General features: G+C 35.5%; 25 protein-coding genes across 26 annotated transcripts; 15 read left to right on the top strand and 10 right to left on the bottom strand.

The window, feature by feature from the left end:
• Positions 1 to 1,090: 1,090 nt before the first annotated feature.
• LOC120625131 (ITG-like peptide) lies at positions 1,091 to 23,735 on the bottom strand. Its single transcript, XM_039892072.1, has 8 exons — positions 23,621 to 23,735; positions 22,522 to 22,748; positions 21,316 to 21,471; positions 12,326 to 12,473; positions 11,542 to 11,674; positions 3,992 to 4,099; positions 3,284 to 3,420; positions 1,091 to 2,017 (listed from the first exon to the last, which is right to left on the bottom strand). Exons 1-8 carry the CDS (start codon positions 23,672 to 23,674, stop codon positions 1,898 to 1,900), a joined length of 1,083 nt encoding a protein of 360 aa, XP_039748006.1. The 5' UTR covers positions 23,675 to 23,735; the 3' UTR covers positions 1,091 to 1,897.
• A 7,172-nt stretch (positions 23,736 to 30,907) lies between these two features.
• Positions 30,908 to 35,043, top strand: LOC120625011. Its single transcript, XM_039891920.1, has 2 exons — positions 30,908 to 31,041; positions 32,986 to 35,043. The coding sequence occupies exons 1-2, from the start codon at positions 30,997 to 30,999 to the stop codon at positions 35,023 to 35,025; spliced, it is 2,085 nt and encodes a 694-aa protein (XP_039747854.1). The 5' UTR covers positions 30,908 to 30,996; the 3' UTR covers positions 35,026 to 35,043.
• Positions 35,044 to 35,204: 161 nt separating this feature from the next.
• LOC120625433 lies at positions 35,205 to 38,314 on the bottom strand. The gene is made up of 2 exons (XM_039892499.1): positions 38,199 to 38,314; positions 35,205 to 37,795 (listed from the first exon to the last, which is right to left on the bottom strand). The coding sequence occupies exons 1-2, from the start codon at positions 38,241 to 38,243 to the stop codon at positions 36,392 to 36,394; spliced, it is 1,449 nt and encodes a 482-aa protein (XP_039748433.1). The 5' UTR covers positions 38,244 to 38,314; the 3' UTR covers positions 35,205 to 36,391.
• A 1,286-nt stretch (positions 38,315 to 39,600) lies between these two features.
• On the top strand, positions 39,601 to 46,262 carry LOC120625017. Its single transcript, XM_039891927.1, has 4 exons — positions 39,601 to 39,705; positions 40,318 to 40,662; positions 43,949 to 44,023; positions 44,881 to 46,262. The coding sequence occupies exons 1-4, from the start codon at positions 39,655 to 39,657 to the stop codon at positions 46,180 to 46,182; spliced, it is 1,773 nt and encodes a 590-aa protein (XP_039747861.1). The 5' UTR covers positions 39,601 to 39,654; the 3' UTR covers positions 46,183 to 46,262.
• Positions 46,263 to 48,174: 1,912 nt separating this feature from the next.
• On the top strand, positions 48,175 to 50,204 carry LOC120625421. Its single transcript, XM_039892483.1, has 2 exons — positions 48,175 to 48,228; positions 48,919 to 50,204. The coding sequence occupies exons 1-2, from the start codon at positions 48,181 to 48,183 to the stop codon at positions 50,161 to 50,163; spliced, it is 1,293 nt and encodes a 430-aa protein (XP_039748417.1). The 5' UTR covers positions 48,175 to 48,180; the 3' UTR covers positions 50,164 to 50,204.
• Positions 50,205 to 50,361: 157 nt separating this feature from the next.
• Positions 50,362 to 51,906, bottom strand: LOC120625422. Its single transcript, XM_039892484.1, has 2 exons — positions 51,798 to 51,906; positions 50,362 to 51,133 (listed from the first exon to the last, which is right to left on the bottom strand). The coding sequence occupies exons 1-2, from the start codon at positions 51,843 to 51,845 to the stop codon at positions 50,465 to 50,467; spliced, it is 717 nt and encodes a 238-aa protein (XP_039748418.1). The 5' UTR covers positions 51,846 to 51,906; the 3' UTR covers positions 50,362 to 50,464.
• Positions 51,907 to 52,650: 744 nt separating this feature from the next.
• On the top strand, positions 52,651 to 56,037 carry LOC120625420 (protein FAM136A-like). The gene is made up of 4 exons (XM_039892481.1): positions 52,651 to 52,883; positions 53,531 to 53,650; positions 54,226 to 54,324; positions 54,962 to 56,037. The coding sequence occupies exons 1-4, from the start codon at positions 52,797 to 52,799 to the stop codon at positions 55,094 to 55,096; spliced, it is 441 nt and encodes a 146-aa protein (XP_039748415.1). The 5' UTR covers positions 52,651 to 52,796; the 3' UTR covers positions 55,097 to 56,037.
• A 5,890-nt stretch (positions 56,038 to 61,927) lies between these two features.
• LOC120625418 lies at positions 61,928 to 63,488 on the top strand. Its single transcript, XM_039892479.1, has 2 exons — positions 61,928 to 62,029; positions 62,753 to 63,488. The coding sequence occupies exon 2, from the start codon at positions 62,758 to 62,760 to the stop codon at positions 63,421 to 63,423; it is 666 nt and encodes a 221-aa protein (XP_039748413.1). The 5' UTR covers positions 61,928 to 62,029; positions 62,753 to 62,757; the 3' UTR covers positions 63,424 to 63,488.
• Positions 63,489 to 63,570: 82 nt separating this feature from the next.
• On the top strand, positions 63,571 to 64,925 carry LOC120625419. The gene is made up of 2 exons (XM_039892480.1): positions 63,571 to 64,193; positions 64,371 to 64,925. Exons 1-2 carry the CDS (start codon positions 64,152 to 64,154, stop codon positions 64,884 to 64,886), a joined length of 558 nt encoding a protein of 185 aa, XP_039748414.1. The 5' UTR covers positions 63,571 to 64,151; the 3' UTR covers positions 64,887 to 64,925.
• Positions 64,926 to 67,969: 3,044 nt separating this feature from the next.
• Positions 67,970 to 68,736, top strand: LOC120625160. 2 transcript variants are annotated; one of them, XM_039892130.1, is made up of 3 exons: positions 67,970 to 68,040; positions 68,305 to 68,448; positions 68,479 to 68,736. In XM_039892130.1, exons 1-3 carry the CDS (start codon positions 67,996 to 67,998, stop codon positions 68,665 to 68,667), a joined length of 378 nt encoding a protein of 125 aa, XP_039748064.1. In that variant the 5' UTR covers positions 67,970 to 67,995; the 3' UTR covers positions 68,668 to 68,736. The 2 variants fall into 2 exon arrangements, with proteins under 2 accessions (XP_039748064.1, XP_039748063.1); XM_039892129.1 differs by having other exon boundaries at positions 68,305 to 68,733.
• A 3,751-nt stretch (positions 68,737 to 72,487) lies between these two features.
• On the top strand, positions 72,488 to 74,291 carry LOC120625377. Its single transcript, XM_039892418.1, has 2 exons — positions 72,488 to 72,545; positions 73,137 to 74,291. Exons 1-2 carry the CDS (start codon positions 72,504 to 72,506, stop codon positions 74,100 to 74,102), a joined length of 1,008 nt encoding a protein of 335 aa, XP_039748352.1. The 5' UTR covers positions 72,488 to 72,503; the 3' UTR covers positions 74,103 to 74,291.
• Positions 74,292 to 74,893: 602 nt separating this feature from the next.
• LOC120625465 lies at positions 74,894 to 76,896 on the top strand. Its single transcript, XM_039892547.1, has 3 exons — positions 74,894 to 75,073; positions 75,560 to 75,721; positions 76,035 to 76,896. Exons 1-3 carry the CDS (start codon positions 74,984 to 74,986, stop codon positions 76,701 to 76,703), a joined length of 921 nt encoding a protein of 306 aa, XP_039748481.1. The 5' UTR covers positions 74,894 to 74,983; the 3' UTR covers positions 76,704 to 76,896.
• A 2,297-nt stretch (positions 76,897 to 79,193) lies between these two features.
• On the top strand, positions 79,194 to 80,455 carry LOC120625341. Its single transcript, XM_039892378.1, has 2 exons — positions 79,194 to 79,289; positions 79,776 to 80,455. The coding sequence occupies exons 1-2, from the start codon at positions 79,248 to 79,250 to the stop codon at positions 80,406 to 80,408; spliced, it is 675 nt and encodes a 224-aa protein (XP_039748312.1). The 5' UTR covers positions 79,194 to 79,247; the 3' UTR covers positions 80,409 to 80,455.
• Positions 80,456 to 83,256: 2,801 nt separating this feature from the next.
• On the bottom strand, positions 83,257 to 84,709 carry LOC120625404. The gene is made up of 2 exons (XM_039892456.1): positions 84,576 to 84,709; positions 83,257 to 83,985 (listed from the first exon to the last, which is right to left on the bottom strand). The coding sequence occupies exons 1-2, from the start codon at positions 84,618 to 84,620 to the stop codon at positions 83,329 to 83,331; spliced, it is 702 nt and encodes a 233-aa protein (XP_039748390.1). The 5' UTR covers positions 84,621 to 84,709; the 3' UTR covers positions 83,257 to 83,328.
• Positions 84,710 to 88,002: 3,293 nt separating this feature from the next.
• On the bottom strand, positions 88,003 to 89,136 carry LOC120624853 (chorion class B protein PC10-like). Its single transcript, XM_039891587.1, has 2 exons — positions 89,046 to 89,136; positions 88,003 to 88,595 (listed from the first exon to the last, which is right to left on the bottom strand). The coding sequence occupies exons 1-2, from the start codon at positions 89,094 to 89,096 to the stop codon at positions 88,089 to 88,091; spliced, it is 558 nt and encodes a 185-aa protein (XP_039747521.1). The 5' UTR covers positions 89,097 to 89,136; the 3' UTR covers positions 88,003 to 88,088.
• Positions 89,137 to 90,324: 1,188 nt separating this feature from the next.
• Positions 90,325 to 91,115, top strand: LOC120624852 (chorion class A protein Ld2/Ld41-like). Its single transcript, XM_039891586.1, has 2 exons — positions 90,325 to 90,424; positions 90,614 to 91,115. Exons 1-2 carry the CDS (start codon positions 90,326 to 90,328, stop codon positions 91,001 to 91,003), a joined length of 489 nt encoding a protein of 162 aa, XP_039747520.1. The 5' UTR covers position 90,325; the 3' UTR covers positions 91,004 to 91,115.
• A 2,604-nt stretch (positions 91,116 to 93,719) lies between these two features.
• LOC120624851 (chorion class A protein Ld2/Ld41-like) lies at positions 93,720 to 94,516 on the bottom strand. Its single transcript, XM_039891585.1, has 2 exons — positions 94,410 to 94,516; positions 93,720 to 94,214 (listed from the first exon to the last, which is right to left on the bottom strand). The coding sequence occupies exons 1-2, from the start codon at positions 94,458 to 94,460 to the stop codon at positions 93,825 to 93,827; spliced, it is 441 nt and encodes a 146-aa protein (XP_039747519.1). The 5' UTR covers positions 94,461 to 94,516; the 3' UTR covers positions 93,720 to 93,824.
• A 241-nt stretch (positions 94,517 to 94,757) lies between these two features.
• LOC120624850 (chorion class B protein PC10-like) lies at positions 94,758 to 96,341 on the top strand. Its single transcript, XM_039891584.1, has 2 exons — positions 94,758 to 94,852; positions 95,765 to 96,341. Exons 1-2 carry the CDS (start codon positions 94,802 to 94,804, stop codon positions 96,269 to 96,271), a joined length of 558 nt encoding a protein of 185 aa, XP_039747518.1. The 5' UTR covers positions 94,758 to 94,801; the 3' UTR covers positions 96,272 to 96,341.
• A 2,225-nt stretch (positions 96,342 to 98,566) lies between these two features.
• LOC120624849 (chorion class B protein PC10-like) lies at positions 98,567 to 99,823 on the bottom strand. The gene is made up of 2 exons (XM_039891583.1): positions 99,732 to 99,823; positions 98,567 to 99,229 (listed from the first exon to the last, which is right to left on the bottom strand). Exons 1-2 carry the CDS (start codon positions 99,780 to 99,782, stop codon positions 98,693 to 98,695), a joined length of 588 nt encoding a protein of 195 aa, XP_039747517.1. The 5' UTR covers positions 99,783 to 99,823; the 3' UTR covers positions 98,567 to 98,692.
• Positions 99,824 to 100,053: 230 nt separating this feature from the next.
• On the top strand, positions 100,054 to 100,696 carry LOC120624848 (chorion class CA protein ERA.1-like). The gene is made up of 2 exons (XM_039891582.1): positions 100,054 to 100,128; positions 100,242 to 100,696. Exons 1-2 carry the CDS (start codon positions 100,078 to 100,080, stop codon positions 100,629 to 100,631), a joined length of 441 nt encoding a protein of 146 aa, XP_039747516.1. The 5' UTR covers positions 100,054 to 100,077; the 3' UTR covers positions 100,632 to 100,696.
• A 3,494-nt stretch (positions 100,697 to 104,190) lies between these two features.
• LOC120624847 (chorion class CA protein ERA.1-like) lies at positions 104,191 to 105,055 on the bottom strand. The gene is made up of 2 exons (XM_039891581.1): positions 104,953 to 105,055; positions 104,191 to 104,646 (listed from the first exon to the last, which is right to left on the bottom strand). The coding sequence occupies exons 1-2, from the start codon at positions 105,001 to 105,003 to the stop codon at positions 104,257 to 104,259; spliced, it is 441 nt and encodes a 146-aa protein (XP_039747515.1). The 5' UTR covers positions 105,004 to 105,055; the 3' UTR covers positions 104,191 to 104,256.
• A 201-nt stretch (positions 105,056 to 105,256) lies between these two features.
• Positions 105,257 to 106,932, top strand: LOC120625401 (chorion class B protein PC10-like). Its single transcript, XM_039892452.1, has 2 exons — positions 105,257 to 105,373; positions 106,265 to 106,932. The coding sequence occupies exons 1-2, from the start codon at positions 105,323 to 105,325 to the stop codon at positions 106,823 to 106,825; spliced, it is 612 nt and encodes a 203-aa protein (XP_039748386.1). The 5' UTR covers positions 105,257 to 105,322; the 3' UTR covers positions 106,826 to 106,932.
• Positions 106,933 to 111,152: 4,220 nt separating this feature from the next.
• Positions 111,153 to 111,899, bottom strand: LOC120625108 (chorion class CA protein ERA.1-like). Its single transcript, XM_039892039.1, has 2 exons — positions 111,804 to 111,899; positions 111,153 to 111,663 (listed from the first exon to the last, which is right to left on the bottom strand). Exons 1-2 carry the CDS (start codon positions 111,894 to 111,896, stop codon positions 111,274 to 111,276), a joined length of 483 nt encoding a protein of 160 aa, XP_039747973.1. The 5' UTR covers positions 111,897 to 111,899; the 3' UTR covers positions 111,153 to 111,273.
• Positions 111,900 to 113,022: 1,123 nt separating this feature from the next.
• On the top strand, positions 113,023 to 114,200 carry LOC120625101 (chorion class B protein PC10-like). The gene is made up of 2 exons (XM_039892030.1): positions 113,023 to 113,150; positions 113,616 to 114,200. The coding sequence occupies exons 1-2, from the start codon at positions 113,100 to 113,102 to the stop codon at positions 114,120 to 114,122; spliced, it is 558 nt and encodes a 185-aa protein (XP_039747964.1). The 5' UTR covers positions 113,023 to 113,099; the 3' UTR covers positions 114,123 to 114,200.
• Positions 114,201 to 117,598: 3,398 nt separating this feature from the next.
• On the bottom strand, positions 117,599 to 118,778 carry LOC120625460 (chorion class B protein PC10-like). Its single transcript, XM_039892538.1, has 2 exons — positions 118,704 to 118,778; positions 117,599 to 118,156 (listed from the first exon to the last, which is right to left on the bottom strand). The coding sequence occupies exons 1-2, from the start codon at positions 118,746 to 118,748 to the stop codon at positions 117,647 to 117,649; spliced, it is 555 nt and encodes a 184-aa protein (XP_039748472.1). The 5' UTR covers positions 118,749 to 118,778; the 3' UTR covers positions 117,599 to 117,646.
• Between the last annotated feature and the right edge of the window lie 590 nt (positions 118,779 to 119,368).

Here is a 119,368-nt window from a genome sequence, read left to right as displayed (position 1 = left end):
TAATATGTTAAACTATGTAAAACATTGTGAGTTTTATCAACTTGAAACAATCTATTTTTTTTTTCTAAAACATAAGCATTTTAGGCCATTTTTAGTCAACCAGAGTATTTTTTCAATCGGAAACGAATAAGATATTTCATATCTTTAACAGTGATTACATTTTTTTGGCAGAAAAATATTTTTTTTCGCTATACAACTTTAAGAAAATACTTAGACACCATAGACTTAATACTATGTTATAAGAAAAAATGTGATATGCTTATATTTTTTTCTATATAACTAGGAATATATTTAAAAAAAAGTTACATTCATAATGATATGTTTTACCTAGGCACCTATACTTAGTATTTAGTTTTTTTAGAGTAGAACTAAGCGAAAAGTCACACTTACATGTATTCTATTATAATTCAGTAAAACACTTTTACACAACAATTATTATTTTAAAAACTATTCATTATAAATGCCTCAGCCAGTGATATGTTTAGGTTTCGATAATGGAAATTTAATTAAGTTAACCTAACACTAATTTTAAAGATTACGATAAAATTTACGAATTATAATAATGGATAACACTGTGATATAACATTCACAAGAATGGGTATAACATTTATAAGGTTATTTTTTATTAATTCTAAGAACTACACACTGTAATTTCAATAATAATTATTTTGAATTAAAGATTTAAATAATTTTGCTTCACCCTACACTTTTTTGGATATTTTCTCAAAGCTTATTTATTATATTTGAAATTAAACGACATATCGGTGGCCATTTTTCAAAGCGTATAATTTGTTATTTTTTCGAAATCGTAAGTTGAAAATACGATCGTTAATGTAAAATTGACAGTTTTTTGGATAAAAATAGTGTTTTTATTGAAAATACATCTTTAGTTGTAGTAATGAATTATAAAAATATAATTATTTTGTGCTTTGTATAGAGGTTTTTTTGTCGATATAAGTAGGTAACTTTTTTTTAAATTATACAACAATTCCTTCGTAGAATCCTTTTCAGTAATTTTAAGTCAAAGGTCGTATTTTCAATTTTTTTTTCTAAATTAAGAAAATACAATAAAACTACTTTCAATTGTTTCTTATTTTATTGTATTCTCTCAATTTTGTTTTAAATAATTTATAAATAATATAATTACGACTCATAAAACTGTTTTCTTTACAAAATTTAGAATGGGCATGTTTCGAACTACAGCCATGATATTCATATTTTTCCGTCGTTATGTTTTTACTAGCATGCTCCGTAAAATACAGAATGCATAAAAGGTCGAAATTATATTGTCTATAAACAATTCAAAGCCATACTTTTTACTTCGAGTAAAGTAAGACTTCAACAAATCTATAAGGCAAGAAACAGGAATAAGGCAAGAATCAAGACAAAAAATTATTAGTCTCACTTTACTCTTTGTAAGTAAAAGTAAAACTACATCTAGAGCAGATATGCGACATAGGTTGGCCTATAGTCGCTTGAGCGATTGTTGAAGCAAGTTGAATGGGCGCCAATTGCTTGAGCTGCCGAGCGATTGCACAGGCTCCTGTCCTGTCGCTCAGGCGACAATTCACTGTTAAAAATAGTTGCAAAAGCGACAAGATCAATCGCATGAAGGCTTAAGCAACCTCAAATCCACATCTATTTGGTCGCTGAGTCGCTATAAATGCGGCCATATGTATTTTTGCTGTTATTTGGCGACTTAGTCTTAGTAGACTTAGTTTTAGTATGTCGAGCAACTGTTTAGACATAAAAGCGACTAGGCGCATTAGTGAAGAATAAAGCTAAGGTACGAGTAGTATAGTAAAGTGAGTTCAGGAAAATTAACGGAAATTGTAATATCGCTCGACTAATAATCGCATATCTGCTCTGGATATAAGTAAAATCAAAGGTTTTCAGTTTAATGCATCCTGTAAACACCAATCCTCTTCTCACCGGCCGTGTGCTGTACGATTTCTCGTATCTGATCCGTAGCCACTGGTCCGATGCAGACAAGAGGCTCCTTGAAGTAGCCGCAGCTCTGTAGGTACACAAAAACCGTAGTGAAGCGAGCAACCTACGCAAACCGTTGCCTCAAAAGGGCCTTAACTTAGCAGGAACTATTTATTGTTTTTATTTGGTATAATAACAATAGTTTATTAATGTATAGTGTTACAATTAAAATATTCTTTTAAAAATTAATTTACCCAAATGGAATGAAACCCTCTGAAAACAATGTATTTCTACTAATATAATCAACGAATTCTATATTCATATCGATGAATATTACAAATGCGTGTCTGTTTGTTTACTTGTTTGATTGTCATGCTAATTCTGGAACATATTGACGAAATAATTTGGTCGTCAGTAATCAGGTATACAAATATTATAAAAACATGTTAAGTTACGAAATAAAAAAATGCCATAATGCAAGCAAAACCTTACTAAACACCATTTTTGAGGGAATTGGGCAACAACATCATATCGATTTCCCTATATCTGGTATCAATTTCCATTTGGATATTGAGATTGCCATGTAATTGGATACGGAAGGAGCGGGAAAATGGTAATTGGGTATTCACCGTTTTCAAAACAGATTTTTTGTGTAGTCTCTGTTATTTGACAACCTCTCTGGCGGAATGGTGAGTGCTTAGAATTTAAGTAGGAGGTCCCGGGTTCGATTCCCGGCAGGGGCAATTTTGGAATTTATAATTTCTAAATTTTAAATTTTTTATGTGAAATATTTATTGGTGCGGTTTTTATGTGAAATCTTCCTGTATGCCGTCACAACAAACGGTATGACACTTTCTTCTCCTACTCTTACTGCTCTTGACTTTCTACTTCTTTATATTTATAATACTTAATGTACATTTTATATTCTGTAATTATAAGAAAAATAAAAGTAAGCACCTAGATTGATTTTATTTACTCTGCGGACCCGCGTATTATTATGTTTTTTTTCATATCCCGTGGGAACCGTTTGTTTTCCTGGGTTAAAATGTCCCTTGTGAACTTATGTTACTCTGCTTTCCTACCACATTTCCTATGCCAAAAATTAAATTACTTAGGACGTAAACAAACACACGATTTCTACGACGACGATTTCTAGTGATCATAAATTGTAATATTATTAGTAAATATTAATTTACATAAGCAACTGTTTCAAAACTGCCGGGCATCCCGTGACAGCCATCTTTTTTGTAAAGAAAACCCAATATTTGTGCTATGTAGTTACACGCCAACCACTAGACCAAACAAACATAAGGCAGGTTAAAATAAAACAATGTAGACAGCCGGCCGGGCTTACCTTCCTAGGCTTCTGGCGGTGTCTGCGTTGCATGATGCAGCAGAGGCCACGGGTAATATCACACTCGCTGGACGCCGCGCAATCTTCGTTGTACTGCTTGTGGCCGGCTGACGGAGGACGGCACACGTGCATCTCTCCTGGAGGACGAGGAGTGACTGAGTGTTTTTTTCTAAATACTTAAATAATATTAATACGGAACCTATACGGAACATACCCACACACTTTCTCTTTTTGGACCGATTTCAATGAAACTTTCAGGGAATCTCCGGATTGACCTGGCGAGTAATCCTGTAAAGTTTGGTGACGATCGGAGCACTCCTATTTTTGTACTTTAAAAATGTCAAATACAGCTTTAATTACTATGATGATATTCTATTGTTGGGTGTACATGGGTGTAGATAATGATGTTCACCCGCTCGAGAAGAGAATAGAAGAGAATGAATACGGAGATAAATAAATGATTTAATATATTATGAGCCTTAAATTAAAAATTTAATGATGTAAGTTTATTGTTTAAATAAAATAAAGCAAAATCTAGCCCGGCGAAGCGAGCTGGGTACAACTAGTTTAAAATAAAACTTAAAAACGTAGAACATAATATAACGTATCATTCTGATGTTATATTAAAAAGACATCACGTAAACAATGGATTTTCATGACTGACAGTTATGACGTACTTTCGTACTAGCATGAATTCTCCTTCGTTACCTGGAACCACTTCCTCGCACACCAGTCCAGCGTCGCATTGATTCTCCCTGTTGCACATCTCACCCAGCTTCCGACCGGCGAACGCGGGGAGACAACGCCCTCCATCCTCTGAGTAAGGAAAAGACGTGAGAATATGTAATAGCCTATAATGTATGCTAATACTAGCTGTTGCCCGCGACTTCGTCTGCGTTTGATTTTGTTTTTTGATGTGGCATTCAATTTAGTAGTAGTTTTAAAAAAAATTGAGTATTCAGTATCGCTAAGCCTTAGAGGTTTACTGCTGCCCGCTGTGGAGTTCTGTCCTCTATTTCCAACCACATTCATCAGATCTACACAAAGTTTGGGAAAAATAAATATATTTTATAACCTCTATAGTACAAAAATAATTATTTAAATCAATTATAATTTGTCGGAGTTATAGTGTAAAATCGTCAAACACTTTCATCCCCTCTCCCAAAGGAACCGAGCTTAATGTCGGGGAGGATCGGTTAAGTAGTTTTTGCGTAAAAGTGTTACAAACAAACTTACATTAAAATTTATAATATTAGTAGGGATACACAAATATAATATTTTCAAATACTTTGAATATAAACGACTTTTAATATAGTGTTTGTACATTATTCCGTTGGAAAAGGCTACACCGACAAGAGCTCTTAAGTTTAAGAAGACATTATTCTGCTAGACCAGCCCATTCATTTGTTATTCATACCCATAGTGACGGACTTGTGAAAAATAAAAAATATAATTCGCTATTTTGTGGTGGCGGCCTTCTTGCACTGATTTTCATTAAATATAGCTAAGAACAACACATCTATACACACACACCGCGTCGTTTTTGCGTCGGGGTTTGAATGCGCTAGTCTCAGGATATGGTTTGAATTGGAAAATCACTTTTTGTGTTGGATAGTCCAATATTTTATAAAGAAAGGCTACAGGCTATCACACTACGGCCAGTAGGATAATCAATGAAAATGTTCCAAAAACGGGAATATTTATTCCTCTTGAGAGGCGCGCGTAAACGGCTAAAGTTACGCTAACATGATGAATAACCGAATTATTCCCCTTATTTTCTAGTGTTGATTTTTACGCCGATAAAATCGAGGGAAATTAGCTTTTCTATTTCGCTACAAATCAGCCAGTGACTGCAATCTCAGCTTGTAAGTGATGATGCAGATGTAAATGGTAGCCGGCTAACCTTCTGGCCCTATGGTAGTTATATTAAATCCACTAATTAGCTTGGCAGCATCTCTTTGTCGCTAGGGTACGAATCGTCCACTGCCGAAGCTTCTCGCCATAGCATAGACTATGGAAAACTCAGTTATTATAAATTTCCAAACTGACCCTGCCTGAACCTCGCTCCCCGAAAGGGAGGCCCAAGCCCTAACCACCTTATTTTAGGTGATATTAATCGGGACTAATTAAATGGCTTAACGTGTTTGCGAACTCAAGATTTTATTTATTTAAACAAGGAACAAATAAAACCCTAAAAAAGATCCCGGATGTACTCGTATTCTTTAACCAGTCGTAATTGCACAAACGAAGTAAAATGACTCACTAATGTGTAATTTGCGCGCATTTCCTTCATTTTCTTTTGTTACTTTCCCAAGAGAGTTTTTAGTTTAGGTGCTTTTATTTTACTCCACAGTTTGAAGTGTCGCCATTTTCTTTTATTACCTTTCCACGTTAGTGCCTCTTAAAGTTTATTCACTTTAACGCCACTTTTACAGCTTTTTTCTCTTGACACCATTCTGGACTTTTATGGAAATAAACTCAAAGTCTAAATTCATTTATTTCAATTTTATACGCGCTTTTATTTCGCGATTTTACTTGTCACAGTGATAGTTCCCTACCTGACGTCAGGCAAAATCCTTGCCTCTGTTTAAAAGTCGTTTGAAAAACAATTTTTTATGTAGCGTTATTATTATTATAACGCTACATAAGTAAAAACGTACTTTATTATTATTATATGTATGAACAATATGTATTATATATGATTATATGTGTAGTATTAGAATTTATAGCATGCATATGTGGTTTAGTTTGCAATATTTTTATGTACTTAGGTAGAATTTTTTATTACCTTATATGAAGTACTTTCGCCAAAGGTTGTCTGGGAGAGATCGCTTTAGCGATGAGATCGCCTTTGTTCACCTAAACTACTTTATTATTATTTATTTTTTAATGTGTTTCTCTTTGTAGCTTGTTCTTTAGCGACACGTCTTTATCGGTATAGCGGTAACTAGCATGGACGAAGCATTCCACCAAGAAAAAATTAAGACGGTGATGAATTTGATAAAAAGATGTCCCTTTCACAAGGAATGACTTGGCAGGAGCCATCATTATCAAAAGCCTTTATAATATTCCTCAACAGGACTAAAGACCTCTCGCAAAGGTCAACCACGCAAGGCAGACGGGTTTATGATCGTAGTGGATGGTAGTAGTAGCACAAAGGACGCTATGACACGCACGATTTATCGTCGCCACATGGCACCGTGGCCAGTATGTTTCATCAAAGATAATTTAGTTTTTATTTAATGTCTAGTACCCTATAACTTTTTCATTGGATTACCAATTTTGTGTTTTTCGTACGTTCACTATTGTTTATCACAACTTTATTATGATTGACGGCCGATTGGCGCAGTTCGCAGCGGCCCTGCTTTCTGAGTCTAAGGTCGTGAGTTCGATTCCCACTACTGGAAAATGTTTGTGCGATGAGCATGAATGTTTTTCAGTATCGGGGTGTTTGTATATACATTCTAAGTATTTGTTTGTATATGTATATTATCCATAAAAATATTCATCATTCATTTTAGTACCCATAAAACAAGCTACGCTTACTTTGGGGCTAGATGGCAATGTGTGTATTGTAGTAGTATATTTATTTATTTATTTTATTATTTATTTATGCCTCCTATGGTTGTTGGTTATCTTTTAATTCTAAAAAATACCTTCTGTGGGATCCACGAAAACTACACGAAGTAGGCTACACTTTAAAAAAATATTGTCATTGACAAATATTATCGATAACAATTTCATTTATTAGACTCCCGTGGTTGAACGCACACTATCTTGTCATTCGACTAATGCAAATAAAGGTGCGGCCATTTTGATTCTACCGCCATTAACTTAATTAAACAACGCGGCAAACATCGAACAAATTTGGGTATTTTAATGTCGCCTAGCAAAAAACACCGATGTTATTATCCACCAATATATGTTTTTGGGGGGCCCTTAAAGAAATGGTTGAACAATATATATGACTGCTTATTGGCGCAGTGGGCAGTCACCGTGCTTTCTGAGCCCAAGGCCGTGGGTTTGATTTCCACACCTGGAAAATGTTTGTATGAAGAACATGAATATTTTTGAATGCCTGGGTGTTTATATGTATATATGTATATTGTTCATAAAAACATTAATCAGCCATCTAAGTACCTGCCCATAAAACAAGCTACGCTTACATTGGGGCTAGATGACGTATAGATGATTTCAGTTTCTTTTCATTTTTGCAGAAAGATCGTAGGTTCTATTCCCTGTTCGAGCTGTAAATTGTTAGGCATTGGATTTTTCTTTTAATATTTGTCAGAACGATGATTAAATTCAACGTCAGTGAAGCTGGAGAGATCAGCAAGTACCGTAAAAACTTAAACTTATACCTAACTAGAATTTCAGAGTAGCTTTCATGAAAATGGGTTAACCATTTTCATGAAAGCGAAAGCCGCTTGTGAGGTGAAGTGAGTGAAAGTAACGTTTCCAATACCGCTTTGCCTAACTACCGGCAAAACGCTCAGTAAAGCACTTTTGAATTTTAAAAACAGCGTGCACTACATTCTACAGACTTATTGATACGAATATTTTCCATTTATCCAAACTAACATTATAAATGCGAAGTTGTGTTTGTTTGTTTGTCCTTACTTTACGCCCTAACTAAGCAATCCATCGAGTTAGCTGAAATGGGGGAAAGTTACATAGGCTACTTATATCCCAGGAAAACTAACAGTTCCCACGGGATTTGTAAGAAAACATAATAAATGCCTACGACAAACGTGAAACAATTGAATTGCGTAAAATCTGACGACTGCTTATGTTAAAGCAAAATCGTAATTCCTTACGTATGTCTCCTTAAACACCCAAACCCAAAACAAAACAGAAACCGTGCATTGGTATTAGTACTTTCGTAATTGCCATATTTAAATTGTCATATTTGGATGATGCATTCACCATATTAATTTTGTTTTCAGTATAGTTATTACCTGATTAATACACAGTTTCCTTGACTGGTTTCGGTCACGGATGCACGCCCTATATATTTGGCGGCTCCAACACTACCGACAAGAGATCAGGCGCAGGACAGACAGCTTAACGTGATTTCTGGGCCACAAGAGTGAATCGTCGGCAATTTCCTTACCAAGTTAATAATTTGCGACAGAAAAACCCAATACCCATATTTTTTCACGCATCCCTCTATATGGGTATCTAATGAAAAGGCTTGAGTGTGTCGAAAGTGGCAGACTGTTGGTGTGGCAGTTGGTGTTTAAGTGGGTGAGTGTCAGTGAGTGGCGTTGGGTATGACAGTAAGTGTTTAAGTGGGTGAGTGTCAGTGGGTGTGGTTATGGAAGTGGCGGTGGGTGTGGTAGGGGCAGTGGCAGTGGATTTGGCTTTAGGTGTGGCGGTAGGTATGGCACTAGGAGTGGCTGTGACTGTGTGAGTGGATGAGGGTGAAGCTTTGGGTGTGGCGGTGGTTGCGGTAGTGGGTGTGGCAATAGGAGTGGCTGTAGGAGAGCAATTGAGAGTGGCTGAGGGTGTGGCTATGGGTTTGGTTATGGGCGTGGCAGTGGATGTGGCTGCGGGTGTAGCAGTGAGTGTGGCGCTAAGCGTTGCCGTATATGGGAGTTGGTGTGGCATTGGGTGAACAAGTGGAGAAGCAGAGCCGAGTGGTAACAAATGATACTTTTTCAATAATCTAGTCTCTATATAAATGCTAATGAGCCCGTTATTGGTATCCTAAGAAAGAGGTTTCTGTAAAATCTATTCCTAAAAGAAAATATGCAGGGGTCGGAAGGTTGTATAAAAGTCCTAAAATTCGAAAAATCCACAAAGGGCAAATATAATACTTCTACAATTACACGTACAGTAATTTAAATTATTTTACGGATATAAAGACGCGGTCCATAACTACTTGAATTATAAAAGTGATTATTATGGAGAAATTACGGTAATCTGAGTCCTTGACATTTGTTATTAATAACATAACCTTGAGAAATGCACGCATACTCCGGCTAGCTGTTTAAAGTCATTCTAGGTTATTTATTTGCTTCGGTCAATTATTTGCCTACCTAAACAGAAAATTCAGAGAATTCTAAGAATAATGTCGTATTAAAAATGACCTTGTGAGAGTTTAGACTGGTACACTTAAGGTTCCTTTCTACGTAAAACTAATTTGCCGCACTTAGAGACATAGTTATAATAATAATAATATACTTTATTGGGCACAAAGAAAAAGATACATTTGTTATCAGTTAAATGATCTAAGTAATTGGTACAAAAATCTATAGTTACATACAATTTTTACTAATATATTGTAGGTGAAAAACTTCTTCCCCTGTACTAGAATTTAACCTGTATTATAGGAGGCAAACATTGTTAAACCACTGCCCAAAAAGGAGTGTAATATTTTTAAGCGTTCATGTTTACATTCGAATTTAGGTTTAGCCCCCCTAGAGGCATCTATTCTACAAACGTGACCAGCCCATTTCCGTTTTAGTAGCCTATCTCTTTTTGTTATGTCTTATATTTTTGTCTTTTTTCTAATATTTTTAGTGCTCACTTGATACTTTATTCTAATAATCCTTTTTTCTCCTTATGCTAATACTGATTTGTTTGTTCTTGAAATTTTCTTTAGACTACAGTATTCATTCCACGCTATTGCAATCCTTCTTTGTATTTCCTTTCTTGATTGATTTTCAAAGGATACTTACCGGCCCAGATACGTATATTCTTGAAAAACTCTAATTTTCCGACTTTTAAGATGATATTTTTGGTTTACCATTTGATAGTTTCTTAGTTTTTGTGGGGTTTAGTGTCAACCCTACGGTTTGGCTCTTAAGTTCAAATGCTCGTATCATTCCTTCCAGCTCATTTAAATTTTTAGCGAAAGTAACTATATCATCTGCAAATCGTAAGACTCATTCCAGCACGGAACCGAAGATTAGCAATGATGAAGGATCGCCTTGTCGGACGCCTTTTCTATTGGGAAATTCTTTGCCTTCCCTTTCTAGTTTTATCTTTGCAATTCCATCAAAATATACGTTGTGTATAATGTGAACATAGGTTGCGTTCACACCTTGTTAAAGAAGTGCCATCCATATTGCGTTATGCTTTAAGGAGTCAAAGGCCTTTGTAAAATCTATAAAATACAAGTATTGCGTATTCGTTAGCTTTCTCTATAATTTGCGTTACCGTTTGAAGTTGGTCAATGGTTGAAAACTTTTTACGGAAACCTGCCTGTTCAGTTGGTGGATTTTCCTCTATAGTCTTTAATAATCTGCCCAATTATCTTTAAAAATATTTAATAAATGTCTGACAGTAGACTGGACGATAGCTATTTTAGTCACTGCTGTCTCCTTTTTTGTGTAACAGTATAATTTGAGATTGTTGATTTGTCCGTGGCATTCGTGAAGTCAGGAGAAGCCGTCCACACAAATCGTAAATCTAACCTCACTTATAATATAAAATGCGAAGGTGCATCTGTTTGTTTATTTTTACCAATATTTGCGTCAACCTCTGCACCGATTTCAATTAAATTAAGTACATATATAGCTTGCATCCTGGAGATAGACATAGGGTATAACGGGTAACGTTCCTGCAGTATAATTAAAAAATAGAAAATTGCTTTTGTATGCTTAAAAACTAAACAAATTTTGCATACATCCAAGAGATGGGCAGGGTACTTTTAAGCCAAGGAACATATAAGGTAATGTTGTTGCAGCCTATGTGCTATTTCAGACAATAATCTATCCCTGTGCTAAATTACATCCATATGCTCATCAGTTCATCTGGCAAAATATAAAACTTACATCTAAGTTATGCATTTATAATACAAACCCTATTCCTTTTCATAGGATTAAAGTAAGGTTTTTTGATATCTGACAGTTGACACCACGGAATATTTTTACTCTATGGCAGATGTTAGGAAGAGACACTACATAGCAAAGCAACCAAATAGATTAGGCGTCAATGCCAGTCTGCCCAAACAATTATTACTGTACATACTAGTTATTTAAGTATCACTTGTACTATGTATTAATAATGTTATACCTACAAACTTTCATAAAAAAATATGCAAGTAATACGAGGAAAATAATTTTCGTTCGTAGTTTTATTACAATTTTTTCTTCGTAGTGTATCATATATTTTAATAGAAGTTTCATTCAAAAGCAATGTTATTAAACAAAATAGTTTTTACCCTAAATTAAGTTTGGAGCCTTCTTTTATATGTAGTAGGACTACACCCGCCATAAGACTCCGCTCTTCCATCACTCCTATGCACCTACCTGTCTCCAAACACATGAGTCCACGGCAGCAGTCACCGTTAGTGATACAGGGTGCGCTGTAGCAATGGGTGTCATCGGCATCTTCTATACGGTTGCCTTCCAGAGCCTCAGCATAGATCTCTTCGGGTTCCACCTGGCAACATCCCTCGAGTTAAAATCATTCGGGTAGGTACACAACTGGTACTACCGCCATGCTTATTTCTGCCGCAAAGCAGTATTGCTGTCGCAAACCAGCATTGCTGTGTTCCCGGTGGTTGAAGAGCGTGGTTGCCGGTGCTACAGGAACAGGTGCTTAACACCTACATCTCAGATTAATGTACACAGGGCGGTACTTTGCAGGTAGTGGCACACCCTTTGAAGTGTTGCTCTGTTCATGGCGATGGGTTTCTTACCATCAGGTGGATCAATTATATTACTATAAAAAATACAAGGTCATTTGGAGGCTACTAACCCCTGACCTAAGGGATCAAATGACGTCATCCGACTGGGTAACGTCAAAAGGTCACTGGTCACAATATTGAGTGAGCTGTTAATCGTGACCTTTTGTGGGAGGCGATCCAAACGCTTCGCTGGCTCATTGAAAATCACTTTAGATCTATTTTTAGTTAGGCGGCATTTTAACAACCGCATAACCCGTACTAAAATTATAAAACCAATCGAAAAGTCTCAATTACTTTTATAATATTAGTACGGCACATAATATAAATGCTTGCATGCTGGAAATTGGTATGTTATACTTTTTATCCCACGATTCAATAAATGTCATTGAGTAAAATAATGTTACCTGTCCATAGGCGTAATGGCGGTACGGCGAACGGCCGTAGCCCATGTTGGCCAGCATGTCGGAGCTGAACCGGTTGAACAGACCACCCCACGCGTGGGCAGAGCCCACGCACACGATTAACAGTAGGGTGCTGAAGGCCATTGCGCTGCTGAGGAACATAACATTTATTATAACTTTTATTTAGTATAGTTTTTTGTGATATTAGCATATATGTTTACATAATTGTGTAATGGTGATCGTTCGACAACTTAAACCTAAAGCTACTAGGTTAAAAGGTTACGTCAACTGTGTACCTATTGATGTTATAAATGACTAACTGACGGTAAATTTTGTTTAGCGGTTTGATTAAGTAAGTATATGTTTAGACCGCCTAAACGTACCATACAAAATCGGTCCACAATCATCAAAGTAATTTACTCTTTGAACACTTTTCTAATAAGAAAACTACGAGAAATTGAGTTGCGCCACAAGTTTGCAAAAGTTTCATCATTAAAAGAAGCCACAAGGTGTTGGACTTCGAAAAGGCGAAATTAATCAAAGAAACAAAAGTTCGTCAAGAGAAATTCTCTTCGAACAATTTCAGCGTTATTATTTTGGTTTCGAACGTTATTTTGAAGCTATTAAAACTTGGGAACGATATTTTGGTTGATGAGAAAGTTGAATGCCCAAAATAATATATATCTTTATTCCCCTAATTTAAAAAAATCATTTTCAACATCATTATCAACCCATTTCAGGGCAAGGTTTCATCTTAGTGCAGGGTAAGAAGGGTAAAAGCCGTAGTTCACCACGCTGGCCAAGTGTGGATTGATGGCCTTTACCCGCCTTTGAGATCATTATGCAGTACTCCCAGGCGTACAGGTATCCTCCCGATGTTTTCCTTCACCGTTAAAGCAAGTGATACTGAAATAAATAAAATAAAAACGCACCTAAGTCTAAAAGGTCTTTGCGGTGCTCGCTAATAATCGAACTCTGTCTCCCCGAATAGCAGGCCGAAACTTTAACCACTATGCTATAACCGCACAAACCCTTAAAAGTGTTAGAGTAGAAGTTATTAGTTGGTGTCCTAAAATATTACCTAACATAAATTGTGCGTAGATAAAGTCGTTATTCTATATCGAAATTTCTGTAAATCGATTTTAATGTTTATTTATTCAGCATAAATATGGCTTATTGGCTAATAGCTTTGTTATAAGCAAAGGGCAGAGTAAAGACCAAATAAATTTATATTTCTAATAATATCCTATCGCAAAGAATTTTTTTTTTTCAACCAAATTTAAATAAATTCCTAAATGGCCCCTGTAAGTAACTAGTAGTTGAGTAATTTCGCGAAATAAAACCTTATCTAGATTTGTTATTTTTCCTGTTGAAAAAATATGCTTCGGCGAAAAAATTAACATCACAAACGAAATAATTGGGTACGTACGCCCACTAACAGAACGGAAGCTTCACGGAATAAATTGTTTGGAGCAATTTTAAATTACCTACATTATAATATTAAAAAGCCGCGATTTCTGGAGTGGGCTTGTATACTAAATGTCGTTTAATTTTTTATTTTCAAAATTGATTACTTACATTTTTATTAGTCATGTTGAACTTTTAATTAGCTTTATTATAATTCAAAATAGAAGTGTCTGTTCTATTATGATTAAAGTTATTAAAGTTTTCGTCATTGCTATTATAAAATGGCAGGCGGACGAAATCGTAAAATGTTGAGTGTAATCTACAGCTTTTATAAGATGCTACTAAAAAGTATTTTTTTTAGAGACGAAATAATTTTATCATAATACCCTACTCATTTTTTTAAATCATGAATGAATTGTATTTGCATTTAAAAGAAAGTTAACCATAGAACCAGAGTCCTCGACAAGAAGAAACAATCAAAAGCGCTTAAATCGATGAGGTTGAGTCATCATATAAATGAGTTCCCATGATTACCATCAGGTTCCACCATAAGATCAGCTCCATGCCATAATAACATTTCATTGGATCCTGATTTACACATGCAAAATTTAAGATCAATCGGCCACCCAATTGTGGGTCATAAATATTATTATTAAAGGCCCACATCACAGACAGGACTAGTGAAACTAAATAAAAGCCGCAAAATAATAAGTGGACGGACTATGAACAATTTCACCAAAGTAAACTCCTCGCTTCATTCGGGCGAGTAATTTTATTTTAGTTGAAAATGTAATTATGACACTCAACTTTTCCATGCAGAAAATTAAAAAAGGTTTAAATCGCAAACAAACTAATTGGAACGTAAATGGAGGCGTAATATAAACAATGTTTTAATTAAAAGTGTAAGCTTTTTTTGGGACTCGACAAAAGAGAATTTTCCGTAAAAATTTTATCCCTTTATTACCATTTCACCTAAATCAAAAAAAAATACATTTAATAAAGTAACATTATAAAACAGGCGCGTATTTTAGCGCGTAGGCATGGAGAGAAATTCCTACTAATTGGACATACTAACATTTAATAATAACAAGTCACACAAGTTATAGTGCACAAAGTCTGTTATAATAAATTAGTAGAGAAAATAATTAAGATCGTGACATGATCCGATTCGATTTTAATAGGCGACGTTGCAATTTTTTTGTTTATTCATATGAGCAGTCGGATTCAGTAATACCGAAATTAAATTAAATATATTTATTTAAGTTTTTCCTTAGAAAAAATCTCAATAGATAGTAATTAAAACACCCAAAATACTCAGTACAGTATTTTTTATTTTATCCCAAAATTCAACTTTCATTAGAGGTTACTTTTACTAAATCGCGTAAAACCGATAACTATTGAGTTATAAATATGGTCTAGAATAACAAACAACCTGTGTTTTGCTATGAAATACCACATAGATCATTAGTAGTTAAGTTTTTCAAACTCCATTTAGCAGAACTCAGCACCGAACTCAACGATTCGGCGCATTACGAGACACCTCACAGCAATTGAGTTTAAAATGTGACCCGGTGCGCTGGCAGGATCAATAAATTAATAAATACACCTTTTTATTGTTTTTTTTATTGTTTTGTTGGCACACTGAGTCTGAGTCACAATCTATTTTTAACAGAGTGAAAAATAATTCCATAGGTACTACTTCTTTAATAATAAATCGGTTACAGTTGCGGTATTTGTTTAAAGTCAACGATGATCAATTAAAGATCGTTCGTCTTTAAAGTAGATGTTCATTTTGGCTTCGGTAGTAAATTCGTTCAAAAGATTTTTAATTTTACGCTTTTTGCAAGTGTTATTTTTTTCATATTATTTTACGCATATTTTACGAAAATGATAACTATTTCTTCATTGTAATGTAATAAAATGTACATTAAATCTAAGGTACCTACATACGGTAATTTTCGATTCTATTTTCTAAAAGAAAAACGAATAAAACGCGGTGGTATATCGGAGTGAAAATATTTAAAATAAAAAAGCACCGAATTGAGGGTTTACCTCTTTAAAGTTAATAACCGTCAGTCATTTCATTCATTTTTTCTTTATATTTGCGACATTTTGATTTACATGTTTTATAATTCTATAAATAGGTATGTATAATTTTGTAAACTAAAATTATAATAGTATTTAAAAAGATCTATTGAAATTTCCTGCTAATTTTCCTGTTCAACATTTGATAATTATTCTGAAAACTTTACCAAACGAAAAGGAGTCTTTCAATTATTACACAATCGGACATTATCAAAACTAAAAGTAGACTGTTGATAGATAACTAGCGACTGAAAATTATCCGCACCTTCTTGGTAACCCAGAAATTTACAGATATTCTGAAATTTTCCAATAAAAAAAAATAGCTTTTCGACCATTACAATTTAAACTCTGAAGATTGTGATATTCAAAAAAATCTGTTGTTATTGAAAACCTTTAAAGAAATATTATACTAATTTCAATAGAATAATTTATCCAACATCCGTGCCAGTCCAACAAAACACGAAAATAGCCTTTTTAACAATACAATGAAAGTCTGAAACCTAATTTAAACTACGCGTTTGTGAGTTACACAATCCTGTATTATTCATAACTAAAAATAGAATGGAAAATTATCCTCAATTTTAACCTTACCTGTTACACGTCTGCTTCGTTCAGCGCCCAGGGATCAACTGGCTCCCGGCAGATCTATACCAGGATATCCAATGCGCATGGGTGGGTAGGGCGTGTTTATATTGGTGAGCTAGGGGTGGTTCGCTGTGACGTCATTCACAAAACGCGTGGGTGTTTGCGATTTTCTACTGATATTATTTTGTCGCACAGGGTGTCTATGCTAATATTAGGTACATATATAAAAAAGTGTTTTATCCCCCTATATTTTCAAATTCAAATTCAAATTCAAATCCATTTATATCAAGTAGGCCTACTTTATAAGCACTTTTTATACGTCAAGCATGTATATTTATAGTGACTCTACCACCGGTTCAGAAAGCTGATTCTACCGAGAAGAGCCGGCAAGAAACTCAGTAGTTGCTCTTTTCCAACATCAACATTTACAATCATTTTTCTATCTTGCGGGAGATGAGAGCGAGGCTGGCTGCTTCCAATCTACCTTGTCATTGAGGAATTCATCAAATGTATAGTAACCTTGCTGTACTAGATGCGTTTTTACACATTTTTTAAATGTATGCATTGGTAGGTGAAGAATTTCCATAGGAATCATGTTGTAAAAGCGTATACTCAACCCCACAAAGGAGTTCTGCACCTTTCGCAGACGGTATGCAGATATCACTAATTTATGTCCGTTTTTGGTACTTAAGTCGATTGTTAATTTCAGCTTCTTGTTTATAAATTGAATCAAGTTACGGAGAAACAAAAAAATGCTCACAATATTAGAATAATAAATATAACATACAATAAACACACAGATACATCCGAATACACACATACAAACACAATGATACACATACACACACACACACTAAAGAACACATTTTGTCATTGCTTCTACAGTATTTGTATGCTAAGCTTATTGTTTTTTTTTCCTAATTTTTTGTTTTTATTGTATTCAACCTGGGAGGAAGTGATTTGATCCACGACACAGGGAATCCAAGTGTGCAAATCACAGACTTTATCGATGATAATGATAAGTGTTTACGCCGTATTCGAATTTGTCGGCTTGAAACGGCCTTCAGAACATTATGGAGAAATCTTCGGCAACAGCGCTCTAGTCTGCGCCACAAATTATGATTTAATATTCTTACCTTCTATTATTTATGTAAAACATATGTAAGCAGTACCAATACCTACTTACTAAATGTTAAAGAAAAGTGTCCGGTTATTTTTAACTGAGGGTTATCTTTTGAGTGCTTAAAAATATTGAAAATATCTTATTATATACATGTTCTTACTTAAAACAAAATTATTTGCGAGTATGTTTGCCTTTTCAGATGTTAAGTACGACATTCATAGACTTCTACACCAGCAAACTCACGAGTAAGTGCACATTTTTGTTACGGGCAAACGTCGGATGGCATATTTAGAATTTAACTATTAAAATGTCTTAACTTTAAAAAATAAATTTATAAATCGAAAGATTTTTTAAACATCCTGTAGTTGTCGCATTGCTATTATTTTATAGTAAGTAGGTGTCAAGCTTGATTTACCTTTACTTCTAACATTGAATTTCAAGTAACACTGTCATAAACTACTGATTTCGGTTTTGTATTTTACTACTAAACTTCCAATAGGCACATTTGTACCTATATAGCTGCTGAGCAACAAGCTCCCTTTTAGGCCTTTAGGCTGTAATAGAACAATGTTGCTTGATGACAGAAACAAACACGACAATAGGACCGGACAAGATCTATAATAACAAGCTCTACTACTTCCTGAATACCTAAATATAAATTATTCTAATTTGGAGATCCCCTTCAAGTAAAGCCGTGGACATTAAATTGTTGTTTATATTTATATAGATTAGCATTTAGCAGCGATCCCACATGATGGTAGGTGATGACGAAGCCTAACTTAAGTTTTAATTTTTACTACTTTATCTTAAACGAAAGCGCCTCCTACACCCTCTGTGGTTTTAAAACTTATTCTCTTGGTAATTATTGCTATTATTTTGTAGTAGGTGTTAGATTATTTTGAGGGAAACATCATAGGTGTTACGACAAACTAACAAAAGCGTGCACGTCATATATGCGCAAAAGCACTGCCTACTGAATTTTTTAACTAAAACTTATTTAGATGGAGGATATTTATATTTAAAGCGAAATTCTTGATTTTTGCCTACTGAGAAAACACCTGTGTTTGCCACTGCTTGTTTTTGACCGGCTACAACTCCACGGTGCTACAACTCGCCTCCTGAAGACTGTGACAAGAAAGCCTTCGAACATAACTGCAATCCATGCTATACGTTCGCCAAGGCATGCCTACGTCTTTGACCACAAAATGCTTAGAACAAGATTGCTCGCAATCATAGAGTTGTTTTCGAGGATCTAAATCTGTAACGTCAAAGTAAATTGGACCTAAAATTCCTCGAACTAAAGTCGCGAATCCTGTAATGAAGACACGTTGATTACTAAGTTGCTTGTTTAGAGCGCTAAGCAAGGACAAACAAACTCTCGCATTTATAATATAATCATCATCATCATATCAACCCATTACCGGCCCACTACAGGGCACGGGTCTCCTCCTACAATAAGAAGGGGTTAAGGCCGTAGTCTAACGAGCTAGCTCAGTGCGGATTGGTCGACTATAATGTAACATTAATATATTATTATGGCATTGTACATTAAACTTTGCTGATTTAAATGCCCTTACTTTAAAAACATACAACTTACATACAATCCTCTAACCATTTCACCTTTTTGGACTTAGGCTATATCTATAGAAAATATTTGATAGCTCTAAACAAAAAGAATCGACTTTGATAGTCGAATCTTTTTCAAAAATTTTCCCTAACTTTAAAAACAAAGAACTTTTGTGCGTTCTTTCAACCACCATTTTACCTCTATAGGGCTAGATTTTTGAAATAATCAGTAGACGTAGACTATTTAACAGTCTGTGTTATCTTCGGTTTACCTGTGAAGTTTTCATAAAAATCGATAGATAAGTCAGACATTAGCCGAAAAAAGCATCTTATGAAGCTACGAAAAGTGTAAGAACAACTGAAGTTTGGTACTGAGATTTTCATTACACAAAAGTAATTACAAACCATTCGTATTTTACAATGATATTTCGGTCATAATTATCCAGTTATGACCTAAATAACATTTTGCAGCAGAATTGAAGAATTTTGAAGCGTCGGAGTAAATGCTTTTTCACTCTGAACTTAGCCTTATGCACCACCCCACCTCAATCCACATACAAGCACGTTGAAAACAATTTCCTGAAAGTATAATATTTAATACCTTTTAAATCGTCAGTTTATTCTAGGAAATAGATTTAGCTCGTTCATGTTTTGGAGTTTAAATAGTACTTGCTGTATAAGACCAGTTATCCATTATTTAGCTCCACTTTCAGGTTCAGTCAAGAAGAAACCCATTATAGGTAAGATTTTTAGATACTGCCTTTATCTAAAGGTAACATTCGCGTCCCTCTCCGAATAATCCCGCGTTCGATCCTCGAATTGGACAAATTTTTAACCGACTTACAAAAAAGGACGAGGTTCTCAATTAAGCTATATTATTTTTTTAATGTTACTTAGCTCAGAACTCTGTCATTTATACTGTTTACTTTATACATCCCATGTGGTCCCATTTTTCATCAGGCCAAGATCTGTCTAAGGAGTCCTGGAGAAATTGAGGGAACTCTTCAAATATTATAGGCACACCTATTGCGATTTGAGTGTTGAAGTAACTTGAGCATTTGCTATCGAAAGCACCATTTGTTCAAGTGAAACGGAACGGTAGTATTACACTGGTTGCGCTTGGATTATGAGATCCTAAGCCCAGTAGTGTCCATCCTGAGTAGAGTAATGATGATAATGGTGATGCTGATAATGAAGATGATGATGGCGAGGGCGAGGATGAGGGTGATATCGGTATTTATGATGACTCCGATCCTACAAATCGTTCATACTACACGGTTTTTATTCTTTTTATTGAGTGGAGTTCCGGTTTAATAATACAACAATCCCTTATCTTCCCTTGGATGTCGTAAAAGGCGACTGTCTGATTTAAATCGCAGTAGAAATAACACCTCGAATAAACAGGTGTGATACTGTTACCTACTTTCGTGAATAAAAGATGATTACATTTTTACCCTTGGTGCTTATTTCATCAAGAAAAACAATGAAAATAATAGAAAATATAGAAAAGAGGTAATGTGGGATAAGGGCAGGAAGAAAAAGGAGACTTGAGTGAAGTCACAGTCAGTTTACATAACTTCTATAGACCTAAATAACTGAGTTCACAGTCATTTAAGTCTATATAATTCTAATCAGACGTTTAAAAATATTATAAAATTCCCCTTAGTTGCCCTAGATCATTCCTATTTTGCAGCCTGAGGTATTAATCGGCGTAATTATATCAGCTTTGCGCATTTTTTTTCACTTTGTTTCTATTTTTCGTGCATGAGACACTTACTCGCAGAGGTAAAACAAAACTTAAAACTAGGAGAAGCTGGAAAAAAATCAATCAATTAGTACAATTTTGCAAACATAGTATCGTTGAATTTGAATTCGCTGAGTTGACGGCCAAACGCTGAGTTTTCGTGCATCTCCACAACTCCAGTTGTGGAGATGCACGAAAACGAAAAAAATTGGTACTTTAAAGCAGATTTGGCTAAATTAGTGTAAATTTACTCTAGCAAAGGGCAATAAGTACCGTGAATTCCTGCACTTTCCTATACTTAAGCACTATTAAATAAAATAGCAAAATAACAATACAACAGTAACTTTATTAAATAAACCGACTCCCTACCAATAACAAGTAACATTCGTGACTATCTCAAATGACAAGTATCAGTAGAAGTAGCATTGATGTCAAGCTCAAATGAGCAAGTTGAGCAATGCCTGTACGACCATGAGGACCAGCTGTAGTAGAGCAGGCAGCAGCCCACCGCCAATACCCTGGAGAACGTCTTCGGCCAAGTCTGTGATAGCAACCACCAGGGAGCTGAGTAGACCTTGGACATTAGCGACGCTGGTGTTTGACTTCGGATTTGCGCCTGTCGCATATTCTGGCAGTGACCTTGAGAAATTAAAATTAGCTATAATATAAGATATAATTATAAGGTTTCAGTGGTCCACGATCGGGCACTTGCGTTTAGACACCGGATGTGAGGCATTTCATTAACTTCGACCAGAATTTCGCTTATTTAACCCAACATCTACGTTTAGCGATACAATGGGGCAGTTGCACAACCAATATATCTCAATAAAAATTGCAAAAAAAAAAAATTGCAATAAAAATAGTGCGCAATGTATAAAAAATCTATTTTATTTAATAAAATATATTTAAAAAATCTGGGGTACTGGGATTGTTCTTTAGATACTTATTTGGTATTAACTGACTGAGTGCAATTATGATAACTGAACATCAGCCCAATAACTTGTGGACACTAGTGTTGGGTACACTAAATGCACACTAGTCTAAAAAAATAATTTTAGACAATTGCGCATTTGGAACCCAAGAAGAAAAAAATAAATTAAAAATAATAAAAAAAATATAGAAAATTATCACAATAACTAAAGGGCAAATTAGGGCAATAGAGTTCGCGCACCACTTTGCAATCAAGATCGCCTTCAAGCAATAACTACTGAACTACGTATTATAATTCCACGTTTCTTGCTATAATTCAATATTTGCTTTTGTTTTGTCCTCTTCAATACTGGTTTACGAAGAAAGGTAAATCAGACGAAAACCAAAGAAGCGGCCAAAAATCGATAAATTGGAAATTGTTCTGGTATGGCATTTGCAAGTTCAGATTATTTTACTTTTCATGAATAGTTACTATCAAAAGAATTTTAGGTGTTACGACGCTCGCCAGGTGATCTATTTTATACAGAATAACTAGTGGTTCCCTTACAAAATTACATCCTCTATTCTACGCTAACAATTCTGTGCTATTATGTTTCGCTAGGCGTTTCGGACTGTTTTTATTCTTGTTCTAGTCTTACAGGTAGCGTGATGCTACTTAGTCCATAGCCTTTTTGAAATTCAACTGGAACTTCCAGAGATTAGCGCGTTCGAAAAACCAAAAAAAAGTCAGCTTTATTATTAGTAATGAGTATATCTTACCTTAAAAAGTTGACTATTGCCAAAGCCTGCGAATATAGCTTCAGTAAAGAAGTTTCCAGAGCACCTAAATCGACTGGTATGACAGCACTAATAGCCGGCGGTAGAGTATCAAATATAGATAGCAAGGACAGAAGAAGGTTGTACACGTTGTTAAGAAGTGGAAGGAGAATGTTCACCAGTGGGTATACCGCTGGGAGCTGGATACTGCTGGTCGCTGATACTGGACTCTGGAAGATTGATACATTTGATTCTATATTCCATTTTTTATAACTAATGTAAGGTAGTTTTAAATATATAAAAAAAACAAGTGCGATACAGTAAATAAAAACAAACAAATTTAAAACATATTTTTTTATAAAAAAAATAACTTTAGTATGGTTATTCGCACCTTAAAAATTTTAAAGTTTAAATAATCTCGCGGAAATCGTTATTTTCCCGGGATGACATGTATCCGAAGACCGTCCTAAGGATGCAAGCTGTACGGGAGCTTAGTTCGTACGCTTGACTATTCCTCCAAGATGTTGCTCCGAGCTTTTGTTTTTCTCGGGGACTAAGGTCTAACCATTCATCTTTGGAAGTCGTATATAAAACGCTTATGTGTGTGTCAATACACACACAACTAAGGTGAAAAAATATCGATATATTACGACTGTGAATTCCCACTGTTTAAGTCACTGGCGACAACGGCGTTGCTATTATAAATCATCGTCACCATCATTTCAAACCATTACCGGCCCACTACAGGGCACGGGTCTCTTCCCACAATGAGAAGGGTTCAGGCCGTAGTGCACCTCGCTGGCGGATGCGTATTGCTGGGCTCAACACGCCATTGGGAACATCATGAAGAACTCTCAGGCATGCAGCTTTCCTTACGATGTTTTGTTTCACCGTTGAAGCCAGTGATATTTAAATTGCTTAAAACGTACATAATTCAAAAATGTTAGAGGTGCGTGCTGGGATTCAAACTCGGCTCCCCGAAAGTGAAATCGAAGTCCTACCCTTAGGGCTATCAAGTATCACCGTTATATACACATGGCAATATTACAAATATATTGTACCAAATGCATTGCCAAGATATTGATTTGAAAACTAAACTTACCGTGAAAGCAAAAACTGCTACAATAACTAACGCAAGCGATACTATTTTAGACATTTTAACAAATTATATATATTTTATATATATTTACTCTAAAATACGTATTTTTGTGTAAAACCTAAAAGTATTTCTAAAATATAAATATAGTACCACGTTATATATTAAATACATTGCGATACATATACAAAATTGACCTTTGTTTAGATAAGTGTTTGAGTCATTGTTACCTAATTTATTGCTATGCTTTTAGTTAGTTTATAGTTGGTAACTACTATCGATTATAGTTGTTATCAATTACATAGTTACATAATAAATTCGAGAGAGAGGTAACCCAACGAATTTAGATCGGATGAAATGCGTTTGGAAAACTAAGTGACTATTTTGTGCTTAATATTATGTATAACAAAGGTTAAATGAGAGATCATTTAATCTTTGTTAGACATAATATTAGTCTTTATAAACAAAAAGCTGAAAAAACCAATCGGATGTACATACACAAGAAATATTTGCATAATATTGTTTGCGAAATTGTGCATAAGTCTGATGATATAACGAATGTATTTTTATTCTTATTTGCAAAAAAAACGTTAACTCCACTAACAGTTTACTTTTAGTCGAGGTAACGTTTTAACGTTTTAAAACAATTTTAATACATTGTTACAACTGTTTTAATTAACAGATTTATGAACTCAAACAAAATCAAGTTTCGGTGTCATAATATGAAATGGTTTTAGGGAAAAGTTCGGGTTATCTGTATAGTAGGTAATAATAGACGTACCAAGCAGATGGCCCTCCTGATAGTTTTTGGACAACCATCGCATATTATTAGAGTAACACTTCGCAAGGCAAGGAACAGGTCCTACTGCATCCGTCAACCTGAGGCGTAGGTGTTAAGCCTCCTGTAATAACACCGGCAAGTGGCAACCATGCCGTTCAGACCGGAACCTAGCATTGTAACAATGCTGCTTGATGCGTGCGATATATAAAATGGGCCCAAGAGAGTCATTAAGGGATAAATTTAAAAAAGTTAAAATAATGACGGTGCATAGTCAGTACATATATGAAAATTTAATTTATGTCCATAAAAATATATCAAAATTTAAAAAGAAAATGCATTGTAACAATATAAATATTAGAAGCAAAAATAAACTCGTTGTGCAGTTTACTAGGCTACACAAAATTGCAAATTCATTCAAGGGCAATTGTATATTATTTTATAACAAATTACCAAATGAAATCTTTGAGTTGTCTCTCAATAAGTTCAAAGTTTATATAAAACGTAAGCTTACAGAAAAATCCTATTATAACATTAAGGATTATTTAAACGATAAAAAAGCTTGGGTGTGAATTGCTCTAGCTTCATAGCTTAATTTAAATTTACTGGAAGATGGTGATAACAAAAAAATAAATTTACCCGGCTAAGTTTGTTGTGGGCTCTTCTTAGACCAGGGCGCGTTTGGAACCCTCGTAGCTTTAGATTTAAGTTGGCGAACGAAGTTATCACCATCCCGTTACAATTATGTAAACAATTATGTATGAACGCTTCATAAGTGCCTGTGATACGCCTACATGAATAAAGAAATTTTGAATTTGAATTTGAATTTGATGGCCGAAATAAACATGGCGATAGTACTTCCCCGGACGTGCTCTGCAACAAAAAGCTCTCAAATTGGACTAAAATAAATTATGGATCATTTTATTACCAAATAATAAATAATCGGTAAAAAAATTATTTCGAACACGTCAGTTTACTGAGCATGCAGAAGGTAAACTCTTACGACTCTCATTTGATTTAGGCCGCTAATTTAGACCATCTTGGACCTTGGTTTAGAAGCGGTGACCTGCCCTTTCGTGGAGACCGAGTTCGAGCCCCGGCGCGCTGACCTGACCACTGACTGACAACCACTGACTTTTGGAGTTATGTACGTTTGTTAATTTAAGCAATTTAAAACCACTTGCTTTTAATGACTTTTCATAATGTTCTTAACGGTGTATGAAGTCTACCAATCTGCACTTGGCCAGCGTGGTAGACTACGGTCTAAACCCTCCTGATTCTGAGTGGAGACCCGTGCCCCGTAGTGGGCCATTAATAGACGATGATGAAGCTATTTTTGGCTTAGAATAAAACTGTAGTTCTTACTATTTTGTTTTTTTTATTCCATTACTAGATGACCTTGTGACTTCGTATGTAAAGATTGTCATCTATTGATCCGGATAGGTAGTGTAAGAAAAGGTATTTTTGTAACAATTGCCTTGCACCAATTTCTTATCATAATTAATACTTAGGAAAACCTTATACAATATTATATAATACTCAATAGATAAAAAAATCTAAATATTAACTAATAAACAATTCACTTATGTAACGAATTTTTCATAATTCGTATGATAATAATATATATCGGTTATATATAACTTAAAAGTAATTTTTTCGTGCACACCGTACCCTAATTTACAGTAGTAGTTAGTTTTCTGTGTTATTAGATTAAATAAATTTATTAATATAATAAAAGTTTTGATAAAAATGCATACGAAAATTATTCTATCGTGCTTCACAGTGCTTTGTTTGGTTAGTATATTAATGTAGTTAATTCTTTATTTAGTTTAAATAGTGTACAGGTAGGATAAGTATAAGCAGTATAAAAGAACAGAAAGGTTAAATATGATAAAAAGGGCAAAACATGACAGCCTGGGTAAACGAGATAAAAATAACAAAAGCTCATTTTCTATGAACCGTATTGCTTTGCTTTAAATAAATTAAATAAATATTCATTTATTACAAGCAGTTACCTATAAGTGTTAAAGTATAGTAAGTGCTAGAACTATTTTTGAAGTGGGAAATGCTTTAGGCTCATGAGCTTTTCTTGGGTGACCATATTAAAGGACATACATTCTGATAGGCATTCTGCCTATGGAAACCTGTAACTAACGCTACCAATCGTGATTGTGATCAAGTCAGAAATGAGGAGAACCGTACGAGCGATGTTGAAGTGAAACTGGGAGGGGCCAATAGCTCGAAGAACCGATGGACGTGTTAATCCAAAGATGCTGGAATGGCGACCCCGCACCGGTAAACGGGCGGAAGGTTGGGCGATCCCCAAAGAAGAAGACGAGTTGCTGGAAAGGAACCGTTGGAAACAAATGACCCAAGACTCGTCCCTAGGATAGATTTATGATCAGCAGTGGATGTCAATTGGTTGATATGATGATGATGATCATATCATCTGCACACGAATCAGCAATGTTCTCGATACAAACAAATTACGTGATAAAAATTCAACACAGTTTTCTTTTTCGGTGGGGCCAAATGGCGGTAATAAAAAGGCTTTTAGTGTCATAAAGGCTACAAAGAGGTAAAGAAAACGTGACTGCTCAATGACTTGAACAAAAGATGCCAGCATATATGTCCAACTAATTGAAGAATACGAGTCTCTTTTGTGTCTGAAGAGGTTATTGTTCTAGATAAAGGAAGGCATTTAAAAGCTTTTCACAAATGGTATTTTTCTCGCGAAATATTTTAGACGACGAAATGTCTAAATTGCGTTTTAATTTAAATATCTAAATCGTATAAACACTTTTTTTATTCAAATAACGAACGAATGTAACTATAATGGTGATAGTTACATTCGTTACCTTGGAACTAATGCTATGAGGGTTCCGAACCACAAAAAACCTAGCCGAATAATATTTTTGTTATTACCATCTCAATTGGATTTGAAAAAATCAAGAGCAAACTAGTTTGAATGAACAATTAAGCTTTATCTAAGGAGATGAAAATTTGATTAGTGGTTTAGTTGGTATAAAACCGTGTATTTTGCTAAGTAACGTATCACTTCCCAGCACATAAACTTATTATTTAGGCAAGAATTCAGCCCAGCAAGAATATATCAAAAAACTAAGTTTCTCATCAAGTAATACAATTATTTAAGAACCTTATTAAAACTCTCTAAACATAACAACCATCCATGTACGTAAATAAATTTAATAACTAAAGTTAGAGAAACCAGGCGCAATTTAACTTCCTGTGGATGTCATCCTTTTATTTTTATTGCAGCATCTGAAGCCAAACTAAGAATCCTTTGCTTCAATCTATAACTCAGTTGTACCAAAACAAAAAAAACAAACAAGCAAACCATAATAATCATTACTTTTTTTCAGGTTAAAAGCAGTCAAGCTATGATCCCTGCATACTCTGTGTCCGCCTTGCGTCTGGCCTTTGACGAGATCTCCAATATTTTGCCGGTCGCCAACCAACTCGCCTGCCTCCTAATACCCTTCCTCATAAATCTTATCAACAACCTAAACAATTTGTCAAACATAGTGCAGAATTTAACGCCAGCTTTGCTACCATATTTTGGTTGTACTCTACCTTTACTCTATGCCACTTTAACTGATCTAGCATCTGTGCTATTCCTTTATATAAGTGTACTAATTTCTCTATTTAGATCAAATGTTTTGGCAGCACCGGGTCTCTTGATTGGACTAGTTTCTCAAGTATTGAATCTAGTTTTGGGTGTTCTAACAGGTTTAACTGATGGTTCAGGTTTACTGACTGGGCTTATTAAGTTGATAACGAATGTTTTAGTTGAGTTAGAGAAATTGTTACTTTAATTTGGTTTGTTAGTGTTCTTAGCTATTCAACAAATGTTTTAATAATATGAATATAGGCCTTTATGCCTATAAACACCATAAACAAAATCGACCTTTTTAACCACATTATTTTTATGCTCTATCTTTAGTCTATGCCACCTTAACTGATATTAAAGCATATCTATGCTTTTTTTTCTATGAAGATCAAATATATTTGCTGCACCAGGACTATTTCAAGGCGATTAGTCACTCAAATTTTAAAGCTCGTTTTGGGTTGGGGTGTGAAAACTAATGTTTCAAGTTTAAGACCGGCTAGTCAGTTAAATCTTAAACATTTTTTATTTTCTGCCTTTACTTTTTGCGACTTTAACTGTTTAATTATCATCCGTATTAGAAGTTCATATTTATTTACATTCGTTACAAGGCTTGCGACAAGATTTTTACCACATCTTAGTGTTAAATGGGTGTTTTAACAAATTTAACTGGTGGCTATGGTTTAGTCTGTAATCAAAAGTATACCATACTTCAACCATTGTATACTTTTGATTATGAAATTTATGCTTTAATTTTTTTTTTATTGTATTATTGTTGTTTAGTCACTAAATAAATGATTATAATGTTTCTTCTATGTTTGTATTTCTGTCACACATGTCTTTTACTTCACCAAAATAATTAATTGATTCAATGAAGTCGAATTTAGTTGTAAACTACACTTATTTGACAGACCATCAAAAAGGGTAAATTCGTTTAGTGAAATTTTTTACCATGAAAAACCACCAATCTCAATGTTACTTACTGCCTAGTTGTAATTTCTTTAAAGTTTATGTTTCGCGAATTAATTTTCTTGCGTTCCAAACGTAAATTTTTATGACGACATATTGCTGTCGCAGTGCACTGTGGTCAGTGGTCTGTGGGAAGTTCCGGGTCCAAGACAGGGGCAATTTGAGTTTTTTTTCTGGTCTGGTCTGGTTGGAGGCATCGGCCATAGCTAGTAGTAATTACCACCCACGACAACTCCGTGCCGCCAAACGATTTTGCGTTCAGTACTTAGAAACTGATTAGGTTATGACCGTTATATTAAAAACCAAAACCCGAAACATATATAAAATTATGTTTGTTACAAATGTTGCGCTGTGAAACGAATATCTACGTGATCTAAGCTTTGGTTTTAATGAGAACTGGAAATAGCTATTGCAAAAGTTTTGATTGTTGTTTGGGTACAAATAATAAAACTTTATCCACAGAGAGAGAAATATATCCAACGCTATCGAGAAGATTACACTAAAACTAAAACTCGGCCGCATGTGCCTCCGAGTCTTATGATACCTAATATTTTAGTAAAAAAATTTTACAAATGTTGATGTTTTAATTTGGGTTCAGAGAGTTCCTGAGATTATCATCAAGTATAAAATCAAACTCTTCCACTTCCAAATCACCATCATTATTTTCAGCCTCTTAAACATTTTAAAACATACTGGGTGTGTTTGTAGAATGTTTTAGTGCGTAGACACCAGTTGCTCTAACCTGGGTTGGAGGGCTTAAACAATTATTTTCATGTGAAAATAATTGTTGAAGCCCGGTTATTATCATTAACATGTGTTAATGATAATAACCGGACACGGAAACATTTATAAAATTATAGTACGGAAACATTTATAAAGTTACGGGTAGAACGGAGCACGTAACGCACTCTTCGAGGCACGGTGGTGAATAACGCCAATGTTCTAATATTTTTTTGAGAATTTCAGAGAAAAACCTAATCCATAGATCGAAACCATAGTCATATTAATCCTCACTACTATTATATATATATTATATTTGTTTGTTTGTTTGTTTGTTTTTCATTCACCGCCTTACTAAGAGAATAGGTAAAATTACGATTCCCAATGAAACAAACGGACAAACTGAAATTACAAATGAAACAAACTGGATTTGTAAAAAACTGTAATAAAAACTCGGGCAACCTATTATAAATGTGAAAGAGTATCTGTTTATTTATTGTTTGTTTCAAAAAAAAATCAAAATACATTTATTTCAAGTAGGCCTAATATAAGCACTTTTGAAACGTCAAGTCTGTCTGTCTATACACAACCACGTTTGGTTGCCACTTACACTTACCTACACTTAACAATTGGGCCGCAAGTCATCAAAATATTGATTAAATTTTAAAATAATAAAAAATAGACCATCAGGTCATCCGGGGAAGTAAGTATTAACGCCATGTTTATTTCTCCCACCAAAGAACATTGCTATGTTTCAGTCGAAAGAGCCTAGTTGCCGGTGACATTTTAGGCACTCGAGGCTTTACACCTACGCGTTAGGTTGATGGACACAAGGTGACATTTTGTAGGATGTGCTCCTTGCATGCCCTGCAAAGTGGTGCCTGTTTTCCTCTCACTTACCATAAAAAAAAAAAACCATATACATATCTATTACTTATAGTCATTTCAATATATAGGTTTGTAAAAATTTGAATTTGAATTTTCGAATCACAACAATATTAGGTAATGCATACTGTATAATATGGAATTCTCCTAAATAGTATCAAAATCTAAGGCTATGTTGATTGCATAACCACCCTATCGTTCGTGCTTTATCTTTAGCGATCAGTATTCATTTATGTTAGGTAATATGATTGTCTAATAAACTGTGATAAAAAATACGCACGTTACCTTTTATAAAAAGACGAAAGAATATATATCATCACGTATTAATTAGACAGATTTTGATAACGTTTCATCTTCTTTTCTCGTATATTCTCATTTAATATAATACGATGGTATAGAATAATGTTTAAAACTGTTTTGTTTCTACTTAGCTGTATTTTTATGCTGGTAAGAGCTTCATCTTTAAAATACTTTTATTCATTGTAAGTAAAATACTTCATGCCCTAAACTTACGTATTAAGGGTAAAACTTAATCTTTTTATAAAATGAATAGATGACTGACTGACTGATTTATCAACGCAAAACTCAAACAAATGCCCATTACCGGCCCGCTTCAGAGCACGGGTGGAGACCCGTGCTCTGAAGCGGGCCGGTCCCATTCATCCATTCTCATCGTGGGAGGAGTCCCACGATGAGAATGGATCAGGCTGTAGTGCACCACGCTGGCGGATGCAGATTAGTCGGCTCCACACGCATTTTGGAACATTTTTGAGAACTTTCAGTCATGCGGGTATCCTCACGATGTTTTGATATTTTAATTGCTTAAAACGCACATAACTTGAAAAGTTTTAGGTGCCTCGTACGGATTGGGCTGAAATTTAGCATCAGTCGTATAATCGTTATCGTAGTTTCCATATCTTAGGCGTTCTTTAAGAAAATAATTTTCTTGAATTTTTTTGAATTAATTCCTTACGAGAGCAAAATAGGATTTTGGAATTTGTTGGAATGTTGAGCGAAGGTCGTTCATACAAAAATTTCGACCTCCTATTTGCCTCGCAATAAAAGTATCATTTCGTAATAGCTTCGTAGTTTTAATCTGCTTGCTAGTTTTTTCTACAACATTTATGTATTCATATAAAAGATAATGTTTTAGAGCTCAGACCCACCATGCCGCTGTAGTGCGGGTTGGCGGGTTTTCGCGATTATTATCACAAATAAGAGTTAATAACCAAGGCAGAAATCTTAGCGTGCTTTCCGAGGAAGGAGGGTGGACACAGCCAATATCCAAATTCCGGGCTTGTACATAACAACTTCTTGCCCGCAAATCTAACCTAGGACAGCGTAATCTTTTTTATTTATCTATAGTCCGTTTTCGGGAATCCACGCAGTCCAATTTGCGGGCAAACACATTTAACTAATAGAACGTTCTTACACCTTTACTATGTTATGTACATTTCAATATTTTAGACTTGCTGCTGCCCGTGACTTCGTTCGCATTTGCTTAGTTTTTTTAAAACTCTAGTTACTCAATAACTGATACTAAAACTAAAACTGTAATCTATTTCATTCGTGTCTATCTGTCTGTCCGTCTGTATCTGGGCCACGCATCAAGCTGAAACTACTAAATGAATTCAAATGAAACTTTGCACAATTTCAATTCATACGAGGATACACATAGCATACTTTTTTATCCCGAAATTCAGCTAAGTTCGTTTGGGAGAGGGGATGAAAGTGTTTGACGATTTTACACCATAGCTCCGTCAAATGTCAACCGATTTAAATATTTTTTTTATTACTGGATAGTTTATACTATCAGTTTAGTGTTGGTCAAATTTTGTGTAGATTTAATGAATATTATTGGAGATAGAGAACAGAACACCTCAGGGGACAGCAGCACTTAAGGTTTAACGACACTGAATACACGAAGTGTTGCCACATTCATGAGGACTACAGTGCTAGAACTAAATAAAAAATGTTGGAAATTTTCTTGGTTAATCATAGATTTCGATACTTTCTTTACCGATTGCTTTGTTATGAATATTTGCTGAGGCTGATAGATACGAAGTTATCTTTCAAACTTGCAAAGCGGAGCACCAATCCATTTACTGACTTGGGTCCAAGGTGCCTACCAACGGCTATAAACTAATATGTAGTGCTGCTGTTAAGCCAAACTTTTCAATTATGCAGTCATTTGTTATAGGCAGTTCAAAGAATTTTAAATAAGGCAAAACCAGAGTAGATTTGTAGTAGAGAGAAGGCAAAACCGATTTATTGAGGCAGGTGTAGACTATGTAGCAGTATTCTGCGTCCCGTAATTAAGCGGGCAAAACCGCAGGGCACATCTAGTATAAGAATATATAGATAAATATAATAAAATCTTTCCATTTTCAGGTAACAACTAACCCTTTGCAAGGATTTTATTCTTATCCTTTTATCCATCACCAAGACGACTTCAGGTATGAACGACCAATCCTCGTACAGCCAAGCGATTTCATCTCTTATCCTCAGTTATTTTTGAATCAAAATCAATTGCCACCAAGCCAGAACACCATTACTTCATATAATGACTACTTGCAACAAATATATTTACAGAATTATCTACAAAAAAACTTAGCGGAAGATCAAAATGGCTTTAAAATTAAACATTATGCTTCAGATACTGCAGCTTCTCTTACACCTAATGTGGCCAAAAACTATTATCTAAATTTAGTAGCTGGAAATATACTTAAAAATAAAACTATAGATTGTAAAAGAGAAGGCAAATGCAAAACAAGAGTAAGTAATAAAGGCACACCCAGAACCGACGCTGAACAGAAAACAATTAGTAAATGTAGAAAGAAAAATAATTCAAAAAATAAAATTGATAACAGAGATAGAAATAAATGTTCACGAAAAGCAAAAAATGTAGTCAATAATAATAAGTTTTATACTAAAGATGTGAAAGAATGCAAAGGAAATGGACTTAGGAATAAATCTCATATATATTCTAGACCCACAGAAATAGATGTTTCTGTCGATCTTAAAAAACAGACCAGTGCCAAAAACTCCTACATAAGAACTGCGCAAGTCGAAAATACAAATAAAAACATCAAGTTAGAAAAGGGGCTTAAATGTATTGACAATGAAGATTTAGCTCCGGAAGTATGTAAAACCGATAAACGAAGCAAAAATAAATCAAAGCATTGTAGAAAAGAAATGACAAAAGATGTTTCTTATAATTATGGACAGATAAAAGAACTAGATGATTATTTTAATATAAATGAGGATTGTGCCTATCTAGACAATAGATGTACTCGTAATGATGACAGTGTTAAAAAATATCAGCAAAAATATAACCCGCCGAGTGATTTTTCTTATAATATGGCACCCTATATGACAAACTTTGATTATTTATATAATATGCAGCAATTTCCGTTCGCCAATTCTAATATTTCACAAAGAAGACCAATAAATAGAAGAACGAATAGAAGGAAAAAACAGAAAAAAAGTAATAAAAAGAACTGCGATCAAGTTAAGATAGATTTTCAACAAGCTGGCTGTGAAAAAAAAGTGGATATATATCCGAAATTAGATAATGTTGCAAGAAGTGAACTTGCCTCTACAGTATCGAATAAAGAAGAAGAATCACAAATAGAAAAAACTTGTAAGGCAATCTCTGAAGAATTAAATGTAGAAATTAAAGAATCATTTAAAGACACTGAAAATTCAAAGGTAAATCTTCCAAATGATTCTTATGAATTAAATCATAAAGCAATTTTTGATGAGACGTTAGATGACTATTATCCTGAGTTTCATTCCGATAATTTTTATACAAGTAAAGAAGAATATGACTGGAGTAATTTTCGCGATAAACATTATTATTCTTCTAGCGATATGGGTCAGTTAGGTAGAGAAAGAAGAAAGTATGATAGCACAGATGATATCCCTACAAACCAAAATGGCATACTTGCTAAGAATAATCTTGAACTCAAACCAGCTACTAATATTAAAATTGAAAATAAGGACATGGAACTTTTAACAATCAAAGTACATAATAATAATGTCAATCAGAAAATGACATCTGAGGACGTACAATTTAGGACACCTCCCGCACTTGATTTTCCAGATTTTAAAACAGAAATGATAAACAAGGACCGGAATATACCATTAGCAGAAATCTATTACCAACCAAATAAGATAACAGTTAACAGATATAATAATAATAAAATTTCTACGTTTTCTAATGCGAAGAAAGTCGAATCGAATGAAAAAAGGCATAAAATAATTGACCAAAATTATGTTGAAACTGTTTTAGGCCATTCTAAAGTGGCTAAATATGGTACTCCACCAGTTAATTCCCCGGATTATAGTGACGAGGAACTCAAAACTCCTAAAAATAGTGATGGGAAAACTATTGTGGTAATAGCTAAATCTTTGCCGTATCCAATATAATAAATCTTGATAACCATACTTTTTGTAGTTATAGACGTTAAATCATTTTTTGTAATTTGGTTAAAGGAGCTCATAATTTTAACATTATAACATATTGTATATAATTTATTTAATAAATTATAAAAATAATTAGTAATAAATACAGTGCTTCCGTTTGTAAATTATTTTATTCTCATACCTTAATGTTAAGCAAGTATAATATACACGTAACAAGTAACAAAATAATAACAGTTTTGAAAAATAAACAAATGAGATAACAAAAATCAACTACACCTACTCGTACTTAAACTACTATTACAATATGATCTGCCGTATTTTTTGGTGGCAACATATTAATAGTAATCGATGCTATGTATGGCATTGATGTATCTGTATTATTTATATCGGATATATTTTCTGAAAGCTTACCAACCGATGATGTATCTTTCCACGGTAATCCCAATAACGGTTTTTGTATGCCTGTTTTTTTGGGAAGTGGAGGTAAATCCGATATAGGCATAGGCAATAATATCGGCGTTTCAGAAAGTTTAGGAGTAACTGAATCGTATGGCTGATTAATATTACTCTTTAATATAGATATTTCAGAAAGTCCCGGTTGCAGTACATCGTATGTATTTATTAACGGTGGAATAGCTGGACTAAGTAGTTTATTCGCAGTGTTCCTTATTAATAACGGTTCAGAATATAAAACTGGCGGTGTATCAATTGGACTTATTACTAACTGAGTTTCTGAATTTACTGTTTTTAAGGAAGATGTTTCAGAACATGGGGTTGATAATGTCCCGCTTTGTTCGATTTTTGTGAAAGGATTTGAATTCACAAAAGCTTTTGAGGGGAAAAACCAATTATTTGGTTTAGAGTAAACTTTTGATAGTATCCAGGTTGTATTTTCTATTGGAGGGGTAAATGAATCCTTAGATTGTTTTGGCAAATTGTATTCTAGAAAAGCTGAAATAATACTTTTAGTAATAGCAGGTAAAAAAATATCTAAAAAGTTGCTCAAGTAATCTGTGTAATAGTTGTAATTTGTTTTGTATACTGGATCAGTTATCAGGGATGAAAGAGTGTTTGAAGTTATCGCAAAATTACTCGCTATTGGCATATTATATTCTACTGAACTCTGCTGGGTTGGAGAATCAAGTAAATATCGTGAATATGGAACATAAGGGAAATAATTAAGTACTGCTAGTGGTGAAATATTATCTGTAAAAAACTTATTCTCATAAATATTACGTGATTGAGAATCCCTAAAGTCTAAACTTTTTTCTAAGTCTGACTTATCAATTACTGGTATCAATACTCTACAATTATCTAATAGATTGATTGTTGGATTGCTAGGAACTATAATGTTAGATATACCTGAAAATTACAGCTGATTATTTTCAGTTTCTGTGACTGGTGTTGTAATAGCATTATCAGTCACTTTTTTTCTACAATGACCTTTTCTATTTCTACTAGGATATAAAACATCTTTTTTCGGAATGATTGCACCAATCTCTTGGGTTCTAATATCTAAAACAGGTAAATTGGGCGTATTTGTGACAAAGCTGTTCTTTACATTTACTAGAGGCACACTTGATGGTTCGTTCTGTCTTTTAGAATTATCGCATTGAAAAACTTTTTGTGTGATCTGCCAATTTGGCAAGAATTTTGGAGGTGATGATTCATATATTTCTGTATCGTTGTGTAGAAGTGGTATTATCTTAGTTGGTATATCTATGTCTCCATTACTACCAAGTAGATTTTTATTTAAATTTGGCATAAAACATATTTCTGTAGAACTAATTGTTGGAAGTAGTTTTTTGAATTCATGTTCAGCAGGGAGTAGTTTAAAAGAGTTACTATCTTTGATGATAGGTAAGCAATCTTTAGTTATAAGCGTCGTTAATTCAATATTGGGCAACACAGGGGGATTGTTAAACGAAAGATTGCTTGATTCATTATTTTCTTTTGGTAACGCTAATCCAATATAATTACTGGCGGGCATACAAACTTTAGATACTGTTCTAAAAGAATTAGTATCTTTACTAACAGGAATGTTGGCTTTGTGAATGGCACTAATTGGTGGACCAATATTTGGTAATAAAGTAGGAGTTTTAAGTAAAGAACTGTTTGAAATTAAGTTATCTTCTGAAAAATTATTTGAAACAACGTTTTCTGTTTGCGGCATTGAAACTTTATTGGAGCTATTATCATCATATTGATTTGGCAAATTATGTGAAAGCATAGGTGATGTATAATTAAAACTATATTCAGGTAATTTATTTAGAATTAGCGATGGTACTGATGTTGGATATTGAGCTTGATGTTTTGAACTCTGTACTGTCAAAGGTTTTTGAGTTGCTTGTAAATTGGACTGAGTAACAACATCTTTACTTGAAACGACACTTGACGAAATTCTGTTTAACAGCTCTTGCATAAGATTAGAATTTTTTATAATAGTTTCAGTGGTGTCATATTGAAATGAACTTGTTTCTTCAGTCGAAAGGGGGGTAAAAGTTCTTTGAATATTATAAGGTACTAGTAAACTGGCATCTGAATTAGTAAATGGATTAGGGTTTTCACTTTTTAGAAGTTCCCCTTTGCTCTTTGAGAAAAGTTCTGGTGAATTATATTTTTTATATGAAAAATTATTGTCTATTATCGTCGATGATAATAATTCAGGATGTTCATTTGATGGGAATAATGTTGACGAGAATGCGGGATATAGCCGTGATGCTGTAGGATTGCAGGAAGTGACAGGCACTGACGCAAATTGAATAATGGTAATCTGAAAACAAAAATATATAACATATGTTATTATATTATAAAATTAACGTATGGGGACTTAATTGAAGTCCTACATAGGCAACCCTTAAGTAGCCTATAAATTTAAACTCTTGGACTGATAGGGCCCTCCCCTGCTGGAAAAGTTATCGGTTCAACCGTTGAACTAATCTTGATTAAAATTGATCACACACGCGATTATAGCCTGCATCTTGGAGATGGGAATTTATTTCGGAATAGCTGCAGGAAACAGCTACCTGGGGGGGTGTAAAAATAGCATTTGTTCACTGTAGGAACATGGTTTGACCACTTAACTTATGTCGGTGTTAGTTTGCATTCTGGAGAAAGTACTTTGCTGTTTTATGAAAAATAAAAATAATAAGTACACCAAACCTACGTTTGCTTACCCGACACAGAAAATATAGCAAATCCACTATACTGAACACACCCATATCTGAAGAGCGTACTGGCAACTAGAGTTATTTTGACTCAAAGAGGTAATTTTGTCCATATTAAAGTTATGTTATCGATATCAATACGCAGAATAATTGCGATTGGTTACAATTGTTTAAATTTATAGCTAATAACTGCAATTGCATACATCTGCCTCGCTTGTCTTGTGGTTAGCTTGTTCGATCACGGACTATGAGTCGTTCGATTTACGTCCATAAAGTATGACGACCTCCATGGCGCAAAGGTGAGCGCTGTGAATTTAAGTGGGAGGTCCCGGCTTCGATTCCTGAAATTCTGGTCTGGACTGGTGGGAAGCTTTGACCGTGTCTATCTACCACCCTATCAACCTATATCAACCGATTGAGTGTTCCGATGCGATGTCGCCAAAAAACCGATTAGAAGTATGTCTACCATACTACCTCACAGGTTAGCACGCTAACATCTTAGTTTGCATCATCACTTACCACCAGGTGAGATTGCAGTCAAGAGCTAACATGTAGAGTAATAAAAAAGAAGTAGGTATAGTACGAATGGTATCATAGTTATAAGCTACATTTATGGTGTTATAATTTATAATTCAAGCTATTTAATGTCTCTTGCCAGTGAGGGATGATGAGGAATTCAGGGGGCTACATGGCTGAGACCTCTCCATAACGTTCTCAAAGACGTCTCAAGTCTACCAATCTTCGCTTTTTGTGTCAGAGCTTGCCCGGGAAATACAATCGCCATGCTTATTTCTGCGACTAAACAGCATTGTTGCAAAGCTGTGTTTTGAAAGGCGTGGTTGCCGGTGGAAAGACATGTGAGGCTACCTACGCCTCAAATTGTTGGACACATGGTGGCATGTTGCAGGATGTGCTCCTTGCTTGCGCAGTGTAGTTATGCTATTGTTATAGGCGATGGACGGTACCACTTCAAGTTTGGTTGGATATATACTTGGTTCGTCAAGAGCCGTCCGTCAAAATGTCATCTGTAATTACATGAAGGTAAATAAATATAAACTAAGCCTAAAAGTCTAATAAGAGGTAGTTTTATTACATCAGTGTAGTTTTGAATTATTAAGGGGAATTTCCACGGTCTGCCTTTGGAAGAAAAAGGTTGAAATGTGACAAAATAATGCATAATTTTGCGACGTTCTGCTACATTTGTTTAAGGCCCTTGAGGTTTGGTCTCAAAACGACCTCAATATCTATAGGTTGGATCCTTTCGTATACTACGTCCAATAATTGGAAAATAGATAGTTGATAAGACTTGAATAACAAAGTTTGTTGCTTAAAATTATTACAAAAAAAATATCTATTTTGCAAGATTAAGATAAAACTATAGTATAAATGCAGTTATTGTAACTAAGAAATCATTAAATATTTACTTTCAGGTCAATTGTGTAGTTAAAACAGAACATAAATCGAAATGGCGTCCCGTTTTCTTGTATTTGTATTCATCCAAGGAATTCTTCTCCAGGTAATTCTAATATTCCCATATTATAAAGATAAAAAGTAGCTAACTAGTCTTTTTAATTATTTGACTATGTTTTTCATTTGACTATGTTGCGATATCTTATGATTTTTCCGGGATAAAAGTAACCTTTGACATTTACTATACATATCAACCTGTCAAGTGTGTCTCTTTAAATTCACGTAGATTCGTTGCTCGCATAGTTTGGTGTAGGTTTAAGTACGTTTTAATTACAAGCATAAGAGGAGACATGGCTGCCCAAAAAAGGTGTAAGTATAATTATTGAAAAATTAAAAGTCGGTTAGTTGCTAGGTACTCCAAGTGCTCCATCTTCACTGAAGGTTAAAGAAAATTTTTGTAAAACGTAACTTTGAACTTTGGAGAATAATATTTTAAAAAATTATGCCTGCCGAACACTGCACGAATTTCCACATTCGGAAATGATACTATAGGTCCAGCCGCCATTTTAGACTTCACAAAATTAAATTATAGCCAGTCAATCCTGATGACATTAGCATTCTAACGATATGCTTATAGAAGAATTCTGTTTAGGTCTTTAGCATTTATTGTTGAATAAATAAATCACATAAATAAACAACTTTTTTTTATTTTTTACAGAACGTCTACTCCCAATGTGTCAACCGTGTTCTGCCATCTTGCGGACCGAACGTCTTAGAAAATATCCTGCCGAACCAGGTCCTCTACAGAGAACCGGGTATACCCATTCTACCTTCTCCCTGTCAAGGATCAATCCTCCCCGCTCCCATCTACCAAAGCCCCATGATATCTGATGTGGGATACGCACCAACCATCATACAAGACAGTAGCGTGGCTAACAGTCTTGCTAATGCCTTACAGTTGCTGGTAGTCAGCAATTTACTCAGCACTACTCTGCCTGGCCCATGCGACATGCCTGCATACCCCTACGAAGTTATGGGCATGCCTGCATATAACTACGTTTACTAAATTGTGTAACACGGTTTTTGTTGTTTTTGTTTTGATTTAATAAATATATATTACACATTTAAACATAGTGTTTTTCATCTTTTAACATCATGTACGTGATTAAATACGTATTTACCTTAATTTACCAATCATAGAATATACCTTGTAGTATTCAGCAACATTTTACTCAGCACAACTATGAGCCATTACAGTCTTTTTTTCTTGACGCTGAGAAATGCACCTATGCAACTCCTCCGGAAACAGGGCACTCAAAGCTGCACCGTTTCCGGGGGGGTATGTAGGACTCACCGATTGAAAGGCAGCCAGCTTACCAACTAAATTGCCGAAGCGCACCTACCCTAGCAAAAGCCTGCATACCTCTATAAAGCAATGGGCATGCATGTGTTTAGCTCCTTCTAAAATATGTGAATTATTAGTTTTCTGTTAGTTTCTACTCATTGAACCGTATTTTCGTTTGAGGTAACTTTCAGGGAAAAGCAAGAACTCATACTCACGAGGTAACTGTCCTAAAGAATTATTTTAAAAGTGCAGTCGTTGCAGTGGTACTGCATTTAAGAATAACCTATAGGTAAATAATTAACATTGAATTAGTACGACATATCTAGGGCATTAAGATTTTTATTGTTGCAATAGTAATATGTGACCGTATTTCATCTTAAACCATGTGTTATGAGTTATGTACATACTTCTATACAGTTGATATATATGTAACAACATGTAAATGAAAACCGAAATAATACTTCACAGGCTTTAGAGGTACATTAAGTTCTGTCTCTGAGACATATCTGTGCAACCGAAAACCTCATAGTTTTCGGAGTAAACCCTTGCCATAGTTTTTTATGAAATACAGGCGTACCCAGCCCGCTTTGCCGGGCTAGATTTTGCTTTATTTTATTTAAACAATAAACTTACATCATTAAATTTTTATTTAAGTCTCATAATATATTAATTATTTCTCTCCGTATTCATTCTCTTCTCGAGCGGGTGAAGATCATTATCTCCACCCATGTACACACAACAATAGAATATCATCATAGTAAATAAAAGCTGTATTTGACATTTGGACAGTTCAAAATTAGGAGTGCTCCGATCGTCACCAAACTTTACAGGATTACTCGCCAGGTCAATCCGGAGATTCCCTGAAAGTTTCATTTAAATCGGTCCACCTGTTTCGGAGCCTATACGGAACATACCCACACACTTTTTCTTTTATATATATAGAAATAGAAATAAGATACAGCGCTAACGTCACATGTAAAATTAAAATCATATGACTCCTGTCACTTTAATAGGTACGCGTCGGCTATGCGAGTGTCGGTTTTCAATCTCTAAAAGGGTTGTCATAAGTAAACACTTGGAATGCTTTGAATTCTTTTGTATAGAATAATAAATATGCTTCTTTATTGATTTAATAATTTTACAGGGTAATTCCTTGTGAAATACACTTATGCATCCTTCAATATGATTGCGTCATTCTGATGCACGTTGTATAATTACGTTACATTTACGATCCATAAACAACTACACTGTGTCGCACAATTTATCCTGGGTGGCAAATCAGTCACATAGAATAGGACTTCACGATCCACCATTAGCACAAACCCGCTGAATAAACAGTATCCGTTCAAATCAAACATTACGTACACAATGCGAAATGGAAACCGATTCCAGCATAATATAACGCGAAATCCAATCTCGTGGGACAGACGTGATGTGAAAACGGATGTGCAAACGCCAAAACTCCATTTATATTTATTTTATTTACAGTGACTAGAAAATATATGCATCAAAGTTATGCCCATCAGTAAATCTTAAACCATATTCCAGGATATCTTGGAAAATAATGGTTAATTTCTTTTTAAATATGCATCTAATTATCTATGTTTATATTTTCTTTTCATTTGAAAGTTTTCAATCGAGCTATTTATTTCTTATTTATTTATTGCTTAGTAAAAAAGATTGGCGGTGGATACGTTAATATTGTCAAGAAGACACCCCTATGTTGTTAATATCCCAAAAAGTCGCACGAAGCGATTTGCTTCTTCTTTTCTTATATGCATGGCTGGGCTTTTGAACACCACTCCGAGTTCTGTGTTTTCTAATTCTTACAACCTGGGTATCTTTAAAGCAAGAGTGAATAGAAATCTTCTAGGCAAGCGCGTTCCATCTTAGGCCACATTTACACATTCCATCAGGTGAGATTGTGGACAAGCGCTAGTCTATTATAGTAAAAAAATATATATTAAAACTCTTTTTGCTGATTTTGGAAATTTATAAATGTCTTTAAGAACTGAAACCGAGTTTGCACTTTTATAACGACAGCAGAACTGTCATCCAGATACGTACAATCGGTCGCTACGACCAATCGCTGTGGCTCGTTTGCATCGGGAGTTGACATCACAGAAAGCTCGTGCAAGTACTATCCCCAGTCTGTAACTTGTGAAGATATTGCGCTAGTAACTTGTGCAAGTATCTCGATCCAGTAACATTTGTAATACACCGTAATTTTTTTATCGTCAAACATCTGCAGCCCCTTAAACCTCTCCGATCTCCAGTAACTCTAGGCAATATTCAAAATAATCGAAGTTTACGACACAGGAGATAAAAATTATATCCCCTGGGTATATCCACTAACAATTTACGTTGCCAAAGCACGGTACCAGGGAAAAGTGGACGTTAATCTCCGTTTATTATTACACTTTTTATTATTTCTATATTATTTTCAATTGTGCGCCAATGCTTGTAGAGTTGAGCTGCGGGAGAATATAATTTTTTATTTATTCCTCTACAAGTCCCTTAATTTACCTGTTAACCGGTTGACTTAACCTGTTAGGGAGTATGGTAAGACTACTGGTATGACTACAATACTCCCTAACAGGTTAGCCCGCTACCAGCTTAGACTGCATCATCACTTACCACCTGGTAAAATTAAAGTCAAAGGCTAATTTGAAGTAAAATAAAATAAAATCAAATCAATTTTGACAAGACTTCCACTGGCAGATAGACGATTATAATGAAGAGTAGCTTTTAAGCTACTTTTACTTGTATAAAATGTACATTCATTTAATTTCAAGCCAGAACTATGGTCACTTATCCTACATAAAAACTATACAAACTTACTATGTTTCCAATACAATCGTCTTACTCAAAATATCGTAATATTACTCAATCAATTTTCTCTTCTAGCTGATAATTACAACAATTAACTTAAAACGTGCTTGATAAAAGATGTCAAGATAATATGAAAATGTATATGAACAAAAGGCTTTAGATAAAACAACAGTTTCTCTTATCCCCCTGGACCAAAATGGCGGCGAAATTACTTTTAGTTATTTTAACGGAATTCTTAATTTCAAAGGTAAAGATAAGAAGCTTTAGCATTATATGGAAACGGGATATTTTCATGTACAATAGAAGTGCGTCAAAATTCGTTTAGTGGTTTTTCTATCTTGATAGACTTCTTTATTTAGCAGATACTAAAGCAATTAACGAAATTACCTTTTAAGAATAATTAATAACTAATTTTATCTCTTACCTACTTGCCTGTAACTTAATTCGCATAATATTTCTAATAAAACACCAATTTTTATTATCTATTCTACAACCTAACTTAACTACCAACGGACTAGATATTACACGCATCCCTTTCCGGGTGGAGGTAGGTGAAATCCTTTTAGACTTTTTAAAAGGCCTCAACCTACCTCCAAAATTTTCAGTGTCCTTTTTGCAATTTTTACAATTTAACTTACCCCATTTCATCCCCATATTGGATTGGCGAAATAAAAAGTAGAACATATAAATAAATCCCCGTATATTCTTTAATGTGTGGAATGCCTTGTCTAATCGGATCAGCCAAAAGTTTAAAAAATTACTCAGACAAACAAGCAGGCAGATGAACAAACATATTAAAAGCTTGTTTGGGTTGCACTATTCTCCAAATTGGTTTAAAATTAATAAGGCACTTTAGTTTCATCTATTTGTATCATCATCATCATCATTTCAACCAATCGACGTCCACGGCTGGACTTAGGTCTTTTGTAGGGAGTTCCACAATATACGGTTCTGGACCTGGCCTATTTGTATATATTTAATTATCTTTGCAGATATCATTATAAGTGTTGCACTCAAATAAGGGCAGGTTTCAAGTGTAAGATTTGATATATGTGTTTATGCAATAATATTCATGATTAAAACTAACCATTTATCTATTTTTAGGTATCCTCGACCTATCAGCAACCATATACAGCAAGTCGTTACGTCATGCAAGATTCAAGGTCACAAAGTTTATATACACCAAACTACCAATCATATTATCCAAGCTATGCCTCAAAAGTCATTCAACCAACGTATCAGAGGTCTGCGGAAGTTATGACACCATTAAAACGACCTTCAGAATATAGTCAAAAAACTTACCGGAACGCAGCGGAGCTTTCATCGCAGGCTGTCCAAAGACCTGTAGAACTACGACCACCGATCTATCCAAAGACATTACTTAATCCAACGATTCAGTCAGCTATGGAATTTCGACCACAAACATACCAGAAAGCAGTTGAGTTTTTCTCACCAGCTGCTCAGAAATCGGTAGAACTTCAACCCATATATCAGAGAGCTGCAGATTCAGTCATTCCAACTGCTCAGACACCTATAAAGTACCACCAGCCAGCCTACCAGAAAGCAGATGAGCTTTTATCATTATCAACCCTTCCGATGGAATTCCGTAAAGCTTATCAACATACACAAGAACTTATGTCACCGATAATTCAAACTGCAACAGAATATTATCAGCCTGCCTATCAGAAATTGGGAGAAATTGTAGCAAGTCAGAACCCTACAGAATACAAGCATACTACATGCGACTTAACTGCTCCTAATCTACAATCGACACAAATTCCTGTATCAACTTCATTAGCAATCGAATCCTTAAAGGCCTTAACTTTACCAAAATCTGAGTGTCCTTTATTAACTTCACAAGCAATTGAATCCATAAAAGATTTAGGCTTTACAGAATCTGAGTGCTCACCAAGGTCATCGGCAGATACTTTAGACGCTAATGTTTTAAATAACTTAGCTATAGCACTACAGTTGTTAATTGTTAATAATATTATTAATCATCCTAGAGAATCATTAGTTTCTAAATCCAAGGTATCTGATTCTCTTCTAGACTTTGTTAATACTCCAGAATCGCCAGTAAGTAACTCTTATAGTTTGGCCAGTCAAAGCCCTTGTCCAATGCTTAATGCAAATTTTTTAGGGTCCTCAAACTATGGAGACGGTAGTATAATGTCAAAAAGTATGCAAGGATTAGGTTCAATTGGTTCCGGATTTCCTTTACCAAGACCTGGTTTAAATTTATTGTCTCCATATGATGCTATAGCAGCTTATTCATCTTCTTCATCGCCATTTTCTGAATCTACGCCATCATTGTTTTCGCTAAAAAACAATTTTCAAAGTCCATATGCTGCTATAATGGCTGCCGACAGTAACAAAGATTTATTTTCGATGTCCGATTTATTTTAACTAAATGATTAACTTGCATAATGATCTCTAGTCGTAGCATTAATTCGTTGATAATGTAAATAAAAATATTTTTATGTTAATGTCAGTTTGTACATATTTCGTTTATAAAGATCTGGTAAAATAAAAAAATGTAAAAGACTTATTTTCTTGTTTGATTTTGATCATTGAAAAAAACCTTGTAGTCGGGACCTTGTGAGATCCCCGGCACGCACGTCTAACTTGTTTGGCTCATGTTTTTAAAACATCGCGAGGAAACCTGCAAGCTTCCATTAAGCTCTCAAAGTCCACCAATCCATACTTAGATAAGAGGACTACGGTCTACGGGCCTTCAGGTTCTGAGAGGAGCTGTAGCAAGCCCAGTAGTGGGCTGGTAATAGGTTGATTATGCTGATAATCTTTTACTTTTGCAAGTACTCTACTATTGATTGGGTATCTGAACTGCATACCAACGAAGCCAATTATGTTGGATACCATCATATTTTATAAAGGCCTGTTTTTAAACCTATGTATACGACAGCCCTATCGTAGTCGACGAAACAAATATCTAATTACTAGATGCTACTACTAGTTAGTGGATAAGTAGTTTGGTTGCTTGGGTAGGTTACTTGTATTCGGTTGTTAGGACGTGAAGGAAGTACGATATTTGTAAGTGTAAAAATGTTCTTACAAAGTACCCTTGGTAATTTTATGCTTCCAGCATCAAAAGCAGCCTATATTACCCTCAGTCCTTCCAAGTAATATGTAAAGGATCAAGCCATATGGTTGCTTAGTCAGGGCGTGAAGAAAGGGCAAGCAAACAAACAAGTACACTTTCGCATTTATACCTAGTGATTTTTAATGAATAATCTACACGCTTCAATAGTATCTGGCCCTACTATTTGCTAATATATTGTGAATGTAACGGCGACCACATTATGTGATTAAAATAATATAATGCGCTTCATCTGTACACCACACGTGTCACAGTTGGAGGGAGGGTGTCCTTCCCATACGAAACCCGACTTTGTTGACGGAATTTTTTCCGACTCTCTATACAGGCCTATATGTGCGAAAATAAGATAATGGTTTATTTTGTACATATTGTGTAATTACTTCCAATATTTATCTATCTATTTTATACATATTGAAAAAAATTGGCACCGACATTAGTAGGTGTTGATTTTAAAGTACCTACCTATATTTATCTTTTCTATTGCCAAAAGAAATCTATCATCTTATCTTTAATGCTTTACAAAATACTTCATTATTAAAGTAACGATTTCATATTGTGCGTGCTTTATCTATATTTTCTTTTTACACCATCTTGCTTCTTACTTCATTAAGTTGCATTGCATTATTTATTATATGACATTGGTTAGGTTATGAGATAAGCATTCGGCGTAATTGGAAATCAGTTAAGTGAAACCCCCTTACTTTTAGATAAATGTATAGTCATATATCTATTATTTGAATGAAAAAACTGGTACCAAACAGAAATCGCTCTGGAAACTTTTAAGCAGAACTTTGCATGTGAAAATATATCAGGATAGAGGGTAAGGATAAGGATTCATAATTTTGTTTGTTTTCATGACAATCGACATAACAAAGTCCTCTTAGTTTCAACACAGTTTCTTAATTTCGTACTGCTAGGTTCATGGTTAGTCTATTTTTAATTACCATTACGTTTCATTTATATTAAACGCAATGGTTTATTAAAAATTAAATCAATTAAATGTATATACTTCTACTACTTATCTACATCGATCACCAACCATGCCCATCGTGGAGATTGTGGCAAACCCTCGCTAGGCTATAGATCAAACTGTGTATTAAAAAACCGATAAATTGACAAAAACCGCTATCGAGGAATATTGCAACGATATTCTTCGGAATATTTTGTATCAACTTTATGATAATTATAATTACACATTTATGTGCAATCACTCTTCAAAACATTATGAAAGTAACCTATATAAAAAGTTAGTGTGTCATTTACTTGTCCTCAGTAAAGATTGCACGATGGGTTGTAGAATTATAATATTTACATTTGCAGCCTTTTTTTGTCAGGTATGAGTTTTTTAAACATATTATGGTAATATTTTATGAAGGTTTAGTATCTACCATGTCACCATGGGTACCTAACCTAACCTAACCTAACCTTGGTTTACTATGCGCAGAATATAAATAAAATAGCACATAGGATACATATGAAACTATTATGCCGATGCCTCTTATGTATTAACAGATGTGAAATTATTTACTGAAAGTAAATAATTTCTGTGAACTAGTAACTAAGTTAGAAACAGTTTTTACAGTAGAATAAACTATTTTGAACTTCGTAAGTTTAGCTCGGAAAACCGATTGACGCGAGAGAGTTGATAGGTCTACTAGGTTCTGGGCCCCCAACGAAGTGGGCCAACTATACCAAGCAAGTCGCTGCAAGCCACTTGCGGGCGCGGCACAAGACTGAGAGTTTGGAAATCCCACAAGAGGTACATCCAAGCATTGAGTTCAATGGTTGATACGACGATGATGAAGTACTTTAGCGATCATGTACTTATGCTACGTCGAAACTGAGGTTCGGAGATTAGGGTTACAGGTTTAAAAGCGGCCATATTAGTGTTAGGTTAGACCGCATTAAAACTTAGGTACTCTCACGTAAGATTGCAAGAAAATGCTGTAAAAATGTTTTAATAAAGAGCATTCAGTAAACGTACATAAGGTTACTCATGTTCTAATGTTTTTTTTTAATTACAGGTTCAGTCCCAACTATGCGTAAATCCGGGGGTGGTACCACAAGTTATAGCAAATCCTCAATTAGTCACTGCTCCTCAAGTGATCTCATCACCTTTAATAAGTACAACTATAGTTGACAACTCTGTCTCGACCGCTCTGGCAAACGCTCTACAACTTCTTATAGTTAGCAATATTATAGAATCGAAATTAGGTGCATCTTGCTTAACTAACTTACTTAATGTAAATCCTGTTATTGAACCTGTAGCTCCATGTTATCCAAGAGTAAATATTGCCGAATATATAACTCCTATAACACCTTGCACTTCGTCTGTAGAAATAATATCACCCTGTCGGTCTTTTATAGAACCTATTGCGCTTAATTATGGTATATCAGACACATTCTATAGTAAACCGTATGGAGCTATCGAACCGTATCCGTATTTAGGTTGCTCTGAAATTTTACCAAATTTATATGACAGATTTGCTCCTTGCGGAACTGAAATTGTTAATCCGTGGCTTTCTAATGTCTATCTTCGCGATGTAGTGACTCCGAGTAACTATTGTGGTGTGGATGAAATAATATCTCCTACCTTTTATCCGTATAACAATTGCGGAGTAGATATTATAACATCTAGCCCATTCACACCTATATGTGGAAATGATGTCGTTGCTATACCATCCTATAATCCTGGTTGTTTTGGAGGATTTAATGAAATAATCGCTCCTATTCCATATACCTCTTGTGGGGATATTATTACCCCATTTAACCCTTGTGGAGTAACGGAGCTAATTTCTCCATGTGGACCATTTTACGGAGGATTGCCTGAAGTAATAACACCAATCAACCCCTGCAATACTGGATGTTTTGGAAATGTGGCTGAATTTGTTACCCCTTATAACTATTTTGGGGGAATATCAGAAATTATCAGCCCAATATCTCCTTGCAACCCTGGCTGTGGAGTGCCTGAAATTTGCTCACCATGTTCACCATACTACGGGGGTATTCCTGAAGTAATATCACCAGTGTATAAACCAGGATGTGCCGGTATTCCAGAATTATTACCTTCTAACCCATTTGGCCCTTGTCGTGGACCTGAAATTGTTACACCATGTGTAACTAATAGCTATCCTGAGGTAATAATCCCAACTTCATATTGTGCAGGTTGTTCAGGTTGTGAATTTTGTGGACCAGCTGCATTTCCTACAAATTTTGGTTACTTACCTTCTTGGCCAGGTGCGTTAGGTAATTCTTTTAATTATTTGTAAGTAATAAGTGTAATAAGTAATAAATATTATTTTGTTAAACACCACTTTGTTTTATTTAAATCTTTTCTTCCTTTACATTATTTCCCTTTTTCAATTTAATGTTAATGTACATAATAATAAATCTAACGCCTATAGAATTTGTACTTTAAAATTAAAAAATTATACTCGATAGTTTTTTCATTTAAATCAAAAACAGAATAAAATACATGAGGGAACAAAAAATTTCTCAAAAGATTTTGCAATTTTATTTCTTAATCAATACTTAAACCTAAAAAATAAATATTTATTTAACATTTACATTTTAATTACCTAACATACTTAGTATATTACCAACTAAGACATTACTGTTTACATTGGAAACACCACTGGGGAAACCAACAATATCCGGATATATAGAAGAAATAGCCCCAGGATTGACTAAACTTTGCGGAATAGGATTGCTAACTATTTGATTAGAACATGTAGAAATTACGCTAGGATTTATCAAATTAGGAGAAATAGGGTTTCTTACAACCGAATTTGAAAATTGAATACCAGGACTAATCAAATTAGGAGAAAAAGTATTTCTGACAGCTGGATTTAAACATGGAGCAATAGCTTTAGTTAAAACTGGATTTGACAATGATTGTGATGACATTAGTTCTTTGAAAAATGGTTCAGCTAATTGCAAAGCTACATCCGATCCACCTTGTTTTTCTTTTATCAAATTACATACAGACATAAATTGTATAATATCAATTAAGGTTTTGCATACAGATGGAGTACAATCAGTTATGATAGTTGTCGGTGAAGTAAGTAAAGGTGGAATATCTCGTATTTGTGCGTTCAGTATCGGTTGAACATCTCGTAATGTGGGCTGATATACTGATTGAGGTTGTGGATATATCAAAGGCGCTTCAACTATGGTTTCTGGTATTTGTCTATTGAAGACGAGGTTTGGTTGTCTATTTAAACATTGCGATGCGACGTTCTGAAAAGAAAAATAAAATATAAAAGCTAAAAATAACTACAAGTTTGAAATCACATCGTATTAATAGTAGGTACTAAAATATCTCATGGAATATTTAAACAGTTTTTTTTTTTAGTTTTAATGCCTATAATAAAGAAAAACGTGTACATGCGTTAGAAGTTATACTTCTTCGGCGTAACAAGCTAAAAATCTTTTAAAAAATTGTATCTTACGCCTTATTTTACGTTTGTAGAGAAAACAACACTAACAATAGAAAAAAGGTATTTAATACATTGAAAGTTTTATTATATCTAGTTATCTCATTATCGGACCACCAAGTTTCACTGAACATAAAAAATTTGAGATTTTTGTACAATCGAATTAATTAAATCACCGGAATGATCCCGCAGACTTTGACTATTGAAATTAGTGTACACTTCCAAACCTTTTTTTGAAAATACCAAAATGTCGACTATTGCCAACTTCAGGGTTTGTTTTTTGTGACGGTATGCGCGCGCATCGTGAAGTTAGCTGGCGGACGATGTATTCCGCTCTCTCACGGTTTTGCAACTACCTTCATCCTATTAAAATCGTGTAACCAGTGCGTGTTCATTTCGTTTCATCGTATAAGTAATTTCACTCCCATGATTTCGCTAAAAAGTATAAGTTCAAAAATTACACTTACATGAGTACCTATGCCTATAATACAGAGTATTGTGATAATTGTCTTCATTTTAAAATAACTTCAAGCCTCTGCAATATTTCAAATCTTACAATAAAAAAGATGTAAAATCATTTTATATTTATTAATATTTTATCTGAACTTCGTGTCTTATCGGATCTTTGTAGATTTCTTTTTATAGTGATAACATTATTTATTAAGAAAATCGAAAAGTAACGAGATAACAAATAACCGCTCATTACGTAAATCATCATAAATTTATCTACGTTTACTAACCATACGCGTAAAACTTAAGTCAACTATTATCAGGTAGTTTGGTCAAATTTCGAGAAAGAGGTAAACCGCCGAATTCAACTGAACGGATGGGCAGAAGCTTTGCAACATCGTGCGTGCAAAATCTCTCAGGGCCTGATTAATTATTGCGTACTAATTAGTATTATAGCGCTTCGTAGATTTCCTTCGATTGCCGCTACCGCCACCGGGGTAGTTCATAGCGTACATGGATGGTTAAGGCCAATTCGTGTAGAGCCCTCCGCAGCCGATGTCATTTGACAAATTAAGGACTGGGGCTGATTAAGCGGCCGAGCAAATTGGCGGAGCAACGGTGTGACGACCGACTAAAAATATTCATGCAACAGCATGCGGTTTCTATCGGAGGGCCAGCGATGAGTTGCCCAAAAGAAAGTTTTCATGGATCTCTATGCCTCAAAACTTCAAAAGAAACACTTCACGAAGGACAAAAAATTTAATTAGATTATCTTCCTATCATATGCTTTACGTAATAAACTTTCTTTGTCTAAGTAGCAAATACTATCAATCTATGGGTCCTGTATCTGTGCTACGACAAAGAGAAAAAAATATACTGTCAGTGTCAAACGTCATTTTCACCAACTTTCAAGAGACTGAAGAGATTTTGATTTGATTAACTCGCTGGGATTTCGGAATATTAAAACTTATTATTTTATGGTTTTTTAACACGCCAAGTATTAGATATTTATCAAAATGGTAGAAGCACAAAAGTATAGAGTTGAGCAAGAAATGACGAATCTAGTCAATGAGCTAGACCGGAGTTATTTGCGAAAAATGCAGGTCAGTTTCCATTTAGAGGTTAGGCCTTATCGTTTAGGCTTATGCAACTTTTGAATTTATTAAAACTACAGTTTTAATAAATTCAAAAGATTATTATTATATATATTACCATAGAAAGAAGATTTCAAGTCACCAAGAAGCTAGTGACTAAATATCAAGTAAATCTTCAAAAGTAAGTTGAGCTGGTATATAAAAAAAGGGAAATATGGATTTAAATGCTTAAAACACCTTTAAAAAAAAAAAAAATTTGCCAGACACAATATGAATTAAACTTAAAACTCAGTTCAAAATTAGCTATAGGCTACACCTAGATTGATGATGAAATTTGACAAGTATAGTAAAAAATCAGTGCCCACAAATCAAAGAAACGCATGCCCACATACACATACTGAATGCCCTCCCGGTAACTGTGTTTTTCCTAAACCTTCAAGGCAAGAGTGAATAGGCTTTTTCTAGGCAAGCGTGCTCCATCCTAGACCTCATCATTGCTTTCTAACCGGCATGATTGTCATCAAGTAGTAGTCATAGTTCTATGCTGGACAGAGGCCTCCACATCAATCAAAAAGATTACCTAAATTTTATAATTAGTGACATAATTATTAAAACCCATAAACAATTAAGGATCTAAGATAAATCAATCTTTTTAGGGTGACATGCATAGGTGTGCATCAAAATGCTGTGATGATCAACAATCTTCATTAGAGAGGGTCCACGGGTGTATAGAGAACTGTACCACTTCATTAAACCAGGCCAATAATTATGTACAAGTAAGTTATTAGAGCTAAGAGGTAGGATGTTTTTCATACAATTCGCTTTACATACTAATATTAGGTATGCATACCTGTGTCTGTGAGTTAAGTTTGTTACCTATTTGTTTGTTACTTTAGCACTACACCAATCTTGATGAAATTACGATACTTTTTATTCTGAAAATGAACCATGGTTACATTCACAGAATATTTAAATACCAGTTAAGTCTCTCTTAGTAAAATGTAGCTTTGCAAAAGCTCTTTTAACCAGAGGTGCTTAAGCTACATTTGCAAACTGGCAAATCAATGGGAATCCGCTAGTTTGCGGTACTAGTACTAGTACGGTTACAAGTACTTTTAATTTTCATTGTAAAGTCAATACCTCCTGAGAATGCTTGAGTTTGAAAAGGAAATGGTCCTAGATATGTTATTTCATAGGTATGGTGTAAAGTTTCACAGAATTAATAAAATAACTATAAGAAAAAAAATATAATAAAATAATTATAAGAAAAACTGATTTGTTTTTTGTAGCATATTATAGAAATATTAAAGAAAATTATTTTTAATTGATCATTATTCCTTTTCCTTTACAGAAAGAAATTAATCACCTACAAAACAGACTGCAGCGCTGTGTTATGGACTGCAATGATTCAGTACGAGACAGATTAGGCCCAGATCCTAGCCAAGAAACTGTGAGTATACAACATCAATAGAGTACCATTCCCTTTCCAGTTAACACCCCATTGGCCACAGGCCTCCTCTCTCAAAGGAAAGATGGTTTTAAGCATAGACCCACCACACTGCTCCAATGTTGGCAGGCTATAACAATTCTTATCATTTGATAACAAACAGGATATATATCAGGATATCATTGAAGGTTGAAGAAGTTGCTCTGCAATCAGGGCTTTATATGCATTTGAAAATTATAATATACAGATAAACACCCAGACACTGGAAAACACTTATGTTCATCACACAAACATTTTCCAGTTGTGGGAATCGAACCCACGGATTTGGACTCAGAAAGCAGGGTCGCTGCCCACTGCGCCAGTCGGCCGTCTAAATATACTTTTTTTATTGTAATTTTTAGTTTCATTGTAATTTTTTATTGCAGACTTGAGGCCCCGGTCCTTATTATTCAGTCAGTGCACAATATTCATGTATAAAAGCACTGCTTACCCTAAAAAATTTATATGACTTGTATACAGGAGCAGAATTTTTCCAATTTCTGTTTAAAAACCCAGCGCACGCCACTGATTCAGTAGTTCAATACAGCGCTGCTATAGTGTTTTGTGGAGATATTTAACTAACAACTTATTTCTTTCACAGATCGACAAATGCACAATAGAATTTGAGAAGTGTGCAGTAAAATGTGTTGATAAGCACATAGGTTTGATTCCCGGAATGATGAAATCCATGAAGAAGGTTCTAGCGAGCGGCAAACCACCTCCAATGAGTGAATGAAAATAAATATATATTTAAATAATAATGTATCTGGTAATTTATAAACATGTTAAAATCAAATATTCTTTATTCAAGTTGGCCTATCGCAGGCTCTATAAAGCCTACTTACATTGTTATTGTGGGGTGATGGTGATATCTTTATATTTGTTAACATAAAGCTAAAGCTACTGGGATTCCAAAAGTACTCTGGTTTCAAATGAGGCCCACAACTACCAATCAAACTTACATCTATTGTAAAGTTTTTTGCTATCACCTTCCCACGGAAAATTGATTTGATGACTAGCTATGAAGCTCGTTTAAGCAATCACGTTTAGAATATAAAAGGTATATCCTTTAAGGTTACGTTTTATAAGAAACTTTTAACATATTCAAAGACATCTCCAATATTTCATTTTGTTCCTTAGTGTAGCCGGTACTGCGAGATTTTTTCCCAGTCAGCGTCAACGACACTACATAGTACTCAGTGGCGTGCACTTGGTTTCTTACCAGGGTATGCATACAGCAGGAAAATTGCATAAAACGGCAAAAACCCTCCCGTTTTACGAGATTTATATAAATTTTAGGGTATGCAGTGCTTTTGTGCATGTATGAAGTGCACGCCACTGATAGTACTAGTACTTTTCTATTATTATGAAACTAGTGGACGTTCATTCCTACTCCTAATAATGTAAACTACTATTTACTGCGAGGCACGGTCTCCTACAATAGGAAGGGAACATCTAAACTTGGCTGGCGGACTAACCGTAGTACAATACGCCGGCCAAGTGTAGATTGATAGGCTTAATAATGTAAAGTATATAAACTAGAAATGTTACAAAATGTCTATCAATTCTTAAAACACTAACGATTATGAGAAAAATAAAGAACATGTTTTTTTTCTTTTGCGGATTTACATAAAAAGAATGATACGGACCTGCGTACAAATAGTTTACACTAATTTAACCACCTAATAAATCAGCGCCATCTCGCGGAATACTCATTAACGACCAGGAACCACGAATGACCACGTCGCCCTTTTGTGATTGAGAAAGTACCGCATATTCGGTATCTTTAAGATTACCCTACATTACGCATAGACAATAATATAAGTGTATGTCGCTGCGTTTTTTGTGCATTTGCAAAGCTGGACATAGATAAAAAACGGAATAAAGAAATAAACATAAGGACTCACTCTCGCATTTATAATAATTGTATGGATTGTTATCAGGATAAAAGAGATAGATTTATTTTAAGAGCTCAAGTTTAGTATATTAGATTGTAGTTTTGAATAAAAATTTTAATGTTTAAGTGTATTTTTTATTTCTTTACATTTACTTGCTCCTCGTGGACCGAGTTCGAACCCCGGTACGCATGTCAGAGTTTTATTTAATTTATTTATTCAAAGAACTTGTTGAATAATATAGGAAACACACACAGGGTCACTTAAACATAATAATGAGCATAAGGCGGCCTTATCACTAAAAGTAATCTCTTCAAGGCTACCTTATCTAATGGAATAAGGCAGTGAGTGAGGGGAAATCGCAATTCTATACATATAATTACATAGATTTACACACTAAAAAAATACATAGATAATTGAATTAAATAATAAATGTAATAATATACATATATAGATATATATGTTTTTACAACTCACACATACATACACAGATAGTATTAACATGAATAACGCACATAACGTTAATAATGTAAAGTATATAAACTAGAAATGTTACAAAATGTCTATCAATTCTTAAAACACTAACGATTATGAGAAAAATAAAGAACATGTTTTTTTTCTTTTGCGGATTTACATAAAAAGAATGATACGGACCTGCGTACAAATAGTTTACACTAATTTAACCACCGAATAAATCAGCGCCATCTCGCGGAATACTCATTAACGACCAGGAACCACGAATGACCACGTCGCCCTTTTGTGATTGAGAAAGTACCGCATATTCGGTATCTTTAAGATTACCCTACATTACGCATAGACAATAATATAAGTGTATGTCGCTGCGTTTTTTGTGCATTTGCAAAGCTGGACATAGATAAAAAACGGAATAAAGAAATAAACATAAGGACTCACTCTCGCATTTATAATAATTGTATGGATTGTTATCAGGATAAAAGAGATAGATTTATTTTAAGAGCTCAAGTTTAGTATATTAGATTGTAGTTTTGAATAAAAATTTTAATGTTTAAGTGTATTTTTTATTTCTTTCCATTTACTTGCTCCTCGTGGACCGAGTTCGAACCCCGGTACGCATGTCAGAGTTTTATTTAATTTATTTATTCAAAGAACTTGTTGAATAATATAGGAAACACACACAGGGTCACTTAAACATAATAATGAGCATAAGGCGGCCTTATCACTAAAAGTAATCTCTTCAAGGCTACCTTATCTAATGGAATAAGGCAGTGAGTGAGGGGAAATCGCAATTCTATACATATAATTACATAGATTTACACACTAAAAAAATACATAGATAATTGAATTAAATAATAAATGTAATAATATACATATATAGATATATATGTTTTTACAACTCACACATACATACACAGATAGTATTAACATGAATAACGCACATAACTTTTGTAAGTTATGTGCGTTTTTAGCAGTTAATCCATAATGTTCTCAAAACGTGTGAAGTCTACCAATCCGCACTTAACTACTACGGACTACGGCTTAAACCATTCTAATTCTTGGAGGAGACCCGTGTCCTATAGTGGACCGTTATGATGAGTTAATAAAACAATTCGAATTTACCTACTTTCCCGATTATCACACGCAGTGGCGTGCACTTCAAACATGCACAAAAGCACTGCATACCCAAATTATATAACTCGTGTTGGAGGGGAATTTTTCCATTTTATGCATACCCTGATCGAAAACCCTGTGTACGCAACTGATCACACGTTAGTGACGATAACCGGGATCATCTGAGTAACATGGTCTCTTTGGCACGGGGTGCGGACACCGATAATTTCCTAAATCCGTTAACATTATTGACCAATTAACGGCCCACTACGGAGTATGGACCTTCTCTCGAAATAAAAGGAATTCGGGCCGTTATCCATCTCCAAGCTGACCCGGTGCGGTGCTAAAGCTGTGTGTCTGTATATTAGAACATTAGGTAGAAATTCCTTGCCTGCAGTTTTTTTTAATAGTAGGTAATAATTGACGTATTAACATATAGCCCACCTGATGGTAGTGTGTTTGGAGTGGAAAACCTTACCTATGAACAGAGAAGAACTTCGCAGGGCATGCAAAAAACACGCCCTACTAAGGGCCTCCCTGTGCACATCCAGCTGAGGCGTAGGTAAATCTGTGATTACACCGGCAACCACCAGCCCTTCAAACCGGAACATAGCAGTGCTTAGTGGCAGAAATAAGCATGGCGTTCGTATTTTCCCGGACTAGCTCTGTAACAAAAGTCTCTACTACTTGATGTTTCTTACGATGTTTTCCTTCACTAGAACAAAACTCCGATCTAGATCTATAAGAAATATGGCGAGCGTGCCGGCGTTCTAACTTCAAAGCCGTGGGAGAAGATAAAGGTTTGTCCTATCGCTGAGGAGAACATATCTAGCCATATTCTCTCCATCGGCAATTGCTTGGCGGCACAGCGATTTTGAGAAGATGGTATCTCGCACCGACAGAATGCTTCCATCAGACCCAGACCAGGCAAAATTCTGAACTAATAAATTGCTCACGCAGATTATCGAAGACCACAGTGTCACCATTGCGCCAGGGAGGTCGTCAAAACGTGACGCAATTTGTACCTACTTACCTATTGAAACACGAATTCGTGAGGATAAGCAAAATAGGTATTTGTTTATTGCGCAAACAACGCTTGTTTTGTTTATTGCTCAATAATTATACACAGAATTATATTTATAAAGAGAGGTTTTGTAACTAAATCTTCTAAGTGTGTCATTAGTACCATGGCTCCGAGTACAAAGGTTGTTTACCTTCTTTTCTTTTGCTGCGTAAGTATTTTGACTGTTTGTACTTATTATCGGGAAAGATACTTTTCACACCACTCGCTCTACTCTGCCTTATTACATGGCCTAGAATTCAAAGGTCAAGTACGTCAATACATTCTTTAGGCTAATCTGAATAAAATTTCTTCGTTCTTATATTGCTATCTCGCTCGCACTCACTATACCTATGAAGCGCGAACCATAGAGTATAGTTGTAAAAAAACCCTTACAGCTTTTATTGCCTCGCGAGGTGTGAAAAGTACAGTACTTAACTCAGGATTAAAACCCTAAAACCCTCGCTATGCTCAGAAAGAGTAATAGATGCAATACGCTTCTACACCTCGCTGCGCTCGGGAGTTACTTACTCTAAGTTCCCTCGTTTGCTTCGGAATTATCCCGGCACCCGTAACGTAAGATATTGCTTTACCCCCTTGTTGAACAATCTACTATATAATCACACTTGCTTGCAAATCTTAGATATGATTACATCGCTAATAATCAATTGAGTATAGATTACAACGCACTGCAATTTAATATAATAATTGCATTGGTGTGGATGGGGGTTCTGAAGAGATGGATTGCTTCTATCTGCTTGCAATTGATTGCTGCAACGGATTGCCTGTAACTGCCTACCTAAAAGAATTCGCGAGAAAAGTCTAAAACTTAAAGCATTTTTGCGTAACGCAGCTTTTGATCATCATCAGTTGCAGTGGACACATGCCTCCACTATCGTAGGAGAGATGGCCTAAGAGCATAGACCCACTACGCTGCTACAATCCGCGTTGGTGGGCATTTAACGACTATTATACCAAATTAGTTATATTAACCGGGACTGACGGCTTTACATGCTCTCCGTGGCACGGGGGCTAGCAGCGCTTTCCTAACTCCGGGCCGGTACTGGAAATTGTTTGACGGAAAGAAAACAACATCAAACAACATTTGAATTTCGAATCTCAGGATGCGTACTTTTACAAATGCGTATGTTAACAAATAGACCAAAGAGACATTCACAACAGCGAAGTTGCAGTTTTTATGCCTGAATAAGACAGACGAGTAGACTATATTTACGATATATTTACAATATATTTACATTTGTTTACGTTGGCGTTGGCTAAGACACCTATACTTTTTCAGATCTTCGCGGCCGCAACCGCAAGTTTACCTCCGTGCGGGTGCTCCACGCTGATTCCCTACGAGGCTATGTCCGGATGCTACGCACCAGTTTGCGGATGCGGAATTTCCGTACTCGACTGCGTCACCATACCACCTTTAGCTCCCGTGCTCGGGTGTGGAACGCACTTACGTCAGATCACTATACCACCTCCTTGTTTATTATGAATTAAAATTATTTTACCTGCCTAGTGAGACTTATTTAAAGCATGGTAGGTATGGTCAGTTTTTGCTTGCACTGGTAATCCTAAACTTACCTTCTCCTACCTATTACAAAAAAAGGTAGCTTGGAACTTCCTTTTATAATGGAAAGGCACCGACAAACAATATAATTACTATACTATACAATACTAGGTACATAATTATTACTAAAGAGAATATTTACAAACGTGATTTTTGAGAGATGATGATGATGTTTATCCGTCGGTTTTAATAATCTCATTATATAACTTAGCAGAAAAACCCCAGATGTTCCACAACTTACGTACGTGGAGAAATTTTCTGTAACTAGCTCTTGAGAGCTGCGTTCGCCTTTTCTTGTTATTTTAAAGTTTCCGCCGGAACTTTAGGTTTCTCATGACAAAAAGTAGTCCGATTCGATTGTATATTTTTAATTATTACTAAGTACCTAATGGTGGTGGTGGTGGGGATGAAATTTGTTTCTGCGAGGCATGATAACTGCCATCAGTTAGTTCTAGCATTTAGACTAAGATCTGGGCACATGCCTTTAGGCAAGTTCAAATATCTAATGAGGAAAGTTGATTCTCCCAATTGTGATTTATGTGGTGACGTAGATGATGTTTTGCACCTATTAATGGCGTGTGTTCGGAATAACAGCTTGCGAGAAACACAAACCTACGAACTGAATATTAATTTTATGAACATTGGCATTTTTAACTCTATTAGCGAAACGTTGAGCATTTCGGCAATGAAACTTTATAGATTCGTTGGTGATTCTCTCAAATTGTTAAAAAAACTGCCATCAGAGTATTGGGAAGGTAAATATTACGTACCTACCAATGGCTATTATTGACAATATGCAGATATTGTGAAAAATACCTAATGACGTGTGTACGGGCAGCCATCAGTTTAAGCAACTCTGCTTCTGTAGAAATCACATCAACTCTAGGACACCTAAAAGTTGAATAGAAGCAACTCTGTCCTTTACTTTACAATTATTCATGATAAAGTAAAGGACAGTAACTTCCCGGGGAAAGGATAAAAATGTATCTTCTCCCACAGCTTTATCAACTCTCAGAGTACTGGCGCACAAGTGGAAATAATTTCCTTACTAATAATATATGTGAATTAATTTACGGGGGTACCTAAACTTCCATATATTCCATGTTCCCGTGCTTTGACAGGCGGACACGTTACTCATATCCCTTGTCAGGGGCAGTGCCGGATTAACCAAGTAGCCCCCTTTTGCGCGGGGCCCGTAGCAAGAGTAGCAATTGCTAAGTAGTATAATTTTCCACCTTGCTGGTAAGTTGGAAACAATCCCATTGTCCACAATACTAACTGCCCTATTTTGAATCAAATCTTATTGGAATTGCTACACATAAAAGGTTCCTTCCTTCCTTTGTATTTTCTTATTGCTATCAAACGATCTAATTAAATGATAAAGATGATGTAACACTTATCTTAACTATAATCTCTATATCAATTAGACAATATTATTGAGATAAATTATTATTGCGTTATTTCATTTTATAAAAGGTTAATTGTTTTACGAAATGGTCATTAATACTTGGACATCACAATTGTGAATTGATTACGGTCGAGTTTCAGGTAGGTAAACTCTAACATTGATAAATGGATTAATAACTTCACTACCTTAGATACAGGACCTATTTACTACCATTTACCTATTTAGTTTAACCATTTTAATATTAATACTTAATGAATCTTTTTGAATTTTTTTTTTTGATTTTGTGTTCTGTGATAAAAAAGTATATTATAACGTCCCCTTTTCTATGGCCATGGGTCATAGAAAAGGGGCGGTTTGGCTTTTCTAATAACATTTTATCATTTTATCTTGAAGTCAAATCAAATATTTTAAAAATGTTTCTTTTATGATTAAGGTTTTTTTTTGTCTATAGTGTATAAGTGTCCTTGCTTAGGGAAAAAATATCAATTTTTTTTAAACGCTGTCTCTTAAATCTCTGAGTTGGGTACAAGATTATTTTAGCTATTGGTGCCAATTCTGCTGTAAGCAAATGCAAATGTAAGCGAAAGCAATGCTCGAAACTAAACTTAATTGGCAGGTTTTTTTTTTAACTAAAGTTCTAGTTGCCTTGCCTGATATCAAGTATAGCACAGAAAGTGTTGGTCGGCTGATCTACTCGGTCGGTAATAACAGCACGCAAACTTGCATTTGAGTAGTGTGGTGCGTCTTAAGCTTTAAATCTCTCGTGAAGACAATTATTGTGATTAAAACTATTTCCCAAAACATTTTTCAAGTCACTAATTTGTAAGGTATGGTATGTATTAATTTTAATACTTTTGTTTCAGATAAAATGAGATACCTTCAGTTACTTGCACTGTTAATAGCTCTAACATACCAAACAGCATATGCAAAATGTCGGCGCATGGCCCGGCCCAGCCCTGCATGGCCATCATTACAGAACATGTTCACCCGTGGCAACAACATTATGCCAACGCAGACGCGCAATCGAAGATTACCATTAGAAACAGCCATGCCAGTCAATGGCATGAACGCACCAATACCATACATGAAATCTTCACCGAAGTGGCCATGCCAATTGGAACGACCGTACCCGGTAGCAATATCAAACATGAGGATTCCAGAAGTAGCAAGAATTCCAGAAATACGGATGCCAGAGGTGCCTAGGATGATAGAAGCGCCAAGGACACAACAATACATTCCAAACATGCCAGGGGGTTCAGTCACAAAAGCACCTGCTATGTTTTCAATCTCCGAAGTCAACATGCCATTCATGGCTATTCAAAATATGCCTGAGCTTATAAGTATGCCTATTCCTGCCCAAGAAAGATTTGAATGTCCATATGCATCGCCTAAAGCTTTAGTTAATCCATTCTTACCTGCAGCTTCACCTGTTTCGGCTTTGGCACCGCCAACGTCAAATTCATTACCACCTGCAACTCTTCAAGGAAGGAGTCAGTTCTTGAGAAAAATACCAATTCCACCACCTACATTGTAGTTACTTTTATTATGATTTAAATTGAACTTTATTTATTTAGTACTTAATTGTTTATTTATTTTGTTGTAATCAAAAATAATACAAAATATAATTTTATACTGTTTACTTTGTTTGTTACTTATCTATTTTCTATATTCAATTAACATTAAAGGTATAGTCGTGTCTAAATTAACCGTAAAATTAATACATAGTAGATTTTTCATGCAGCAGGCTGAAATACGATAGTTTCGTAGCCGCCTTTTCTGAAATAGCGAGATGAATTTATGCTTTTAGGTTGAACGGTGAACTATTTGCCAACGCCCTACGCAACTATGTACACAAGAAATATTAATCTTTAGGGTTTAATTAATATATATTTTTTGCAAGCAACACCAAATGATTCCTATTATGTAGGTAACGTATAACATAAAATTGTAAAGTTTTGTAATAGCATTACTTCTGACTTCACACTAGTCATGATCAATTTAAGAAGACTCTCTCAAAAATTGTCGTAACTTCTAGGCTCTAAGTAAACTTTCTTCAAATGTGATAAAAAATAATATTTCATGATAAGAAGTTTTGAAACAAAAACAAGTATTTCTAATTGAGATAGTAACAGCACCATATAAATAACTATTATAATCAAAATATTATGAAAAATCTAACAAATTTCTTGCAATAGATAAAAATGTAGTACATAAAGGCTGTCACGGTGTTCAGTAACATTCTCCGTTGCCACGTATTAAAAAATGTTTGTTTTGGTTTTCATTATAGCTGTATCATATGTTGGAGTGAGTATAAGCAATTTCAATATTAACTAATATTTGAAGTCAACAATTTTTATAAAATAAGTAAATGTCGTAATTTTTTTAAATCGTGAATTTTTTTTTTCAAATCCACTTAAAATAAAATTTAACATTTAGCTAATTTTAATAACACGCATTATTAACTAATAATTAATTTTATAGGTTCACTCTCAACGATGCGCGGTACCTTCATATTCACCATATTTAGAACAATATAATCCTATTGTTATTACAAGACTTCCATACGAATCACCGCAAATCTTACCATGTGAAGGAATTTACGTGCAACAAACACAGCCTAATATAGCAACGGCCATGCCTGTAGCTGTTATGCCGGAAACAACAATGTATTTACAGCAAACAGTCGTGCCAGAAATAGCTATGCCAGTTACAACTACGCCAGTGATTCCATTTATTACCGAATTGCCAAACTGTCCAGATATTTGTTTTAGTGACATTTTAGCGTCTCCTTTAGGTTGTTTGGATCCAATATTAACTATTTATGGTACAAAGGACGTGTGCCCCTTGCCAAATTTGCCAGTAAGTCCCCTTTTACCAGCTGCGTCGCCTGTATCTGCTCTGGCACCGCCGTTTTCAAGACTACTACCACCTGTTTCTGACTGTGATTGTTATAATCAATATCTAAAGCGAGTGCCAATACCACCACCTTTCATATAGTCATTAGGTAATAAATTAAATAAAATATTTTAAATTTAACAGATTTTTATTTTCTCTCATCCTCTAGTTGATAATATATAAATAACGTTATGGTTGGAGTACTAAACACTTTGGTATACAATGCTAGATCTAGTCTCATACGAAAGTTAAATGTATAACATTTACAAAAAGATTGGTTATTTGATGAGTATTTAAACATATTGAATATAACTTATAATACCTATAGGACTTCATACTTAGTATGTGGACTTAGGACCAGTGAAAGTATTTAAGAAAGAATATACTGCTCATATCCCTACAGGGGAGGAATGGAAAAAGGGACACCGCCCACCTGAGGAAAATAGCCTGTTCTGGTACACAGACGGATCAACATAGGTACAGGTGCTGGGGTAGGTATACACAAATGACTACAGAGGAAGCTACAACCTAGGGCAATGTGCTACGGTGTTTCAGTCGGAAACGCTAGCAATAAATACCAGTGTACAGGAGATGCTAGACCAGAAGATGCTGGGAAAAATATACTGATCCTCACTCCTCCGTGTCAGTCAGGAGGCGCCAAAATGGACTTCACCAGAATCACCAGAATGGAATAGGGCTGGAGTGCGTGAGGGGCCTGAATAGTCTAGGAAAACGAAACAAAAGTATTTAATATTATCTGGGTAATGGCCAAGGAATTCAGGGCAATGAACTGGCTGACGAGCTAGCTCGCAAGGGATTAGGATAAGGATTCATAGGTCCTGAACCGTGTGTAGCGCTTGCACCAAGTGTCGTGAACATGGCGCTATCAATATATGCCAAGAAAAAATCGGCGGCAGAATGGGACAATATAGAAAGAAGGTCTCAAGCACTCCAACAAATTATTAGGGGAAATTGACGCACGTTTTTCAATCAAGGCAAGATACGCCTAAGCGAACGGCCGCTATTAAAAATATGCCTGTTGTTATGGAGCAAAACAGTGTTATGGCACAGGGTCCATGTTATTCAAAATGGGCATTATTGATGAACTTATATGTAGGGCCTACAACGAGGACGTCGAGTCAATGGAGCATTTGCTTTGTGAATGCAACGGGTTGCCTAGAAAGCGATTGGACCTTGGAGACCTTGGACCACGACCAGAGGATTACTGTGCTTCCAACCTAAAAGCTTCAATGAAATTCTCACAGTGGGTATTTTAGTCTATTTAGCTTTATAAAAAATTGGGCTATATAATGCAAATAGATTTTGTAAATCCGGATGTTCCGGATTCGCGTTTCAAAACAACAAAAACTGACAAGTGTAAGTCAACCTCGCGAGCTGAAGATTCTGTAACTACCTTGGCAGGAAAAGTATAAAATAGATAATTAATTAGGTAAGTATTTGAAAACCAAACACTTCCCTTCGTACCAAATTTAAAGAAATTATAAATACTTACAGTAGCCTCGCAATATATTTATAATAATATTATCTTTATTAAACAAAACATAAGTAATTATAAAAAAAAGTCGATATAAACAGTCGACTAACTAGAAACGGACATAAATTTGTGATCTCTGCATATCGTCTGAGAAAAGTACAGAAATCCTTGTGGGGATGGGTATATGCTTTTATTACATGATACCGAAGCTAATATTAGATCTAACTTTACCGAAGTTTAAACAATATATTATTTAAACACATTTAATAAATCGTGGTTACTACACGATTTATGAATTCCTAAACTGGCTGCTTGGAAGCAGGCCACTCTGCTCTCATCTCTCACAAAACCGAAAAATTCTAAAGACTGTTAAACTTTAAAATGATGTTGGAAAAGAGCAATCTGCTGAGTTTCTTGTCGGCTCTTTTCAGTGGAATCTGCCTTCCGAACCGGTGGTAGAGTCACTACAAACAGACTTGACGTTTCATCAGTGCTTATTAATTAGGCCTACTTGAAATAAATGAATTAAGAATTATTTTTTTTTAATTTTGAAACAACAAGCGGCCTACCTTAGGTGGATTGTTAAAGGCGCTGATTTAAAAAAGGAACGAACTCCTTCCATTTTATGATATCCCACGTAATCTGGTAACCCGGTTTCAGTACTAGGTAGTAATTGAGCTTTTTGCGACAAAGCTCCTCCGGAGGCTTTATTATTAAGTAAGCCGGTATTCATAAAGAGTAGAAACAAATAAAAAAATTATTTGTTTCTACTCTTTATGAATACGAATGTGAGTTTATTTTCACGCCTTTACTACTCAACAAATAATTATGAACTTTTCAGTAGTACAGGACATACTTTTTGTGCAAAAAAGAATTCAAGGGATGGAAAAATAATTTCAAGAAATCCTGAATCGATTGACGAAATTGTAACGAAAAAGAGGACGAAAGCACGTACAGTTATATTTTACAGTCAGTCGACCATCCAGTTATCGACTTGAATGACCATTGTTTAACCAGCGCAATCGACTAATATTGCACTCCACTAACGATAAAACTATAAAGTCAAGTAAGTAATTAATTAATGGCGTCATACAGCCGCCATATATTTTTTTAACATAGAGTCATGGTTAAAATCGATCAGCAGTAATCATCAGGAAAGAATGAGGCTGTAGTCCACGCCGGCCAAGTGCGAGTTGGTGGACTTCTTTTTTTTTATTAATGGTAGGCTTGACGACAATCATGCCCGTTAGAAAGCATTGATGAGGTTTAGGTGGGAGCACGCTTGCCTAGAAGAAGCCTATTCACTCTATACACGTTTGAGAAAGTTATGGTGAACTTTCAGACTCTCATACAGGTTTCCTCACGAAGTTTTCCTTTACCGCTACATAACGATAATTTGAAATGCACATAACTTCGAAAAGTTTGAGGTGTATGCCGGGGATCGAACTCCGAGCCCCCGAAAGGGAACCGAAGTATTTGAACCTTGAAAACATAAAACTCTTTTTTTGGGCACTCGTGAAATTATGAATCTATCTATCGGTTATTTTTACGTAAGAAAAGTAATCTACAATTCCGATAAAAGATTGTCCAATAATTTAGTAATATTATGTAAATAATAGATCGAAAGATATGATTAGTAGTAAAAGATAACTTTACAGTATTTAAACAAGAGAATTTGTTCTCAAAACATTATTAATTAAACTATCCGATTTGAAAATGTACAAACTCATTGTATTATTCTCGGTATTTTTATACATTAATGTAAGTATCCATTAAACAATATTATAAATACGAAATAGTGTTTGTTAGTTTGTCTTTCCTTCACGCCCTTCCTAAGCAACAAATTACCATTATTTGTGGCATAGAGTTAGTTGAATGGATGGAGAATAACATAGGCTACTTATAAAAGGAAAACAAAACGGTTGGGCAACAAATCTTGGGAATTAACAATGCCTGATCATGGCTAAATATTGCACAATGTTGCCTACTTAATGCTCTTACTTCACTAAAGGATTTTTTTTTCAGGACACCAATGCTCAATATAAAATGAGTGATGGACGAATACAACAGACTACCAAACTCACACCTCATAGTCCGACCTATAAAATAGTAAGGAACGTCCAACCTATGGGACTCGCTGCTCCACAGTCACAGATGATGAAACCAAAAAGATATACGTTCAGAAAAATAACAAGCGTTGGCCCCAAAAGAAGATTAACCAAAAGGCAACAGGTAGCTGAAACTCTAAAACAGCAAGCTATAAGAAACATTATAGCTGCAAAGACTGTGATAAATAAAGAGCCTGTTCCTGCCAATGTCAGTCCACAGATTAAAAAACTGGCAGCACCCAATAATGTTGCTAGTGAAATTTTAGTATGGCGATCATAGAAAATTTTAATTATTAATGTTATTTATTTATTTTAGTGATAAGTATTTAAAAACAATAAAGTTAATATGAAAATATATTATAATAGTTTGTTTTGTTAACTTCAATACTACGGTTTCTTTAATACTAGGGAAAAGTAAATTGTATTTTTTTATCATTATCAAGTATCAACCCACTATCCGCCCAATATTATGCACAGTTTTCTTAAATTCAAAATTCAAATTCAAAATTTCTTTATTCATGTAGGCCTATCACAGGCACTTATGAATCGTTCATACATAATTATTTACATAATTGTAACGGGATGGTGATAACTTCGTTCGCCAACTTAAATCTAAAGCTACGAGGGTTCCAAACGCGCCCTGGTCTAAGAAGAGCCCACAACAAACTTAGCCGGCTAAATTTATTTTTTTGTTATCACCATCTTCCAGTAAATTTAAATTAAGCTATGAAGCTAGAGCAATTCACACCCAAGCTTTTTTATCGTTTAAATAATCCTTAATGTTATAATAGGATTTTTCTGTAAGCTTACGTTTTATATAAACTTTGAACTTATTGAGAGACAACTCAAAGATTTCATTTGGTAATTTGTTATAAAATAATATACAATTGCCCTTGAATGAATTTGCAATTTTGTGTAGCCTAGTAAACTGCACAACGAGTTTATTTTTGCTTCTAATATTAATATTGTTACAGTGCATTTTCTTTTTAAATTTTGATATATTTTTATGGACATAAATTAAATTTTCATATATGTACTGACTATGCACCGTCATTATTTTAACTTCTTTAAATTTATCCCTTAATGACTCTCTTGGGCCCATTTTATATATCGCACGAACAGCCCTTTTCTGCAGGACGAAAATAGAATCTATATCAGCAACATTACCCCATAATAAAATGCCATAAGACATAATGCTGTGAAAATAACTAAAATAAACAAGCCTAGCAGTTTCTATGTTTGTAATATGACGAATCTTTTTTACCGCGTATGCTGCAGAACTAAGTCTGTTCGCTAAATTATTTATATGTGGGCCCCATTGAAGCTTAGCATCTAAAGTTATTCCTAAAAAGATTGTCGTATCCACCAAATCCAACTCCTCATTATTAAGTTGTACAATGGTTTTTACTTGTTTAACATTCGGTAGTGTGAATTTAATACTCTTCGTTTTTTCCGTTAAGAGCTAAGTTATTAGCCTCAAACCATTGTACTACTTTAGCGAGACATATATTTACATCGTCAAGATTTTTTTCACGTTTAATTTTAAACATCAATGATGTATCATCAGCAAACAATACTATCCCGTGATTGTCCTCAGCTAGGTAAGGAAGGTCATTCATGTAAATGAGGAATAGGGAGGGTCCTAATATAGATCCCTGGGGGACACCAATTTGCACAAATGACCCGTTAGACCGCTTTCCGTTCACGTCAACTTTTTGAATTCTATCATTAAGATAGGAAATCATTAAATCTAGAGCTATGCCCCGAATTCCATAGTGGTGTAGTTTCCTGATTAATGTTTCATGTTGTTAGAATGAGAACGTTTTAAGTTGATGTTGGCCGTAGTCCACCACGCTTGTCTTCTGCGGATTGCTAGCCTTCACAGGCTTTTAAAAACGTTACGGAGTACAGGCATCTAGGTTTCCTCCCCGTATTTTTTGAAGTAAAACTTATTACTATACTAAAATATTAGGCGTGTCTAGGGAGTAACTCAGATTTTTTCTGACGGAAGTAACGCTTACGTCAGACGTCTGTGTAATTTCCGCTATTTAAAAATAATAATTTGGATTGGTCGTAAGTCTTTTACATATACTCCACGCTTTTTGACTTAAACGCCAGCTAGTGGCAAATATCATATTCAATTTGGATATTTATAACCAATATTTTCAAACGGATCAATTGTGAATAGCAAAGTAAATAAAAATTCAACAGTTTTAAAAAATATATTTTATATTGCAAAGTTTTTGAAAATCTCTAAATATATTTGTTTATTTATAACTTTTGTAATAAATAAATTATTAATAAATTTTCTGACGATTGCGAAGTTCTATAATATTCAATGACAAGGTTATATTGACATGTGCTGATCTAACCTTCAATTTTCTACTCTCAATTATTGTATTTAACAAAAGAAAATATTTATAAAATGTGAAAGTGAACATCCCAGGAACATTTTACTCTTTCATCAATAAATAATACTAAAAGTTTTACTTCAATCGCGCGAAGAGGCACAAACTTTTTTTCACCATGGAAGCAAGTGAAAGGGCTTTATTTGCTTAAAACGTACATACCTCCGTAAAGTGAGAGATGCGTGCAGGAGCTCGGTCCTTCCGAAAGGCAGGCCAAAGTCATAATCACGAGACTAAATGTATTCAAATTCAAATTAAAATTTCTTTATTCATGTAGGCCTATCACAGGCACTTATGAAGCGCTCGCCAAATTAACTTTAGCTACGTGAGTTCCAAACGCGCCCTGGTCTAAGGAGACCCCACAACAAACATAGCCAAATTGGTACACCAGCAGGCCTATTTTTATCTCGGTGGATATTTAAACCATGTTAGAAATATAGACAGTTACCTCAGTTGCATACCGAGATACTGTGCCATCGTAGTAATGACTGATCGCAACTTTCTATAAATTGATACGTAATTTCACATCTTTTCACAAATAAAAAAATAACTTGTGTCCCTCATAACTTATTATTTTATTTGAAAGGAAATAATAATATGTGAATAAGATTCGTGACACAGAAATTCCCCTAAATTTGGTTTAGTAGTTTGATTTTTAAATGAAAATATCTGGAAATATATATCTTCCAAGTAAAAGAAAAATATATTTTAACCAACTCCACATGAATAGGAGGGTTCGGGGAATTCGGTTATACTTCTTAATGCTCATCTCTCACTCTGCCATCGTTTTGTAGCTTTTTTCAGCAACAAATTACTAAACTTTAAAATTAGTTAATATAGTACTTAATACAATTTCAACAACCGTATTTTGAGTCTCAACCCGAAAGTCTACCTAGATCTTAACTTCGTATGATCAAAGCATCATGAATCAAGTGCAGAATTACACTAGATTCATTCATAACAGTACTTACCCTCCTACTTACACTTATTACCTTCTAAATGTTACATAAAGTGAACAAATGGCAGCGCAGATGATGTGAGTTAAAGAAGATAAATTTTAATAAAGAACGTGAGATTCAATTCGTGAAATATTTAAGAATAAATAATGGCTTTATTGGTAACACCGATGTGTTACCAATAAAGCCATTATTTATTCTTCTGATAAAGCGGAGATTTCCAGTAGCCCAGTAGTTGAAAAAGGGGCAATTAGGTTTTACCACTAAAGAATACTTTTACTGGTGTAAATTATACTGGGGTTAAGTAAGGAACAGAAATAAAAACCCATAGTGAATCACCTAAACGCGTATTATGCAGCCAGACTAGCTTTTCGATAAATTATATACAGGAGGCATTTGAGCATCTCAATAAACTTCGGCTTTATAAATAGCTATAAATAAAATTGCACACAAATACATTGCAAATAACACTAATTAATTAATAAATAATATTATATTTTCACAGACATCAATCAGACCTTTGAGAGTAATTCAAATAAAAGTCGTGAAAGTAACTCGATTAGCACTAAATATTTCAAAACTTTTTGCGTCATACTAATCGTAATTTAACTGTTAATTTTATCTCAATTATTATTTATTATACAACACATTTGAATTTCGTTGTAAAAGATAATGATTAAAAGTTTGATAACATTTTGTTATAAAATATTTTTACCGCCATTACCTATTCATTCGCATTTAAATTTTCAATAATGATTTTAATATTTTTGGTATTGATACAAATCTGTATTCTGGTAAAATTAGCTTTTTATTAGTATAATTAGCTTTTTGTTGCCGTTTTCTAAATATGAATTCGCAATCTTAGCGGAGTTAGATCAAATTTAAATGCAAATTCAAATTCAGCAGATAAAGTCTAAAATTATTTACGTATATAATATCGAAGTTTGCCAAACGTAGTATAGTAGTCGTAGAGGTTTTGTGTCAGAGCTCGTCCGTAGAATTACTACCACGATTTATTTCTGCCGCTAAGCAGCTTCGTTGCTATACTGAGGTTTGTGCCGGTGTAATTACAGGCACATGAGGCTTAACACCGACGCCTCAGGTTGAAGGACACAGGGCGACACGTTGCAGGACGTGTCCCTTGCATAGTCAATTACTAGTAAAAAAAAAAGAAAAGTGGCAAGGAAGCTCAGTGCTACTTAAAATTACTGCTACATACCTTATTTACGTCGTTTCTTATATTATTGTTATTATTATTATTTATTTAAGTATTGCAATATATACTATATTGCTATAATAATTTTTAAAAAATGCTTACTCCTTAAGATGTCATTCGGTAGTCTGTTTTAAAATAATGCTATATATAAATCGGTATTAATTTTCAGAACACTTCCAGCCAGGAACTTGGAATATCGCTGCAACGTGGATTAACAGAAATATCATCGATACCAAGGAATAATATTGGCTGCAATTGTCAAAGACCAAATAATTTATATCCAACAAACGATTTAGGATGTCGATGCCAAGGTTCAAACAATTTATTAATGCCAAATATCAAATGTGGCTGCAGAAAACAAAATATAATATCGCCAAATGCATGTGTGCGCAGGAAAGGTCAAAATATTGTACCATCGAATAATATTGATTGCAACTGTCAGAAGAATTTGTTGCCAAGTAACATAGGATACGGTTGTCAAGGACTAGTTGGTGGAATACCACCAAACTATATGAAGCGTACATGCAAAAAACAAAATACGACGCCATTAAATAATGTTGGCTGCACATGTCAAAATAATTTAATATTACCGAATCATTGTGGATGTAAATGGCAACCAAATGCAGTGATGCCATTAAATACTATCAAGTTAGGATGTCTCTCAAATAATAATGTAATGCCTGTTAATATACAACATTTTTCAAAAGATTGTGGATGCCAAGGAAGGCAAAAATATTTAGCACCGTCAAATAACATCGGTTGTACATGCGATGAACAAAGTATAATAATACCAAAAGCATGTGGATGCAAAAGACAGAACAGCTTAACACCATTTAACAACATGGGTCGTATCTACTCCAAAGAAAATATGATACCACCAAATAATAAAGGATCCATTTACCAGGGACAAACAAATGTATTTCCAATACAAAACAGTAACTCCTTTTTCAATATCGATTTGCCAGTCAAAGAGCAGTCAACTCAAACAAGTAGAGGAAACGATTTAATACCTTGGACCAAGTTGTTTGATTTAAGCACTCGCTTGGAAAACATAGCTGAGCTGGCATTGGCTACAACCACTTTACTCACAAAATTACCAAAAAAATATGATGTTAATCTTCTCTTCCATGAATAACGATGAATAATGTAAGTGACGATGTGACACTTACTGATTTGCCAGTCACTGGAAATGAGGAACAGGTTAAGAATGTAAGGCCGTGTAACTGTATCTCGTTATAAGCCTCTTAGATTTGAACTTATAGATTAACTGTCTTTATTAATTTATTTATTTATTAATAATTTACAAATAAACTTATAAGAATTACTTATAAATCTACTTTATTTATTTTTATGTTCAATAAACTAGTTTACCCATAGGATCACACCGTTGTCTTTATGTCCATCCACCCATCCATCAGTGTTGTCTAAGACAGCTTAAGGCAATTGAAACTTAAATTAAAAAATAAAAACGAGTCTCTTAATATTCTGAAGTTAACTTTCTTAAGTTTTTATATGTCATCAGAAATGAAAAATATTTACTCGTTATTATCTCAGGAGATTGTACAACGAATATTTTAGAAAATTGTGTCACAAACTAACACAGATGCAGAAAGTACAATAACAGCTAAGAATAATAGTTTATTAAGTAGCTTGGTAGATGTATGCTCTTAATCTATGAGAAAAAAGCGAAAAAGGGAAATGGGGCATGAATAGACCACCATAGGATTATCGTTTTTATTCGTTAAAGGATACAAAAACCTCTTTTACGAGAGGTTCTTGTGCATATTCATTGTGTTTTGTATACGTCCAGTTTCGTTGTTTATACTGGTCGTGTATTGCGAAATTACTTTTCTGTAGTTCTTTTTGGTTCACAGTTAAACTTTAATCATTCATTTTTAATTTGGACGTGATTAAAGCCTTAATTAATTGTTCAATTTAAACACGTTTTACGAAATTGGAATACAAAATGAATCATTCCCACGATAAACTATCACAGGCAGGATAATAATAATAATAATGAATTGGAACACTAGAACACCCCATATTAACGTTATTGCTAAAATGGAACGGACGTGTGCATTTGTTTTTTGGGTTAAATTTTTGACTGTAAGTTTAATTTTTTGTTAATCTATACAAACAAATAAAATTCAAGTGGCTGCTTGTAATGCGTTTTACTAAATGCATATTAAAATATTTATGATATTTTGAAAAAAAAGCTTCTTCTAAGTTAAAAGTTTGCGTGATCAAATCAGAATTGAATAGATCTGTACAGCGACCAGAGTTACTGAAATAACTGAACTGAGAGGTAGGGCACCTAGCTCGAAGGACCGATGAGCGTTTTGGTTCTAAGGTGCTGCAGTGGCAAGTTGGCGATCCTGCGCTATAAAACCACAGTGCTAGTAAGCCCCAGGTGGGCAGGTGACACAAAACGAGACGCAGAGAGTTGCTGGGTACACAAAGGCATCCCACGCATGTGGAGATCTCCATCTATATCCAGCTGTAGGCATCATGTCATTGAGATGATGTTGTTGAACCCCAGATGAAATTGCAGTAGAAATATTGGTAATGAGATCATTTTGACTTTATTTTTAGCTAATCGCCCAATCCGAAGCCGGAATACCTTTAAACTTACGCTGTTCATCACGACCTGGCTTCTCAACCTTCAGCAGAAGTGCAGCTCCGCCATATCTGGAAGCAGAACCATATTTGTCTTTCCTTCCTAGCTTACCTTTTCCGGCACAACCAGATTGCTCTGTAAGTTAAACAACTGTATTCTAATTTTTTAATTTGATATATTTTGTAAGCAATAATTTCAAAACTTTTTATTGTAAACCTCTATGGCACCATTTTGAGAAGTTAAAATTCATAGTGTTCGTCATTCGTGCTCTCTATTTCTTTTAACAAACCACACAAACACACCTACTAACTTCACATTTTGGTGACAGAGCAGTAAAAAAATTAAACACTACTTTCTCCTGAAACTTCTCGTTTCCTAATTTTTGAATTCTAAATAGTATATAAATATCTATGAAGGATTCAAAAGAGCATGGTTTGATTTTTTTTACAGACTGAATGTACTCCAAAACCAACCATCAAGACAGTTGTAATACTCCATAAGTGCCATAACAACGATGATACCAACGTAGAAATAGTGATTACTAAAGGAAAGAAACAAACAAAGGACGGTAAGGAAGTACAAGATGAAAATGACGATGATGAAGCAAGTACTCAAGATGTTACAATTCATCAAACTACAACTACTATTAATCAAGAAACTAATGGAGAGCAAAAAGTTAATGAGTTGCAAAATAAAGGCGATAAAAAAGTTGAAGTAACTAAGCAAGAAACGACGAAATTGATAGGAAATAAAAATGACAATAATGACCAAACCATAAAAAAAGAAATCGTGTATCAGACTATAACTAATAGTTATGCATTACCTTTCGACGCAGGAAAGGTAGACAAAGAGTTACCTAATAAAGATGATTCAAACTTAGAAATATCTAAAGCAAGCAAGGAAACACTTGAAGGTAAATTGATATCATATAAATATGACAGTGATAAAATGGCTGATAAAAACGTAACCAAAGATGTTGTGCCAAATGATGAAGGAACAGCAGAAGGCAGTGATATTATAGCTGGAGGTACTATAATTAATGATGATATAACTGATGCAGATTATGTCAATGCTGATGACGAAGCAGAAGATGAAAATTCATCAGACGATGACAAATAAAAAAATTAAACATAATTTCTATTTTAGGATTATTTTAATAAGAAACAATATAATTATGTTGTTACTGCAATTTTTAGTAGAAGTACAATTATGTTTTGATACAAACGTATACCATACAAACTCGTAGCGCAGACCCTAGATTATACATCTGTGAATATTCTTTTCAAATAAAACGCTTCGAGATTTTATTTTACTTATTATTTCTTTTGCCAAGAATAAACAAACACTGTTTTTACCATCGGGATCGTGTCACAGCGGCTTTCCGCAGCGGATATAAAAAGTATCTTATGCCCATCGCCTATCAGATGCAAGTCAAATTTCATCAAAAGTGGTAAAGCCAAACATATTATTATATATTTTGTATGTGTGTTTCTATGTTTGCCGTCCCTGTTTGACACAATAATTGTAGGTAACGATCATGATGACAGTAGGCGATAGGCTAATTTGTATTTTATTTACACTTAGGACATAGAATACTTTTATCCCGGATAAACACCGGCATAGCGTTCCCAAGGTATTTAAAAATATAGCATTTGCATAGCTTCACAACTAAAGAAATCTTGGAGAAATTTGTATAAGAGATAACATGCATCCTGGAAACAGATTTTTACCCCGACAAAACTAAACAGACCACAGAATTAAAAAAAAAAACTTACAAACGCGGCTTAACTCAGCAACAACTATTAATATGTCGGATATTATATCTGTTCCACGAACCTTTAGTTCGCCAGTGTTTTTCAGTATCAACCTGTCACAGTGATTTGGAAACTAAGAACAATGAATATCAGTAACTAGTTTTTGACACGTACCATCACGTTGTCTCATAAAATTATTTTTAGTTAGTATTAGTACTTTATGTATGCCTCATAGGTCTTGTAAGGGTTTAATATTGCTGTCATGCTATGTGCCAATGTACAATGTATTCTATTAAAATTTTGCCAAGAACTTACCGTTCCGCTGCTGTGACGCCGTGTGTATGTAGGGGAACAGGTTAATTGGGTCAACATAAGTAAAGTCTCTCTTAAAGTTTGATTTTAATCACATTTTTTCGAATTTTAAACTATTCAACTAATTAATTTTAACTGCTGAGCATCAAAATTCAGAACAAAACGTAGAATTTACTGTCTTTTTAAAACGAAATAAGTAGGTTAAGGTCTCATTGATAATACGGTGTAATAATAGAAAAGTATGGGAAATATCGTTAGAAGATGCACGTCGTGTCAGAGCATCAAAAGATTTAAGATTAAAAGTACGTTGAAGCGTTGATAGCCTAGTGGTTAGAGCTTCAGCCACCTCTGCTAGGGGACAGAATTCGATCTCTGGCACAAGTTAAGTGCGTTTTAATTTTAGCAAAAACGACAGAACGGTGGCGAAGGAAACCTCGTAAGGAAACATGCATGCCTGGGAGTTCTTCATAATGTTCTCAAAGGTGTGTCAAGTCTACCAATCTGAACTTGGCCATCGCTGTTGACTACGGCCTAAACCCTTATCATTGCGAAACTATTATTATAACGCTCATTTCTAAATGTTGCTTTCTGTGTAAGAGTAACAATTTCATTTGCTATATATGTTTTGTTTCTTATGAATCCTTTTTTGCCTCGCTCTACCAACCTGTCGGACAATATTGGGTTTTCCATGCTTTGGAGAGCACGTTAAATCGATCGATCGATGATATTTACAGCGCCAATAATTTGCATGAGAGCATCGTGGATGATCTTAACTCTAAATCACTCTTTTCCATGAGAGAATTTCCTTAACTCACCGGTGTTACATTGAAATATTGAGTATCTAATCTAAAATGAGGTTAAAATAACATAAATAAATCACGACATTTTGCGTCAATCAGTGGGTTAGCATCTTTTTATTACAGATTGTCTATGGGCACCCTCTATCATCGGATCCGCTTCATGCTATATAAATAAATAAATAAATAAATATACTACGACAAAAAACCGTAAATAAAACGTAATTAAAATATCACTTGTTTCAACGGTGATGGAAAACATCGTGAGGAAACCTGCATGCCTGAGAGTTCTACATAATGTTCCCAAAGGTTTGTGGAGTCTACCAATCCGCACTGGGCTAGCATGGTAGAATACGGCCTTAACCCCTTGTCATTGTGGGAGGAGACCCGTGCTCTATAGTGGGCCGGTAAAGGTTTGATGTGATGATGATGATGAATATACCTATAAAATAAACAGGGGTAAACTTCTTCTATTCCCTGTTGCCGAGGTTTGACAGGTGGACGCGTCGTGAATTTTCTCTCTTGGGGAAAATATCATCGTTGGATATACATTTGTGGGTCGAGAGACGGGGCACGCGAAACTAAACAAAAGCTTGTAAAAATTACACAATTCTAATGACATTCGAAACGTTATCAATCGAAAGATAAAGTAGAAACTTTCTCAATCTATCCTTTTCCAATGTCACGAATGATTTCAATCAAAGATATAAAGGTAGAAGATAAGAAAACATATATTTTATATAAAAGATGTTACATATTATACAGATCACATTGTAATCGAGAAAATTAACAAGAACACAATGAAGTTGCTGAAGTTTATATTTTGTGCAGTTTTTCTTCAGGTAAATATTAATTTGTCTTTAGATAAATTCGATTGCAGTCGGTGTCTCCCTCAAAAACATGCTTGACTGATAAAAATATTCTTTTCTTTTGTTACTTTCCCCAAAAAAGAAAATAGGAATAGCCGAAAAAGATTTAGAGTAGAGTCGCTCTAATGCGGGTTAACGAGCTCTTAACTATCATTCCATTCCATTACAAAACTGTGCTACAAAGTGATTAAAAAGCAACTAAAAAAAATGAATGTCTATTTTAGAATCCACAAATTTATACTCGTTAAATTAATATGATACCCTTTTTCAATGTGGTCTTATTGTCACAAAGTCAGGATTTCATGATTTTGACTTAAGTTAAAGGGAGGATGGGAATCCTGAATTTTTATAGCCTTATACATTGCACACCGTGTTAGTTGAATTCTTTCAAATCAAATGAAATCTTTTTATGAATAACTGATCACTATTTTATGGTTTTTCTTAATTTTACTATTTCAGGTCACAACGGGGCAAGTATTCGCACCGGGAAATTCTGTTTCCGGCCAAGATACCGGCAACCAGCCAATACTAACCCAACGCTTAGCCGATGCCAATGCCCACACCATACGAGCTTTACCCAACCATGCCATACAAAGAGCTGGTAACCTTAATGTTGTGAATGGTGTGCCATTTTTAGCTAATAACATGCCAAATGCACATCTAGCCAAGAATATGCCCAGTGCTAATATGGCGCATGTAATGCCCAATGCTCATATGTCCAATAATATGCCCAATGGATATCTAGCCAACGTATTAAACGATCAAGCAGTACTCGGTAACCATAATACTGGTGGAGTAATTAACAATGCAGATATGGCAGCGTTGACAAAAATGGCAAACATAAATGGCAATACCGCTACCTTTAATCTTGCTAATGGAGGTTTTACTGTTACCTCAGGATCGCCTGGTAGCCCGGGATTCGGAATCCAAGTCTTGGCAGATGCGTTGGAAGTCGGTGGAATGGTGGCTGTCAATGGACAAATACCAATATATGGTGCTGTTACCGTGAATGGTCATTTGCCAACGGATGGGTCTGCATCTGTCAGATATACATGCGCCGGGTCGAGTGCCAATGACGGAGTGTTAATTTAATATATATTTTTAGATTAATAAATAGATTATTTATTTATTTATATTGATTAAGAATTGAATAAACTATAAAAAAAATATATAACCTTTGTTACCTTTTCGCTATTTTCTATAGCCCTAGTATTAAGGTCCGCATCCACATCCAGTGTTAATAAAACGGTGAATCTTTGACAGAACTAATAGGACTACGTTTCAGAGTAGTCCTGTGTCTGCAAAAGGAGCGATATCTACGTATCCTTATTTCCCTTTCCGGTTTCAAAAAAAACGTAGATGCTCAATCTATCACCTTTTGCAGATGCAGGACAAGCCGACATTCAGTTTTAGCAAAATATTAAATATCGCCTTTTTAATATTGCCGGAATCCCTTTCTTAAAGATTAAGCTTTTAGTGTTATTTTTTTGTGTTATAAAATGACGACGACGGCCTAAAGTGCTCTCCGAAGTACGGAGTTGGTCATTGCTAATTTGCTAGCTCGCTCGTGTAATGAGATTTTTATTACAGAAACATTCATTTCAAATCACAAATAAAAATTTAAATTCAAAAATACTTTATTCATATGCCTATGACAGGCACTTATGAAGAGTTCATACATATACGAGTATATGTTTACATAATTGTGGGGTGATGGTTATAGCTTCGTTCGCCAACTTAAACCTTTGATCTCAAGAGTTCTAAACGCGCTGGTCTAAGAAGAACCCACGACAAACTCACACAAAGCTCGTCACTCAATTAATATTCGTGCACTTCTACTAAAACAAACAACCTAATTTGTATTCTGTAGAAATTCTAGTTAGACGCAAAGTTTGTTTTACTCCGAACTCGGGTCTTACCAGCGAAGTTAATAATTATAAATACAGTTTCAAGACTCGTTAGGTAAACAGTTAGCTTAAGAAAGGAAAATACTTGGATATTAGTTAAGTAACAAGTCTTCCCTGAATGTAAAAACATAGAAATACTGTAAAACGAACGTATAGGCTTTCTAGTTTTTGGCGCCTGTTCGTTGGAAACATAATGATGTTTCAAAAAAATTATTTATTGAACATAAAATTTATGTTTGTTTGATGTTTCATAAAAAAGGATAACAAAGGTACGAGTAATTTAAAAAAAGTTTTAAAACTATTTTGAGGAATTGACTCACATGTGAATAATAAAATAATATTAATAATTACAAAAATATATTCCTATGTTTTTCTCTGAAACCTGAACTATGCAACACATCAATGTCAATCGCTTGCTCCGTGAAAAAACATATCAAGCGGGAATTTTCCGGAATAAGAAGTAGCCTATGTTCTATTCCTCCAGACTGTAATATATATCTGGGCTAAATTTCATCCAGATCCGTTTAGCCGGAATGGCAGGGTTGAGTAACAGACATCCATCCAAACTTTGACATTTATAATATTAGTAATGACGTAGATATAGATTGTTTTAGTGCGTCATTGAACAAATAAAAACATTGATTTCAATTACTACCGACGAGGTTTAGCGTTAAAAGAGCACCAGGCGTGAGGCGAGCTCACGAGATAACCTTGTATTGCTGACTTTACCGCACTATTCGACTGAGGATATTTGGGATAAAGATCAGGGTTTTCCTTCACCGTTAAAGCAAGTGATATTTAAGTGCTAAACGCACATAACTATGAAAATTTTGAGGTGCGTTTCGGATACCAAATTAGGCCTCCCCGAAAAGCCTCCTTGACCAATACGCTATTACCGCTTCATAGAAAATATGCCTTCTACATACGTTTCAACTAAGAGTACGATGTTGACTACTAATTTAACGATTACTATAATTTGACAGAAGGTGAAATTGATGTATGTTAAAATAAACTTTGAACCTCCAATGATGGTCATAAATCCATTCTGACTTTTTCCGCTCAGAAGAAGAAAGGGAGAACGAGTATAATATGTGAGGTGAAATCGCTGCAGGTGATTATTTACGATTGCTAATGTTGATTGCAGTAGTTTATCTGTTATCTATGTTTAGCTCAATCTTCAATAATCTTAATAAAAATGCTTTTGGTGGTAATCAAGGAGATTTCGCAAGATATACTGTATCCTGGGAAAACACATAGTTTAGTTTCCGCATAGTTACCATTTTTTTATGCAACATAGTTTTTTTTTGTTATTGCACAATTTATACGAAAACTACTAATATCTTTGCTGATCAATAGAAAACGTGATTTTTTCCGATATAAATAATAAGAAACCCAATCATCTGGGAGGAAGAAAATACGAGTAATAAATATATACATTTTATAGGTATTTCATTTATCTATTTCCCTTTAAATATTATAATATGAATTTTTATTTCATTTTTACAAAACCATTATTACTTTATTCTTTCACTGTTAAAAAATCTTTTCAATACAGTACTACGACGAACACAAATACCAGGGAAACTGGAAAATTGAAAAAAAGATATAATAATTGTGAATTACTGTTTTGGTCTGGAGGACCTAAATCTTTTTTCTCTTGGCATAGGAAACCGAGACTATGTTATTACGGTTGTCATTACGTATTTTTCTATGACAATTTTGTACCATTACTTCCCTAATTGTTTGGATTCCAGGAATCAGTTGTGATTAAAAGTTTTTCATTATCACGAATACTGTAATATCCCAACGGCTTATTACCCCATTTCCAACGAGCCTTTAAATAAACCTAAATAAAGCTAGTAGCTTTATTAACTAGTATCATATAATAAAAATAAGTAAATCATTACTAACCTATAAACATTTTAAGCCCAGAAAAGTAAAACCATTTTAGGCTTTATCTTTCCTTGGAAAATTATTAAGCCAATAATTTACTGTTTATTACTATTTCGTATACTTTAAGTAAAACAATACCATATTACTTATACCATTTATTTCGACACAACATAAATAATGCTTAAAATAATCATAAATATAATTACTACTTTTTAAACAACAGGCACTTCGCCATTACACGCAGCGCTATTTGCAACGGTCACCATACCACCCGCTGGTAGGTAACCTTCGAAGGTAACGAAGCCTATGACAGGAACATTGCCCGATACAGCAGTGGAACCTCCTACAGGCATTTCCCCAGCAACAGCAACGTCGCCCACACCAATCGGCGTCATCTCAGCTAACGGTAGACCACTTGCAGCTATATCCGATATGGGAACACCATTTGAAGCTAACTCAACACCAAGGTTAGAATTTTGAGCAGCAATGTTATTTGCAGCGTTTGCTGTAGCAGCAATAGCACCGGCAGCTAGTGTATTGCCCGCTAGTGTATTGCTAGCTAGCATATTACCAGCTAATGTATTGCCAGCTAACGTATTGAAAGCTACAGAATTGCCAGCAAGTGAATTGCTAGCTACCATGTTGCCAGCTAGTCCATTGCCAGCCATAATATTTCCAGCAAACGGATATCCACCAATTGTGTTGGCTGTGAATGTGTTGCCTAAATTGTTGGCTATATTATTATTAGCCAGGTTATTTGGCCATCCATTAGCCATGTTGTTGGCTGCAAGACTGCTCGTTGCTAGATTGTTGAATCCAACGCCATTACTTATTTGGCCGTTTCCATAAATGGATTGGCTGAATGCACCCTGAAAATAACACAAAAATTCATTCACAAAAAATTAGCAGTGGTCACAGGGCCGTATTCCTTATAACATAAGCGTCACACTGTTTTGTTTTATTTCACTGCAAGTTTGCCCTTTTCTGTAATCTCACCCGTTAATAAATCATTGTTCTAATATGTTAGCGGGCTAACTTGTTCGGAAAATACGGTCTTGACGAAATTTCACGTTTCAGAGTTTTGGAATACTTTAATCTAAACAAGCGTTTCATGTGGGGTTCTAAGAAACTCGAAAATATCGCAGAAAATATTGCAGGAAGTTATTTTATGTTTACACATATTGCAGGGTGTTTTAGGTGTCCCTTCAGCAACACAGTAGTCGTAGAAGGTTTTATTCATTTGCCCATCGACGTTGCTCTTAATGCCACTAAGATTTATTTTTGTTAAGAATATCTAGGTCCATACTTAGTTTTATACATTATTGAAATTGTTCATTTAATTTGTTGTGAACGTACATATCTATTTTTTTTTTACAAGTAAATAGGTAAGTACTAAAGCGAACAGTTCTTGAGAACACTCTCCCACACATACAAAAGAAAAAAATAAAAATTTAATTACCTGAACGATGCAAGCCAATAAAATAACAAAACACTTTTTAGACATGTCGATACTGAAGAATAATTATGAGTTCATACAAAAGACAATTTTCTAAGACTTTTAAATTAATTTTTATCTTAAAGATCTAATATTTCACAAGCAATAAAGTAAAACGTGATCTTAGATGATGAAAATTAATGATTATTAATTATTTATTCTCTTAGTATCGGTGATAAGTAGTAGAATTGATTATGATATCGTTATTGATTAAATTATAGTTTTTTTTTTTAATTTCACAATTATTTAACATATTTTGCTACTTTTATTTTCACCTTCCTCTATTATTTCTTCTATAATACACTTAAATTAGTGAAAAAATTGAGATGTATAATCCTCTACTTGCCATAACAGGTAGAGGTTTATATATTGAAACCGTTTCAAAGATTAGTCCAAGTAGTTTAAACACCGGCTCGCGCACTAATGGTTTCGTACTATTATTTATAATAACAGCAAAAAATCATGTCTGCTATATTGGGGACCCCTTAAGTATTTATTTTCTTCTGTTTATTAGTATTTGTTGTTATAGCGGTAACAGAAACAAATAATCTGTGAAAATTTCAACTGACAAACTATCACGGTTCATGGGAGACATCCTGTTACAACAAGGACAGGCAGACAAACGGACAGGAGAGTCCTGGTAAAAGACATTTACCGTTTTGGTAAAATTGAAACGAGAATTTGAGTTGAAACGAGAATCATTTTATTATGAGAGGCTGTTTTTTCGATATTATTTCAAATTAAATCTGCTCTATTTTTATAAGCAACTTAGTTTGCTTGTGGAAGTTTTCTTCGTTTTCTGATATAAAATATTATATAGCTGCAAAGTTTCAGCCCATATTGAGACTAGATATAAATAATATAGGAGGTAATTTCAAATTAATAAGGGTTTATTTAAAAAAATAAAAGTTTTCTTTAAAAAAATTTTTGATAAAAAAAAGAAACATCTTTGTCATTAACAACTAAAAAAGCAAAACAAAATAATTTATATATCGTTAAAGTTCTGAGGTAAAAAGACAATCGAATTAATTACCTCCTCCTTTTTTAGAAGTCGACTAAAAAAAGGTTTCTTTAAATCTTTCAACATTATAGGGGAATCTTATATCTAAATTTTAAAGCTGCTTATATTGGAACGTCTTCCAAACTTAGTTCATAAAATGTCTACGGCTGTGAACAGCCTTATCATTAACTCATTACCGGCCCACTTCAGAGTACGTTAGTCCACCACGCTCGCCGGCGGATTGGTAGATTTAACACGCCCTTGAAAGCATTATGTAGAAAGGAAACCTGCACAGACATGCAGGTTTCCTCGCGATGTTTTCCTTTGCCGGTATTTACTATTACAAAGAATACTTATAACAATTTATTAATACAAAATAATTAATTTAGAGCTCTGATCGTCCACTCAGCTTCAATGCGAGTTGGCGAGCAATTATTAGAAAATAAATATTTTTTCGACATTAAACACATCTTCATCTAGCCCCAAAGCATCGTAGCTTGTGTTATGGGCACTAAGATAACTGATAAATATTTAAGAATCATATGCATACATACATATAATATATGGATAAACACCAATACAATCCCAGACCCATACTTCCAAATGTGCGAATCGAACCCACGGCCTTAGACTCAAAAAGCAAGTTCACTGCCCGCTGCGCCAATCGGCCGTCATTACATTTAACTGCTTTATTCTTAGCATGTTTGTTTAACGAAATTCTCAGGTGCCGTCTGAGATATCTGATACTTAACCCCTTAGGCTTTGGATATAGCTTGCATCCTAGTGAATAATATGGGATACTTTCAGCCTGCAAAATAAAACAGTAGCCGTGTGGTGAATATCAGATCATAATATGTACAATTATTAACCTTTTGTCCAGCAATTTGTTCGGCTATTGATGATCACCGAATCATTTATCGTCTTATATAATCAAGCGTCATGTCTCATTTTGAACACCTTAAGCTTACTCCGTATCTTACCATCAAATATTCCAGCTATGCATCAGCTCTCCGGATGATCGGGCAGAAGCAGACTCGCCATGGATCGTGCAGTATCGTGTATAGCACAAGAGCGGCGTATTGACATTGCGTATCATCGCCCATCGACATAATATGCGACCATGATACGCGTTGGCAAAATCGGATAGTGCAAATGGATTTAGGGATATATTTGGATTCAGCTTTAGATAATGTATCATGAAAGAAGTTCCTTAGAGTAACAGCCTAAAGTTAGGAGAATCGCAGAATTCGCAGAGAGGGTGAAGCCTGACAATATTTCGTGATCATCTGGAGCTACGTGCTCTCCGCCGCACGGGTTGTACAAGAACGCTCCATAACTTGGAGATACGTCTATGTCGGTAGGGTGGTAGCTAGTAACGGCTGAAGCCTCTAACTGAACCAGGCCAGAGGAATATCAGAATTAATAAATTTCGAATTTGACCATACCGGGGTTGAACCCAAGATCTTCCATTCCCAATGTAACTGTAAAAAAATCTGATCTATGCAATGCAATCCGAGATGGGCATAATATATATATATATATATTATGCCCATATCGCCATTGTACCTAACGTTCCCGGTAAGGTTTAAAATATTGCATTGTGCATGCATGCATGTCTTCAAAGCATCTTTGCGAAATTTTTTAAAGAAATAGCTTGCATAAGAGCAAAAAAGGTTTGGAATATCCAAAAGTGCACGCTTCATAATCTAATTTTTCTCTAAAAAAAGTACCTTAAACTTTTCACCGCATGCGTGCGCCAAGTCCAAGTCACCTGTTTTTTTTAATTTTATTATTATCATTAAGTATCAGTCAATGATGTAGATGGAATAAGTAAAAATACTTTCAACATTTCGCGCCATTCTCGACGTAAATCAACACAATAGCTCGCAAGCATTGTGAACGAACCCAATTTTAAACTTCATAAGAGACACACTAAAGACAAATCAATTTATTTTAGTTTTTTATTAATTGTAATTAAACGACAACGAATTACCCAGAGATTTTCAATGCAAACAGCGCGCTGCGTATATGAAGCTTTAAAAAAAAAACTTAAGTCAATTTTTACTGTTGTGAGAGTGCCTGGAATATTAATATATTTTTTTTTTTACTTTAAACAAAATAATTGTTTTAAAAAGAATCAAATACATTTAAACGAATATTTATTGTTTTATATATGATAATATTATCCTATAAGTGCAATGTGAGAAAAATAGTCATTTTTAGTTTTTAAAAATCCTTGACATTTAAACATCGGGAGAAGAGCATCACCTCAACGCTTCGCTTATGAGGCGTGCAATAAAACTTAAACAACATATGGCATCGTATCTAATTGTAATGATATATTAATAAAAACCTGGTTAGGGTAAAGCTTATAAAAATTAAAGACGGTGATTATATTTTTATACACAAGATTTTATTTTAGGTTTAATTTTAAAAACAAAAAAAAAACAAATAATTCCTTTCATAACTATGAATTATTACAAAGCACCACATCCGCAACCTCTGTTATAGCCGTACCCGTATCCAGGTCCGGCGATACCGGCTTCATAACCCAGAGGAGCGTACCCGTAGCCCAGCTCTCCCGCGACCCCAGCGCCGTAGCCGAAAGGCCCAGCGTTGACGCCCTCGCTCAGCATGGCCACATTTCCGCTGCCGCAGCCGTATGTGATGGCTCCAGAACCAGCGGTAGGCAGAGCACCTTCAAGAGCGACAGCTCCCAAGAACGGCATAGCACCAGTCACGGACAGCGGGCCCTCGTACGCGTTGTCAGACGTCAGCGACAGCCCGGTGACCGCGATGGGAGAAGCGCTGGTGATCTGGAAGCCTCCTCCGTTGGAAGCTGCGGGCGCGAAGGCGGCGGCGCAAGGGGTGGCTAAGGCAGCTTCAGCGTAAGGTAAACCGTTCCATGCCCCAGCGTAGGGGGCGGCTCCCCAGGGGGCAGCTAAACCGTTGTAGGCGTTGCCGATACATTGACTGGTGATAACCTTAAATACACAAAAATAAATGAATAATCAATTGTAAGTAATGCCGCGTCGTTAGACGAGGGGTTAGCAAGTTCGACATCAGCTCACGAGGCCTTGGTTAAATATCAAATGATCTAAATATACAAGTTTTTTTTTTGTGTGTGTATCAAACTGAGGCATAGGTGTTAAGCCTCATGTGCTTGTGATTATACCGGCAACCTCGCCCTTCAAACCGGAATACAGTTTTGCAACAATGATGTTTTACGGGAGAAATAAGCATGACGGTACAAAAAACGTGTTTTTGGTATTTTTAGCTCATTAATGTTAGTATTCAACATACTGTTTCATAATGCCCCTGACTTGGCACGAAACCCTTTGTATGCAAGTCCAACTCGCAACCCTTTTCTTATTTGCTAAACATGAAAGTCTCATGAACAGTGAAATTATTATGTACAGAACTCAAAAACTAACCTGAGCTAAAAGAGCTTGAGCACAGAAAATAATGGCGACCTTTCCTATCATGGTGATTGATTATTAATAATCGAACTTATGAATATTTTCATGTAATATAATGGACGTTTTTATACTAATTTAGTTACATAATAACTTTTAACGACATTATTTGTTACACATATAATATACATATACTGTTATCTATATACACAATTTCATTAATGAGGCAAGTTTTATAAATTTCTTAATAAGCATTATTTTTATTGGTAATTAACCATTTTCCCTGACTGATATCTAAGAAACTCGCAGAAAATCTCTCTCAGACGTAAGACAGTTAGACTTATTGAAAATCCCAAAAAGACCTGCACCTTGTAGCACCGAAGAGAAATCAGCTCTCTCTGTGTAATATTCTTAAGAATTTTTTGCACCACCACCCTTTTTCTCTGACAATTTAAAAACAATTTTCTCACCTCTTAGATGCCTGGTATTCTTCTACCACGCGGAATACCGGATAATTTCTGCCGCGTAGAAAAATCTTTAATCTGCTTGTGCACATTCCTTAAGAGCCGGCAAAGCGTTTGGGGCTCCTCTACTAGTCAAAAGACGTTCTATATATATCTCTGCCTAAGTAAAGTCTGAGCAAAGTGAAAGTGTGCCCTGTATATTTCAGTCTTAGTCTGCGACTTTAGAATTGAGCCAAGAGGGAAATAAAAATATTAGTCTAATAAAAAAACTAAAGAAACAGCTGTTAATCGTTACTTTTCGTAAACCATTGAATTTATAACTAAATATTAATTTTTATATTTACCTTTTCTGTTATTAAAATGATTAAATGTTGCCTATTTGTTAATACTTGGTTAATTCAAAGTTAGACTATCCACTTTTCACATTTCTGCCAAATATTTTTTTCCGGTATAAGACTCCGGCCCTGACTAGTTACCACCCTAATAACGGACTCATGTCGCCAAGCGATTGAGTGTTCCGGTACGATACCGCGTGGAAACCGTTAAGGAGTATCATGGGTGTTACATAACTCTTAAACTCCTAAGACATTAGCCCACTACCATCTTAGCCTGCATCATTACTTTCTAGTAGGTGTGATTAGAGTCAAGAGCTAGCTTATAGGTTATTAAAAAAATAGCCCGGGAATCAAATCTAGGGCCTTGTGATCTTATCCATCATGCTCACCGCTAGGCCAAACGGCAATTTCTATTGGTCAATTACAAATCGTGTTCATATACATTGTACATTGAATAAAGTTACATAACTATTATCAGAGTTTATTATAAAAACGGTAAATGATTATAGAAATCAATATTCTACGCTTGGCATCCTCAAGTACAAACATGTCCTCCTTTGCTTTTCTTTTACTTTGCGTCCAAGCTTGCTTGGTACAGGTGAGAAAAGAAGTTAATTACTTTTATTAAAAATTGTCCTTTTTATTATTAAAAAACATGTAACATATTTACACTCAAGTTTACGTTCTAATTGGGGTTCCTCAAATATCCGAGAAATAAGTAAAAAATCGAAATAATAATGTAAGAAATATTGGGTTAGAATACGAAAATTCATTTTATTTATTGCAGAATGTATTCAGTCAGTGCCTCGGTGCAGGACCAATTGGCTACGGCCCAGGCATCGCCAACGCAGCTGGCCTAGCTCCAGGTCTAGGACCATACGGCTATGGTGCTGGGCTGGCCGCTGCACCATTCGGTGTGGCACCAATGGCTGTTGAGCTCGGTGGGCTGGGAGCAGGCTTGGCTCCGGCGGCTATAGAACTCGGCGCGTACGGTGGAGCCGGCGTCGGTGACGTAGCAGTTGCTGGTGAGATGCCAGTTGCTGGCACCACCCTCGTCGCTGGACAGGTGCCTATCCTTGGCGCTGTGCGATTCGCTGGTGATCTGCCAGCCGCTGGTACTGTCAGCATCTCTGGCAGTTGCGGATGCGGATGCAACCGAGGACCTCTCTACTACTAAGCAAATAAAATACTGTAGGTACACAAAACAAATTTCAATATAAAATGTTACTTTATTTTAATGTTGTTAGAAACTGTTTATAAATGTATTAAAGAATATTGAGTGGAGTAAATGTATTTTATACTTTTCATTTCCCTAAACGACTTCAGCTTTGTTCAAATTAGGTGATTATTATTATATCCTATGTGTTCATGTTTATTTTATTTATTAAAAAATGTATAGTGCATAAAAAATTACAGGCTAACGTTTACAATTCAGTAGAATGCCTGAAAAATACATAAATATTTATATATCAAACTACATCCTATTTCATCAAGGTGAAAGCGGGCACACTGAAAGATCCAGAAGGAAACTTTAAGATCCACAATAAATAAAATAATAATAAAAAATATACTACGACAATACACACACATCGCCATCTAGCCCCAAAGTAAGCGTAGCTTGTGTTATGGGTACTGAGATAGCTGATGAATATTTTTTTATGAATATAATACACATAAATACTTATAATATACAGATAAACACCCAGACACTGAAAAACATTCATGTTCATCACACCAACATTTTCCAGTTGTGGGAATCGAACCCACGGCCTTGGACTCAGAAAGCAGGGTCGCTGCCCACTGCGCCACTCGGCCGTCAAAACAATGGATCCAAGTGGCCCGCGGCTTCGCCCGCGTTGATTACGAGACGCAGCGTACTGCTACATAGTCTACACCAAACCTCAATAAATAAAATGCCAAGCGTAAAGTTATTTCAATCGTACTGGAAGTGCCAAATAAACAGACCTTTGACATTAAGTACACATAGTATTCCAACATATTTATAAGCAAACGACTGAGGTGTGAGCGAATACATCGGTTCTTGCGCTTGCTGCTTAAATTTTTAATTTTACCCACTATTTGAAACCTCCAATCACGTAAAAATTTCCAATTTGAAATGCTCGTCCAGAGGACTTAATACTTTTAATTCCTCATAACAAATGACTGCATTAAATGACTGCAAATAATTATTTTTTTTTTAAATTACAAATTATTAGAATAGCAATAAATATTTCAAGATTATGAAAAAACAATATTTACGCCCCGAAGTATTCATTTCTGTGGTCGTCCTCACAGCATATTTCAGTGTCGTTCCTCATACACCACAGACTATTGGTTAGTTGGCATTAAGGTTAATGCCTAATTTAACTTAAATTCTAAATAGTGGTAGTATTATCATTATAAACTTTTATAATCTATCCAGTTTAGTAAATGGTAAGTAAAAATGCAAGTATTCAAGAAAGTACTTTCATTTCGCCGCCCAAAAGTTTATAATCAACATTTTTACATAGAAGAATCCTAACTCGTTTTCAATGATGATCTAATATCTAAGACATTTTCAAATACTGAGCAAAATAATTAACCTGTTCCACCACCTGGCATAGTTCCTGATAAGATGGGTCAGGCCCCATCGTAGCTTACGTCTTTAAAGCCGCTGTCAAATCTTCGAATCAATATTGTAATTAGATTAGTTGCAATAGATCTACCCTTTTTATCAATAGTAGACTTTAACAGACTTTACCAAGACCACCTTGCATTTGGGCCTTGGAACTAATATTTATATCTTTCTAGATTCTAGAATAAATAAGTACTGCATCTTGAGATTGAAGAGAACAAAAGTCTTTCTATTTCGTTTTGGCCACATCCCACTAAAAAGTGAAAAACATCCTCGATCCGCTTGGCAGATTTTCCCACTAGGTGTGCTATTTAAGGGGATGTGCCCGGACCGAAGTCGTAAGGCTAATACAAAATCACCTTTTCCCAGTTTAACGCCAGCAAATCACAGTGATTGAGAAAGATATGGTTGGAGGGTTGGATAACAAATGTCCTTACAAATCTGTAATCGAATGTTCCTTAATGTTCCTTCCACATGTCAAAACTCTTTTCCTCAATTATAAATTTTAGGTAACCTAAATAAAGAAGTATCATATGTTAAGTAGCAATGCGATGCTTCTTTGACTAGGCGATCGATTTCCTCGCTACCCGGAAACCTATGTGGGACGGACTACTGAAAATAACAGGACAAATTTTCTGTATAGATTTAATAATATCATAAGCTATTGTTCCCCCTCAAAAACATCTGTAGTTCATTTTAAAATATGTTGGAGAGCAATTTTTAAGTCAGTAAGGATGTTATAGTTGCCAAATGCCAAGGAATCAACATGCTAAAGCTTCTGCTGTACCTATATAAATGTGTATAGTACACATATTTGTATAAGCTTATAATTTATTCGAATATTTCGATTGAGTATCTAAAATAGCCATACCAGCCTCATCTGTTCCTTTACAACCATCCGTGTTAATTTAATAAAAATTGTTATACTTATTAGCTAAAAAAGACGTACCTATAAATTTTATTAGACGTATAAATGAATTGATTGAGTAAAAAGTGGGTTCATGCTCTAAAGCCTTCTCTCCTATGAGAGAGGAGGCCTATGCCCACCAGTGTGACTAGGCTTAATAGACTAACTATGAATATGCTTACTACTTGGAAAAGTGTTATTTTTTATTAAAATCTGACGATTTCTCTTCTATCGTGTGTCATAAACACACACATCAAATATGGCTTTTATTTTTTTTTTTAAATAAATACGACCACTTCGTATGTTTAAGTAATTTGTAAAAAAATGGTCGTCCATGGAAATTATAAGTAAAATAATACATTTACTGCACTTAATATTCTTTAATAAATTTAACAGTTTGTAACAACATTTAAAAAAGTAACAATTATTTATATTGCAATTCGTTTTATGTACAGAATTTTATTTCCTAGTAGTAGTTTAGTAGTAGAGAGGACCACGGTTGCAACCGCATCCGCAGCTGCCAGAGATGCTGACAGTGCCAGCGGCTGGCAGATCACCAGCAAAGCGCACAGCGCCGAGGATCGGCACCTGCCCAGCGACGAGGGTGTTGCCAACAACTGGCATCTCGCCAGCGACTGCTACGTCGCCGACACCAGCTCCGCCGTACGCGCCGAGTTCTATAGCCGCCGGAGCCAAGCCTGCTCCCAGCCCGCCGAGCTCAACAGCCATTGGTGCCACACCGAAGGGTGCAGGGGCCAGCCCGGCACCATAGCCGTATGGTCCTATACCTGGACCTAGGCCAGCCGCGTTGGCGATGCCTGGACCATAGCCAATTGGTCCCGCACCGAGGCACTGGCTGAATACTTTCTGTAATAAACAATTTAAATCAATGACTGTTTCTTTCATTATTAAATTTCTGTTAATGATATCGTCAATGATAGAACGTTAATATGATGATTCGAAATAACAATAAATTAAAAAATAACTCCTACGACCACAGTATGCCCTTTTGTCTTAATTTTATATTAAGGTTTAATTCAAAATTGTAACTTTAGTTCTTACCTGTACCAAGCAAGCTTGGACGCAAAGCAAAAGGAAAGCAAATGAGGACATGTTTGTACTTGATGATGTCAAGTGTAGAATATTGATTTATATTTCACTAATAGGTTTTTATACAAAACTGCGATAGCAGTTAGGTAACTTTTATCAATGGACACGTTATTTAACAATCTTCCTTTATTATATTGTAATACAATAATTATTGTATAATTTGTTACAATTTAATCATTATTATACAAAATTAATCATTATAGTAAAACACACAACTCAAAATAATAATTATGGCAATCGATATCTATGTAAATTGGTTAATGTAATTATGTAACCAACTGGGTATATAAAGTTATGTTATATTACATGAAAATATTCACAAGTTCGCTTATTAATATAATACAATGTTTGGAAAGATCGCTCTTCTTTTCTGTGCTCAGACACTTTTAGCTCAGGTATGTTTTTTTAGTCATAATTATCTATATATCAACGGAGTAACCTTTTAATGCCACAAATGTACCGGTTAGAGATATGTCAACGATATTAGACCCATATCTGCCCTTAATCGATTTCTACGGTAGGGTGGTAACTATAGCACGGGCCGAAGCCTCTTGATCAAATTGACCCTGTCGGAGATAGAACCTGGGGCGTCAGCTTATAATACCACTGCGCCAGGGAGGTCGTCTAAACATACCTACTTAGTTCTTTATTTTAAGAACATGTCTCTATTTGGAAGTAGTTATACTGTTGTTAGCCTACTGCTTGAAGAGGAATCACAAGATTTATTATACATTGTATGCATTCGTTCAAGTTAAAAAGTAATTTGACCTGTGATATAAACCTGCCCTTCGTTTTGACTCAGACTTCCGAGCCGTGCGTTCGACTCCCACAACTGGAAAATGTTTGTGTGATGAACTTTAATGTTTTTCAGTGAGTGGGTGAGTGTATGTACGTTATAAATATATATGTAACGTAATAAATGTCTATTTAATTACGTTACAATACATATTTATTACATACAGTACATACAGTATTTACTATTATAATATACGAGTACATAGGTATATTCATAAAAATATTCATCAGGCATCTTAGTACCTATAAAACAAGCTACGACTACTTTGGGGCTGGATGGCGATGTGTGTATTGTCGTAGTATATTTATTATTTTTATAGTTATTAATACACTTAATGCGTTTTTCATCAGATGAGCGACAAGTCACAAGTACTTATAAAACGAGATTGAGAATTATTGCATGTACCTACATAAAATTGCATACATGAATTTAGTTGAAGAATTGCGTGGAGACCCAATATCATCTTTTTGGAAATAATGTCTGTGTCCTTAATTTTATTGTTGTTTTTTAGGTTATCACCAGTCAATGTATCGGTAACGCGTACAACGGTTTAGCTGCCCACTGGGGAGCCGCCCCCTACACCGGAGCATGGAACGGATTACCTTACGCTGAAGCTCCCCTAGCCGCCCCTTGCGCCGCCGCCTTCGCGCCCGCCGCTTCCAACGGAGGAGGCTTCCAGATCACCAGCGCTTCTCCCATCGCGGTCACCGGGCTGTCGCTGACGTCTGACAACGCGTACGAGGGCCCGCTGTCCGTAACTGGTGCTATGCCATTCTTGGGAGCTGTCGCTCTGGAAGGTGCTCTGCCAACTGCTGGTTCTGGAGCCATCACTTACGGCTGTGGCAGCGGAAACGTAGCCATGCTGAGCGAGGGTGTCAACGCTGGGCCTTTCGGCTACGGCGCTGGGGTCGCGGGAGAGCTGGGCTACGGGTACGCTCCTTTGGGTTATGAAGCCGGTATCGCCGGACCTGGATACGGGTACGGTTATAACAGAGGTTGCGGTGGTGCATTGTACTAATTGTACTGAATAATTTGTTTTGTTGTTATAAAATATTCTTAAATGTATATTTGGAAAATAAAGTATTGTTTTATAAGTTACAAAGCGTTTATTCTTTAAAATGAAATTACTTGGTAAGTATAGTTCATAAACTTAATGTCAAAGATCTCGGGAAACAAAATAACAAAAAAATACACTGTTGAGTTCCGTTCTCCGACTTCATCTCGGTAGAGTTTGTTTTCATAACCAGTGGTAGAGTCACTGCAAACAGACATACTTGACGATTCAATCGTGCTTCCCTTCACCCCATTGTTTGTACCTTGTCTCAAAAATATGCAGACAATATTTTCATTACTTTTTAGTGTAAAGTATGTTTTACTAAAAAAAGCAAGTGCGATAAAAGAAATAAAAACAAACACAGTAAAAAGAGATTTTCTTTATACAAGTGTGTTTTCATTATATTCTTAACAAGTTGAAATTAACTTTACAAAAAAAGTAAACTAAAAGATGGTTACATTGAATGAATGAATACAGTTTTATTGCCCACCACATAATAATACAGGAAAAGTTATAAGAAAAGGAATTTCGAATTTGGTAGTATCTTCTTATTTCACGCAAAAACGGATTCACTGGACTGTTTGCATAGAGATAGCGCCAGTATGTGCTGGAACATTCATACAACAATTTTTATCATCATCATATCAACCCACTGCCGGGTAAATACAGGACACGGATCTCCTGCCACAATAAGAATGGTTCAGGCCGTTCACCACACTCACCCAGTGCAGAATGGTGGACTGCACACATGAGAAAATTATGGAGAACTCTCAGGCATGCAGTTTTCCTCACGATGTTTTTCCTTCACCGTTGAAACAAGTTATTTTCAAATAACTTAAAAAGCAGATAACTTAGAAAAGTTAGAGCTACGTGCTGAGATTCGAACTCGGCCCCTCGAAAGTGAAGCCGTAGTCTTAAACGCTAGCCTAACACAATTCAAATTCAAATTCAAATATGTTTTATTCATGTAGATCTTATTACAGGCACTTATGAAGCCATCATAAAATTTAACACAGTCTAGTTAATGTTGAGCTATGAAGTAAGATCAATTCATACCCAAGCTTTTATATCATACATGCAATCCTTAATATTATAATAAGATTTTTCTATAAGCTTGCGTTTTATATAAAAATTTTATACTGATCGAAAATAAATTCACGCCGACCAAATTCATCGGCAAAAGCTGAATAAATAATACCTATTATATTGATTGAACTCGATAATAATTTATGAACTCAGCACATTCACTCGAGGTTGCGTCCCCAACTGTTACATCAGCATTATCAAATCAGTTTCATCGCATTTATTGAAGACCTTGTATCTAAATTTTTATGTTAATTAGCGTAAGCATAACTTTTTATTATTTAGGACACACGATTATAGTCTAGTGACCTAGAAACGGACATAAATTAGTGACTTTATTGTCTGGAAAAAGTACAGAAATCCTTTGTAGGGATGGGCAAACGCTTTTTTACAGGAAGTTAATATAAGATCTACCTTTACCTAAGTTTAAACAATATATTAAAACACATTTAACCAATCGTGGTTCGAATCGATTGATGAATTCCTTAACGACAAAACAGAAAAATTCCAAAGATTGTTAAACTATAAAATTATGTTGGAAAAGAGCCATCTGCTTAGTTTCTTGCCGGCTCTTCTCAGTGTAATCTGCCTTCCAAACCGGTTGTAGAGTCACTACAACAAACTAACTTGACATTTCAAAAGTGCTTATTAGGCCTACTTAAAATGAATGAATTTAGAATTTTTAGAATTTTGAATTGAGTGGATGGGACTTCGGCTTCACTTTCCGGGGGCCGAGCTCGGGCGCCAGCGCGCACCTCTAAATATCACTTGCTTTAACGGTAAAGGAAACCATCGCGAGGAAACCTGCTTGCCTGAGAGTTCTCAAAGGCGGATGAAGCCCGCCAATTCGCTTGGCCAGTGCGGTGGAGAAAACCTAAGCTCTTCTCATTCTCCGAGTTATTCTTAATTATTCTTTTTACCCTGCCAACATTTTAAGTTGGATCTAATCTTAATCGGGATAGATTTAAATTTTAGAGGTAAATAATAATATGGAACGGACATTAGCGTCGTCTGTGCCAATGTTACCATATACTGCGATCACCAATCCGTCAGCCCATTGAGGTGATCATGGCAAACCCTCCCCTTGATCCAGCAGTGTACTTTAATAGGCTATTGATGAATATAAGATTAAATATAGTTAAGTATAACAACATAATAAGAAACGAAAACAATTTTTAATTATTTTATTCTTTATCATGTTAATTTCAAAAAACAACTTTTTTAAACATACATTTTTACAATGACTTATGTACGATGAATACTGTTACTAGCACATAACCTTATTATAAATATTAAAACTATTTAGTACAAAGCACCACAACCGCAACCTCTGTTATAGCCGTACCCGTATCCAGGCCCAGCGATACCGGCTTCATAGCCAAGAGGTCCGTACCCGTAGCCCAGTTCCCCCGCGTACCCAGCGCCGTAGCCGTAAGGCCCAGCGTTGACACCCTCGCTAAGCATGGCTACGTTTCCACTTCCACAACCGTAAGTGATAGCACCGGCACCAGTAGTTGGTAATGCACCTTCTAAAGCAACAGCTGCTAAGAATGGCATAGCACCAGTCACGGATAACGGACCTTCGTATGCGTTTTCAGATGTCATGGTTAAACCGGTGACGGCCATAGGGGATACACTGGTTATCGCAAAGCCTCCTCCATTGGAAGCATCAGGACTGAAGGCAGCCCATTCAGCGGCAGCTAAAGGAGCAACGGCACAGGGAGTAGCAGCCCATGGAGCAGCTAAAGATGCTTCAGCGTTCCATGGAGCTGCAAAGGGTCCAGTTAAGCCATTAGCAATTCCATTGTAACCAGAACGGAGGCATTGGCTGGAGATACACTGGAAGACGTAAAGTAATGCATAAATTATGATATCTGTAATCTTTTTATTCTTTTTCTTTTTGGTTTATTGGTTCTGCGCGTTGAGCGATTGAACCATTGTCAATTGAATCTTCTTATTCTTGCTCTTATCCCTTACTAAATGTGTTACGGGACGCAACATAAGTTACGGGACGCAGCTTACTGCTACATAGTCTATGGAAGTGTTAAATATACAAATTATCATATGTCACCTAATATAGGTGCAAATAGTATTTCAACATGTTTAAACAAACGACTGAGATGTGCGCGAATAATAAATCTGTATCTAAATCGAATTACAATAATTCGTTTTATCACTTTGTAATTATAAACCGATATAAAATATCAAAGTTTATATCGGTTATTCCGTTTAATTCCATCTTTCTCCTTAATGTCTACCCTGGCCAAAAACTGTGCAACCCGCAGTGGGTTGAAGCAAAGATGTCATTCCATTCAGAATTTTTAAAAATCTATTTTTTTACCTGGACAATAAGCGCTTGAGCACTAATAAAAAGAACTGCCTTCGCTGCCATTGCAAGAAAATTTTGTGTTATTTGTTATATGTAAAATTGGTTAATGTGATGATATAAATATTTTAGTATATTTTATACTTTCAATATTTCCAAAGTTTAATGATAAGCATTATCATCAATACGAAAAAAAATTTAGAAATAATACAGAATAATGAACTTAGGTCATTGTTTAAAAAACCTTAATTATGTCAGTATTCAATGATAACAATAATTACACAACGAACGCCTTTATTATTTAAAATCTGAAGCTAAGCAGGTAATCAATATTCTACGCTTGACAACCTTTAGTACTAACATGTCCTCCTTTGCTTTCCTTCTGCTTTGCGTCCAAGCTTGCTTGGTACAGGTGAGAATGATAAACTTTTGAGTCTTTACTAAAAAGTTATTTTAGTAATTTTTAATTCCTTTCTATTTTTTCTATGCTTCTAGAATAGATCATCATAATTAAATGATTTTCAGAATGTATTCAGCCAGTGCCTCGGTGCTGGTCCAATTGGCTACGGCCCAGGCATCGCCAACGCCGCTGGCCTGGCTCCAGGCCTAGGGCCTTACGGCTATGGCGCTGGCCTGACCGCTGCGCCATTTGGTGTGGCGCCAATGGCTGTGGAGCTCGGTGGGCTGGGAGCCGGTTTGGCTCCAGCAGCTATAGAACTCGGCGCTTACGGCGGTGCTGGTGTCGGTGACGTGGCGGTCGCTGGTGAGATGCCAGTCGCTGGCACTACCCTCGTCGCTGGACAGGTGCCCATCCTCGGCGCTGTGCGCTTCGCTGGTGATCTACCAGCCGCTGGCACTGTCACCATCTCTGGAAGCTGTGGATGCGGTTGTAACCGCGGTCCCTATTACTATTAGGCGTTAAACGTTATAAAAGTATATTGTTAAATAATAATAATAATAATAAAATATGTTCTACACTACTATGTCTTATATTTATACATTTTTTAAAGTATGTCATCATCATTATCAGCCCGTTAACGCTTCTTTAGCTTTCTTTGGGCAAAAGTCACTGCCATACTAGGGTCTCAGAGCATAGACTCACTGCGCTGCTAGGCTATTTATTCATTCTACCCGATTATTATCGTACAGAATAATAACCGGCTAAAATAAAGTGATAATAACCAGCTTAAATACGTTTATATTTATAAATTTGGCTGGCTAGGTCAAGTCTGGCTATTTGTAGTGACTACCCCCGGTTCGTAAGAAATTTCCATGAAATTTTCTTTCCGAAAACCACATTTCACAATTTAATAATAGGTAATTATTCCATCTTGTGTGGAATGAAAACGGAGCGGCCTGTTTTCAACTAACTTTCTCATGATTTATGAATACGAACGAACAAACAAGATTAGTTCTTGTTTGTTCGTTCGTATTTTTCTTCCATAATTATAATTAAAACCAAGCAGACTGCAGATGGCCCATCTGTTGGTCCAACTATGTACTTTAAAGGTATGATTGTAGTTGAAACTCTAAAAGCAAGAATAGATATATTATGCAGGTCATTTTTTGAGTACAATGATATAAAGCCTACTCAACCCCACAAAGGAGTTCTGCACCTTTCGCAGACGATATGCAGATATCACTAATTTATGTCAGTTTCTGGTAAGTCGATTGTTAATTTCAGCTTTTTGTTTATAAAGAGTAATATTTTGTCTCACAAAGACTATATTATTATAGATAATTTAAGCGAGTAAACTCAGCTCAGCTGCATATGCAATCAGGAAAATTAGACAGCTTACCGATTTTGAAACAGCTAGGCTTGTTTATTTCGCATACTTTTGCAGTATTATGTCCTATGGGATCTTGCTGTGGGGAAAAGCTGCAGATATTGAAAGTATATTTATACTACAGAAAAGAGCCGTACGATCAATATATAAACTTGGATCACGCGAATCGCTTCGTGAAAAATTTAAACAAATAGGTATTATTACAGTAGCTTCGCAATATATCTATAATAATATAGTCTTTGTGAGACAAAATATTACTCTTTATAAACAAAAAGCTGAAATTAACAATCGACTTACCAGAAACTGACATAAATTAGTGATATCTGCATATCGTCTGCGAAAGGGGCAGAACTCCTTTGTGGGGTTGAGTAGGTATACGCTTTTAGGACATGATTCCTAAGGAAATTCTTGACCTACCAATGCATACATTTACAAAATTGTAAAAACGCATCTAGTACAGCGAGGTTACTATACATTTGATGAATTCCTCAATGACAAGGTAGATTGGAAGCAGCCAGCCTCGCTCTCATCTCCCGCAAGATAGAAAAATGATTGTAAATGTTGATGTTGGAAAGAGCAACTACTGAGTTTCTTGCCGGCTCTTCTCGGTAGAATCTGCCGGAACCGGTGGTAGAGTCACTACAAACATACATACTTGACGTTTCAAAAGTGCTTATAAAGTAGGCCTACTTGAAATAAATGAATTTGAATTTGAATTTTAAGTTGCATCGCTATCTTCACTATATGAATCTTTACTTTATAATATCATAAAGCTGAAAAGTTCGTTTGTGTATTTCGCACTACCAGTAAAGTTTAAAAAAACAGTTTGAACGACTTTCCAAAACGTAAAGATAATAAGTACTAGATTTTCCCTGCGGCTTCGCCCGCGTAAATTACGGGACGCAGCGTACTGCTTCATAGTCTACTCCTACCTCAATAAACCATATACCAAACGTAAAGTTTTTCAATCTGCACTGGAAGTGCCAAATATAAAAACCTATGATATTAAGTTCTTGCTCTTGGGGCCTTATTTACCCACTATTTGAAACAAAAAAATCAGACTTTTTTATCAAACCTGGATTCAGTATCGTTAAAGCCTTAAGTGAAGGGCTTGCTGGTTTAAGCTGAGGATTTTCTGTCATCTATCTCCAAACATATAATATAAACTATAGTCGTAAAAATGTAATAGGCCCGTTTTGACATTTGTGCAAGACCATAGAATGTAACTTGCAACGAAACTGAAAGAAACAATAAAATAAAAATAAATTACATACAGTGTTTTAAAAAATACGTAAATTTTTTTGGGACGTTAAATAATAAGAAAGAATATATCGCTAGTATTCTTTTTGCGCTTACTTTATAGTAGCCTACAATTTATAATTATTATTTAACGTCCCAAAAAAATACGTAAATTTTTTTGGGACGTTAAATAATAAGAAAGAATATATCGCTAGTATTCTTTTTGCGCTTACTTTATAGTAGCCTACAATTTATAATTGTTGCGAAACGTTCCGAAAACAGTTACGTTCTCAGTCTTTTTTTTTATACTAGAGCTGTAACCATTTATTTTACTATAGAATATTGTGTAGTAATCTTTACTGCAAAGAATGAGCTTGGTTCTCAAAATGGGTTCTAAATAATGAGTCTGAGTTGATGTATCTGACCAAGCGGCACATGACTGAAGCGTCCCCGCGCGCACTGCGCAGTTTTTCGTTCCTCATCTTGTAAAGTTGACTGTGCGCTCGTTTAAGTTTGATATATATTGTTTACTATTACGTTAACTATGGCTCTTCTATTTTGGACATTAATTTAAACATAGTGATTTGACTCAATTTTTGTGTTTGTTTTTATATAGTACTAACTCTGTTTCAACATGTTGAAAAGTGGACGTATAATCAACAGCCAGTCACGCGTATTGGTTGTGAAGTTAAAGGAATACTTTGAACGAACGAACACTTTACAATACATAATAATATCAATCAAGTACTGATACAAACTTGAATTGATTTATCGTGAGTATGGAGTCCCGAGTCTTATGGTTCCATAACTAGTTACGTAGCGATGACAAATGTCAAAACGGGTTTATTACTTTTTTACAAATATAATAGTATAACCAGCTATCCAGTACAAACAGCATTATTTAAATCGGTTAATATTTGACGGAGTTTTGGTGTAAACTTTCATCCCCTCTGCCAATGGAAGTTGGAACTGAGCTGAATTTCGGGATGAAAAGTATCCTATAACCTCAAATCGTGCAAACTTACATTTATATTCTTTCAGAAGTTTCAGCGTGATGCGCAGCTATGATACAGACATACAGACAATAGACAAAAATTGGCTTTAGTGTCGAATAAAGAACCCCTCACTTATTTCCTCCACCTACAAAAGGTAATATTGACTAGATCTTCACGTAATTTGCAATCTTGGCAAAATTATAATAATAATAGAAAGATTGTGAAAATCGGTGTAGTTATGGCGGCGATATGAAGTAAAATCGACAAAAAGTTAACTAAGAAAAGTTAGAAGTACGGGGATTTTAACTCGTGTTAAATGAATCACTTTAAAATATTCATTTCCTAATAAACTACATTTTTTATTTATTTGATGGTCATTTTAATGTAGTTAAATTTAATAATACAGAATGTCGTATGTACTACTTAATTATAAAGTAAGAAAATAAATTAGCATTAAAAAATATTTTATTATTATCCAACAACACATATTTTTTTCAATATGTATATAAACTTTAACGCTTAATAATAATAGGGACCGCGGTTGCAACCGCATCCACAGCTTCCAGAGATGGTGACAGTACCAGCGGCTGGCAGATCACCAGCGAAGCGCACAGCGCCGAGGATGGGCACCTGTCCAGCGACGAGGGTGGTGCCAGCGACTGGCATCTCACCAGCGACCGCCACGTCACCGACACCAGCACCGCCGTAAGCGCCGAGTTCTATAGCCGCCGGAGCCAAACCGGCTCCCAGCCCACCGAGCTCCACAGCCATTGGCGCCACACCAAATGGCGCAGTGGCCAGGCCGGCGCCATAGCCGTAAGGCCCTAGACCTGGAGCTAGGCCAGCGGCGTTGGCAATGCCTGGGCCGTAGCCAATTGGACCAGCAGCGAGGCACTGGCTGAATACGTTCTGAAAAACGTGAGATGGTTAGTTATTTGATATAAGAGCCATCTACGCTTGTTTACCAAAGTGCCTTGGATAGCTCTTTAATAATCGTTAAAAGCCCACCAACTTGAACCGGAGCAGTCTGCGAGGGTTTAAGCTTCAAATCCCATCTCTATTGAGCCAGGAAACTTATGTCCAGCAATGGAATATGAAAAGTCTGAGGGTGATCAGATCTATGTGACATTGTTCGTATATACTTAATTATGTTCTCATGATAAAAAGTATGGTATTCAAAACAGAAAAACAAAGAAATCAAAGTTATGCTCTCACCTGTACCAAGCAAGCTTGGACGCAAAGCAAAAAGAAAGCAAAGGAGGACATGTTTGTAATTGGTGATATCAAACTTATAATATTGATTTCTATTTTACATAGAGAATTTATACAAACAGTCAATATCAGTTATGTAACTGTTATCACAAATTATTGACATAATAAATTTGTAAGAAACAATATCCTAACTTTAGTAGGTATTCATTTTATTTCGAATTAACTAAAATTCTAAGAATATTTCTAATAATGCTTATCTAACTAACTTTAGCAATATTCAATGTATAAAATGTACTAGACTATCTGTAAGAACACATTCAAAAAATACACTTGTTGCAAAAACTACTTATAACTAACTATATTATTATTAACAATGGTATCTAAAGTAGTTCTTCTATTCTGCGCTCAGGCACTTATCGCCCAAGTGAGTATTCAATAATATTTAATCAGATGTATAAGATGTATAAGTCCACACCGTGGGTAGGAGACATTTTTTCCACGGGAATGGAAAATTTACTTAACACTTCTAAAAATAATCTACTGAGGATCTGAAAGAAAAATTTATTGCAAAATTGGGTTAAACAGCATCTTGTCTATTTGAAAGAAAAATGGTGTTTACCAACGAGTAGTGTGGTGGTTAAAGCTGATTGATTGATGCCATTTAGATGCATCCATTGAGATATTAAATGTAAGGTCACATTTACATTTAATATCTTGCCAATCATGACAGCCAGTTTGATGGCGAGTTTGCGCTCTTATCCTAAAAACTAAACATAATGCACTTAATTACCCCAAACAGTTTTTTATTGTTACTTATTATTAACCATTTTTACTAATATTAACCAAGAAAAACAGAGAAAAATATACATATATAAACTAAACAAGTAAATTACTAATTACGTACATAATGTCAGTCCGTCATTATTTTTAAGGGCTCCTTCACTGACCTTCCTCTCCTCTCTAAACCAATCTATGCTGTTAAATATTTTTGGAACCATAAAAAGATTTATTCTTTAACCATAATGATTAGCCACTCTAGGTAGTACTTAACTTTTAAATCTGGTATTTTCTTTTAAAGCTACATTTTTTTTATTAATATCTTTAGCTAAAATGTAGTTGATTCTAGTATCTATTGGTAATATTAGTCAGCGTGTCGGCAGTCTATGCTCAAAAGCTATTTCTGTCTCTTAAAAGATAAAAGGACGATGATAGGTATATTTCCATTATCTGGTCGTAAGCGGCATTGCGTTAAATGTGTTTTATTGTTTGTCCCGAAAACGAGTAAGTTTTGAAGTAATGTTTGTTTATCCTCTAGTGCATCTCCAGCCAATGTATCGGAAATGGATACGGAATTGCTGATGGTTCTGCCTGGGGCCCAGCTGGTATCACTGGTTCTTGGGGTGCTCCTTACATCAATGAAGCTCCTATAGCTGCCTCCTGGGCTGCCGCTCCATGTGCCGCTACTCCATATGCGACTGCCGAATGGGCCACTGGTTTTGCACCTGTTGCTTCCAACGGAGGAGGCTTCACAATAAAAAGTGCTTCCCCTATTGCGGTCACCGGAATATCCATGACATCTGAAAACGCGTACGAAGGTCCGTTATCCGTGGCTGGTGCTGTACCATTCTTAGCAGCTGTTGCTCTGGAAGGCGCTCTGCCAACCGCTGGTTCTGGAGCCATCACTTACGGCTGCGGCAGCGGAAACGTGGCCATGCTTAGCGAGGGTATCAATGCTGGGCCTTTCGGCTACGGCGCTGGAGTCACTGGCGAGCTAGGCTACGGCTACGGACCTATTGGCTATGAAGCCGGTATCACCGGACCTGGATACGGGTACGGTTATAACAGAGGTTGTGGTTGTAGTGGAGCCATTTATTAAAATATATAAAGTTATAATCATTCCTTTTAGAAGGCAATTATATTAATTATTTTTTGTTGAGTTACTCTTTTTGTGTAAAAAAAAATAAATAATATTTGGTTACCACATTTACCCTTTTAATTTTGTTCTAAACCTTTTTCACTAATCAACTAACAATTAAAAAAGCTTATTTTGCTATGGTCTTCAGAAACCACAATTACTCTATGACATGTAAACCTTAGTCGTAACACCTTAGTCGTTTGAATAAATCGAATAATATACTTATTACTTGTTGTAAGTATATTATTTACAAGATTATACAAGAGCTTTAATCCACCCACTATTTAAAACCTTCACTTCAATCACGTAAACATTGCCAAACGCAAATAGCCGGCCCGCGAACCTATTCCCGTTTTGCCTTAATTAAATACCTACTTTTAATTCCTTATAACTAATGACGTGCATATAATGTATATAACGTGCATATAACAGCAGCACTACATATTAGTCGATGGCGCTGGTAAGCAAAGTTGACCCACGTCAGTAAATGGATGGGTGCTTGTGTTTGGATATTTGATACATAATTTTATATCCCTCAGTTCTAGCTCCTATTACAAACAAAGAATAGTTATCGCTAAAAGTAGTATCAAAATTGCATTCGTAGTTTATTACCAAGTTAACCAAGTCCATTTCTTACATTTTTTATTCAGTATCATTTGCTGCTATCCGCTGAAGAGTTCTGTCCTCTAAGTCCAATCATATTCATCAGATCTAGCCGAAATTTGGACTTATATATTAAACTAAACTATTCAGTATAAATAGTGTTACTTAAATCGGTTAAAATTTAACAGAGTTATGGTGAACTCAAAGTGCAATTTGAATTAAGTAATTCTTTATTTCATCGTGCTGCGCGGCCTAAATACAGACAAACGCGAATGAAAAAAAATACAGGTTTGGGTTCAGTTCAGTTCACTGAACCCCAAAAGAAATATTTTAAAAATATCTTCAATGTAAAGAATTTTACCCGTTACAGTTTCATTATAAGAATAGGTTTTGCGACATTTGTGAGGACTGTTTTCTTGGTTAGCCTCCTCAACACCGCAGTTCTATATTTGAATATGTAAAAAGAAGTTACATCGCAATCTTTTACATCTGTACTTATTATTATAGGTTACAATGTTTGGCACTACCAGTAAGTTAAAAGAATATTTACGTTAAGTATCTGATTTATTAAGGATGGTTGTACACTATGTATCAGAATACTACATCCGTACTTTTTCTGCGTTACAATCCCACATAATTTGAAAAAAAATCACAAAATTATAATTTTGTGATTTTTTTTTAATTCACTAAAACCATGCCGTTGTCTGCAACCTCACCTGGTGGTAAAAGTTAAGGTATACCATGAATATTAAACCGGTTTCTACTCACCGGAACGCTAGATTGCTTGGCGGCACCTCTTTTTAGGTACGGTGATAACCAGTTACCGCCAAAGCCTCGCAACAGGCCAGACCAGAGAAGACCGGAATCGAAACAGGGAAATCACAGCTCTCACTGCGCCTGGAAGGTCGTCAAAAGTTATTCCGTCACTTGTTTTTAGATTGTCAGCACGATGCCATAGTTTTACAGACTAATTTCAAACATTAATATACGTATACGTACGTATACATATATATATATAAATGATATATATAACTCGAATGGGAGGAGAATTTTGGCCGTTTTATGCAATTTTCCTGCTGTATGCAAGATATATCCCTGGTAAGAAACCTAGTGCACGCCACTGTATGTACGGAATTAAAAATAATAAAAGCTGCCGGACTCCCTTCTAATTTTCTCATATGAAAATGTATAGCGGACACAGCCGCAAAATTGATTATATTATAGAATGTGTATACTCGTAGTAATCGCAGTACCATTTGATATGATTAAGGATTGTAACGATATCTTATACATTCAAATCTTTTCAGGTATTTAGAAGTAAAGTTGGAAAAAATAAACTCACATCCATATATACTTATATTTTTACCAGCTGTTGTCTGCGAATTCGTTTTTATTTTAAAGCCTCTTGTTCATGAGTGGTATTCAATTTAGGAGGAGATCTAAACATACAAAGTGCAATACATATAAAATATACCCGTAGTTTTTATGTAGATACTTTTTCAATTAAGTGTTGGTCTAAAAATAACTATTCTTCACCAGATATGGCTCTCTCTCTATTAAAGGAAAATTTGCCTGAGTGTAACCATTCTTTTAAATTCACGCATGTTAGTGGCTCTGACGTTATTAAAGCCTTTAAATTATTAATTAATAAAAAAACAAATGATCTGTGGGGCATTTCCGTAAACGTTGTCAAATCATTAATTGATATTGTTGCACCCGAATTAGCCTTAATATTTAATAATTGTATAGATTGTGGCGTGTTTCCTGACTTAATGAAACTTAGTAAAATAGTTCCATTGTTTAAATCGGGTAGTACTTCTGACCCCACTAACTTTAGACCAGTATCTGTACTACCCACTTTCAGTAAAATCTTTGAAAAACTCATTTTAAATCAATTACTTTACCATTTTCATAAGTATAATTTACTTCATACTAAGCAATTTGGTTTCACACGGGGTCGCTCAACAATCGACGCAGGTGTTGAGCTAATACAAAGCATATTTGAAGCCTGGGAGGAGTCACGTGATGCACTTGGTATGTTCTGTGACTTATCTAAGGCGTTTGATTGTGTTCAACACGAAACGTTAGTTAGGAAACTACACCACTATGGAATTCAGGGTGTAGCTCTAGACTTAATGAGTAACTATCTACGCGATAGAATTCAGAAAGTAGACGTGAATGGAAAACGGTCTAATGGATCAGTTGTGAAAATAGGTGTACCACAGGGGTCTATATTAGGACCATTTCTGTTCCTTATTTACATTAATGACCTTCCTTACCTTGCCAAGGACAAACACGGGATAGTTCTGCTTGCCGATGATACATCACTGACTTTTAAAATAAATCGACGTGAACTAGCTTTTGACGACGTAAACAACTCTCTCGCTAAAGTGGTACAGTGGTTTGAAGTTAATAATTTGGTTCTTAACGGAATAAAAACCAAGTGTATAAAATTCACTTTACCTAATGTTAAACACGTGAAAACCACTGTACTACTTAATAATGAGGAACTGAAACTGGAGGATACGACAGTTTTTCTAGGAATAACGTTTGATTCTTAACTTCAATGGGGCCCTCATGTAAATAATTTATCGAACAGGCTTAGTTCTGCTGCCTATGCAGTAAAGAAGATACGCCACCTGACAGACTTTATTTTATTTAGTCCTTATTTATTTAACTCGCAAATATTTCTAAATAAAATGTCCTATTAGAATTAATTAAAAAGTTTCAGTGCAGTATAAATAACCTTCATGATTAAAGTATTTATTTGAATTAGAATTAATAATGCGATAAAAATGTATCCCAGTTTTGTTTCTACTAAGCAAGTAGTTTTTATGTGTCACCAATAGTTTTCCAAGCGCACGCTAGGAAATATTACTTTGGGTTATTGCAATTTCTAAGGATCTTCCTTTTTGAAGTTAAACTTCTTTTGGCGCGTTAGGGAAAAGCTATGAGAGTAAATTTTTACAATGCGCGCGCACACCGTCACAAAAAACCGACACCCTGAAGTTAGCTATAAGGTTTGAGAGTGTACACTTTCAATTGACAAAGTCTGCGGGCTCATTCCGGTGATTCAATTGTACATAAATCTGAAATTTTAATGTTGGTGGTTCGATAATGAGTCTAATACTATTCCAAATTTAATTATGTTTATTATGTCCATTTCTTTAGATTTTTTTTTGTGATATTTAAATAAACTTTATTTAACTAAATAATTAACTGATAATACGATATAATAAAACTTTTAATGTATTAAATACCTTTTCCTACAAACGTAAAATAAGGCGATAGATAAATTTTTTGGAAAGATTTTTATCTTGTTACGCCAAAGGAGTATAACTTCTATGGCGTGTACATAAGTACACAAACGTTTTTTTTTCTAATAAACTATAGCCTACTTCCTGACTCAGCTTTTATTTAGCAAATGAATGGTTAAAATCCGTCCAGTACTTTCGTAACCTATTCGGTACAAAATAAAAAAAAACAAATAATAGTATAAAATTAGTTCACGTCAAAAAATTATAGTTTCTGATATTTTAAATAAACATTACTTACAGCAAATCAGAAAATCAACCCAAACAAAGTTGCGGGCATCCGCTAACACGTACATAAAATGTGTAGGTACCTAACCAATTTTAATAATATAACCTTCCAAAGAAAGAGAAAGCAATGAAAGAAATACAAAAATATTATAAAATATTTTATTTGAGTTTGTGAGCAAGTACTTACCTAACCGTAAACCATTGCGACAAAGTTTCTTACAATAATATTTATTAATAAACAACAATAAAGTAATACGCTTTTGACTAGTAGTAGTAAGGACCACGGTTGCATCCGCATCCGCATCTGCCAGAGATGGTGACAGTGCCAGCGGCTGGTAAATCACCAGCGAAGCGCACAGCTCCGAGGATTGGCACCTGTCCAGCGACGAGGGTGGTGCCAGCAACTGGCATCTCACCAGCGACCGCAACGTCACCGACGCCAGCTCCGCCATACGCGCCGAGTTCTATAGCGGCCGGAGCCAAACCTGCTCCCAGCCCGCCGAGCTCAACAGCCATTGGCGCTACACCGAATGGTGCAGCAGCCAGGCCAGCGCCATAGCCGTACGGCCCGAAACCTGGAGCTAAGGCAGCTGCGTTGGCAATTCCTGGACCATAGCCGATTGGTCCTGCACCAAGGCACTGACTGAATACATTCTGAAATAGACATTTTTTTTATTGGTTAGCTTCTACTGAAACGAAACGAATAACAGAATTGTATTATCTGCAAGATAGGTATAGGTATACTAAAATAAACGGATGTTTAAATGATTCAAAGTTTAAACTTTTGTTCTTACCTGTACCAAGCAAGCTTGGACGCAAAGCAAAAGGAAAGCAAAGGAGGACATGGTTGTACTTGACGATGTCAAACGTGTAATATTGATTCCCATTTTACAGTGAGATTTTTATACAAAAAGTTAACATTAGTTATGTAACTATTATCATTAAATACTGACATATATTATAACGTGTTCGAAATTCTTTATCACTTTATTACAAAAAGAATAAAATTTGTAAATGTGGTTGCTAGATTGCTAACCTCTTTTCCTAATTATCCTAGCCCATATTCCCATACTCTACAGGGCAACTTCTACACTTTTCGACCATATATATTGTTGACCACATATTGTCGATAATAAAATGACTCTTTTAAGGTTCCGTATCCGTCTGTCTGTATTAGCGTCCGTCCATCCGTCACACTCGATTATTTCAGTAACTATTAAAGCTATCGGCGTGATATTTAGAATAGAAATATTAGTTTAATTAAAATGGGGATTAAATCGGAAGTTTGCAATATAAAAGTAAGATGAATATAGTGAGAGGGGTTTCGTAATATTCGGCTTGATCGGTAAATTCTAAAACAGAATTTTATTTATTTTAATGCGTAAAAGTTTCAACTTTTTCGTGCAAAATATTGAAACAAATACCATTTGAAACGTTACTGTTGAAGCGAGTGCTATGTGATTTAATTTAAAATAAAAAACACCGTCAAGTTAGAGGTGCGTGCCAGAGATCGAACTCGGTCCCTCCGAAAGAGAAGCCAAGCCCTAACCCGCTAGCCTTTACCACTGTGCTTCTGACCATTTTCTTTTCGGTAGAGGTGGTACATTCACTTAAGTTAAACAGATTTGACGTTCCAGAAGTGCTTAAAGAGTGGGCCTATTTTAATAAATGAAATTTTAATTCTGTGTAAAAATGTGTGCCGGTCGTAATGTTTTCTTTTTGGCACAATATTCCACTGTTAAATAAAATACGCAATTTGAGCAAACCTACCATTACTCAACTAATAACAAAGATTGCAGTATATGTAAAAACACAATGTCTTTAACAGTTTCATGACCGAACCACAGTTATGTAATTTTTTATTATCATTGAATATTGACATAATTTAAATTTTAGAAATAATGACCTAACTTATATTTTACAATATTTTTTATCACCAATATTTTATTTAGTAATAATATTTTAGTAACAATTTACTTACTATTGTTATCACTTCAAATTGGTAATATTTTAGGTATAAAAAGCACTAGAATTATATAAAAAACATATTTACTCACTAGCTCAACCCTCAGCAAGTAAACTCTGGTAAAATGGTCGCGAAGTCGGTTCTTTTCTTTTGTGCTCAAGCACTCCTAGTCCAGGTAAGTCGTTTCTTTAATAATATTTAATTTTCCTATACAAACATTTAATCCCTATTCTAAAGAGTTGTTTTAATAAAATACGTAGACATAATTTATTTCTACGAAGAATTTCACCCCGGGATATTTCAAAAAAGTAAGAAAGAATGTACTCAAACAAGACATTCTTCTAAATTTGAATGTCTCTTAGACGGAAATTTCATATACCCATTCAACCTTCGTTTAGGAGTTAGTTTTAGCTCTAGGAGTAGATTTCTGAAATAAAAAGTTGAAGTATATGCTACTCTGTTCCTATACCTGCCTGGGATAGCACAGCCGAAATTGATGCAGCCGTTTCAGAAATAAGTCGGAACAATGACTGACAGTCTGGAAACAAATATTCAGATAATAGTCTTTTTGTTTTACCCAACATGTAATATACTGTTAACTATTTTGACCCTTAATTTGATCCAATCTTTTTACTTTCAGTACATCTCTGCTCAATGCATCGGCAACGCCTACAACGGTTTAGCTGCCCCCTGGGGTGCCGCTCCCTACCCCGGCGCATGGAACGGCTTACCATACGCTGAAGCTCCCTTAGCCGCCCCTTGCGCCGCTGCCTTCGCGCCCGCCGCTTCCAACGGAGGAGGCTTCCAGATCACCAGCGCTTCTCCCATCGCGGTCACTGGGCTGTCTCTGACGTCTGACAATGCGTACGAGGGCCCGCTGTCTGTGACTGGTGCTATGCCGTTCTTGGGAGCTGTCGCTCTTGAAGGTGCTCTGCCTACCGCTGGTTCTGGAGCCATCACTTACGGCTGCGGCAGCGGAAACGTGGCCATGCTGAGCGAGGGTGTCAACGCTGGGCCTTTCGGTTACGGCGCTGGGGTCGCGGGAGAGCTGGGCTACGGGTACGCTCCTCTGGGCTATGAAGCCGGTATCGCCGGACCTGGATACGGATACGGCTATAACAGAGGTTGCGGATGTGGTGCTTTGTAATAATTCGTAGTTTTATAAAGAATTAATTGTTTTGATTTTATAATAAGAGGTGAAATAAAATTATCTTATACAAATATATCTATGATCTTTAATTTTTGTGAGTGCTTTTAAATACATCTTACGAACGAAGTGTTGAGACGTGTGTTTGGTGCTGTTAACGCGTTAACGCACGACCTTTAAGACATCTTTAGAGAGCCGATTGTAGTCTAATACATAAAACTGCCTTAAACCTAATCCTTTAGTCTAAGTATTTTTATATATAATCCACCGACTTACAGGTCGGTGGAGCGATGTAGTAGAAAGGGGCATGAGAGTTCTGGGAGTTTGGAGTTGGTAACCAGCTGCTTCTGATGGAGAAATTTGCCTTACAAAGCCAAGAGCTATGGAGCTTTGATGATGATGATGATTTATAAATCTCATAGTCATAACAGAATGCGAAGGCTGTTAAGCTTTATCCTAGCTAGGTATTTATGATTGACCACGTTGTCATATTAATTAACCCATTACCGGCCCACTACAGGGCACGGTTCTCCTCACACAATGAGTAGGGGTTCAAACCTTAGTCCACCACGCTGGGCCAGTGCGGATTGGTGGACTCCACACCGTTGAGAACACTATGGAGAACTCTAAGGCATGCAGGTTTCCTGTATTGGTATTGTAAGCTATTTTAATTGCGCACGCACGTAACTTGGAAAAGTTATAGGTGCGTGCCCGGATTGGAACTCGGCCCTCCGAAATTGAAGTCTAAGGTCATACCCTGGGCTATCACCGCTTTGTTTATGATTATATATCATTTTATATATCATTGCTATTAGTTACGATACATCTTATTTTAAGGTATCTTTTGAACTAGGGTTCAAAAGAAGAAGAATAGTTCTTGAAGTTATTACAAGGTAGTCCTTGACTGCAATCTCGCTTGCTGGTAAGTGATTATGCAGTCTAAGGTGGTAACGGGCTAACCTGTTAGGGGTATGGCAGTTATATTAAAACCATACCCCCTCATCGTTTCCTACGCGATAACATATTGGAACGCTACACACCTAGCGGCACGTCTTTGTCGGTAGAGGCGTAACTAGCCATGTCCGAAGCGTCCAACCAGACTATACCAGGGAGAATTGAGAAATTATAAATTCCCAAATTGCCCCCGCTGGGATAGAACCTGGGACCTCCCACTTAAAACCACAGAGCTAACAGCTGCGCCAGAGAGCTTGTAAAAAAAAAAAAAATTTGGGCGAAGCGTTTAGTGACTCAAAACAAATATATGGAAATACTGTTGCCCGCGTTTTTCATCCGCGTTTATTACGTTTGCTTACATATCCCGTGGGAACTGTTTGTATTCCAGGGATGAAAAGGAACCTATGTTACTCTCCGTCCTTTCAAGTTGATTGTTTGCATAATTAGTGTGTGAAGGAAGGACGAACAAATAAACACACTTTCGCATTAAAGTATATTACTAATAAGTAAGGATACCGAGCGATCGGCGCGAGACGCGACGCGGCGCGCTACGTGGTTACCCATTCGTTTATTCACATCTCGTCAAAATCGCGCTACGCGAATTGTCCCGCTTGCGATGTTTGGCTAGCACGTTAGACTGCATTTCTCTTACAGTTTGCAGGCAGGTTGCTACCTACCTACTGCTAGATTGGACATAATTAATACACTTTAATTGAATACACCAAATAAACATTAGTAAAATTGAAAATAAAAATTTAACATAAAGTATACAATTTGGCGGCCTAATCGCTACAAAGCGATCTCTTCCAGAAAACCAAAGGCGTAAAACACAGCTCAATAAGAGAGGTAGGCGGTGCATATAAATAAACATATATAATTGTATATATAATAATAACATATAATATAATATTATAAATGTAAGAGTTTTTATTTGTTGAGTATGTATCTTTTAATGTGTTTTATTCATTCACGCAAAAACTACTCAACGAATTTGCCTATTGGAATGAAGATAGATTAGGTATACCCTTGATGAACAGGCTACTTTTTACCTCGGAAAAATCCGCGGATCCCGCGCTATTGGTGGAAAACGGAATTTCACGTCGATGTTGTAACTATAGCCAAAGTTTGCCATAGCAAACTTCCTCGAAATAAGAATTAAGTATGTACGTTTTGTTTTGTTGTCGGTTTTAAATTCCACGATCTTCTGCCAATAAAGTCCAGCGGCTTCCTGCGACTTGTTTAGTGACTGACAACCTAATCGGTTTTCTACCAACGCTGCGTTTACCGATGCGAGGTTACCATGCTAGCATCTTGGTACTCTAAGTCCAACGTTCCTCGAGCTATGTGCTCCGTCCATTGCCACTTCAGCTTCGCTAAACGTTAAGCTTTGTCATTCCCGAGCGTTTCCACCTGCAAGCTTACTCGCGTAAGTCTTGCACGAGTTTCTTGCTAAATTTTTATCATACCGTCCGTTTATTTATCGCAAATATTACTGGTGCAAGCTTCTTGCACAAGTTACTAGGGTAAGCAATATGCAAATACTATTTACACAAGCTACTGACTGAGGCATCCACTTGCACGATGTTTCTGTGATGTCTCGTCAGAAAACGCAGCGACCGATTGCATGTCTGTGGGCGGCAGTTTTGAAGTAATGGATAGCTGCGATCTTAGTGCAATCGATTGATTCGACGCATTGTCTGTGAATAGATACCCTAAGGTGCTGATTTGGCACACCTAAAATCCAAAAAGAAAATCAATATTCTTCAATATTCAATATTCGCAGACACTAACAAGGTCCGCGTAGAATTGTGAAACAAAAGTTTACAGGTTTCCCTAAGTAATTACCGAGACACTTAGGTTAATATTTTTCATTTAATAAAATCTTTCATTATTATCTAGTTGAAGTAATAATAAGTAATTAATATAATTAAGAGAACTATATTGAAAAGATTGATTTTGTACCACGCAGCTCGCATGAAAAATGGTCGTTGGATTTTTTTTTACAAAACATTACATTGTGTGTGGACCTATATACTTATGTATTATTTTTATATGTATAACGGAGAACAGGCGGCAGCATATACTGTGCTACAACTACGAACTACTGTGATCATCAACACAGCTGGCCAGCGTGGTTATTATGGGCAAACCCTCCCGTTGGGTGAGACTTTTGGTAGAGTCACTACAAACACAAACTGACTTGACCTTTCAAAAGTGCTTATAAACTGGGCCTACATGAAATAAATAAATTTTGAATTTTGAATTTTTTTTGATCACTATAAGGCACATCACTACACACCTACACCTTAGTAAATGTAAGTGCGAGCATAATAGACAGAAAAGTATGATTTATGACAGTTCTTCAGTTTGAAATGCGTCGACTATCGTACATCTATAAAATTAAGTGTTTTAGTTTGTAAGCCGTAACAGATTATAATATGGGAATATTTTTACATGTCGTATTGATATAACCGTGTGTTTGAAGACATTACAGTTAAAAAAAAATTAAAAAAGAACAAACAGAAAGTTCCAGAAAAACAAAAGTTTATTCATAAAAAACTAATAACATTTCAGTACCGAGGGCCAGTACACGCGCCATATCCAGGTTGGCCGTAAGCTCCAGGGTAGCCGAAAGGTCCGGCGAGTCCGTCGTAAGCTAGGCCGGAGTAGCCGAAGCCAGCAGCGAGGTCCTCGCTGATCATCGCCACGTTGCCGTTTCCGCAGCCATAGGTGACGGCGCCGCCTCCGACGGTGGGCAGGGCGCCTTCCAGAGCTACGGCGCCCAAGAACGGAATAGCGCCGGTCACAGACAGCGGGCCCTCGTACGCGTTCTCTGACGTCATGTACACCCCGGTGGGTGCAATGGGCGACGCGCTGGTCACTGTCAATCCTCTGCCGTTGGACGCGGCGAGCGCAGCCGGGCCGAATCCATTGCCGAACGGAACAGCCCATGCGGATTCGCAGATGCCAATTGGAGCGATAGTTTCACATGGTGCGGCTACTGGAGCGATGGTTTCACATGGAGCGGCCAATGGAGCGGCTAATCCATATCCAGAAATGATCCGTTGGGTCGAGATGGTCTAAAAAGAAATACTTTCATGAAAAACATATTGATATTTCCTAGACTCTCCAGTGGTCCTAATTATTCAATCTATTTATAATTTAAAATTATGAATTAAACAAAGTGTCTGTGTGTTTGTAACCTATTCGGCTCAACCGCAGCTCCTATTTTAAAGTAGTTTGACATTATCAAGACTCAGCTTGCATCCTGGAGTCGGATATTCACTACTACTATGAATATTTAATTTTTCTCTGTGGAAAGGAAAATACATTAGTTGTGCACGGCTTCGCAGCGAAACTGATCTCGGGTGATATTTTATCTGATTTTGGTGAAATACGATATTTTTTATCCCGAAAATACTAAGTGTTCCAGACAACTGGAAAAGCGCGGTGGTTCTATGGCCACAAAACCTTTTCCATGGAGCCTGTACATCAACATCAATACAATAATATCCCACTGTGGGGCACAGGTTAAAGATGGCGGTGAAATTCTCTGATTCATCAAACCTGGAAACTGCATTGAAAGCCAATAAAGCATTTCATTTTTAAATAAAATAGAAGAATTACCTGAACAAGCGCAGAAGCGCAGAACAGAACTATAGCCTTGTACATGTTTGTAGTTAATTGGGTTTTTGTAAGTTGAATGATATTTGACACGCATTGTTTACCTTTTTATATAAATAGTTTATCGTTTGTTACATACATTTTTTCTTTGTAAAATAACGTAGCATAATGAAGTAATTATCTTGTAATGAAAATGTAGTGAAATTGTGATAACGTTTTTCGAAACTGTTGCTAGGTTCATTGTTAGAATTATAACCGAAGGATGGCCTGGACCCTATTATTAAGCCCCCGCTATTAGTCTGTCCATCTGACTGGTGGAGTCCGCCTTAAAACCCTGATGGTCACTACAAGAAGACATGCTTGATGTTGAAAAAGTTCTGGTATTAGGCTCATAGGTCTATAAGAAATAAATGATTTTTTAAATAAATAAATACACCAAGACAATACAAACATCGCCATCTAGCCCCAAAGTAAGCATAGCTTGTGATATGGGTTGTAAGATAGCTGATAAATATTTTTATGAATAAATATAAATAAATACTTATAATATACAGATAAACACCCAGACACTGAAAAACATTCAAGTTCATCACACGAACATTTTTCAGTTGTGGGCATCAAACCCACGGCCCTGGACTCAGACTTAGGTCAATGCCCACAAGATTTTT

The sequence above is a fragment of the Pararge aegeria genome, chromosome 7, assembly GCF_905163445.1.
Source record: "Pararge aegeria chromosome 7, ilParAegt1.1, whole genome shotgun sequence".
Classification (NCBI taxonomy): domain Eukaryota; kingdom Metazoa; phylum Arthropoda; class Insecta; order Lepidoptera; family Nymphalidae; genus Pararge; species Pararge aegeria.
The sequence above is the reverse complement of the archived record's forward strand: the minus strand, read 5'-3'. Positions and strand labels throughout refer to the sequence as shown.

Coding starts and splice junctions, on each gene's coding strand:
- LOC120624849 (XM_039891583.1), bottom strand. CDS start 99,782: ATGGCAGCGAAGGCAGTTCTTTTTATTAGTGCTCAAGCGCTTATTGTC. Junction 99,230..99,731: donor CTCAAGCGCTTATTGTCCAG/GTAAAAAAATAG, acceptor TACGTCTTCCAG/TGTATCTCCAGCCAATGCCT.
- LOC120625460 (XM_039892538.1), bottom strand. CDS start 118,748: ATGTACAAGGCTATAGTTCTGTTCTGCGCTTCTGCGCTTGTTCAG. Junction 118,157..118,703: donor GCGCTTCTGCGCTTGTTCAG/GTAATTCTTCTA, acceptor ATTTCTTTTTAG/ACCATCTCGACCCAACGGAT.
- LOC120625108 (XM_039892039.1), bottom strand. CDS start 111,896: ATGGGAATCAATATTACACGTTTGACATCGTCAAGTACAACCATGTCC. Junction 111,664..111,803: donor TCCAAGCTTGCTTGGTACAG/GTAAGAACAAAA, acceptor TGTCTATTTCAG/AATGTATTCAGTCAGTGCCT.
- LOC120624850 (XM_039891584.1), top strand. CDS start 94,802: ATGTTTGGAAAGATCGCTCTTCTTTTCTGTGCTCAGACACTTTTAGCT. Junction 94,853..95,764: donor CTCAGACACTTTTAGCTCAG/GTATGTTTTTTT, acceptor GTTGTTTTTTAG/GTTATCACCAGTCAATGTAT.
- LOC120625418 (XM_039892479.1), top strand. CDS start 62,758: ATGAGATACCTTCAGTTACTTGCACTGTTAATAGCTCTAACATACCAA.
- LOC120625419 (XM_039892480.1), top strand. CDS start 64,152: ATGTTTGTTTTGGTTTTCATTATAGCTGTATCATATGTTGGA. Junction 64,194..64,370: donor TAGCTGTATCATATGTTGGA/GTGAGTATAAGC, acceptor TTAATTTTATAG/GTTCACTCTCAACGATGCGC.
- LOC120625401 (XM_039892452.1), top strand. CDS start 105,323: ATGGTATCTAAAGTAGTTCTTCTATTCTGCGCTCAGGCACTTATCGCC. Junction 105,374..106,264: donor CTCAGGCACTTATCGCCCAA/GTGAGTATTCAA, acceptor TTTATCCTCTAG/TGCATCTCCAGCCAATGTAT.
- LOC120624853 (XM_039891587.1), bottom strand. CDS start 89,096: ATGATAGGAAAGGTCGCCATTATTTTCTGTGCTCAAGCTCTTTTAGCT. Junction 88,596..89,045: donor CTCAAGCTCTTTTAGCTCAG/GTTAGTTTTTGA, acceptor TGTGTATTTAAG/GTTATCACCAGTCAATGTAT.
- LOC120625421 (XM_039892483.1), top strand. CDS start 48,181: ATGGGTTGTAGAATTATAATATTTACATTTGCAGCCTTTTTTTGTCAG. Junction 48,229..48,918: donor TTGCAGCCTTTTTTTGTCAG/GTATGAGTTTTT, acceptor TTTTAATTACAG/GTTCAGTCCCAACTATGCGT.
- LOC120625420 (XM_039892481.1), top strand. CDS start 52,797: ATGGTAGAAGCACAAAAGTATAGAGTTGAGCAAGAAATGACGAATCTA. Junction 52,884..53,530: donor GTTATTTGCGAAAAATGCAG/GTCAGTTTCCAT, acceptor CAATCTTTTTAG/GGTGACATGCATAGGTGTGC. Junction 54,325..54,961: donor CAGATCCTAGCCAAGAAACT/GTGAGTATACAA, acceptor TTTCTTTCACAG/ATCGACAAATGCACAATAGA.
- LOC120625160 (XM_039892129.1), top strand. CDS start 67,996: ATGTACAAACTCATTGTATTATTCTCGGTATTTTTATACATTAAT. Junction 68,041..68,304: donor CGGTATTTTTATACATTAAT/GTAAGTATCCAT, acceptor TTTTTTTTTCAG/GACACCAATGCTCAATATAA.
- LOC120625131 (XM_039892072.1), bottom strand. CDS start 23,674: ATGTCTAAAATAGTATCGCTTGCGTTAGTTATTGTAGCAGTTTTTGCT. Junction 11,675..12,325: donor GCCATTACGCCTATGGACAG/GTAACATTATTT, acceptor GGATGTTGCCAG/GTGGAACCCGAAGAGATCTA. Junction 4,100..11,541: donor ACTCATGTGTTTGGAGACAG/GTAGGTGCATAG, acceptor TTCCTTACTCAG/AGGATGGAGGGCGTTGTCTC.
- LOC120624848 (XM_039891582.1), top strand. CDS start 100,078: ATGTCCTCCTTTGCTTTCCTTCTGCTTTGCGTCCAAGCTTGCTTGGTA. Junction 100,129..100,241: donor TCCAAGCTTGCTTGGTACAG/GTGAGAATGATA, acceptor AATGATTTTCAG/AATGTATTCAGCCAGTGCCT.
- LOC120624851 (XM_039891585.1), bottom strand. CDS start 94,460: ATGTCCTCATTTGCTTTCCTTTTGCTTTGCGTCCAAGCTTGCTTGGTA. Junction 94,215..94,409: donor TCCAAGCTTGCTTGGTACAG/GTAAGAACTAAA, acceptor TGTTTATTACAG/AAAGTATTCAGCCAGTGCCT.
- LOC120625341 (XM_039892378.1), top strand. CDS start 79,248: ATGAAGTTGCTGAAGTTTATATTTTGTGCAGTTTTTCTTCAG. Junction 79,290..79,775: donor TTTGTGCAGTTTTTCTTCAG/GTAAATATTAAT, acceptor TTACTATTTCAG/GTCACAACGGGGCAAGTATT.
- LOC120625011 (XM_039891920.1), top strand. CDS start 30,997: ATGTTTAAAACTGTTTTGTTTCTACTTAGCTGTATTTTTATGCTG. Junction 31,042..32,985: donor TTAGCTGTATTTTTATGCTG/GTAAGAGCTTCA, acceptor TTCCATTTTCAG/GTAACAACTAACCCTTTGCA.
- LOC120624847 (XM_039891581.1), bottom strand. CDS start 105,003: ATGTCCTCCTTTGCTTTCTTTTTGCTTTGCGTCCAAGCTTGCTTGGTA. Junction 104,647..104,952: donor TCCAAGCTTGCTTGGTACAG/GTGAGAGCATAA, acceptor CACGTTTTTCAG/AACGTATTCAGCCAGTGCCT.
- LOC120625465 (XM_039892547.1), top strand. CDS start 74,984: ATGAATTGGAACACTAGAACACCCCATATTAACGTTATTGCTAAAATG. Junction 75,074..75,559: donor TTTGGGTTAAATTTTTGACT/GTAAGTTTAATT, acceptor CTTTATTTTTAG/CTAATCGCCCAATCCGAAGC. Junction 75,722..76,034: donor CGGCACAACCAGATTGCTCT/GTAAGTTAAACA, acceptor TTTTTTTTACAG/ACTGAATGTACTCCAAAACC.
- LOC120625377 (XM_039892418.1), top strand. CDS start 72,504: ATGATTTTAATATTTTTGGTATTGATACAAATCTGTATTCTG. Junction 72,546..73,136: donor TGATACAAATCTGTATTCTG/GTAAAATTAGCT, acceptor ATTAATTTTCAG/AACACTTCCAGCCAGGAACT.
- LOC120625404 (XM_039892456.1), bottom strand. CDS start 84,620: ATGTCTAAAAAGTGTTTTGTTATTTTATTGGCTTGCATCGTTCAG. Junction 83,986..84,575: donor TATTGGCTTGCATCGTTCAG/GTAATTAAATTT, acceptor TGTTATTTTCAG/GGTGCATTCAGCCAATCCAT.
- LOC120625101 (XM_039892030.1), top strand. CDS start 113,100: ATGGTCGCGAAGTCGGTTCTTTTCTTTTGTGCTCAAGCACTCCTAGTC. Junction 113,151..113,615: donor CTCAAGCACTCCTAGTCCAG/GTAAGTCGTTTC, acceptor TTTTACTTTCAG/TACATCTCTGCTCAATGCAT.
- LOC120625422 (XM_039892484.1), bottom strand. CDS start 51,845: ATGAAGACAATTATCACAATACTCTGTATTATAGGCATAGGTACTCAT. Junction 51,134..51,797: donor TTATAGGCATAGGTACTCAT/GTAAGTGTAATT, acceptor TTTTCTTTTCAG/AACGTCGCATCGCAATGTTT.
- LOC120624852 (XM_039891586.1), top strand. CDS start 90,326: ATGATTATAGAAATCAATATTCTACGCTTGGCATCCTCAAGTACAAAC. Junction 90,425..90,613: donor TCCAAGCTTGCTTGGTACAG/GTGAGAAAAGAA, acceptor TATTTATTGCAG/AATGTATTCAGTCAGTGCCT.
- LOC120625433 (XM_039892499.1), bottom strand. CDS start 38,243: ATGGGTGTGTTCAGTATAGTGGATTTGCTATATTTTCTGTGTCGG. Junction 37,796..38,198: donor TGCTATATTTTCTGTGTCGG/GTAAGCAAACGT, acceptor TTTTGTTTTCAG/ATTACCATTATTCAATTTGC.
- LOC120625017 (XM_039891927.1), top strand. CDS start 39,655: ATGGCGTCCCGTTTTCTTGTATTTGTATTCATCCAAGGAATTCTTCTC. Junction 39,706..40,317: donor TCCAAGGAATTCTTCTCCAG/GTAATTCTAATA, acceptor TATTTTTTACAG/AACGTCTACTCCCAATGTGT. Junction 40,663..43,948: donor CTGCATATAACTACGTTTAC/TAAATTGTGTAA, acceptor ATAAAACAACAG/TTTCTCTTATCCCCCTGGAC.